Below are 144,179 nucleotides of genomic sequence, written 5' to 3'. Positions count from 1 at the left end.
TGGCACCAGGTGAACAACCATCCTCACCTCCAATATCTGCTTCCCCTCTTAATTATGCTGAAGTCTCTTCTTCAGACTCTCAGATCTCTAAACAGGGTATCTCCTACATACCACCATAGAGACATCTTTTCAGATACCTTTAATGAGAAAGAAGCTTCAAGAGCAAGACATTCTCATGCCCTTTTCCACCGATATGAGCAACACTCATGCCTCCCTCTCTACCTTATAGTCCTCCTCAGTTGCCATATTGGGACCCATAGGCAGCCTACTGTCAACAGTTTTCAAGAGCTCCTAGCTACTCTCCTGGGGATCATTGCAAAAGGCAGTCTCCTGACCCATCTCTCCCTCCTCAACAGCCTCAACTTCATGAGGAGTCTTTTGAAGAGCAAGAGGCTATGGTGGATAAGGAGGTGACACCAAAAACAAACATCGCCTCATCTTCTCCAGATAAGGCTGTGATGTCTCCTCCACCTTCCTATGCTGATGATTTTAAACAGTTTCAAGACCTGATGAAATGAATTGCTGACTTACTACAGATCCCATTGGAGCAAGTCCAAGTTCATTCTTCCCTGTCTGCTGTTCTTAATTACCTGGTGGTTTTAAAGAAGTCAAGTCATTCTGTGAATTCCATCAGAGTTCATTTGGCAGCTATTTCATTCCCCTGTGCAAGGATAGTCAATCTTTGCTCATCCCACAACTTAAAGATTCATCAAGGGGTTGGATAACCTTTTTCTGCAAAAAAGAGAACCTACTTTCGTATGGGAAGTGAACTTGCTCCTTAATGGTCTTATGAAACCTCCTTTTGAGCCATTAGCTAAGTGTTCTCTGATGTATTGATCTATGAAAACAGCATGTTTAGGCTATCACCTCTGCCTGTAGGATTGGGGAACTAGGTGCATTAAATGACTGATCCTCCCTTTAAGATAAGACATTGTTATGCATACATCCCAAGTTTATATCTAAAATATCCAGGGCATTAGCTTTCTATTTGGACAGAACTAAACCATTCAGAAAGTTTTCCAGACTATTTATTTCAGTTGCAGACAGATCCAAAAGATCTTCAGTTTCTATCCAAAGACTTTAAAGTGAGTTTCCAGTTGTATTCTTGTTTGTTACCAGACTGCTAATATTCAGCCCCCTTCAAGAATAATAGCCCATTCAACAAGATCACAAGCTGCTTCCATGACACTGTTAACAAATGTTCCCATTACTGAAATTTGAAAAGCAGCAACATGGGGATCAGTTAACATTTTTTCCAAACACTATGCTCTGATACATGCTTCTAGATCAAATGATGCTGTTGGCGTGGCAGTTCTTCATTGCTTGGCATGGCAGCCATTCATTGTTGGATCCAGTTACGAAGCCCCCTCTTCTTTCAGAGGATACTGCTTGGAAATCACCTGAAGTGGAGCACTCATAGGGACCCTACTTGAAGGAGAGGTTATTCACCATGTTCAGTAATTGGAGTTCTCAAGTTGTGTGTCCTTATGGGTGCTATACTACCTGCCCTCCATCCCCTCTGCTTCAGAGTTTCCTTCAAGAGACTTTGAAGTAGAGAAGGAACTCCTAGTAGTTCACCCATACAGCCCTATATATCCTCAATACGAGGCATGAGGAGTTGTAGGGTGCATGCATAGGTTGAATGGGCATGCTACTGAAAATCTCCGATCAAAGGTGCATGCACACCTGAAGTGGAGCACTGACAGGGGCCCACATCTCAAAGAACTTCAGTTACTGCACATGGTGAATAACCTCTTTTTTGGGACTGAACTGGTTGGTTCTCTCAAAAGGAGAACCACTACATATTTTGCTACCTCACTAATAGCTTCTTCACTGACAGTCAAGGTTCTTTTTTATTTCAAAACCCCCTTTCTCAGAAAGTATTTCTGCCCAGACTACAGTTCCTATGGTCCTTTTGGGAACTACACTTCCTAGGATTCCTTGGTTCTGGGCTGAACTTGATGAAGGCTGTGCCTGGCTTATTTTTAGCAGATTTTATAGAATTGGAGTATATACTAGGAGAATGAGAATTGTTGACAATGTTTTAATGTAGTGAGCAAGAGTAGGAGCCAGCAAATGATAAGAGTGGAAAGGAAGTTACGGGAGGTGGTTTGCCTGAAATATCCAGGGTTGAATAAGGGGATGGATTGGCAAGAAAGGAGAAGGCAGCAATAGGGAAGTGTTTTGAGTAGGAGATATTAATATTAGCAGTAGTAGTAGTATTACCGTGGCACCTAGGAGCCCTAGTCATGTATCAGGACCATGTACAAAGTGTTATACAAACAGAATAAAAAGATGGTCCTTACCACAAAATGCTTATTATCTAATTGGTGGGAAATAGAAAACACTGACAAAATGATGCCTGCAGGCTCCATACATTTGGTATGGGAAAGGCTGATAGAAGAAGATCTGAAGGGTGGGTGAAGAAGAAGGTTCCTGGTATAAAAGAATGAATAAATATTACCAGGGAAATAAAAGAAGAGTAGAAATTAGACTTAGTAGCCAATAATGGCACAATAAAGATGGGGGTCGGTATTCAGTGTTTTATGTGGGTTGTTGAGACCACTGCTTTGTGGAAGTCATATCATGGGCCAGTCTTGCTGACTCTGTTAGGAAGATGGAATATAAGACACTGTAGAGCATCTGATGAGGTTTCCAGATCTCTTAACGAATTTTGAAATGAGGCATACAATAATGTTTTTAAGACACTAACCAATGTGTTAGAGAGCCCACAACTGCTGGTGTGGAAAATAATGGGAGTTTTGACAGGGAATAGGTTGGTTAAAGGCAGAGAGCAGCACAAGTAATTGGTGGAGAAAGGTCAGGTAGAGAGGCTTTAAGAGAACAAATCTAGTCAAAAACTATGTTGGGATTAAGGCGAGAACAGTGAAAAAAGAGCTTTCAAAGGGGAAAGTGCTTGGAAAGGTAACTCAGTCAGTGAGTTACTTATCCCAAGTATATATAGACATTTAGTTGACAGTGTGCTTCTGAACAGGAAATGCCTTTGAGAATAAAGCCCAATGTCTGATTATTACTGGGCTTTAAGAAATCATATCAAATTTCCAATAAGGTCCTATCAGAAATATTGGAAATCGTCAGTAAAATTAATGTAAAACTGTTATAACTCTTGTAGTCCTCCGAATAAATGTTAAAGGCAGAGAAGATTAATTGAAAAAAATATACAGGAAATCTGTTGAACTAAATACCCAAGTAAAACTTTTATGTAAGGAATCCTGATCAGACTGGAAAACAATCAGAAAAGTGTGAGAACTATTTGACTGAGCAGCATGAGAAATTGGATGTGCAATTTTGTAGGAGGTGGATTATAAGTTTGAAAAAGATAGTAAAAGTACCTAACAGCAGTTTTGGCTGCTTGGACATCAGCCAGCTGTCCTCTGTTCCTAAATCTGTTCAGGGTCAAGAATTGAGGGGGCCTGACCAATCCAGAGCCCATCTTGTAAAACTACAGCCTGAAGCAAACACTTTAAAATAGGCTTGACACTTTCTAAAGGTTATAACGAGTAAATAAACCATCAAATTACTCCTCTTTTATTGTTATGATAGTGTTTTTGTGAAAACACTTAAATCCTTGTAGTCCTAAGGCATCTAATAAAAAATAAACACTTTTAAGATTTTGTGTTCTTTGATAGCTTATTAAAGTTATATACAGTATTTTCTTCCTAAATATAACAAAGTTGTTTTTTTAAACAGCTTCAAGAACTTTTTAAAATGGGAGGGCAACTTTTAAAAACTTTAAATCCACAATGAGTAAAAGATAGAGATCCTATAAAGGAAGTCAAAGAGTTAATGTTGGCTAAGGTTTTTAATTGTTAGCAATTTCACATATGAACATCTTTATCAGATAATTGTTACTCTCCCTGGCATTTAATATGGTGGTAGCTTTTTACCATCAGTCATTGTATACACTGGTATTTTTGATAGTTTCCAAATTCTTTTTTGTAATATCTAGGACAGAAATCCAGACAAAATTTGTGTAGGTTTGGGAGGAAATTAAAACACCCTATTGGTTCAGTATCAGGGGGTAGCCGTGTTAGTCTGTATCTACAAAAACAACAAGGAGTCTGGTGGCACCTTAAAGACTAACAGATTTATTTGGGCATAAGCTTTTGTGGGTAAAAACCTCACTTCTTCGGATGCATCTTCTTGCGTGAGGTTTTTACCCACGAAAGCTTATGCCCAAATAAATCTGTTAGTCTTTAAGGTGCCACCAGACTCCTTGTTGTATTGGTTCAGTGTTTTTTTGAGGCCATGAATTTATCAAAGACTGTTTTTTAAATCTAATTTTCAAACCTATATTGAATGGTCTGTGTTTGTTTAGTTCAATTTAAAATGCTTAAGATTAACATAATAGCTAAATATTAAGGTTTTTAATTAGCATTAGTAACAGTACATTTCTCTGAGTCCTAACTTTTTAAACCAAAATATATAATGAAATGTAGCTCCGGTTGTTTGCTCATGCCCTCATTCACATTTAAAGCTCTTTAGTTACATGTACATTTTGAAATTAAACAAATTGAAATGGAGTGTGTGTTGGATTAAGGATAGTCTGAAAAATATATTTTTTTTATAAAATAATTATCTTGTAATTTAAACTAAAGAGCATTGACTACATTTAGACAATTGTTAACAAGTGAGCTCTAGAATCCAATTAACTGGAATGGAAGTTTCATGGGCAGAGAACTTGAGAGACTGGTTTATAGTACTTTACCCAAACCCTTTTTAAATGTTATATACTTTTTCCTATATTTTCTTTTTCATCATAACTAATTATGAAAATACTGTATAGGTGCCCAACCCTACTCCCATTTAAATCAGTGCTAGTTTTACCACTGATTTCAGTGGGTCCAGGATCAGTGTGAATTAATAGCTGTTTTCCCCCTTTTTATCAGTCTCCTTCTCATGTCTTAATTATTTGTTAGTCTACTGTCTATGGTTTGTTTTGTAATGACACAAACTATGAATTTTGGCTTTACTGAATGCATCAAAAGAAGAAGACATTGTAAAGAAAAAAGCTTTTGTTTAGACACAACTCTGTTTGTAATAACTCAACTTGAGAAATTAAACTTTTTTTTTATAATTTTGATGGATAATATTGATGTTTATTTTGAAGCATTTTTTCCAATTTTTATCAATTTTAAATTTTCACAGTTGCAGGAAAGTATGGGGTAGAGGTCAGACAAAAAGTTAAAGCTTTGTAACCATTAAAACACAAATTGTCAATGTCACATTTCAAAATATACTAAATAAATATCCTCAAATCAAGTTAATAACTTATCATACAGCATTTTTCTTACTTTGCCTATCTGTGAATTTTGATTACTGTTGATGGAAATATTTTTTCGTCGGTTTGTGTGTGTACAGTGAAATCAATGTTTACTCACATTTATCAACAAAAATCTAATCCTTTCCAAGCCTAGTAACATCAAGGAAACACAAAAAGTGTATATACAAATTGGATATTTTATATATATATATATATATATATATATATACTAAAAATTAGCTGGAGTGTAGTGAAAGCTAGTGAAAGTGTAGTGAAAGCTAGTCAAAAGCATTTTTAGGGCTCAATCTTGCAAATGTGAACTCTTTAGTGACTTTGCAAAATTTAATCACTTTAGTCCTACTGTAGTCAGAATCCATATGGGGGCAAGAAACTGCTACTTAAGGGATCACTTATGTGAGTACCGTTACTTACTTATGTGAGTGTTTGCAGGATTGAGCTCATAAATAGCAGATTTTTGTCCTCTACTGTTGTTCTCTGAATCTTACACTCATTTAAAAACAATCATTATGCTATGTTAAAGAAGCAGTTGCTACCATTGCATCCTTAAAATTTGAGGGATTATGATAAATAAATTCATAATGATCATGAGGACATTTTAGTTGCAAAATCTTTACTTAGTATTTTCTGCAAGAGTTTTGCTAATGATGTATCCTAGTTTTTTCTTTTCATTAATGTGTAGTTTAGTAGTAGCACATATTAATGTCATTTGTAAATAAATTGTTTGAGACTTCTATAAAAAGTCATAAGGTATTCAAAATAATTGGCTTTTGTCACCAATGGGGGAGGATTCAGGATGCTTTTTGATTCACAGTTTATAGATTAATATAAGAAAACTAATTTGTTGACGTTAGAAAGTATCACTCAGGGAGTACAGAGAAACCATTTTATTATCTTTTTAAATTTTGTGTTTGCCTCTGAGATCTGTTGGAAGTCATGGCCATGTGCACAGAGGAACTGTGCTTCTGGAGTAGTTCCAGGGTTTTCTATCCCATCCCATAGCTTCCTGATGTGGCTATTGCCCTTGAAACCCTCTTTAGAAGGGGGTTCCCAGAAAAGGTTATTAGGATGTATCACCTTTACAGCAGATTTCCTACACTGTTGATGTTGTGACTGTGCACATAATGGATTCATTCCCCCTGGCCAACCCCCTGTTCATATACTACAGAACACTTCTTTGGAGCCTGGGAACATGAGGAAGAGAGTCTTATGGCAATGTCTGATTCTCTCACTCTGCATAGGAAGGGGGCATCCATGTGTGACGCTGTATGGAATACCAATACCAGTAAAATTGCAATGAGTTGTGCCAGATATGCCATGTAAGGTATCTGCGAAAATGCTATAATTTGCCAAGTATAATCTTGTTTATATGTTTGTATCACCTTTGTATTGTAAGTTATAGATATGTATGGTATATCTGTGTTTCCAACCTTGTGCTGTGCATCTGGGTGACACCCCCAGACAGGTTGGCATCAGCACTGCCTATCCTGCTTGATGGTACATCAGCTGTACAATGAACCCATTGAAAGGGTCAGGGGCTACACCTTATGACTCAGGAAGGCATGCAGAGCCATGCCTATGGACAGAACTCTAAGGGTTCCCTGCCATATGCTGGGCAGCTTGTGTTTGGAACAAAGGAAATACAAGCTGCATGGCAAAAGACTGTCAAAGACAGTCTTCTCCATTTTGTCTTTATTCCTGCTTCTTATCTCTGGAGTAACTTTTCTACAAATGAAGCTCTGAACAAAGGACTGAATGACCCATCCAAGCTGTGGATGTGTTCCAGAGGGACTTTCAAGCCACCAAACTCACCAGTACTGCTAAGAACCTGATATATGGACTTTGAAGTCTTTGTATGTATGTAACTGCTTTATCATTTAACAGCTCTCTTCTTCTTCTTTCTTTTTTCTTTATAATAAACCTTTAGTTTTAGGCACTAAAGGATTGACTGGAAGCATGGTATTTTGGGTAAGAGCCAAGCCTATACAGACCTGGTAACATGGCTGGCCCTTTGGGGTGAGAAGAACATTTTGTATATGTGAGCAGAGTTTTAAAATAACTTCTCACTATACTGGACATAGGTGCTGATTGGAAGCCAGAGAACTGGAATGCACTAAAGGGGGCTATGTGATTTCTTTTTTCTTTTTTCTTCTAGATAACCAGTGTGGGGATCAGAAGAACAGTTTGTGACTGGCTGGGGAGTTTAACTTCCGTATTACTCACCAGTCTTGGGAGTATTTCTCTCCTTTTTGCAGCTTGCCTGACCTTGGCATTTCCAGTGAGGGCTACCTCGGGTCACATTGCATAGTTGGCAGGATCCACAGAACCAGATCATTTGGGTTTGGATCAGAACCCCACACTATTCCAAATTTTGAAATTTTGATACTGAGTGTGTTAAAGGTTAAAGTTAGTCACAATGAGTGATCCACGATCAAAACTGCAAGCCCTGAGAGAGAGATAATGCCTACAATATAAGAGAGAAATGGTAGAACTTCGAATGCAAGAGAAGCAATTCTTGGCCTGGCTGGAGAAAGAAGCTGAAGAGAGAAGAAAAGCTGCCCAGGAACGCAAAAGGCTAGAACTGGAATGCAATAAGGGTGGCTGCGCGATTTTCTTTTTTTGCTTCTTGATAACCAGTGTGGGGATCAGAAGCACAGTTTGTGACTGGTTGGGGAGTTTAAACTTCAGTGTTACCCACCAGTCTTGGGAATATCTCTCTCCTTTTTGCAGCCTGCCCTGACCTTGGCATTTCCAGTGAGGGCTACCCCAAGCTCCCCGGGTCGAACCATGCATGGGAGGTTTTCTCTAGCACAGCGGTTCTCAACCTTTCCAGACTATTGTACCCCTTTCAGGAGTCTGATTTGTCTTGCGTACTCCAAGTTTCACCTCACTTAAAAACTACTAGATTACAATATCAGGCATAAAAATACAAGAGTGTCACAGTACACTATTACTGAAAAACTGCTTACATTTTCATTCTGTCTGTATGAAATTTTAGTCGTACAGACTTTGCTAGTGCTTTTTATGTAGCCTGTTGTAAAACTAGGCAAATAGCTAATGAATTGATATACCCCTGGAAGACCTCTGCGTACCTCCAGGAGTACCACTGCTCTAGCATATGAATCTTCACCGGATATTTCAGGTGTATGAATCTATAAAACAACAACAAATACTACTGCTGCTAAATTCATATAGGATTTTCTATCAAAAGATCTCAAAGATGTGTGTATATGTATAAGATAATAGTAGAATAATAGTTCGACTTTTTTTTTTCCCTTTGGGTAGCAACAGCCATTAATCAAATATCATTGTTTCCAAAACAGCAGGGATTCAATATACACTACCCTAGATATGTTAATATACTATCATAAATGTATTGTTTAATTCAAAGGCAAATTTGCATGGAAAATATTACTGGTTTTACTAGGGTACTGCAAGTCAGCAGAAACCCTCACCTAGACTGATCTTAGGAGAGTAATATATTTTTAGACCTGCTTTAATTTAGGATTTCACCAAAGGCCTTCACAGATGTTTCTCTTGGAAGTTATCATAGTCTGCTGTCCCTGGAGGATATGCCCATTATTGTCCCAACTGTCAGGACTGATTTAGATTGTGGGCATCACAGGATTACCTTTATTTTGTTAGAATGCAGATCTCAAATTTTTCTGGTCTTCAGTGATGTGTATTGTCACCTCTCCCAAGCTGCCTTCTTATTCTCTAGAATAACAGCTTTCATTTAATAAAAAAGTAAATCTCTAGCCTTTATAATTGTGAAGAAAACCTTGAAAACAATCCCAAGAGCAAACTAATGCATTGATGTCTGACTAAGTTTGCAGAGATCCTGAAATAGTTCTGAAGTGTGAACTGCCCCATTCATCTCATTGGGTGTAAATTTAGATGCCCAGTTATAATAGTTTAATTGCCGACATTGTTAACTATTTAACTTCCTGGAAAGAAAAGAAGATCTATACAATTTAGTCTAAATGACCGTTCATTTTGGTACCACTTATTGGTGGTCTTGGGAGAATATTATGACTTACGTTTTTGTCCCCAATCAGGAAGGAGCCAAGCCCAAGGAACCTAGCATGCCATCTGAAACCAAACAAGAAGCAGCCAAGCTCAAGAAGCCCAGAGAGTGCATATAATTATATATTGAACATCTGCACGATCTACTAAGAGCAGTGGCTTATTTTGTGTGCAGAGCTTGGAAAAACACCTCTATCTTTTTTCAATTTGACTATTGTTAGAATGTATCCCACACAGAGGCTCAAATATATATTACAAGTGTAGCTATCCCTTTAAGAGAGAGATCTTATCTTATGGTATTCACCTCATTTAGACAATGATCAATGGCAGAGAGAAGGCTTAACATTAACCTTTTGGTGCTTAGAACTACATGTCAACATAGCTCTGTAAGCATCTCTAAAAGTCTTCATCTCTTGGTCACATGCAATACCCGGACAGTAATGAGTAGTCTGCCACAACATACAGGGTCACCAGTAAATGGTCAGTTCTTGCTGGAAATCATGACCCTCTGCCAGTAGACAAAATTGTGTTTTTTCTTCTCTCGGAGCTTTATATTTGCCGGGGAAGTGCAATATATGTGCATATTGACTTAACAAAAGGGAGCTGATTTCACTTAGGAAAACTACACTTTAATATTAAATATTTCAGGAGATCTCCTATAACTTGGTGGCAACCATAATAAACTGTCAGCAAAGGTATATTTTGCTACCACAGTAGTTGTTTGATCCCCAGGCAGATGCTTTTGTAATAATTGGGGAATTGACGTATATCTTCCCACCTCTGCTTATCTATTGTGAATTTTTTTCCAGACTATAAAGCAGGAAAAGGCAAAGGTCATGTGTTAATTCCATTTTGGGCCAGATGTCTGTGGCTATCAGGCCTTGTTTTAGGATAATCTTCCTGACCACATATCTAAATTTACTTTGAACAGCTATTGCCATCTCTTTATCTTTTTTGTTTTCATTTGATTGGCACAAAAGCTTCTTGGTACCAGATGTTGATAAATATTCCACCCTTCTTTTGAAGTGACAGGTTTTGCTCAGCATCCTAACAAAGATTCTGTTTTGATTATCTCTTCCTGTAGCTAGGATACTTTCAGAAAGTATTGTTCAAGTATGGCCACAATAACAGAAATAATTATTGGAAGGAAGCTTTCAATTTTATTGTGGAAGTCTTCTTGAAGGGGCTCAAGTTTAACACTTTATGGGCAGAGACATTAACCATGGTTATCTGTACCTAATCATTACTAAATTGATTCTTCACACATTCATTACATGATGTTGCTTTGTTCTCATCTCAGTATTGTGGCTTGGTCTCATTAGACTATTTAGTCATAAAGGTTTTTCAAGCATGAGTTCAAGACAAGCCTATCTTGCTCTATTTCACTCTGACTCTCGATTTGTTGTAGGATGATGAAGAGTATAGGTATGACAAGGGAAATATTACTTACTGATAATTAAATTAATTGTTTTCCTAATTCCCAATCTTACATCTCTTCCTGTCAACCCTTACTTATTTAATTCATGCTATGATTTTTCTGATTGACGAGGATGAACATGTTTACTGTTTGTACAATGTGTATGTATATAGTCTTGGTTTAATGGTATTTTGACCTCCTTGCTTTTTGGTGGCTAGAAACATACTATTCTATATATTGAACTGCAGCTGAAAAATAGAAGAGCAAGACTACACTAATTGTGTTGGTACATAACTTGTCTTTACTTATAGTTCTTATGTGTTTAAAATTATGGATAATTACCTTTTTATTTTTTAAAACTAGGATGCTGAAATTAATTATGAAGATCAAATTAATAAAATTATTATGGAGAAACAGGAACTTGAGTGGCAGAAGGTTAGTAATTTTTCTATAAGCCTGATAGTTTTAGTATTTAGCTGTTAGAATTTAATTTTAATGGGATGTTAATGGTGTTTGGAATTAGATACAATTGAATGTTAATTTTTTTTTTAGATTATAGTCATACCAGTATTAAAGCATGAGGGAAACTGGATCTGACAATGATCTTCCATACTGCTCATACTATTTTTGGCAATCAGGTAGCTGTGATCAGGATTCTAAAAATGTGAAATTTTGTTAAAAATATCACAAAATTTGGTGTGGTTGGAAGTTGTTGCTAAGAGAGATGTAGAACTTGAATAATGATATTGTATCTCACAGATGAGGTGTCTTGACAGAACTATGTAGGGGAGGTAATACAACAGCTGTCTGCATTATGCCTGGCTTTAGCAAGTGCTAATACTACCACGGTTTCAGGAACAACAAATTCACTCAATATTTTTTGGGGGGGAAATCCAAAGAAATGTATTTTCAGCAGTAAGTTACATGTTTATACCTGTCCAGAAGTGATTTGGTAGCATTTACACTTCCAAGATGAAGCCTCAATTAAAATGGGTTTAACATTCTTTTTAGGGTTAGGACTCATGAGGTTATACTTTAAAAGAAAATCCATTCCCTTTTTTAATATAGTTTAACCTATGACAACTGTCACTAGGTCACACGATAAAAGGTTTCTCTCAACATATTTTATGATCACACACAAAAAAACAACCTCCCACCCATATAGTCAGCCTTATCCTTGATCTTGAAATATTTAACGTTTTAGTGAAGGAAGATCATTTATTTCTTGGGGTTTATCCTGACCATCTAAATTTAATAATCCTAGCTATGTGCTTTGATTCTGAAAGATTAGATATATAAAAATAAAATATGGACATAGAAACAGGAAGCATCTCAGATTTGAAAAGGCCACAGTGCTTTCAGTTTGTATCCCTACCTTGCTTTCCTCAACCTGTGGTTATAGTCCTTCTCAAACCTCAAAGTTCAGTTTCCATTCCCAGTTGAGGCCCCACAAGCAAATTAATGTACACTAATAGGAAAACATACAGGACTTGTAATCAATTGGCCAAACTAAATGTTTTTTTTGGGTCAAATTTAATGTGAGCACACAACATATCTGAGTGTAAACAAAGTTATACAAAATTCAATTCTGTGTAACTATCTGTTGGAATGGATACAATTTGAACAAAATGAGATCAAGGATCTGGGTCTACCACACAGAATTGGGGCTGAGAACTCTATCACTAATCAGTCACCCATGTAGTAGATTAGTCCTTTTACTACTAAGGCCTGGTCTACACTAGGCGTTTATGTCGAATTTAGCACCGTTAAATCGAATTAACCCTGCACCCATCCACACCACGAGGCTATTTAGTTCGACATAGAGGGCTCTTAAATTCGACTTCTGTACTCCTCCCCAACGAGGGGAGTAGCGCTAAATTCGACATGGCCATATCGAATTAGGCTTGGTGTGGATGGAAATCGACGCTAATAGCTCCAGGAGCTATCCCACAGTGCACCACTCTGTTGACGCTCTGGACAGCAGTCCGAGCTCGGATGCTCTGACCAGCCACACAGGAAAAGGCCCGGGAAAATTTGAATTCCTTTTCCTGTCTGGGCAGTTGGAATCTCATTTCCTGCTTGGACAGCGTGGCGAGCTCAGCAGCACTGGCAACGATGCAGAGCTCTCCAGCAGAGATGGCCGTGCAATCCCAGAATAGAAAGAGGGCCCCAGCATGGACTGATCGGGAAGTCTTGGATCTCATCGCTGTGTGGGGCGATGAGTCCGTGCTTTCCGAGCTGCGCTCCAAAAGACGGAACGCAAAGATCTATGAGAAGATCTCTAAAGCCATGGCAGAGAGAGGATACAGCCGGGATGCAACGCAGTGCCGCGTGAAAATCAAGGAGCTGAGACAAGGCTATCAGAAGACCAAACAGGCAAACGGACGCTCCGGATCCCAGCCCCACACATCCCGTTTCTACGAGGCACTGCATTCCATCCTTGGTGCGTCCGCCACCACTACCCCACCACTGACCGTGGACTCTGAGGATGGGATATTGTCCAGGGCCGGTTCCTCGGACATGTTAGCGGACGGGGAAGATGAGGAAGGAGATGAGGAGGACGAGGCAGTCGGCAGCGCTTACCAAGCTGATTTCCCCGACAGCCAGGAGCTCTTCATCACCCTTACAGAGATCCCCTACCAACCCTCCCCAGCATGTAACCCGGACACAGATTCAGGGGAAGGATCAAGCGGTAAGTGCTTTAAACATATAAACCTTTATTTTGTACAAAACTAGAATATTAATACTAATAACAATCTTTGATTCATGATTTCTTCCCCCTGGGCGCTTAAATAATCAGTAACAAGTATTGGTAAAAAAATCAAACAGTGTCCGGTTCTGCATGATTGTGCTGCACAAGCTGCTCCACTCTTTTGTCGCTGCTACTGCATCTAGATGAAAAGCCGGTCTATATGTCCGGGGATAGAGCAGTAGTCCACAGACATTTCAACAAAGCTCTCCTGGAGGTAAAGGGATACCCTGTTCATCAGGTTCCTTGGGAGAGCGGCTTTACTTGGTCCTCCAAAGTAAGAGACGTTCCCGCGCCAGGAGACCATCAGGTACTCAGGAATCAGCGCCTTGCAGATCATGGCGGCATAGGGCCCCGGTCTCTGCATGCTTTCTCGAAGCATCCTCCGGATCTCGTTGTCAGGGATCCTCATGAGGGTGATGTCGGTCATGACAACCTGCTTTGAATTAGGTAGGGGACTGTTAGTATTGGGACTGCTTGCAACAAGTTCCTTTACAGAACTGTGACCGCTGGTTTACAGCCACGCGGTGGGGGCAGGAGAGGGTCAGCATCCAGGGATCTTTCCCTGGCACATCCGCGAGGGGGTGGGACAGGGCCACAGTTCTTGCTTGGCCGACTGATGGCAGCACAGACTGGCATTGCTTTCAATGTGAAAGGTGGCCAGTGGTACTCCTAAAGTTTTAATCTGCAACAAGTCTACGGCTTACCATCTTTGCCTGCTAGAGAGAGTACCATGTCCTGCCCCGGTTCCCAGATCGGCAGTGCAAAAGCCCAGGCACTGAAGGCGAGGTTCGAAAATTCGACCTTGTCCTCAGTGCGCATGTGATAGGTGTGGTTCATGGTCTTGTTCACGGAGAAAGACTATGTTCTTGTGAATCAAGGTTCTTGATTCACAACTACATTTATCTTTCGGAGGAATTCACTGCCTTTTCCTCATTCCCACAGCCACATCTGCAACTGTCTCCCAACCCAGCCTGGAATCACAGTCCCAGAGGCTAGCGCACATTAGGCGGAGGAAGAAGAAGACGCGAGAGGACATGTTCTCTGAACTTATGGGCTGCTCCCGAGCCCAGGCAGCACAGCATAACCAGTGGAGGGAGAATTTGTCCCAAATGCACCGGATACACATGGACCGTGAGGAGAGGTGGCGGCAGGAAGACCAGCAGGCAACTCAAACGCTGCTTGGACTTCTGAGGGAGCAAACGGACACGCTCCGGCGCCTTGTTGATGTTCTGCAGGAACGGAGGCAGGAGGACAGAGCCCCGCTGCAGTCTATCAGGAGCCGCACTCCCCCGCCACCAAGTCCCATACCCCCCTCGCCCAAAGTCCAAAGAAGGAGGGGCGGGAGAGTCCGTGAAAACTCTCATTCCACCCCTGCAGACTGCTCAAGCACCAGAAGGCTGTCATTCCCAAAATTTGAAAAGTCCTTTCCTGGCCGCCTCAAGCAAGCCCCCGTCCAAGTTTCACCCCCCAGTTTCATGTGTGGTTGTTAATAAAAAATACGTTTTTGTTCATTACTGTTTCAGTCATGCTGTTTTGAGGGAGAGTCTGTCTGCAGGGGGGGAAGGGGCTTGGTAATTGGACAGGACATTCACCTTTAGCAGGCTACAGAGGCGGGGGCAGGTCCAGCAGCAGGGCACATACACAGTGCACTGACTAGTTACCATGGTCAGTCTGGGAGGTGGTTTTCATGTTCTGTGTGTGGGGTGGGGGGGGGTGTTGCTCTGTGACTTTGTGGCGGGGGAGGGCAGTTACAGATGTTATGCAGCGGTCCTTGTCCTGGATCACAGAGCCACGCAGCAGGGGATCTGTAACCCTCCTCCCCCTGCCATAAAGTCACACAGCCCCCACATACACGCAGTCCCGCTTAGGAGGGCTGGCAGGCTCCGTGGAAACAACCAATCCGCCACTGCGATTCCTGTCATTCCTGGAGTTTAGAAGGATCATTTGCATCAGTACACTACACCCGCTCCCCACCACAGTCTGCGTCCCAGGTTTAAAACATTCCCGCGAAAACAGTAATAAAGACAACGGTGTTCATTAACAAAATAAAACTAAATTTATTTTTTTGGAAGGGGGTGGTGGGGGTCTGTAACTGGAGAGGATAGTCATCCTTAACTGGGTAAAGAAACGGGGGCAGGTTCAGCTTCTCTGAACAGAAACTTTAAAGTCACTGGTCACCCTGCTCAGTGTGGAACCTGGCTTTCAAAGCCTCCCGGATGCACAGCGCGTCCCGCTGTGCTCTTCTAATCGCCCGGCTGTCTGGCTGGGCGTAATCAGATGCCAGGCTATTTGCCTCAACCTCCCACCCCGCCATAAAGGTCTCCCCCTTGCTCTCACACAGATTGTGGAGCACACAGCAAGCAGCTATCACAATGGGGATATTGGTTTTGCTGAGATCACAGCGAGTGAGTAAGCTTCTCCATCTCCCCTTGAGACGTCCAAAAGCACACTCCACCACCATTCTGCACTTGCTCAGCCGGTAGTTGAAGAGTTCTTTTTCAGAGTCCAGGGCGCCAGTGTAGGGCTTCATGAGCCAGGGCATTAGCGGGTAGGCTGGGTCCCCAAGGATCACTGTAGGCATCTCCACATCCCCAAGAGTTATTTTGTGGTCCGGGAAGTAAATACCTTCCTGCAGCCGTCTAAACAGACCAGAGTTCCTGAAGACGCGAGCGTCATGAACCTTGCCCGGCCATCCGACGTTGATGTTGGTAAAACGTCCCCTGTGGTCCACCAGTGCTTGCAGCACCATTGAAAAGTAGCCCTTTCGGTTGATGTACTGGCTGGCCTGGTGGTCCGGTCCCAGGATAGGGATGTGAGTTCCATCTATAGCCCCACCGCAGTTTGGGAATCCCATCGCGGCGAAGCCATCTATGATGACCTCCACGTTTCCCAGGGTCACTACCTTTGAGAGCAGTACCTTGACGATTGCCTTGGCTACTTGCATCACAACAACCCCCACGGTAGATTTGCCCACGCCAAAGTGGTTCGCGACAGACCGGTAGCTGTCCGGCGTTGCAAGCTTCCAGAGGGCTATGGCCACTCGCTTCTGGACAGTCAGGGCTGCTCGCATCCGGGTGTCATTGCGCTTCAGGGCAGGTGACAGCAACTCACAAAGTTCCAGGAAAGTCCCCTTCCGCATGCGAAAGTTTCGCAGCCACTGGGATTCGTCCCAGACCTGCAGCACTATGCGGTCCCACCAGTCAGTGCTTGTTTCCCGTGCCCAGAATCGCCGTTCCACAACATCCAGATGACCCATTGTCACTGTGATGTCCTCGGAGCTGGGTCCCGTGCTTTGTGAGAGGTCTGTGCCCCTCTCAGAGTTCAGGCCCTCACCGCGGTGCCGTAGCCTCCTCGCCTGGTTCATCTGCATCTGCCTCTGGGAAAGGTGGATGATAACCTGCGAGGCGTTCACAAGTGCCACAACTGCAGCGATGGTCGCAGCGGGATCCATGCTCGCAGTGCTGTGGCGTCCGCGCTGTCACTGACCCGAAAAGCGCGCGAACTGATTTCCCGCCGGCGCTTTCAGGGAGGGAGGGAGGACGGTATTGACAGACGGATGACGACAATTACCCAAAAGCACCCTCGACCCTTTTTTTTTACCCAGAAGGCATTGGCGGCTCGACCCAGAATTCCAATGGGCTGCGGGGACTGCGGGAACTGTGGGATAGCTGCCCACAGTGCACCGCTTCCAATGTCGACGCTTTCCCCGTTAGTGTGGACTCACAAAGTCGAATTACTGTCCTTAGTGTGGACACACACATTCGACTTTGCAATATCGATTCCACATATTCGATTTAAGTGAAATCGAAATACCCTCGTAGTGTAGACATACCCTTAGAGATATTTCTCCTTTTTTACATTAAGGAGGTATTGAGAGGTTACTTACAGTCTCTAATCTAATCCATGAGCTCCTTAATGAGGCCTCTTCTGTCTCATATCTTCAGATATGTCTAATTTATTGCCATATTTGGGGTCGGGAAGGAATTTCCCCCAGGGTCAGATTGGTAGAGACATTGCGGGAGGGGGGAGAGGGTTCGCCTTCTTCTGTAGCATGGGGCATGGGTCACTTGCAGGTTTAAACTAGGGTAAATGGTGAATTCTCTGTAACTTGAAGTCTTTAAACCATTATTTGAGGACTTCTGTAACTCAGCCAGAGATTAGGGGGTCTATTTCAGGAGTGGGTGGGTGAGGTTCTATGGCCTGCAGCGTGCAGGAGGTCAGACTAGATGATCATGATGGTACCTTCTGACCTTAAAGTCTATGACTTTGAGAGCCTCTCACAGAATTAAGACAAAATGGCTGATCTGTGTGCAGTTTTCTACCCTTTCCATCATCTTGTCTTAAGGACCATGTATATAATTCAAAGAATCCATTTTGGAATAATTTTAAAAGAGTGAATCTTTTTCAAGGGTTACAAGTATATCACATTGTTGTCCCTAGCCTCTGTTTTCCAGAAGCTGGGAATGGGCGACAGGATGGACCACAGGATGGACAGGATGATTACCTGTTCTGTTCATTCCCTCTGGGGCACCCGGCATTGGCCACTGTCAGAAGACCGGATACTGGGCTAGATGGGTTTCAGAGTAGCAGCCGTGTTAGTCTGTATCCGCAAAAATAACAGGAGTACTTGTGGCACCTTAGAGACTAACAAATTTATTAGAGCATAAGCTTTCGTGGGCTACAACCCACTTCTTCGGATGCATATAGAGTGAACCATATATTGAGGAGATATATATACACACACATACAGAGAGCATGAACAGGTGGGAGTTGTCTTACCAACTCTGAGAGGCCAATTAAGTAAGAGAAAAAAAAACTTTTGAAGTGATAATCAAGATGGTTCAGTACAGACAGTTTGATAAGAAGCAAGTGTGAAAATACTTACAAGGGGAGATAGATTCAATGTTTGTAATGGCTCAGCCATTCCCAATCCCTATTTAGCCCTGAGTTGATTGTGTCTAGTTTGCATATCAATTCCAGCTCAGCAGTCTCTCGTTGGAGTCTGTTTTTGAAGTTTTTCTGTTTTAAGATAGCCACCCGCAGGTCTGTCAAAGAATGGCCAGACAGGTTAAAGTGTTCTCCCACTGGTTTTTGAGTATTATGATTCCTGATGTCAGATTTGTGTCCATTAATTCTTTTGCGTAGAGACTGTCCGGTTTGGCCAATGTACATGGCAGAGGGGCATTGCTGGCACATGATGGCATATATCACATTGGTAGATGTGCAGGTGAACGAGCCACTGATGGTATAGCTGATGTGATTAGGCCCTATGATGGTGTCACTTGAATAGATATGTGGACAGAGTTGGCATCGGGCTTTGTTACAAGGATAGGTTCCTGGGTCAGTGTTTTTGTTCAGTGATGTGTGGTTGCTGGTGAGTATTTGCTTTAGGTTGGGGGGTTGTCTGTAAGCGAGGACAGGTCTGTCTCCCAAGATCTGTGAGAGTAAAGGATCATCTTTCAGGATAGGTTGTAGATCTCTGATGATGCGCTGGAGAGGTTTTAGTTGGGGGCTGAAGGTGACAGCTAGTGGTGTTCTGTTATTTTCTTTGTTGGCCCTGTCTTGTAGGAGGTGACTTCTGGGTACTCGTCTGGCTCTGTCAATCTGTTTTTTCACTTCAGCAGGTGGGTATTGTAGTTTTAAGAATGCTTGATAGAGATCTTGTAGGTGCTTGTCTCTATCTGAGGGATTGGAGCAAATGCGGTTATATCTTAGAGCTTGGCTGTAGACAATGGATCGTGTGGTGTGTCCTGGATGGAAGCTGGAGGCATGTAGGTAAGTGTAGCGGTCAGTAGGTTTCCGGTACAGGGTGGTATTTATGTGACCATCGCTTATTAGCACAGTAGTGTCCAGGAAATGGACCGCTTGTGTGGATTGATCTAGGCTGAGGTTGATGGTGGGATGGAAATTATTGAAATCATGGTGGAATTCCTCAAGGGCTTCTTTTCCATGGGTCCAGATGATGAAGATGTCATCAATGTAGCGCAAGTAGAGTAGGGGCGTTAGGGGACGAGAGCTAAGGAAGCGTTGTTCTAAGTCAGCCATAAAAATGTTGGCATACTGCGGGGCCATGCGGGTACCCATAGCAGTGCCGCTGACTTGAAGGTATATATTGTCCCCAAATGTGAAATAGTTGTGGGTGAGGACAAAGTCACAGAGTTCAGCCACTAGGTTAGCTGTGACATTATCGGGGATACTGTTCCTGATAGCTTGTAGTCCATCTGTGTGTGGAATATTGGTGTAGAGGGCTTCTACGTCCATAGTGGCCAGGATGGTGTTTTCTGGAAGATCACCGATGGATTCTAGTTTCCTCAGGAAGTCAGTAGTATCTCGAAGATAGCTAGGAGTGCTGGTAGCGTAGGGTCTTGGTCTGACCCACTATGGCCATTCTTATGTTCTGTGAGCTTGTTTTCACCTCACAAAGAAAATCAACTGTTTATACTCTAATTTACCACATTTCTTTACCTCCACAGTTGAATGATCAAGTTCATAGTTGGATATAGGAATGGAAGAAAGATAAATGTGTTGTTAGCAACTTATGTACAATTTTATTTTATATTTATGACACAATTGTTCTTATAGTATCTAACAATTCCTGTTAATAATCCCATAGTGAAGCCTAGCTTCCAATAGGACCATCTTAACAAATCTTTATCAAAGAAATTGCATAAAAAGGTGGTGGTCAGTGTGGTCTTGTGCACTGTGATGTGAGGATTATTAGTTTGGGTTCTGAGCTCAGTCCCTCTCTCACCTGTCAAGGGCTAGAAATACTGCAGAGATAGTTTCTATCCATCCTGGCTAGTTATGCTGCTGTAGTGTTACAGAAACACCATCACCTTTACTGTTTACATAAGCACACACTTTTCCCTTCATCTTGTTCCTCATCTCTGATGTGGAGAATCATATTATTCTAGCACATTAAATAATTTAAATTATGTCAGTAACAATCTATTAAAATATAGTTTAAATCTTGCATTGCATAAAAAGAATACATAATTTGTTAGAAACAACCAAGAGAAGAAATATGTGATATATTGAAAATCATAAATTTATTGTAGAGGCAGAAATAAAAAGTATTTTTGTGTGTATGGTATGCATTTAGTGATATGAACAGTGGGGTATGAATTTAATAAGAAACCAGGAATAGAAGATAGTACAAAGAACAATGCAGTCAAGTTTCTATTGTAACCATAGATCCAGTTTTTCATAACTGTATGCAAAAACGCATGCATAATTTACTTCTGCAATTGTTGATTATGCATACAAATGTATAGTTAGACATTAAAGTGGTAGTTTGCATACACAATTTAATGATTTAATGTTCAGTTGTAGTAACTGTACATACATTACATTGTGCAATTGTGTGCAAACAATTATGAAAACCTAACCCTTAACTTTTTCACCTCTTTGTATCTTTAGTTTTAACTGTGTAAAGATAAAAACAGTGTGTTTGGAGTTATTCAGGTTTCTAAACTTACAAGCCCTGCTTGCTTAAACTGTTTCTTCCTTAGAAGTTTTTTAGTTAGCAGAGTTTATAAATTCTTTGAACTCCAGCAGGATTCTAGTGTTGTGGAGAAAATTTGTACTGCAGAGAAAAGTGGCTCAGCAATAGTGGGGTTGCAGTCCAAAAAATCTTGGAAATTATTTGTGATCAGGGCTGTAAGTCTGTGGTGCTCAGAAATTCTACAGGAGCAGACCAGTAGCCCAAATGTAAACTTTCCAAGTTTCCTGACTGCATGGTAGGGTGCAAAGTCTGAAAACCTGTGAAATTTGAATTGAGTTTATAATCTAACAATTCTACACTCTGTCCAAAATTCTTTAGTCTTCCGAGGGCATAACTCTTATTGACCTCAGAGGGAGTTCTATAAATGGAGATGTGACCGGGGTCCCAGGGAGCTACACTGAGGTTACTCAATTAGGGTAAACTGCAAAGAATGGGGCAGACAATCCCCAAAGCTGGTGGATATTCCAATGCTTAGATTTACCAAGCCAGGACAAAACAGCTTTTATAATATCTTACAGGTTACCCAGCGCCAACAAAACAGTTTCCTTAAAGTAACCCAGCCTTAGGCCTCCACCCAGACAGCCAAGTCAAATATGATGAGGAATACTGAAAATCTTATTAATCATATAAGAAAGTTTTACCAATCCCAAAAGACTGGACACATTACCTTCCAGGTTAATGAATATTCCAGATTTTACCCAAATACACGCTTACAGCAAATTCTTATTAACTAAACTAAAATTTATTAAAATAGAAAAGAGTGAGAGTATTGGTTAAAAGATCAGCATACATACAGACATGAGTACAGTTCTGAGATCAGATTCATAGTAGAGATGGTGAGCTTTGTAGTTTCAAAGAGTTCTTTCAGAATTAGTCCATAGGTTCAGTCCAATGTCCACATTCAGGATGATCCATATGGGACTGGAGATTTCAGTCCTATGACTCAAGTTTTCCCTGCGTAAAGCATCAAGCAGATCTGAGATAAAAAGGATCAGGACCCAAGGGTTTTTTATGCAGTTCCAGGTCTTCTCTTGACGGCTCGGAGTCCTTAGGCAAACAATAGGCAGTCATTGAGACTTTGAAGTAGATCTATTTCCTAAGCATCACCGGTAATTAGCTACAGAGATTAACATAAGGCAATTGCCTGTTTTCCACCATTTGCAGGTGCTTTGCTATACATTTCAAAAAGAGATGAATACAGTGATATCACTATTTTTACAATTCATTTAAATGTTAGGATCTCCTTTTCATCTCTGAATTAAAAGAATACAGCATAGATAGGAACTGTTTGATTACATTGTTAACCTCTAATAATATATATGTAAACACAAAAAACCCACAAATATTATCTACCAATATGTCCCTAAAGGTTGAATCTGGGTCATTTAGCCTGCAAGCTACTTAACCCTTTTTGGCCATGTGTCATACCCCAATGCGAGATTGGTATAGAAGGGAGCAGTTAGAGCTCCTGGATACACCTTAAGGACCTTCCTATCTTGATATGAGCTATATTTACATTGAATTCTTTGTAAGGCCAAATTATTGATACATACTCTGGCCCAAGTTGACAACGTAGTCCATATTTTGTGAAATACTTTAGTGATTTCAGGGTTTGGTCTATATGTTAACTTAACATAGCCATCAATGTTCTTCAGAGAGCACTTACTCTGACATTCAGCCATGAAGTCTGAGATGTTGTACCTCAGTTTTCCTTCTTGCACAGCAGTCCAAGCTTGTAATGGTTTTTCTGCTGTGGAAAGTTTTTGGATTGTGTATAATAAGCACTAGCTGTGAAACCTCAACATTATTAGGCTTTCTAATACAAAGTGTGTTCTTATTGACCAAAATATTATAATCATAAGGGTTTCTATTACATAGTGTGTTTTCATGTACCACTTTTAACATGTTCAGGTTTTTTTCCAAAAGACCATGCACATTGTACATTTTTACAGTTTTTTTGGCATCAACCATGAACTAGTTACAAGAGTTAACATTAGCATTAATATTAACAACAAATCTATTACAAGTGTACATTTACAATCATTTTTGTTATGCCAAGCCTTTTGTTTAGATAGGCCATTTTTTAGGTCAACTTGTTCAATATTCCTTTTGAAGGTTTAGCTTTTTCTTTACCTTAGGGTTTTCCTTAAAATAGACGTTTAGGTTAACCACATACTTGGAGTTTTGGTATTTTAGATATGAGTGAGGCAAGTCTGTAATGACATTTTGCCTTTCATGGATTAACTTGCCTTCCTTCTTTCCCCTTTTTAGGGGGTTGAAATATGAGCTTTCTGTTATACCATAATCTATGGTCTGCCTGGCTATGTTCTTATTGCCAACAGCTATGGCAATAAGAACATTTGTTCCTCCCTTGTCAGCTAGGTAGTTTACATGGACACCATGCCTTAAAGAGAGACAACCATTTTCTATCATCATGTCTGAACTACAGTTCTGCTTTTCAACTACCAATTTCTGCATCCACAAGGTATTAGATGCATCAGAGCTTACTAAAAAATTAGATGACATATTAAAAGGGTCTATGGGTTTATTCACAAGGCTGCTCTGCTGTGTAAAGCCAGGAATCCAGCCTTCCTTTGGAACCTGAGACACAAACTGTTCACTTTCAATATTAGCTAATGAAGCCTCCTGAGGCAAAGTCCAAGGCAAAGTCAGTGTATTCATTTTCATTTGGAAGACTTTGGCCATTAGGCACCGACACACTTTTCTTAGTAGACAAACTGTTGACTACCAGCAATGGCCCATTAAAAGTTAATGGGAGAAATTCCCTTTTACCTTCACTAGGCACAGCTATTGACTTTTCAAAGACTTCACCCAGAAATTCCTTTCCTTCTGCAATATCATGAACTGCAACAGATTCTTTTTGAGCTTTAGTTATGTTCAGAATTGACTTTGGTACAACAGACAAATTAACAAACTCCTTCTGAGTTTCACTCAAACCCAGAACTACCTCTGGTACATCAGGAAGATTTTCACACAACTTCCTTTTGGGCACATAACTTCCTGCTAGACTCCATAGTCAAAAAGTTAGAGGCATTGTCTTTCTCTTTGCAGCTCTTCTTGCGAATAACATGCAGGTTACCAGGCTCAACACACACAAGTTTAGGGACCATTCCCTTTTTGTTACAAGTTTCCACACTGTGTGTAACATAGTCAGATCACCTTTATGCTTTCCTTGTGCCCTGGTCATATCATCAACCTGATCAGACAAGGTTGTCATATCTTTATCCAGCAATGCACTAGCAACAAGCAAAATAGAAGCATCAGAATCGCCTAGTCCCTGGGAACTAGCCATGACATCAACTGGATGCAACCTGGTTATAATGTCATTATCCCTAGCAGACACAAACTTAGGAATATTTCCTTCCTAGGCTTCAGTTGTGTCCAGAATCAACTCTGAGATAACTGATAAATTTTCAACCAACATTGGCTGATGGGCTTCTTCTGTCTGCTTTACAGACAAAGGACTGGAGAAACATTCTCCTTTAGCAGACACACTGCTATCCTCAACAGACAACCAATTTGAGATATCATTTCTCTTATCCCAGCACACATGGCTGTTCACAGTCAATTGTTTGGAGAGTGGGACAGCTTCCTTAACATTTAAGGTGGATTTTAGCCAAAGGCACTCTTACAAAATATTCAGATAATGCTACAACAGTTACACTTTCACCTGGCAAATAATCTGCCTCCCTGACAAGACTTATCTTAACCAAAGTAATATCTGCTGTGGTGTCCCTCCATGCCATACACCTTATTCCATTAACTTCTGCACAGCTAATAAACTCTGTGTTATTGTTCCCATATTTAGCTTTAATATGAGTTTTAAGGTCAAGTCCTTCAGAAACAACAGTAACAGCATTTGCACACAAGGCAGCAGTGCTGGGCTCTATTTGGGTCGCCTGTGTGTTTAGGATAACTGGATTAGTATTTACTGGATTTGCTGATTTATTTTTTACATTTGGCCACTCTGGTTTGATGTGTCCAAGTGTACCACACAAATGACATACCACTTGTCTTTGCTTAGAGTATGAGGTTTTCTGTTCTGGGCTTCCATGAGCTTTTTTAATAGAAGTGGGGCTGGTCCCACTTTTAAACCATTCTCTTCGTTTAGACTGGGGAGAATAGTCATTATTCTTTCCCAAGGGCTTATTTATTTCATGACTTTGATTCTGCACAAATTCATCTGCAATCTCAGCAGCGTGCAAAACAGACCTGGGCTTTTTATCCCATATAGCAGGCCGGACCTCATCTGGACCCAAATTTAACATCTGTTCTAGAGTAATTAATTGCATTAATTGTTTAAAATTGCCCCAAGCTTTCTCACCAGTAATCCACTTCCTGACAAAACCTAACAGCTTATGAGCACATTCCACATAAGAAATATCATTAGTCATTTTAAAATTTCTAAATTTCAACCTGTAAGTTTCAGATGTAACCTCAAAACGTTTTAACACAGTATCTTTATATTTTACGTAATTCAAAGCTTCATCCATACTCATTTCATTGAACACCTCCCTCGCTTTCCCAGTCAATCTGGTCAGCAGGACAGGCATATGCTATACCTTGGGATATGGTGAATTTCACATAAAGGTTCAGAGGTAGTTAGAAATTCCTCTATGTCTTCAGTATTTTTGTAAATGGGACAAATTCTTTCCCAGTTTTTGTTGTCACGAGGGGGGGGGGGGGGGATTTCCAGGTTGTAGCAGCTTTTTCTGCTCTTCAAAGACTTGGAGCTGAAGTCTGGCAGATTCCTGTTGCATCTGGTGAGCCTTCTCCTCAGCAGCCAGCCATTCCATATGCCTTAAATGGGCTTCTTTTTCCATATCAGTTATCTTTTGCTTTTCCTGCAATCGAAGATGTATCAGCTTTTGTTCATGTTCAAGTTGCTGCTGGTTTTTCACTGCAAGCATTTTCATTGGGCCTGCTTCCTGATCACTGGCCAGTAACAGATTTTTCAGTTCTTGCTCTGTGACTTTTTTCCTAAAGGTCACTCCCTCTGTAAGCACAATTCTTCAAGGGTTTTTCTGTCAAGATCTTCATACGATCCTTGCTCACTCATTGTAACTGATTTTTAACCTTTAAACTCCAATATCAAAATGAATTTTTGACAAGCATGTGGTTTTTACTACAAAATCTCAAATAACCACAGACTAAGGAATCATTCTTTTTGTCGAGTTCAAATTCCTTTTCCTAATTTTTGTTTTATGAATAGCTGTATATATTTTTTTCAATATCCTTTTATGTAGTATGTATTGTGCACCAGAGTTTAGATAGATGAAAATTTGTAAATTCTATGGCTGTCATATTATGAACAAAGAAATATGTGGACTAATAAAAGATATTACCTTTCTCCTGCATAGTTTTTCTCCTCATTCATAACAAATGGGTAATACCTTTCACCAGTGGAATTCAGAGGTGATCTAGAGTTGTTGATGCCGGGGACTTGAGGACTAAGCCTCACTCTTCACCCTGGGCTACCAGACTTTCTGCCTCTGGTGGTAGAGCAAGTTGGCCGTTCTGTTTCTCCCAACCAATTTGTTCTACAACTTTATTTTTTATTAATTTTGTGTTCATACAGAAGGCTCCGGCAACAACTCTGGATTGCCTCAAAATTCCACAGGTGAGAGGCATTACCCATTTGTTATGAATTAGGACATAAGCTTCTAGCAGAAAGAAAATTACCAGGTAAGACATTTCTCATTCAAGAGCTTCAATTTTAAATAAGTAATTTATTTTATTAATTTTTTTCTAGAACCTACTTAAGAAAGGATCAAAATAGCAATATTTTTTCTTAAAATATTATTTCTCTGTTACTGAAAGGATATAAGTAAGAGTCACATTTAAAGCACATTATAATTTGAGCTAATTTAAAGTATTTTCACTGAACAGGAATCTCTGCAGCATGAGACAGAAACATTAAACAAACAACACAAAGAAACCATGGCAGCTTTAAAAAAACAGGTAGGAAACTGAGACTCTTTAACTCTGATAATACTTTTAAATATGGTGGTCCGAAAACTAAATTATCAAGTAGTATTAAAAACTTTGTAATGCTGTATATAAAATATTATGCTACAACCCCATGGGAAAACATTAAGTCCTTTTTTGCTTTCAGACACACAAAACACACATGTTTTAATTAATACTTCCTACAGCTGTATCAGAGAGAGAGAATCTTTTTTTCACAGAAATCTCACAAAGCTAAGAATCTGGCAAAGGCAAATTATGATGATCAGGAAGAAATAGTCAACCTGGTCAAGTTCCTACTTGAAGAAAGATATCCCCTTCAAAAATACGTTCCAAAATGTCATCCAGCCTTCAACATTAATGCAACCAGAGAAGCAAAAATAGGATTTATTTGGATCTAATTAAGTGTAAGTATAGTATACTTTGGGCCAGATCCTCAGTTTTGCCAGAGCAGTGCTTGACACACCTGGGAGTCCCCACCTGATCTGCCTTTGGAGGCTGCTGGTGGCTGAATTGCTCCCTGGTACAAGTTAGAGCTTCTCTAACTTGTGCTGGTGAATAACTGCTCTATAAATGATGCTTCATTGGTTAGGATTGCTGAAGCGCATTGTGTTCTAGCTCTGCCCCTGATAACCCCCCAACCAAGGGGAGCAGCAGCTGTTAAGGTGTCCCCTAAAGTAGGGAAATTTTCAGGTGCTGCCTTGAGGTAGCTTTGAGCACCGTTATGTTACTTGAACAGTGGGATTTGTACGTGCTTAGGTACCTTATTGAATTGATATGACCTAAGTGGCATTTTAATATAATGCTCCAATATTTTTTTCTTCTGCCCTTTAAACCATGAAATACAATCCTTATATTTTCTTTTAAAGTTTATTTCCTCATTGCCACCATTTCAATTAATAAAATATCTCAAAATAAGTGAGACAAGGAGGCTGAGCTAATTTCTTTTATTGGACCAACTTCTGTTGGTGGAAGGGACAAGCTTTCAAACTTCACAGAGTTCTTCCTCAGATCTGGGGAAGGTAGACCAGAGTGGCCAACCTAAATACAAGGTTGGACAGATTGTTAAGCATATGGTGTTCACACATGTTGTAGGATACCACTTAAACTGAAGTGGACAATCAACACGTCTGCAGTAGTAGGACAAAGGAGGGTAGTAGGCAGCAGGGTATGTTACAATTACAAATTGTTGTAATGAGCCATAAAACCAACATCTCTAAGTCCATCTTTTTTAGTGTCCAGCAGAGTTATAAATTTAAGTACCCAGGCTCATCTTCTGACAGTGTTGTGCAGGTTTCTTTTGAGGATGAGAACTGAGAGGTCTGATATGGAGACATTGCTTTGTGAAATGTGTTCATCCATGGGTGACAGGATGTTTTTGTCTTTTATAATTTTTCTTTGTGAATTCATTTAATCTTCTGACAGTGTTGTGCAGGTTTCTTTTGAGGATGAGGACTGAGAGGTCTGATATGGAGACATTGCTTTGTGAAATGTGTTCATCCATGGGTGACAGGATGTTTTTGTCTTTTATAATTTTTCTGTGTGAATTCATTTGAGACTGAAGTGATTGTCTGGGTTCCCCCACATAGTAGTTGTTAGGGTATTTAATGCACTGGATGAGGTACACCACATGTTGTGATAGGCAAATGTAGGATCCATTGATGTTGAAAGGTGTTTTGTAGGGGGTATTGATCATTGTAACAGTGGAGATATGTCTGCACATTTTGGATCTGTTGTTCTGGCAGGGTCTGATGCTGCTTTGAGTTGGTGAGTTCTGGTTTGTGGGGACTTCTATGAGTGAAAAATAGTTAACAGAACACTATGGGTGAAGGTCTGGGCTAATGGAAGACATACATTTTTAGAAAAAAAGAAAATGGCAGGTACACAATTCTTAGAAGAAAATGAGATTCTTCTTCAAATAGATTCAGCTGTGTATTGCACTTGTGTGTGCATGTGCCCAGTGCATTGAAGCTGGAGAATTTCACCTAGCAGTACTCATAGGGGGGCAGTTCTCATGCCTTGTGGCCATAGCCCTTCTCCTGGCTCTATGACATGGCACCACCCTGACCGGGCTTGGTGCATGCTGCTGCTCCATGTTCTGGGGCTGGCAATTCCCCCTCGAGATGGAGAAGCTGTTCCCCTCCTTGAGTGTGCCAAGGAAAAAGTCTCATAAGACCAATCGAGATCACTATAAGTCTCGTGATGACTCTTCTTGGTCTAAGAAGAGTACGGATGGGTGCCGTGCTACTGCTGGCACGTGGGATGGAACAGGTCCTTCAAATCATTCCCTGGTACCATGTATACACGCAGGATCCCATACCATTTACTCTGGTTCTGACCCTGGAATGTCTGTTGAGTCTGTACCAGTGACATCTCTTCTGACACCAGCTGTCTCCACACCAGTGGCATACCAGGTGGCAGTGGATCTACTCCCCACTCATGACAGCCACAACCTCATTGGCACCATCTAGACATGTCACAGACCCTCAGTGGCTGTTGGTAATATAGCCTGATTTCCCCCTGTCACAGACTGCAGAGTTGAGACTGGGGCTAGGTCTGGAACCGAGGAATGATACATTCCTTGTCACTGTTGTTGTCTTGGCAGCAGATCTGTTTTTGGGTGCTTTGTCATCTGTGTCTGGAACTGCACTCTCAGCCTTCAACTACAGTTTGAGTGTGCCTATGACTGTTGGGTCACGTGGCTGCATTCACACAGTCCAGTTTGTCAGGCTACGTCTTGGCCCTCTCCAAATGTGGCTGAGGACAATTAGATATATGGTTGTGGACAGTACAGAACAACGTATGACAGGGTGTCCTCTTCTCTCGGGTCCCACTGCCCAGGACCAGAAATATGGTCAGAGCTTGCATGTTGCACTCAGGTCTCTCTATATTTCACTGTGTTTCTCCTCCATGGCTAAATGAGGAATAGGAACAATGTTTGGAGGCTGTGCGACAGGTTTTACTTAATAGTAGGAAGCCCTCCACCAGATTGGCCTATTTGGCCAAATGGGAACATTTTTCAGTGTGGTCATCGGCCCTTAGGGTTCAACCAATGTTGACTGGGATTCAGGACATCTTAGAGTACTTGTTACATCTTCAGTCTTCTGGTCTTGCACTCAGTCTGTTGAAGGTCCACGTGGCTACAATTTTGGCATTTCATCCTTCCATCCAGGGGAGGTTGTTATTTTTGAATGCCATGGTAGCAAGGTTCTTGAAAGGAGTCCTTTGTCTCCACCCACCAGTGAAAGAATCATTTCATTTGTGGGACCTCAATACAGTTTTAGCAGCTCTGATGGGATCTTTGAGTCTTTGGCACCTTTTTTTCCACTTCTGTGTCAAAAGATTGCATTCCTGGTGGCTATGACCTCCATGAGTTGCAGGCTGTGATGGCAGAGCCTTCTTATACTCAGCTGTCTAAAGACAAAGCAACCTTGCAGCCACACACTGAGTTTTATGTAAAGTAGTGACTCGATTTCACCTGAATCAAGCAGCGTATTTACCTGTGTTCTGTCCTAAGCCACAGACAGACAAACCCTGGAGAAGCAGCATCTTCATTCACTGAACATCAGGCACCGCCTCACCTTTTACTTGGACAGGAACTAAACTGTTTTGTGCTTCACCTTGTCTGTCATATGCAGACTGGAAGAAGGGACAAGCCCCTTTTTGCAGACAGTCTCCAGGTGGATAACTTCCTGCATCTAAACTGATCAAAATAGTGTGAACTACGCTCCCTCAAAAGCTGCAAGCTCACTCTATGAGGGCACTTGCTATGTCAATGGCCTTTTTAGGTGACGTTTCAGTATTGGACTTTGCAGGGCTGCCATTTGATCACCTGTGCATACGTTTACCAACTATTATGCCATTACTGCAGCATGCAGAACAGATGTGTACTTTGGTAGACCAGTCCTTGTTTAAGTAGGCTCCTGGCCCCACCTTTTGTGTGTACTGCTTGTGAATCACCTAGGTGGAATACACGGCTGCATCTACTCAAAGAAGAAGAAACAGTTACTTCTTCTTTGAGTGATGGTCCTTATGTGTATTCCGCACATGGGTATGCATGCGTGCCAAGTTCCTAAGTCCAGAAGTTTTCTCCAATCAGAGTCCATTGACCTGCACATGCACAGTGTCTTTCCTCGTGTTTCCAACCAAGGGTATCAGGGACGGTGTGAGTTGACGCCACTACAGTTCCTTCTTACCTCCACAAGGCCTGAGTTGGAATCCCTATTCCTCCTTTGCTCTTATTTCATGAAGAGAGTTGTTGTATATACCCGTGTAAATATTTTTTTCATAGTTTTATAGCTTAGTTTAGCATTGTACAGTGTAGTATAGAACCCCCAGTCGGGGGGAAGAACCCTTTGCTACCTAAGGGCTATGCCCAGGTCCCAGGCTTCAAGAACTGTATCTCCTGCCCTCATTCCTTTTTCATTAGTGACGAGCATCAATGGTGCCTCTAGTGTCTGGGTGAGGCGCACATCTCAGTGAAGTGCGACATGTGTAAGTCCTTCCCGCCAAGAACTAGAGAGGCCTGTGAGCTCCAACTCCATAAGTTCCTGATCAAAGATGATTTGAGGCCCCAGACTCACTCTGATCCTGGCCAGGGAGACACCCCCGTACAGTGGCCTCGACCAACCACTAGTGCCCCTCTGAGCACAAGCCATGATGTGGAGTCGTTGGCAGCAAAGCCCAAGGACAAGCCCCTCCCCATCCCCCCAAGAATAAGAAACACTCTTTTGTTCATAAGAGCAGATCCCTGCAGCAGATTGCGCATAAGAGGCACATTTCCTCCCCAAGCTGTGCCAGGTTGGGTGAAACATTATGGGCTGATCCCGTGGAACCGGCGCCAAAGGGTAAAGTAAAGAAGAAGCAGGATCCTTTGGTACCATCAGTGACCATGGTGCTGGGAATCATGGAGCACCCAACTCCAAAGGTGGCTCTGGATGTTCCATCGGTGCCACCTCATCAATATGCAGACTGTCTCCACTCCTGTCAGGCCTGTCCATTCTCTGGAACATTCCTGCGCCTGGGGATGAACTGTTGCAGGAGAGGCCCCTTCCCCATCCATCAGATCGGGACCCCCCGGTACCAACGGTCTTGCTGTTTCCAATGGAATTGTTGTCTGACTTAGAGGAATCCCAGGACATAGCCCTGCCAATGTCTCTGCCACAGCACACAAACCCAGATGGACAGCCAAGGCAACCTTATCCACCTGGGTATGACTCTTTCCTCCATGCCCCCCCCTCCCACCTCCCCAAGGAAGGTTGGTATCACTTTCAATGGAGGCTGCTGAGACCAGTGGTCCCCCTCCTTCTGGCCCTACTGGAGCCCCCAGGACCCGTATTACAGATGTCTGGCACCATATCAGGGGGTCTTATTGTTCCTTCCCCACTCACCAGCTGGCTTAGTCGGTATACGAGGAGGAAGATGTGGAATCAGTACTGCCAGTTCCGATCGGAGCCTCCTCATCACTGGGTCAGGCAGTCATCCTTTTGCCACCCTCTCTACTGGATGATCCCCATCAATACCAAGAACTGCTATAGAGGGGGGCTAGTGATCTATAAATTCTGCTGAGGAAGTCCAGGATCCCAACATCATCTCCTGAATATTCTTCAACCCCAGGGACCAACCAGGATGGCCCTTCCCATACACAAGACCATACTGGCACTGACCAGGATGGTTTGGCACATGCCCGTATCATGTCTCTTCCTCCCACAAAAAAGGTAAGAGATGCTATTTCATGCCAGCCAAAGGGACCAATTTTCTTTTTATGCACCTGGCCTCTAATTCACTGTGGAGTGGGTTCAACAACAGCTGTGGAGCGGGCTCAGCAACACCCACAGAAGTTGAGCCCACCAGACAAGGGGTCGAAAAGATCTTTTCCTCAGTGGGGCTGCAGTTGTGCGTAGCCAACTACCAGTTGCTGTTTGCTAAGTATGATTTCAGTATCTACTGCGGGCTGGCAGAGTTTAAGGACAAGCTCCCTGAGGATGACCAGGCCCAGTTCCAGGCCTTGGTAGATGAGGGGAGACTGATGGCAAAGGTGGCCCTCCAGGCCGTGGTGGCGCAGCTGACACTGAATCCTGTTCCTTGGCCACCAGACTGGTTATGTGCAGAGACTGTTGGCTCCAGTCTTTGGGTTTCCTGAGAGAAGTTCAAAACACTATTGAGGACCTCCCTTTCGACAAAGCCAATCTTTTTAATGACAAGATGGATGAGTCTCAGTATTCCCTGAAGCACTCATGCTCCACTCTGCGGTTCCTGGGAATCTACACCCTGCCCCCCAGGAAAAAGCACCAGAGGCAGCCCTTCAGACCACATCCGCCTAATGCATACCCATCCTATTATCAATAGCCACCTCCCCACAGATGACAGAGGTCCCAAAGAGCTCGCTTCCCAGCCCCGGCCACTGCCACCTTCTCAATCCTCTCCGAGCTGCAGTCCAAGAGTCATTTTTGATATGGGTTGAGACCTGTGAACAACCTTTGATGCCACCTATCTCACCCCCTGTCATCTTTGGTGGCCACCTTGCCCACAGTTGAGGCAAGATCACTGTGAACAGTTGGGTACTGGACATTATCCATCACGGATACTCCACAGAGTTTTTTCCTTCCTGCCTCATCACCCTCCCACCTGACTCCCTTTGGGGATCCCTCTCACCAATTGATTCTTCAGACTCCCTGCTTCTCAAGGGTGCGATAGAGGTCGTCCTGCCTCAATACCAGGGGAGAGGGTTCTACTCACCATATTTCCTCATCCCCAAAAAAGGCAGAGGGTGGAGGCTCATCCTGGATTTTTGTCAGCTAAATATATTAATCAGAAAGCTGAAATTCTTCTTCGAGTGCTTGTTCACGTCCATTCCACATTAGGTGTACGCGCGCCGCGTGCACGAACGTCGGAAACTTTTTCCCTCAGCGGCTCCCGTCGGGCCCGCAGGGTCTCCCTTCCCGCCAGAGCGGCGCCCCGCCCTAGCGTATATATATCCCTGCCGGCCCGACCCTCCCTCAGTTCCTTCTTACCGCCCGTGGCGACGTTGGAACAACTCTATCTCTCGTTTGAGAGTGTCCCTTAGCATAGTGATTAGTGATAGTTATCAGTTCGTTAATAGTTCAGTGTTTAAGCTTTAGTGTGAATAGTAGTTGATTACCCCTCACAAAGGCCTAAATCGCTTTGTGATAGGGGTTGGGCGACCCCGGCACCGGCCCTGGGCGGCGGGGCATGCCGCACGCCCAAGGCTGCAAGGCTTGTGCCACGTGCCGCAGGCCTATGCCGTTGAGCGACCCACACGACTCGTGTCTTTGTTGCCTGGGGGAAGCCCATCAAAAGGAGCGCTGCAAGATTTGTAAGGCTTTTAAGCCTAGGACCAAGAAGGAGAGAGACTTTCGTCTCAAGCAGCTCCTCATGGAGGCGGCGTTACAGCCCTCCTCTTCCGCGGCACCGTCGACATCGGTGCGGAGTGCCCCGGCATCGGTCCGCGACCCGACGCCGGCAGGACAGCCTAAGCCTACGGTGCCGCCTCGACAGGAACACACACGGCACCGTTCTTCTTCGCCGGCCAGGCCAAAGAGCCAGCCTAAGACCAGGGGACGTTCCCCGCATAAGAAGCCGGCACTGGCGAAGTCCGCGAGTGCCGCCAAGGCCGTTACGGCCCCGGCACAGATCCCGGTACCAGTGGCTCCGGCGCCCAAGGGCCCGTCGAGCCCCGGAATAAGCGCGTCGAGTGAGGAGGAAGGGCTGGAGGAACAGTTGGAACAGCCCTCCACCCCGGACACATTTGAGGCTGCAAAGGACCTCATTGAATTGTCCTCCGAAAGTAACCTCCGCGCTAAAGACATTCCGCCGCGACTGCCATCCAAGGGCAAGCCGGCGATGATGCGCCCATCCCGGTCGCCATCTCGGCACCGAACACGGCGCCGGTCCCGGTCGAGCTCCGCCTCGGTGGACTCCCGGCTTCCCGCCGCGCAACGGGCCGCCAAACAGCCAGGCCCAGACGCGAGCGAGGCACCGTCCCAGCAGCCCGGCTCGAGCAGGCACCGGGACGCGTCAACCTCCAGCTTCCCGAGACCGCGCTCTCGCTGCCGTTCCCGGTCCCGGGATGGCGGGTACCGATCCAGATCCAGGTCTACACGGTGCCTCTCGCGGTCCCGCTCCAGAAGGCGCCGCTCCCCGACTCCGGAACGGCACTGCCCGACGGCACCGCCGTGGTCCTCTAGATCGCCGTCCTTGGCATCGGAGGAGGGCTCGGGCCTTTCCAGCAGCTATGGCCACAGAGCGCATGCCGCTAGGGAGCACGAGGCCTCGTGGCAACCACATTGGAGCCATCCTGGACATTGGCCATTCTGGACCCCGTGGGCCTATCATCAGCAAGGCCCTCCGTCCAGAACCGCGAGATCGGGCCCCTCAGGATACCGGTCCCGCTCCCCACGGCACCGCACTGCCTCCCATGCGGAGGCCACGGTCTCTAGGCCGCCTGACAGGGATAGAACGGACTCGGTACCGAGCCCGGCACCGTCCCTGACCGAGGCCAAGGGACGCAACCCAGAGGACCGTCCCGCCGAGGAGGAGTTGCAGGAGGACGAGGACACACAAAAGGCCATGACCTCCTCCTCCTCACCGGATGAAGCCATGGCGGGCACAACAGTGTCCGGCCCTCCCCCGATTGACCACCGGGCACACCAGGACTTGCTCCGCTGGGTGGCCCTCAACTTGGGGTTGCAGGCGGAGGAGACGGTTGAGCAGGAGGACCCCATGGTAGACATTCTCAGCCCGGAGGGTCCCTCCAGGATCGCTCTTCCACTTATAAAGTCGGTACAGTCGAATTATAAGACTGTATGGCAGACGCCAGCCTCCTCTGCACCGACGGCAAGGGGCGTCGAGAGGAAGTATTTTGCCCCATCCAAAGGGTTTGACTTCCTCTTCTCACATCCAGCCCCATGTTCGCTGGTCGTTTCGGCGGTCAACGAGAGGGAGCGGCATGGCCAGCAGGCCCCAGCCCCCAAGGCCAAGGAGGCGAAACAATTGGACCTGTTCGGCAGAAAGGTCTACTCGTCGGGAGGCCTCCAGTTGCGGATCGCGAACCAGCAGGCGATCCTCAATAGACATAATTTTAATTCCTGGGCATCGGTGTCTAAATTTAAGGATGCCTTGCCTCAGGGATCGCAACCTGAGTTTGCGGCCTTAGTGGACGAGGGAAAGGCGGTGGCCAAGACCTCGTTACAGGCCTCGCTCGACTCAGCTGATGCGGCCGCTAGGACTATCGCGTCCGGCGTGGTGATGAGGCGCTCAGCGTGGCTGCAGGCTTCTGGTCTTCCCCCTGAGGTGCAAAACACCCTCCAAGACCTTCCGTTTGAGGGTACGGGGTTGTTTTCGGAGCAGACGGATGCCAGGCTCCATGGCCTCAAGGACTCGCGGGCTACCCTCAAGTCCTTGGGGATGCATACCCCTGTGACACAGAGGAAGCCCTTTAAACCGCAGCCTCCACAAAGGCAGTACCAGCCTCGCCCCCGACACGAACCATACCGTAGGCGGGGCAGAGACAATAGATGTAGGCGCAACAATACGCCTAACCAAGGCCAAAATCAGGGCAACAATAAGCCGCAGCCGGGAAATAAGCAGGGATTTTGAAGGTGCGATCGAGGACAGCGTACCTATCTCTTCTCCGGATCCTCCCCTGTGTTTCAGGGACCGCCTGTCCCATTTTTTCCGTGCCTGGTCCCGTATAACATCAGACCATTGGGTCCTGCGCACGGTCGAGTCAGGCTATACCCTCCAGTTCTCCTCGCCCCCTCCCTCCCACCCACCGCCCCCGTCCCTCTTCAGGGACCCCTCTCATGAGCAACTCCTCATGCAGGAGGTACAGACCCTCCTCGCTGTAGGGGCGGTGGAAGAGGTTCCTCCAGACCTCAGAGGAAAAGGGTTCTATTCCAGATACTTCCTCATTCCCAAAGCCAAAGGGGGCCTCCGTCCTATCCTGGACCTTCGCAAGCTGAACAAGTACTTGCAAAAACCACGTTTCCGTATGGTCTCCCTTGGTACCATCATTCCTTCCCTGGATCCGGGGGATTGGTACGCTGCCCTCGATATGAAAGACGCTTACTTTCACATCGCCATCCGCCCGGCCCACCGGCGGTTCCTGCGCTTCACCGTCCAGCAGCGTCATTTTCAGTTTACGGTCTTGCCCTTCGGCCTGGCAACGGCCCCACGTGTCTTCACGAAATGCATGTCCGTGGTGGCGGCCTTCCTTCGAAAAAGACGGATGCGCGTCTTCCCGTACCTAGACGATTGGCTCCTGGCGGGCCGGTCAGAGGCAGAGGTTCGCGCCCACGTGGCACTGGCGCTACAAGTATTCCGCGAACTCGGCCTGTTAGTCAATGTGCCCAAGTCCTCACTAGTCCCCACACAGAGACTGGAGTTCATAGGGGCAGTCCTGGACTCGGTGGCGGCATGGGCGAGTCTTCCCGTATCGCGCTTCCTGGCGATCCAGGAGGCCGTAGCCTCCATTCAGAGATTCCCCACGACCACGGCCCGACGTTGCTTACAACTCTTGGGGCACATGGCGGCATGCACCCACGTAGTTGGACACGCCCGCCTCCGGCTCCGGCCTCTGCAGCTGTGGTTGGCCCAAGTATATCGCCCCAACAGCGACCCATTGGACATGGTCGTCACGATCCCGGCTCGGGTATCGAGCGCCCTCTGTTGGTGGCTCGATCAGCAGCAGGTCTGTGTGGGGGTCCCGTTCGCCGCCCCACAACCAGTTCTGACGTTAGTGACAGACGCGTCGGACCTGGGTTGGGGGGCGCACCTAGGGGACCTGCGCACTCAGGGCTTGTGGTCCAGGGAGGAACAATTGCTTCACATCAACCTGAAGGAGCTGAGGGCGGTTCGCCTCGCCTGCCAGACCTTTCACGCCACCATAAGAGGGCACGGCGTGTCAGTTCTGACGGACAACACTACCGCTATGTTTTACATAAACAAGCAGGGCGGGTCCCGGTCCTCTCCCCTCTGTCGCGAGGCGCTCCTCCTCTGGGACTTCTGCATAGCCCATTCAGTACACCTCCAGGCTGCATATCTCCCCGGGGTCCAGAACGGGTTGGCGGACCGTCTCAGCCGATCCTATCTCATGCACGAGTGGAGGCTGAGACGGGACATCCTCCGTTCAATCTTCCTGAGGTGGGGGTTTCCCCAGGTGGATCTGTTTGCCACCATGGACAACAGCCAGTGCCCGCAGTTTTGCTCCTTCCAGAACCGCAGTCCGGGCTCTCTGGCAGACGCCTTTGCAATCCCGTGGGGCGGGAGCCTGCGGTATGCCTTCCCCCCGTTCCCACTCATCCACAGGGTCCTCCTAAAAACCCGCAGGGACAAGGCGACGGTCATTCTCATCGCCCCGGCGTGGCCACGACAACACTGGTTTACAACTCTCTTAGAACTGTCCGTGACCTCTCGGATAGCCCTCCCGCTCCAGCACGACCTCATCACACAAGACCGAGGTCGCCTGCTCCACCCGAACCTGCCATCGCTGCATCTCACGGCATGGCTTCTCTCTGGCTAAGTGAGGTGGAGCACAGGTGCTCTCAGGAGGTCCAGCAAATCCTCCTTGGTAGTAGGAAGCCCTCCACAAGGGCGACCTACCTGGCCAAGTGGAAGCGCTTCTCCCTATGGTGTGGGCCTCAGCACATCCAGCCCTTGCAGGCCTCGATACCGCTGATTCTGGACTACTTGCTGCACCTCAAGCATCAAGGCCTCGCCCCCGCTTCTCTTAAGGTGCATCTAGCCGCCATATCGGCGTTCCACCCGGGGGAATCGGGGATGTCCGTGTTCTCCAACCCCACTGTAGTCCGATTCCTCAAGGGGCTGGAGAGGATGTTCCCCTACTCACGCCCACCTATACCCCCGTGGGACCTCAATCTGGTCCTCACTAAGCTCATGGGGCCCCCCTTTGAACCCCTGGCCTCTTGCTCCCTCATGCACCTTTCATGGAAGGTCGCGTTTCTCGTGGCCGTCACCTCGGCTAGGAGGGTATCGGAGCTGAGGGCCCTCACCTCGGAGCCTCCTTATACGGTCTTTCATAAGGATAAGGTGCAGCTTAGACCTCACCCTAAATTCCTCCCTAAGGTGGTCACGAGTTTTCACATGGGGCAGGACATCTGTTTGCCGGTGTTCTTCCCCAAGCCCCATACGGACCCACGCCATCGTAGCCTGCATACTCTCGATGTTCGGCGGGCGTTGGCTTTCTATCTGGACCGTACCAGGCCTTTCCGCAAATCGACTCAGCTGTTTGTGGCCATTGCGGAACGGATGAAGGGCCAGCCTATTTCGACGCAGCGCCTGTCGGCATGGATCGTGCTTTGCATACGCACGTGCTATGAGCTCGCCAACATGCCTGCACCTCAGATCCGGGCTCACTCTACTAGGGCCCAGGCGTCCTCGACGGCCTTCTTGGCGCAGGTTCCGCTCCAGGAGATCTGCAAGGCAGCCACCTGGTCGTCGGTGCATACCTTCACAGCCCACTACGCGATCCACCATCAGACCAGAGATGACGCGATGGTCGGCAGGGCGGTGCTGCAATCAGTTATTCCTTGACTCCTACCCTCCTCCAATGGTAAGCTTGTGAGTCACCTAATGTGGAATGGACGTGAACAAGCACTCGAAGAAGAAAAGACGGTTACTTACCTTCTGTAACTGTTGTTCTTCGAGATGTGTTGTTCACGTCCATTACACTTCCCACCCTCCTTCCCCTCTGTCGGAGTCACCGGCAAGAAGGAACTGAGGGAGGGTCGGGCCGGCAGGGATATATATACGCTAGGGCGGGGCGCCGCTCTGGCGGGAAGGGAGACCCTGCGGGCCCGACGGGAGCCGCTGAGGGAAAAAGTTTCCGACGTTCGTGCACGCGGCGCGCGTACACCTAATGTGTAATGGACGTGAACAACACATCTCGAAGAACAACAGTTACAGAAGGTAAGTAACCGTCTTTTCTGGCTGGTCACACTGATATTGATAATTCCCTCCCTCTAGGAGGTATCATGGTTCGTTGCTCCATGAAAGTTGCATACTTCCGTGTGGCCATCCACTTGTCTCACAGGAAGTTCCTGAGATTCAAGGTGGAGCAGCAACATTACCGGTTTCACATCCTCCCCTTCAGCCTAGCAACAGCACCAAGAGTCTTTACTAAGGTGTTTGTAGTCGTAGCAGCCCAAATAAGATGCCAGGGACTTGTCCGGTATTCCTGTACCTGGACGACTGGCTTCTTAGCGGGACAATTGTGGCAAGAAGTTGTCTTCATGATATAGTCTCTTTGACACCTCCTTAGGGGTCTGCATGAATGAACACAAGTCTGTTTTGTCACCTACACAGACAATAAACTTTAGAGGGGCTCTCTGTGTGAGCCTTCCTTCTGGTGGACTGGTTCTCCACAATGAGCACCCTGGTTGCCTGCATTCGCCCCAAGCCCTGCACCAGAGCGCGCCAGTGCCTCTCTCTTTTGGGACACATGGCCGCCTGCACCTACATGACGCCCCTTGTGAGACTTCACCTGCGGTGCCTACAGGCCTTGCTTCGCTCTACCTACAAGCCAACCAGAGACCTCATAGACTCCAGGGTCACTGTTCCCTTGGATGTTCTGGCCTCTCTCATTTGGTGATCTGATCCATCCAAGGTCATGACCGGGATCCCTTTCAGCCCTCCTATACCAAGGGCCATGTAGAGGTCCGGACTCACCCCTGCGGTGCCCCCTACTGGTTTCTTCGGGGAATCAGCTCGTCCAGCGTCTGGAGCGCCCTCTGCAGGCCGGTGATCTGGCTTGTCCCTACTTCTGGCCCCGTGTCCCTCCCAGGACCCAGTGCCCCTATTACTGGGATGCTGCCCCCTGGCAGTACCCCATAGATCTGGGTCTCCCCTCCCTGGGGAACCCCTGCCCACTATCCCCACCTTGCCTCAGCACTAGGCCGCTGCCAGTCACCAACTAGCACCCGCTCCCTGGGGCAGACTGCAGTATAGGCCACTCATCACTGGCAAGGGGGGTTTGGACCTGCTGCCTTGGACTAGCCCTGGGCTGCCCTCTGCAAGCCCCAGTACCCCTTGGCCTAATACTAGGCCGCAGCCTGGGGCTTTCCAGGCTGGAGCTCCCCAGCTCCTCAGCTTTTCCCCAGCTCTGCTCCACTACAGGTACCCTGTGTCTAGCTCCCTGCAGCCAGGCCCTTCTCTCCCTGAATGCAGAGAGAGAGTCTGAGCTCCTGGCTCCCAGCCTCTTATATAGGGCCAGCTGAGGCCTGATTGGGGCGTGGCCCCAGGTGCAGCCACTTCCCCCGATCAGCTCAGCCTTCACGCTGCCTGCTCCCTGGGCTATCTCAGGCCCTTCCAGGCAGGAGCAGGTGTCCACCCTGCTACAGGCCATCATTGTGATGGATGCTTCCCTAACAGAATGGGGTGTCCACCTTGATCACCACAAAGTGCAAGGTGCATGGACATCACAGGAAGCCAGGCTACACATAAACATCATGAGACTCCGGGCAATCCATCTTGCCTGCAAAGCCTTCCTTTCCCTCATATGCTTCCTCCACGTGCAGATCCTATATAAAACATTACCACAGTGGTCTGTGTCAACAAGCAGGGAAGGGTGAGATCTCGTCCTCTCTGCTCCGAGGCAGAGGAATTGGTGTGTCAGAAACCAGGTGACCATACAGGTTGTATTCCTGTCAAGTTCTTAGAATTCCCTGGCTGACATACTGAGCAGGACTCTCTGCATAGACCACAAATGGGAACTATATGACATAATCCTGACTGATCTCTTTGCATGGTGTGGTACTCCCTGATGAGACCTCTTTGCATCACAAATTAATCAAAAGCTTCCCATCTACTGCTTGAGGAGGGCTGTAGGCAGATACTCCCAGGGTGATGTTCTCCTGCTCCCCTGAATGGGTGACCTTCAATATACCTTTCTCCCAATTCCCCTTCTGCCTCAAGTTCTCCGGAAAGTTCTCCAGGACGGACCATCATCATTCTTATAGTACTCTACTGGCCCTGGCAGTTTTGGTTCACAGACCACCTGAAGCTCTCCACCAGTCAGACTCCAGTCATTCCTGGATCTTCTCAAACAGGACCAAAGGAGGCTCAGGCATCCCAACCCAGGCTCTCTTCACCTCATGGCCTGGGGTTTGGATGGGCATCTATGATGGGGTGTCCACCCCACACAGGATTGGAAGGGGTTAAGATGGCCTAGCTGGCCAATTAATTCCCCAGGCTGCATCTGGAGGAGGAGCCAGGCAACAGGGAACTAACTGATTGCACACAGGCTCACCTTTGCAGGAACAGATGGAGCCTATAAAGCCAGGAAGCTGGCTACAGGGAAATAGGCTCCTTGAGTGGAGGGAGTTGGGAGGCTGGCAAACCCAGAGAGAGGGGAAGCCAGATAAGTAGAAAGAAGGCCAGGGAAACAGCAGCAAGGGGTGGGACCATGCAGAGACATTGGCTGCTTGTTATAGGGTCCTTGGCTGGAACCCAGTGCAGTGATCAGGCCTGGGTTCCCCTACCAGCCACTGAGAAGTGGCAAGGGTGTTGGAGTTGCCAGTCAGACAGCGTGTCTGGAAGGACTTTGAATTCCCCAAAAGGGGAGAACCTTAGTGACCTGGCCAGAGGTCAAGCCACGAAGAGGAGACTGCAGTCCGTGGAGTGAGAGAGGCACCAGGGCATGACACCACGGGTGAAGACATCACCGGAGGGGGAGCGCAACACCTGGCAGAGAGAAATTTCCAGGACAGCCAGCAGGAGGCGCCACTAGTGGTGAGTGAACCCTGTGACAGTGTCTAACATAGAACGTGCATATTCAGCTTCAGTCCAATAGATCCTTAACCAGAGCAGGAAAGAGTCCACCAGAATGTGCTACCAGACAAAGTGGCACCTCTTCTTGAAGTGGGGGCACTGTCATCACCATTCTCTTGACACGGTGACCATCCCAGTTGTCCTTGATTATTTCTTCACCCTGAAAACACTGCTGGGGTGAAAACCTCAGCTCCCTCTTTGTGCAACTAGTGGCATTTAGTGCCTTCCTTCCCATAGTGGAGGGATGCTCTATCTTCATGCACCCAACGACAGTATATTTATGAAAGGCTTGGTCAGAACCTTCCCACCTGTTGTCAAACCCATGCCCCAGTGGGATCTTAACCTCGTCCTCTCAGCCCTCACAAAACCACCCTTCGAACCTATGGCAACCAGTACCATGACCCACCTTTCATGAAAGTTGCATTCCTACTAGCCATCACTTTGGCCAGATGGGCCAGTCAGCTAGTGACTATGACGGCAGACCCTCCCTACATGGTTTTCCACAAGGAGAAGATTTCACTATGCTTGCACCGCAAATTCCTCTCCAGGGTTGTGTCTGAATTCCATCTCAATCAATCAATCCACTTACCTGTATTCTTTCCAAAACCACATGCCTGTCCCGGCAACTCCCTTGACGACAGACATGCCCTAGCATTCTACCTACGAAGAGCTAGGCCCTTTAGAAAGTCTCTGAGACTCTCTTTGTTGCCATGGCGGAGAGATCAAGGGGACAAGCCATATCCTCATAAAGGATCTCTAAGTGGATCTCGGGCTGCATATTGTTCAAATACTTGAATGCTATAAGCCAGGGGTAGGCAACCTATGGCATGTGTGCCGAAGGCGGCATGCAAGCTGATTTTCAGTGGCACTCAAACTGCCCGGGTCCTGGCCACCGGTCAGGGGAGCTCTGCATTTTAATTTAATTTTAAATGAAGCTTCTTAAACATTTTAAAAACCTTATTTACTTTACATACAACAATAGTTTAGTTATATATTATAGACTTATAGAAAGAGATCTTCTAAAAACGTTAAAATGTATTACTGGCATGCGAAACCTTAAATTAGCATGAATAAATGAAGACTCGGCACACCACTTCTGAAAGGTTGCCGACCCCTGCTATAAGCTATCAAACTTCCCCCTGCTGGGGGTCTTACAGCTCACTCCACAGGGACACATACTGCCTCCAGTTACAGTAAGTAACCTCCTCTTTGAGCTGCGATACAAACATGTATTCCACAACCCACCCTCCATCCTGTCTGCATTGGAGTCTATACTTTTGACATATGGTTGGTAGGAACTGAGGGGAGTCGTGGCGGCTCATCTAGCCAGGGAGAGGCTACAGCTACAAGGCTTGAGCGCCACTCCACCTACAGATACTCCTAGGCAAAATTCTCTGGCTCCAGTGCACTAGGTGTGTGCATATCTGCATCACATCTCAAAGAACCACAGTTACAATAAATAACAGTTTCTTTTTGCACCTGCAATTTGCTTTTTCATCAAAGTTTTGTTATTTTTTTGTTGATTATATATTGTGGATCATCTACAAGGACTGAACAAATTTCTGGGGTAAGTGTCATGGGGCTTGAGATTGCCCCTGCACATGGTGCTGAAGGATTCGATTCACTAGTATTGGGTTAACCAACATGCTAGCTCAGAAAAAATAAATTAGCAGGTGAAGAAAATTTTCCTTTCCAGCTTGATGGGGAAAAGTTGGTTTTGGTTCATACATTTGGTGCTATTGTAGAACTGTGATAAAAGTAAAGCATTTACATTGTTTTGTGTACTATTAACTATATTCTGTTGTCAGAGGATATAAATAAAATTAATCCTACTGCTCTAATAATAAAATTAATCCTACTATGTTCTATTGTCAAAGTGTAGGAATAAAATTAATCCTACAAAGGCAAAAATATAAATTGTTGTTTTAACATACCATTTTTAATTTTATCCACTATTGGCAATGAAGTTACAAGCAAGGACGTTTACCATGGAAGAAGAAAAGGTACTGTGTGTAATTGCATTATTACTATAATTTATCATTCAATGGAAGAAATATGTGACAGGTGTGTTATAAAAATTTAAAATATACATTACATTTGTTTTGAGTATAAACTATAAAAGATCATGTAGTAACAATAATAAGCAAGTATTAATTATTTTTATAACAGTAGTGCCTAGAGGACCCATCTGAGATTAAGGTCCCAATATACTCGGTGCTGTACTAAAATATAGTAAGAAAATATTAATATTGCATAATGCATATAAGTATACTAGTTTAACTGCACAATATTAAATTAAGCATAGAATGAAAAATGCTGACGGTTTTCATAAGGTTGACCTGGCTAAATTTTGATTTAAGTAATTGTACTTGCCTAAAATTCCTCTTGTTTCAACTGGATAAAGTATTTTTCATCTCTGATCTTAAATAACTGTTAATGTGCACTCTTTTAAATGGTTGCTGAATTTGACTCCAGAGGTGGCTGAATTTTAATGATCAATAATAATCCTTATACAGTATATAGTTTACACTTTCATTTAAATAGCTGAGTACTACAGCTCTTGTGTGCTCACACAATGGAAGTTATACAATATTGGAAGTCAGTGGCTCAGTCGTCCCTCAGGCAAAACTCACACTGTGCAGGTCAGAACAGCAAGATCAGGCCCTAAGTTTGAGATCCTTCTGGGTGTAAATTAGTACAGTATTAATATTAGAATCTCAATTGTGCCATCTAATACTTTTAAGGCTTTGTAATACTTGCATTGCAAACCTTATATTTAATCTATAAACTGCAAGTTTTGTGGGAAAGCAGTATTAATTTTCTAATGTGTATACCCAACAATGTGTCTTGTAATACTACAGTATTCTTACATATGGAGTCTCATGCTTGAGTACTTTATAATAGCCACATATTTAAAGAAAAGAAATAAAACAAGGAAATTACATTTAAAAATATTAAATAATGTTAAGGTTGTGACAAAAGATAGGAAACTTGAAGTCAATATTAATATTCTCAACCCTTCCTTTTGTACCGTTATTAATACATTAAAACTTGGAAAATAAATCAGCTCTAACATGTTTTGGTGTAAATTTGAATTACAAATTTAGTATATTTGTATACTTTTATATTTATATTTTAAAAAGATTAAATCTTCATCATAGTTTTCACTTTTTTTTCTTTTATATAAGATTCAGATGTTACAAAAGTGCGGATTTTGTATTTGAACAGGCATTTGTAGTTTTTAGTCTATGGGTGGAGACTCCAAGGTGACGAATAATAGATAAAAGTGTTTATCTGATTTTTTCCAGCCGTATTCCCTGATATTTTACCAAGCAACAAATAGATATAACCTGCAAAGGAGTCTGTTTGATTTTACTTTATTATTGAAGAAAGGCTATTACTGTAATACCAATTAGTTACCCTTCTCTCTTCAGTATCACCAACATACTTTGTCTTCTAATTTTAGTATGCGTTAGTGGTCACAATAAGTTTCCTGCTACATGTAGACGAATCCTGTAGTTGCTTTAATCAACTCTGTTTAAAAGGAGATTCTAGCGTTACCTATATACTTTGGCCTTTGGTATAATCTCTAATAACCTACAAATAGGAGTATACACGTTACACATTACATTGGAATTTTAAGGACTGGTTTCACTAAAAAACAAAACAAAATACATGTGCCTTGGTTGTGTCCCATGTTGAAACAGTACAGAGGTGTGCCACTAAAGTCTTGTCTCAAGTCTTGTCTACACACACAAGCTTGCATTTGTTTAACTAAAGGAGTGTTTAAAAACTGGTTTAGTTAAAACAGTGCAAAATTCTTTCATAGACACTCTTGTTTTGCTTTAAGAGTGGCTTATGTTGATTCAGCTGAATTCATTTCTTTAGCCACTTATGTTAAACCAAAATAAGACATTCTTAAACTGAAATAAGTGTCTGTTTAAATTGGTTTTTACATCAATTTAAGTTAAACTGGAGTAATTTTCTCATGTAAACAGGCCCTCAGACCTTATCTACACAGAAAATTGTACTGGTTTAACTAATAGTATGTTTTTAAACCAAGATAGTTAAACCAGTACAAATTTGTGTGTAGACATTCTTATTTCAGTTTAGCTTCATCCTTTTTTTTTTTTTAAACAGGATTGAGCAAAATCATAATAAATTCTTTAACTGAAACAAGTGTGTCTATACATAAACTTTCACCAGTTTACCTAAATAAGTTTAAAAATATGTTGAGTGTAAAGCAATGAGTGCCTTCAAATCTAATGGTTAACAGTATCCACTTGAGCGAGAGGAGAGCTCTTTTTAGGTTGTACAGCATCTCCACACACTTCTAGGTGTCAGCTTGGTTGGTGTTTTCCAATTTTCTTTGACAGCTGTTGGTGAAGAGTCAAATTTTACACTGATTTATACCATTTTCAACACCAGCGAAATTAGTAATCGCTTTGATTTGTACTAATGTAATTGCATGAATAAATTGACCCATCCTCTGTTAACACAAAGGACAAATTCTCCATTAATATTGTATGCATTCCATTGTATAGGTAAATGGCTCTACAGTGTGCTGTTTTGGTATCTAATATCTTGGTTCAAAACTGGGATAATTCGTTAATCCTGCATTTATGCCTCACATTTCTCTGCCATAAAGGAAATAATCCACTTGGAGTCCAAAGTTCCCGGACTACTTGTAAGCGGGGGGAAAAATCACCATTGTGCTCTCAGTTTTAATCTCTTTTTAGCAGATTTCTAAATACTCCAGATATTGACTTAGCTAAATGCTACATGATTGTTTTGCATGCAGATTGTTCTCCATGGTCAAGAATCTATCACAGTAGAGTAGTGCTTAATATTCTTTACACTTGTGGTTGACAAGTTTTTGTCATAATGTGTTTGGTTTTTCCAAATGCTAAAGTATGACTTCTGATTTAAAGGGCAAATATCAGCTTGCTATAGAAACAAAAGAAAAAGAAATTGATGGGCTGAAGAAAACATTAAAAACATTACAGGTAAATTAACTTTATTGTTAAATGCAGTACTCATAACTCTATTTGTTGTTAAGTGGAAAGCTTTTCTTTATTCTTTGTTTTTAAAGGGGGTCTTCTAGGAGCTCTTACTTTCTTTTTTACTGTACAGGTGAGCCTGACCTCCCAGCAGCCAGATGCAGCTGCTGCCTGAGTTTCCCTCACCAGTCCACAGTCTTTCTTTATTTCTCAGTGTTTTTTAATTTAGTTCTTCCCTTCTAGGAGGACTTCTGGGGAAATAAAAAGTCCTAATGAAGTATAAAACAATATCCTTTGCTCTCTCTGGGACACAGCCTTCCTCTTTCTTTGAAGTCTTCTCCTCTTGCTACAGAGAAGTAAAGGGGGTTTCCCCCCCACTCTCTGGAAGCCTTGGCACGGGACCCCTAAACAAGTGCCCACAATGGTCCTCAAGCTCATACTGCTACTTTTGCCCCTTCACCTGGTTTTGCCACAAGTTTACCATCTTCTCCACATAGTACACAACTAACAAACATGTCTCACTCAAACTCACCCCTGCCTGACAAAGTCACTATTTGCACTGATTGAGGTTACCACTGTTTGAAATCAGATCAAGCTACACATTTCAAGCTGTGAGCTATAGCATTTTATTTTGTCTACATGGGGCATTGCATGGGTGCAGCTACGGTGGTGGCTGGGCACAGTGGCTGGAATGAGGGCAATCTCCAGTGTAGACAAGAATTAAAAAAAAATATTTATATTGGAAGGTAGCTAGTGATAGCCTTGTTCTTAAAGACAAAGAAAATGAGATACATTCTGAGATTGGTCGACTTAGAGAGTAGAAGTAGGGAATGTTTAGTTTAAGGAAGGAGAGAATTACCGACAGTGGAATGTGTTACCAAATTTCAAGTTTTGTCAGCTCCTAATTATTTCCCTACTTTTGGCTGAGTAGGCTAGTCATTTATTCTGCTCTGGGCAAGAAGGTAGTTATTCTTCAGATGCTCACTCTGCAATTGTACATTAACTGGAAGGAGAATTTTCAATAAGACTGGCGGCATTTGTCTTGTAATTGTGCTAGAATACCTTCTGTGAAGCCTGGGATTTTGACATTTCTGAAAGTGATTGTTACAAGTCAGCTGCAATATGACTTGAACTCCAGTACTGCCAGCATAAGGCTCTTGTTCTCACTTTTTCTGGGACTCAATTAATAAAGAATTAAAGGAGGGTAATATAATTAATGTCAATCAACATAGGTTTATGGAAAATAGATCCTGTCAAATTAATTTTTTTGATGAAATTCCAAATTTGGTTGATAAAAGTAATAGTATTGTTACTTAGACTTCTGTAAGGCATTTCACTTGGTACTGCATGGCATTTTGATTAAAAAGTTAGAATGATATAAAATTAACATGGCACACATTAAATGGATTAAAAGCTAGCTAACTGATAGTTCTCAAAATGTAATTGTAAACGGTGAATCATCATCGTCTTTCTAGTGGGGTCTTGCAGGGATCAATCCTTGGCCCTACGCTATTTAACATTTTTATTAATTGGAAAGGGTTCAGAGAAGAGCCATGAGAATAACTGAAAGATTAGAAAATGTGCCTAACAGTGATAGACTCAGGGAACTCAATCTATTTATTTTAACAAAGAGAAGGTTATGGGGTGCCTTGATGACAGGTTATAAATACCTACATGAGGAACAAATATTTAATAATGGACTCTTCAATCTAACAAAGAAAAGTATAACATGATGCAATGGTTGGAAATTGAAGCTAGACAAATTCAGGCTGGAAATAAGGCATACATTTTTAACACTAAGAATAATTAACTATGGGAAGAACTTACCGAGAGCCATTGTGGATTTTCCATCACTGACCAATTTTAAATCAATTGGATGTTTTTCTAAAAGATCTGCTCTCAGAATTATTTTGGGAAAGTTCTATGGCTTGGGTTGTACAGGAGTTCAGACTAGATTATCACAATAGTCCCTTCTGGCCTTGAAACCTATGAATGAATCTATGTATTTATTATAACATTTTTGTAAGATTGATGGTAGTGCTGCTTCTCGTTTTTCACCTTTTGAAAATCTCTTTCCATTACTACTAAATCAGCATAATAAATTGAACTTTGGATATATTTTTAAGAAATTGAAGAGATGACATAAGCTTCATTTCGTCATCTGTCTTATAAATCAGAAGGTATTAGGAAGGGCAGTTGTTGCCCTGGTGTTGGCATGAACTAATATTGGCAAATTAATCTTGAGATGGTGACACTGGCACTCATATGCCATCATCATAGCTTTGAACACTGCTGATATCCCTCTGGACAGTGATTTTGTGTAGATCCCTGCTGCCATATATGCACAAGTAACAGCCCATCATGTAAGTGGTTTAACACGTTCAGACTAGTGCTGGCATGGGTAAATGTTATTATTTATGGATAGACACCCAGATTCTTGGTTTTATGGCCCAACTTTATCATAAGTACAACATCTCATGCTATTTTTATATATGGAATTATGGCACTGAAGGTTGGGCACACAGATTTCTTGGCTAGTTACTATGGCTTTGGCTATGTCTACACTACAGACCTTACAGCGGCACAGCTGTAGTGCTGCAGCTGCACCACTGAAAGATGTCCCATGTATCTGTCCTAGGCCGATGGGAGAGCGCTTTCCCGTCAGCATAATTAAACCACCCCCAACAAGTGGCAATAGCTATGTCGGTGGGAGAGTGTCTCCCACTGATATAACGCTGTCCACACCGGTGCTTTTGTTGGTGAAACTTATGTCGGTCAAGGGGTTGTTTTTTCACACTGCTGACTGGCAAAAGTTTTACCAACAAAAGTGCTAGTGTAGACATAGCCTTAGTTTTAGGTTTTCCTTTTTTTAAGAGTCTCACATTTGCAAGTATTTATAGTGTTATTGGGGAATGGATGCCTAGATTCTTTCAGTCAATGTTGTGATTTACCCTCAAAAATTGTTTATATTATTTCTATTTAACTAAAATCAATTAGCTAAAATGTGGTCAAATCTCTGGATCTAAATGAAACTCCAAATCAGATTCCAAATACTCTCTTTATTCTGTCTCGTTGCATACTGTCCTTTTGGAGGGAAAAAAGATAATTAAATTCTTATCAATAAACTCTTAAAGGAGGAAGGAAAAGTGTAAAATTCTAGGTTTCAGAGTAGCAGGCGTGTTAGTCTGTATCTGCAAAAAGAAGAGGAGTACTTGTGGCACCTTAGAGACTCTTTAGAGTCTTAGAGTCTCTAAGGTGCCACAAGTACTCCTGTTCTTTTTTCTAAAATTCTAGTTTGAGTTGATATTTGTTCTTGCTCCCCCTCTATCTGGCCCTGATTCAGCAATGCATTTAAGCAAGTGATGAAGGAAGAATTACTCTAAATCAGCAATTTTCAAACTATGGGGCCAGCCCTCCCAAGGGAGGCGTGGGAATGTGTCAAGGGAGGTGCCAGCTCTGTGCTTTGCTGTTTTGTTTTGTTTTTTTAAGAGCTCTGGCTGTCAGCCCCAGGTAGCTCCATTCCCTCACCAGGAGGCAGCCCAGGCTCAGGCTTTCCTTCCCCCCACGATCCCTCACCTGGAGGTGGTGGGGCTCTGGCTGTCAGCCCTGGGGTATCAGCATCAGCACAGAAGTAAGAGTGGCAATGGGGCACTAAGTCTGCTGTGAAAAGTGACGAATATCACTTTTCACATTGCCACCCTTACTTCTGTGCTGTTGCTGGCACGGTGCTGCCTTCAGAGCTGGATGCCCAGCCAGCCAGCAGCTGCTGCTTTCTACTCTGCCTTCAGAGCTGGATGGTGGTATATGTAGTTTGGGGGACAGCATAAATGACCACAGACACAAAGAAGGGGTGCCTGATCAAATAAATTTGAGAACCACTGATCTAAATGATGTAGAGTTTTTTTTTTAATTGCCATAATTGGGAAAACAGTAATTTATAATTGTTGTAGGTGTTTTCATGGTTTGTCCTAATGTTTAAGTAGCATTTCTTGTATTATCAGAAAGGTCATATTTGAAACATTAATAACTTCTTATTGTTTTTCAAGAACTTTAAACTGTTTATATTAGAATTTATAGCAATGGGTAATTGGATCTAAGGTTATTGATATTGTATTACATATTCTGTTCTTATTAACTTTGCTGCATAGAGTGGTAGCTTTGGGTGTCATATTCTACATATTTAATCATCTGGTTAATGTTGAAAATATTTTAAAAGTAAAAGAAATTCCTCCACATGGCTAGCCTTCTGTTTAAAGGTTGTAAGGATTTGTTTTTCTTGTTCAAACCATGACATAGAACAGGTGGTGTATAGTGTAGCTCATGGTCTATTGACCATGATACATGGACAGCTAGTGTAATAATGGTTCTCCTGGCTTTCCTTAAGTAAGATAAACTGAAATAAAAAATATTTCATAGGATGTTAAGAATTTGATTTAAATGTATCAACGCAAGTATATTCAGAGTTGAGGTTGAACCTCCTTAACCCAGCCTACTATACCTAGGTATAACAGTTCATGTAGGGTTCAATCTCTGCATTTGGCAAGTTCTGTAGTGTGCAGGGCTTAAGGGAGCAGGAGGTCACAACAGTGTCTGTAAGCCACCTTTTTGTTGCCCTGAGTTGTACCCATTTCAGCCCCTGGCATGAGTTAGAGCAGCCTCAGCTGCCCACAAGCAGATTCAGGAATTAAAGGAGAGGGGAAAGACAGGAAGGTAGAATGCAGTGTGGGAGAATGATGGAGAACGAAGGAGACAGCTGGGAGTGTGTGTGGGGAAGGAACAGGGTGGATAAACCAGAGAGGCAGGGAAAGATAGGGCAAAGAGACAAAGCAGGAGGAAAAAGGGAAAGAATGGAGAAGAAGTTTCCAAAGTCAGCTGTGGGATCCTCAGTATGAATTCTTAAATACTATAGGTCTGCATTCTTTTCTTTAAAGTAAAATTTCTGCTCAAGATTATAATTTTGCACTCTTAGTTTTTAAATCACTTTCTTAAATTGTCAGAATTCCACCTTAAATTGATTCATTGTTCTCTAGGCTTCCTTCTAAAAAAACCCACATTTTTGCACAAGGTCTACATAAACAAGACTCTTGGTTATTATATTTTTTCTTTAGTCATCCTTTGTATCCCTGATTGTACTTGAGGGTCACCTCTTATTTGCAACCTTCACTTGAGACTGCATGTTGTGGCCAGCCACCAATCTTAATTGGCTATGAGTATTGTTGTTGAATGAAATTAGGTCCTTCTTTCCCAATGGGCCGAACTCATTTCCATTACAACATTACCAGATGGAGATATTGGAAATTTAACACTGATCTTTCACATGCTGGTCTGGGTTCATCAATACCAAGGGGATAGGTGTCTTATTAATACCTTAGCTAGATAGACAAAGCACTATAGGACACTACTAGCTGAACTGAAACTTGAATGCAAAATTTTAGTGCAAAGCAAGTTTTTATATTCAAGTGATAAATCTCTCATAATATGAATTAAAAATTGAAACAATGCCAGTCTCTTAACAACAGAAACACTAGTGAATGCCTCTGTTTATGCTTACCAATGTTGATGGATTAAAGTGTACAAGATTCAAGAATTGCAACTAAAGTTCCAGTTATTGATTTTATGGATGGTAATCTTTGAGATCTAAAATCTTCCAGGTCTAAAGTCCATAGTTAGTTGGTAAATCTCACACTATTGCAAAGTTTTTGTGTATCCAAAAACAGTATTTAATTTTTAGGATTGTACATTCATATATTCAAAGGTTCAGGATAGTGGCTATACACCTAAACATTTGATCACTTCTGCAAATGATACTAATATGTGCTGGCAGTATAATAATGCTATAGTTAAAGGTATTAAAATATCACTAATATTTGTATATTCTATGAGATAAAAGATAAGGGATCAAATGTTTCTAATCTTACTCAGGGATTACTTGACTCAAGATTCTCATTGACACTGGTACTTTGCAGTGGCTATTACTGGAGTGGAAAGTATTATATTAATGACTTCAAATGGGAATTTTTCATTAATCAGAAACACAAGAGTTGTACTAAAATGTCTTTATTTTTCAGGCATTTATAATAGCTATTTATCTATTTGTTCTGAGTAGAGAACAGGTTCTAAGTTCCTCTAAGACTCAGAGATTACTCCAATTTCTACTTCTTCTTTCTCCCCTGTTTCTTGCAAACGCCCTACATGAAGGTGATCTTTCCTCTAGTGAAGGTTGGTTATAGCTCCCTCCAAAGTCTATGCTGATGATGGGGGAGAAATGTATATCACTTTTTAGCACTCCTACCACCTGTTGACTTATGAATAAAGTATGGTGTACAGAACTTAAACTTGGATCCCCTCGTTTTAATTTAATACATAAAGATTTTCTCCTACTCCTTTTGAAGTCAATAGGAATTTTGCCATTGCCTTAGTTGAAAATTGGACTGAGATCTAATTTATTTCTAATAAAATATGGTGTAAAACAACTATATTAAAGTAATTACAAACCATGAAAAAGTTTCACAGGCACCAGTAGTTGACATTTTCACATTTGGTCACCAAACCTGGTCTTTAATTCTTGTAAATATATTTAAAAATGTACTAATAAAGTATTGTGTTGATCTATATTGTGTTAAACATTATTAAAATAATATGTATGTCATAATACACATTTATGCTCTTTTACATTAATTTGTTTGCATTAGAATTTTACTGATTTCTTTTGCATTCTTTAGATATTTAAATAAGTACAATGTTATAATCTTAGTCTTACAATAAAAGAACCATTACAGTAAATGAACCAAAAAAAGGGTATTACTTCATTGGGATGAACAAAATCTTCAATACACATTGAAAATATAAACGAAATATTTAATATGTATGCCTTCTTCAGTAAAGATTGGTAAAGAAAAATGATACTGTAACATTAACTGTGTAGCTTTTTTGTGTTTTTACAGATTTCAAAATACACTTTACAGAAGAAATTGAATGAAATGGTAAGAAACTACAAAAACTGTAGATGACTATAGAAGAAAGAGACCAAAAATTTTTGCAATGACAAAATGATGACAGATTGGGAGGGTTGTAATGAAAATACTGGCAGAATTTTAGAAATAAGCTATGAAAAGTAACTGTTTAGAGCTAGCTAAAAGAAAGAGGTCACATCATCTTGTTATATGTAAAATACTTCAGTTTTTTCTCTTCTTTTTACTATATTCTGACAATTGCAGAATTGTTTATAAAAACCTTTAATTTAATATTTGGAATATTTTTTTCTAAAATTGAAATATTCCTTAGTTTGTAGAGCATATATAGTTTAACTTTTGCTTATTAGAGCCAGCAAAGATTTTTTTACAGAACATAAAAAGAATAACGATATTACATTATCCTTAAAATTATAAGGCATGGCCTGGAGTTGGCTGCATTAGGATGGAATAGTCAGGGACAATGATATGTCTAAAAGTTAATACGTTAGCAAACAGGATGACATGGGGGGTGGGAGTTAGAATTATTTTTAATATTAATTCCCCAGCAGAGTTTAGATTTGATCCAAGGAGACAAAAATAAGAGGAGAGACAACTTACTCCCTCAGACATTGAATATAGAGTGACAGTTTAGACATTCTGAATCCTGTTGTGTGTTTTAGGAAGTGAAAGAGCGAGCTGCAGAAACATTGCTAAGCTTGATTGAATAGAAGCTGTGAAAATTCTGTTGCTGCTCAACTGGAAAGAATAAAGATAATATTGTCAGACCATTATAAACTGTGATTTTAATTAAGAAGCTCAAAAACTAGAGTCCAGTTTAGCTTTAAGTACCATGACATTTGTACTGAAAGTCATCTTCAACGCTACAGTGGTTTTACACAAAATGTGGTGAAATTGAATAATGTGTCCTTTGACCTGGGAGATAAGGCTACAAGTTAAAGATCAAAGGCAACATAAAATGTGTTTTGTCTTATTTCACTTTTAACTTGCATTTGTTGTTAAACAAGTACTTGTAATCTGAAAAATGTTAAAATATACAAAATTATTGAATTTATATTTATATCCCTTCAAATACTGTCTTTTACTGAGCTCCCATGTTCCGTCTTCCATATGAAAGAGAATAATATTTAAATTACAACACTTTTTGTCTGTAAACTAGAGGTGTATTTACGCCTCCTAATGAAATGTTGCTTATTTATATATCCTTGTATTTTATGTTGTGTGTGTAAAAATGTGTATATTATATATACACACACATATATACACAGATTCATAATCATTAAATAATTGTCTTCAGATGCCTTGGAAACACTCAAACACTACAGTGCTGATACACTGTAAGAACCTGGATGAATAAATAGGTACTCGTAATAATTTCCTAAAAATATGCGGGAAAACATGTTAGAAACCCCTTTTATGGACATGTCCCTACTTTCTGTAATTCATATTTTCTTAGCTCTATTCATAATAGGTGCTCAGAATCTATGATGATCGGGGCCAGATAAGGAGGTAGATAGAAGTTCCATTATCTATCTATCCGTGTAGCAATTCAATAATGCATTTTAGATTGGGTCAAGTTCTGACAGCTTTACTCCTTGAGCAGTCCTGTTGAAATCAAAGAGATTCTGAGAGAATAAAGATGATAGATTTGTAGCCATTGTGAGTGATAGTGGCCAGTCCAGGGACTTTGAGATTGTGATGTAGAAAATAGATAAACAAAGAGCTCTTAGAAATTCCAAGGCATTAGTTATTTGATGCTCATTTATATGCCAGATTATTTCCTTCTTTATATTTCTGTTAAAGAAGGGTCAAATTCTGCCCTGGCTAGTGCATTGAAAATTAGCAGAAACAATGCCTAATTCTTATTCTGTACCTTAGAAAACCTGCCAGCCAGGATAGCAACATTTGCTTCTGCTGGGGACTGGATGTGCCATCTTGGGCTTGTGCACTCTTTAACCTGTAAAACTGCAGTCTTCACACATTCTGTGCACACCATACGTAATCACGTTGTGCAATCAAGTTGGGTGTGGGAATCAAGGTTGCTGTGGGTTGTTATCCATTTATGATACTGTTGTATAAATTACGTTGGAATTTTTAACCAACAGGGCAAAATTTTTGTTTTTGTATCTGAAAAAGATTTTAGAAAACTTTTTAAATATTAATAGAAAATTTTAATGTCATTCCTTCCTGTTTCAATGAAAACAAGGGCCCCGATTCCCCAGTGCAGTATCCTAGTTTTTATACCTGTGGATTCTAGTCCGTGGGAGGATCAAGACAGTACTGGTGATGATAGTGTAGGCTTGGTGAAAGTGGCTCCTGTGCCATGCCTTCTCCCTGTAGCTGACATAGAGCCAAGAGGGCATGATTGGGGAAAGAGGTCATGGCCATGTCTTCCCCTTAACCCTGCTGATCCTTAGCAGCCATTATCAGTCCCTTGGCAATTAATGTAATTTAGTGTGTTCTGATGCTGGATTGGCACAGAATAGACTCAAGGTGAGCTTTTAATCATCTTTGTGCTTCCTCCCCAGCCTGCACTGCATTATCCTCAATTATAACTGAGGATCTGGGCTAAGGTTTTCCCCCCCTCAAACTTTTCCCTATAGTATCTGAAACATGATGCTATGCATGAGAACCAAGGAGGGATATTATATGTAAAGTAATGAGTCTAGTTTCACTCTTTCTAAGTTGAGTGTTATGAAAACAGTAAACACTCTAATTTGAGAAAAATAAATTATATTTTATAAACTGTTTCATTTTTAATAATCTAAAATATTAGGGACACACTTAATGAATTTTTATATGAATATGATTTTTCATAGATTCATAGATTCTAGGACTGGAAGGGACCTCGAGAGGTCATCGAGTCCAGTCCCCTGCCCGCATGGCAGGACCAAATAGTGTCTAGACCATCCCTGATAGACATTTATCTAACCTACTCTTAAATATCTCCAGAGATGGAGATTCCACAACCTCCCTAGGCAATTTATTCCAGTGTTTAACCACCCTGACAGTTAGGAACTTTTTCCTAATGTCCAACCTAGACCTCCCTTGCTGCAGTTTAAGCCCATTGCTTCTTGTTCTATCCTTAGAGGCTAAGGTGAACAAGTTTTCTCCCTCCTCCTTATGACACCCTTTTAGATACCTGAAAACTGCTATCATGTCCCCTCTCAGTCTTCTCTTTTCCAAACTAAACAAACCCAATTCTTTCAGTCTTCCTTCATAGGTCATGTTCTCAAGACCTTTAATCATTCTTGTTGCTCTTCTCTGGACCCTTTCCAATTTCTCCACATCTTTCTTGAAATGCGGTGCCCAAAACTGGACACAATACTCCAGCTGAGGCCTAACCAGAGCAGAGTAGAGCGGAAGAATGACTTCTCGTGTCTTGCTCACAACACACCTGTTAATACATCCCAGAATCATGTTTGCTTTTTTTGCAACAGCATCACACTGTTGACTCATTTTTATCTTGGCAGTCTCAACATTTTTAGGAATTCATCCACAATTGTTCATGGCTGAAAAACAGTAAAACGTGTTCTGGACCACATTAATTTTTTTTTAAAAGATTGACTTTAGGGGGAAAAAATGTGAAGGAACTATTGTATGGGCCAAAATTTCCTGCTTTGATTTACAGATTTTGATAGCTCTCTCCGCATAATTTCCACATCATCTTGCCTCAAGTCTCCTACAGTAATAACTTCTCCGTCTCCCTGGTACTCTCAGTTCCCAATTACCACCTTCAGCCTCACGGTATATATCTGACTACTAGTGTCTCCATTCCCAGCATATTCCTCAGATGTGAGCACTTCATCTTGTGTCTTCCCCCAAGCAAGCTACCTGGCCCTGAGCTATTTCCCTGGACTAATTCCACCAAGAAATCACTCTGTTTCATCAAACAACATGGCCACAAGCAATTCTACTCCCCATCCCAGCTTATCTTTATTTCAGGTGAAGGAAACTGTAGTTATCCTTCCACATGGAGTATCAGACTGTAGGACAGAGAAGTAAGATTCCATGCCTTTCCACTCTAATAGGAACAGACTTCTGTGAAAGCTCCAGGATCAAACCCTCTCTCTCCAACAGACTCCTTCCAGATTTCCTCTATTTTGTTTCCAACAATTATTTTAGGGGAGGGATGTTAGGGCCTGAGTGGAAGACTGTTTTACATCCCGGCCAGGAAGGATGTTAGGGAAGTGGCAAACCTCAGCTTACCTTTTCTGGGAATGAAGCCAGGAGTGTGCTTTTCCACCAGAAGTCATCTTTGGGCCAGCCTTTGAGGGACAGCAGGCCAGTCTCTTTCTCCCTTGGCAAGAACATGGGGAAATAGCAAATCAGCACGTTCTTCCTAGCAGAACATCTGTCCAGAATATGTGAAGGCAATGACATCCCATTTCCCCAGTGAGAAGGATATAGGGGGACTGGCATGTTGACCTATCATGAGGAAAGAAGGTGGCAAAACAGTAAGATAAAATATTGCCAAGTTAAAAAACAAAATTAAAAAATGTGCAGATCTTGGGGGGGGGGAAAAACCAGAAGATTGGGAGAAACTTCCTGCAGATTTTGCTGTAATTCTTCAAAGTATGATATTGTCAAAGCTTGTGATTCTTAATACACACACGGTTTTGTAATATTTTAAATATGAGGCATGTATTGTAATGCATTATTGCTAAAGTAAGCCAGGGGTTTAAAAATAATTCCTGCACTAAAGGGTCAATTTGCCCTACATTGTAGCTCATTAATATGAAAATTAATCAAACCTTTCAGAGTAATGGAAATTACCTGCGTCGGGAGGAGAACATACCCATGTATAAATTTATATATAGGTCTATTTAAGGTTTTGACACACAGAGAGATAACAGAAAAGAAATTCAATTTAAATTGACATGGCTCTCAGCTTATCATGCTGTGCCTGGCTACTTCAGAGCACAAGAGCTAGAGGCAAGAAGCAAAGATAAGCATGGATTACTTAATGCCAGGCCACAAATAAAGAAACAAAGACCAGGAAGTTATCTGGTGGTTATACAGGTCATGGGTTTATTGAATAAGTAACTGAATCAAATGACCCAAACCTAAACCTAAACCTTGAGAGGAAGTCCCTCATGGGTGTGTGTAACTCCACCATTACTGAAATCTCTGAGCTGTCTGATGCCATGGAAAGACACTATGGGTGTTCCTGGACTGGCCACAAGTGGTTCCATCCCCGGGACTGATTTGCCATGTTCCAGTTATGGCCCAATACAGTGTGTCTGGCACTGAAACCTTATTCTGTGGTATACTTCTTTCAAGCCACCTTGGCGTAGCTGAAATGGCATATTACTTAATCCAACTATTTCCCTCGATCATGCTTTATCAGCAAGGAATGCCTACCTTTGAGGGCAGTCAGCTTAGGTTTGGCTCCTTCTACCACCATCTGCCTGGAGCAGAAGAAAAATTTGCACTTCATGTGTAAGTCTCTAATAGAATAAATATGTCTGAACCACTGTCAGAAGAAAAGGTAATAATCAAGTGTCATCATTAACTTTCTTTTCTTATTTTTGTTGGTTTCATTCACATCCCTAGCATTACTTAAATGCAGTTATTTGGATGTTTTTTTCTGTGCTGACATAAGTAAAGGGTTGGAAAAGAGAGAAGAATTATATGAAAATTCATAGGCTGAATAGCTGGAAGTGATTTTATAAGTGGTTGCTGTTTCTTTAGCTGTGCTTCCATTACAACTTTCAATTTGCTGTATTGTGTTTAATTTTATTATCTTATACAACATGAAAAATTTGTATTATTTGCTGTATTGTGTTTAATTTTATTTATTATCTTATACAACATGAAAAATTTGTATTATATATATCCTATTTTGCTAGTCTTATGTTGGCCATTTCTTTGATTACCATCAACTTTTATTATCTTCTGATGCTTGGACATATATTGCATATATTGTTAGCCTATAAAAAGGGAGCACCACAGAAGTCAAGCAAGTTGGGCCAAATTCATCCCTGTGTAGCTTCACTGTAGTTACATACAGGAATGAATTTGGCCCAACCTGTTTGATTTCTGTTTTATTCCCTAGTAGCTTAACAAATGCAATGTATGACCAAGTAAAGTAATGGAATTACACAGGGATGAGTTTGCCTCTGTATTTTTAAAGGAAATTAAAGGGAAAATTTAGCACACTTAATAGTTTAAAAAAAAAAACTAACAAAAAACAACAACAACAAAACCAAAAACAAAACCACAACAAAACAAACCAGAACAAACCAGAAAATGGATAAAAAGTAGTTTTACAACTGCATTGGTGTGTCACCTGGAATACTGTTCATTTCTGGCCACCATGTCACAGAAAAAAATATGTTTTCAGTATTGTAGTTGTGTTGGTTCCAGGATATTAGAAAGGCAAGGTGGGTGAGGTAATATCTTTTATTGTACCAACTTCTGTTGGTGAAAGAGTAAAGTTTTTGAGCTACTCAGAGCTCTTCAGCTCTGGCAAAGGTACTCAGTGTCACAGCTAAATACAAGGTGGAACAGATTGTTTAGCATAAGTAGTTAACATGTGGTGTTATAAGAGACCTTCAAGGTGAAGTGGGCTGTTAACATCTCTGCAGTCATAGGACTAAAAAAAGGGGGGTAGTGGGTTACAAATGTTGTAATAAGCCATAAATCCAGTGTCTTTATTAAGACCATGATTTTTATCATCGAGCAAAGTTGTGAAGCTTATATTCAGTGTAACTATTTATGCAAACAATCTTTTCCACCTTGTATTTATCTGTGACATGCTGAGTACTTTTCCCAGACCTGAAGAGCTCTGTATAGCTTGAAAGCTTGTCTTGTTTACAAACAGAAGTTTGTCCAATAAAGGATTACCTCACTCTCCTTGTTTTGCTTAAAAAAAGATTAAAATTATTAGAGCACTGGAAAGACTTTCATATGAAAGTTGACTGAAAAGGTTATTACTGTTTACAGAGGAAATGAATAAATGAGCTCTCTTTCTCTCTCAAATGAATGGTATATAAAAGGCAAATCATGAACTCCTATTTACCCTTTCCTATAACACAATAACCAAAGAAACAATAGACTTAACACTGATAAAAGGAAATATATTTGACACAACAATTAACCTGTGGAATTCATTGACACAAGATAACACTCATTCAAGAGTTTAGTAGGATTAAAACAAATGAAATCATGGGTAATTAGAAAATCCACAGTTAGATTATTTGAGTTAAAAATGTATAAGGGATGTAATCCTTCATCTTTCCGGGCATAAAACAACCATTGATTGGCAGTGGTTAGGAAGAAACTTTCCCTATGAATGACTTATGCCATAATTGTCCATGAATCTGGTACTGATTTGCATTTGTGTTCCAATATTTTTAACCTGTTAGAGCCTAACTTTTGTTTTTGAGAAGTGACTTACATTTTAGATGCTTCCTTTAGAATACAGAAACTTTTAAAATCCCTAGCTACTGTTTAGTAGTAAATGGTGAGCTTTTGTTTTTAGCAAATAATATATTGAAATTATTTTATTTAGATAGTTAAATTATACTATTCTTCTTTAAATCTCGTTGCAGTTCCATTTGATTCAGAATATTGTTGGTTGAGTATGATGCTTTGATTTATCTGATTTAATAGTTGAAAGTTTGGCGAGCACATTTATAATTGCTAGAATTGCTCATTAAACTAATTCTTGATTCCTGTTTTCAACAGGATCAAAAGCTACAATTGCACATAATGGCAAAGGAGGAACATCATAAGAAACTGAATGAAGTTGAGAAATGCTATGCTACTATCACATGTCAATTTAGAATGATAAAAGAGGCTCATGAGAAATTAGAGCAAAATGGTAAATCTTTCTTAAATGTAGTCCTAGAGTAGTTATTTTTGTAGTGTTTTTTCCTTCTTCAATGAGTATTTTCACATTTAGAGATTAAGCCTGTCTTATCCATGACATTAGAGGACCCTACTCAGGTGGAACTGATGAGTTTCTGTGACGGAAAGGAGGGAGAAGAATTTCTGAACCCTGTACCTAGGTCCACTGCCTCTAGTTATCTGTTTCATGGGTGCTTCCTGTGTCCCAGTGAGCAAAGATCATAGACCTCAGTCCTACAAAGAGCTGAGTTATCTTGCAGAGTGCTGAGTGCCCTTACCTGTGATTGACATCACTGAGGGTGAAATCCAGGCCCCACTGGAATCAGTGAGGGTTTTGCCTTTGACTTCAGTGGGGCCAAGATTTCATCCTGAGAGTTGAAGCCATTTAACACCTTTCAGGAAACCTCATCAGCACCTCATAGAATCTAGCCCTTAGAATAATTGGGAAGCCAGACTACTTTTTTCCCTTCTTGGGGGGATGAGGGGTTTGCTGTCACCTTCCAGCCATCAACAATCTCAGTTGACAGTCTCCAACTCTGATTCATGTTGTTTTAAATTAAAAATGTTGTCAATTGTACAGAAATAGAAAATAATAAAACAGGAAAAATAAATCGAACTAGATGAACAACATCATCTAGCACTCTTTTTTAAAAAAATTCTGCATAAATAGCTATTCAAGTATAACAAGTCTGTACCAAACACGCATTCCCATCTCTGTGCTTAAATTCTACAAAACTATTTGTGAATCTGTTGGTATATGACAAAATTGCACCAAGTATCTGTGTGCTTACTTATGTATAACAGTTTTGCACCAAATATGTTTTTCTTCCATAAAATAATACCAAAATTAAAACCTATAGCTCAAATATTTAAAAGTATGTGCAATTTTACACAGAACTTGTGTAGAAAACCCCCCATTATATGCATATAAGTCATGAATTTATATGTGACCACACCTTTTCATGTACACAACCCTGACTTGCATGTGTATATTTAGTGTTTTGTACATCCTTTTTGGCTGCATGCAAACATGTGCAAAGATCTTTGAATATTCAGTCTGTATATGTAAATACACATATGGAATATAAATAAATATTAGTTGTAAAAAAGACAGGAAAAAATCCAAGCATTATATGTCAAAAAAGGCTTGTGTAAGTGAAGTTAAGTAATTTTTCAAAACCTTAAACTAGCTAGCTTTTTATATTTAGATAAGAGTAAATTGGTGGCCTGTTCTGTGAACATTCTTGGCATTTTAATGGCTGGGGTTATTCCTCATGCTCATGTCTTTTGAAATACAGTTGTGCTTAATATTTAAAACAAAAGAAAACATTGCTGTTCTTTCTTTTTATTTATCATGGAAAAGTCCTATTTACTGTTTGTCCTATGCATAAAATGTTTTTTTGCAATTTTTATGGAAAAATACATTAGCTTTCTGTATTTACATAATTTGGAATATGTATAAATATATTTTATTATGCAAAATATTTGCAAAGTAAACAGCTGGAAAAGAGTAAGTATAACAGCAGTACAAGTGCTTCTGTTCAACAAGAAAATGAGCTATTCACCATAGTAACTACAGTGTATCTCTTACTGAAGAGAAAATTAATTTTATACTCTGTTATATAACAGCCATATTAAGCATGTAGATCGCTTGTAAATTCTGAATATGAATCTACAGTCAATGGAAAAGTCACAGGAATCCATACATTAAATAAACCTCTAATTTCTAACCTACTGATTTCCTGGGATTAAAAATAGTGTTTATGAAAACAATTTGTAGATCTTGAAAATGTTGAAGTTAAAAATTGGTGCTTCATGTAGTTGTATAGTAGAGATGCCCCTCTTTCTAATGGGATCCAGCACTTTTAACTCTGGCTTTATTTATTGTTATTATTTGTTTCAAGCTAGCAGGCTTTAAAACCATGAAGGTGAAATCCTGGCTCCACTGAAGTCAATGGGAGTTTTGTTATAGACTTCAGTTGGACAGAATTTCACCTATGATATTTTATGTATTGGAAAGTTGTCTTGGGACATTTTAAGAAGTGTGTTACATTTTGTAATGCATCTATTTAATTTGAAAATCTCTCTCATAATACTGTTACTAAGGCTATTGTAAGCCTGATCATATTGTAAGCCCAACTTTCAAACGTTCCACCTGAAATTGACAAGCTGTAAATGCCTGAGTAGAATATTTCTAGGAATTTTGAGGGAAAAAATTAAAAAGGAGTAGGAGCTGGATGGCACAGACCTGTGCTACCCAATTTTGGAATGGGAGCTGTTGGAGCAGTAAAAAGAGGGTGCATGAAGGGAAAACATGAAGGAAAAAGCATGGAATAAGGGATGAAGAGAAAGTATAGGAGATCAAGATGCATGGATAGGGATAGAGGAGACTGAGAAATACCGAGATTGGGGGACATGTACAGTTTTTTAGATGTAGTATTTTAAACACTTTTAGAGTGAAATTCTGGCTCAATTGAAGTCAATGGCAAAACTTTCATTGACCTCAATAGGGCCAGGATTTCACTCAAAGTTTTCAATGTAGATAAAAGTAGATTTTATGTCTCCTCTATTGCCTTTCTACTGTCCATTACCTCCCATATTCCAGCTAGGTATAATTGCCCCTACAGATCCTATGGATTTGCTAAAATCTGTGGAAGGGAAGCCCCATTTTGATGGGTCTCATAAATTCTGTAGAGCCTGCCTCCTCACCTTATAGATAACCTGATTTAAACTTTTGATGATGATTAAAAGTAACAGAAAAGCACAAACAACATAATTGTTTAAAATGTTAAGGTTGAAAATTAATGAAGGTAAAATCCAGCTAATATCCACAATAATACACTTTTCTTACAAAAATTCTACCCCTTTGTAAAAATCTAAAGGTTTGAGCTGTACCAGGGTAGTATAAATCAGCCTGATCCTAACTGAGTATTTTAGGCATTACTACAGTAAAACTAAGTAATTGAGACACTTGCAACCTTAGCTCCTTTTTCACAGAGTTTGTTAATGAAGTTGTGTATACATTACAGTGTATATAACCACATGAAATTTTAATTTGAAGGCATGTTTTGAGGATGTATTTAATTTTTTTTTCATTGAAGTGCTGGAAGCACTACAACTTAATGAGAAACTGGCATCAGTGAATAAAAGACAAGAGTCTGAAATAGATAATCTAAAGGAGGTAAGTACAGTATGTATTTTCCAGATGTTTGGGCTTGTTTGAGGAGCTTCAGTAGAAGTAGTAAGAATAATAACATACAAATTTTAGCGCTCTTCTTCATACTGGCTGAGTGGCTAGGATTGGCTTTCAGGATACCTGGGTTCAGTTCCTGGCTCTTCCACTGCTTTGCTGGGTCACCTTGGGCAGTCACATCCCTCTCTGTGTCTCAGTTCCCTGTCTGTAAAATGGGGATAGTGCTACTGACCTCCTTTATAAAATGCTTTGAGATCTGTGGATGAAAAGCACTATATAAGAGGAAGGTATTATGTTAATATTATATGCTCCCCTTCCTGTGTAAAAAATATGTGGGAGGAAAGCTCATCAAATGTTGGGCAGCTTTGAGGAGTTCCTGGCACATAGGAACTGTCATTGATCTTCACTCATCCCAATTTCTTCTTTGCCAATAACTGGCAGCATGGCTTTCTCCTTTGCTTTGTTGCCATTGCCTCTCCCATCCCATAGAGTGAAGCAATAGATGGCACTTTTCAGAGTAGCCAGAGGGCGATAAAGCAGTGATTTTTAACCTTTTTTCATTTGTGGACCCCTAAAAGTTTCAAATGGAGGGATGGATCCCTTTGGAAATCTTACATAGTCTACAGACCCCAGTTTGAAAGCCACTGTTCTGTGGTTAACGATAGCCTTTCGCAGACCCCTTAGATATACTCTGTGGCCCTCCTTCCCGGTTGAAAACCATTGCGATAGCGTATGGCAGTGGTTCTCATCCAGGTGTCTGGGGCCCCCTGGGGGGCCGTGAGCTGATTTCCACCAAGCAGGGCCAGCATTAGACTCACTGGGTCCAGGGTAGAGAGCCGACGCCCCACCGCATGGGACTGAAACCCCTGGGGCTGCAGCCGAAGCCTGAGCAATGTTACATCACTGGGGCCTGGGGCCCCAGGCAATTGCCCTGCTTGCTACCCCTTAACGCTGGCCCTGGCAGAAACCAGTTCTTGGGCACAAGTGGGCCATGGAGTTTTTATAGCATGTTGGTGGGGCCTCAGAAAGAAAAAGGTTGCCTGGCATATGGGCAAAAGAGCAACTATGCCTATAAAAGAAGTCTGGTAGCCTGGGAGAAAAAAAAACATTGCAAAATCACTAAAATAAATGGAGAGCTTTGGGACGAGTGTAACCAAGGTGAAGGGGGGGCAGGTGGCGTGTGGACAGTGAGGCTACCCTGCCACTGAGCTCCTTCCTGTCCCTCACACATGCAGAACTATAGTAGTTGCCAGACATCTCTTTGGATTTGCCCTTTCTCCTAAGCAGGTGAGTGAAGCAAGCTAAAAGGGTTAATATGCATGTCAGGAGGGGTAGGTCTCTCTTCCCTTCTAGCAGCCAATTAAAGGGTAACAGGAGAAAAGCAAAGGTAACCCCTGCAATGGTCATGTAATTTCATTCTCTGTCCATAATCCCACCTTGTTCTTGCCTCCTCCTCCCCACTTCCATTTATTTGAAGGGAGGTCCAACAATGTTTTCCCCTTGATCATCAGGCTCCCAGAAACCTTGAAAGAGAACCAGTTCACTGCTCCACTCCCAATCTCCTTTGGGTTTCTGTTGCTCTGATATCTTCAGACAGATGACTTTGTGGTCATGCTCCTGCTGCTGCTACATGAAACTACCTGTTCAGGAGTCTTGAGACTACTACTTGCAATAGGAAAAATTAGTTGTTTAGGAGAGGGATTCAGTTACCATTTAAGTTTGTTTTAAACTGATCAAAATTGGACATTTACTCACTGTGACTTGCATTTCTGAAAAGTGAGGTTGATGAGTACAGCAATGCTTTAAAATTCTACCTGCACCTAGTATTGTTTTTCAGTTTTTAATAGAACACATAGCTTCTCATTGTTGAGGTTCATTGGGGTATGATGCCTTTAAAAATCTGGTCCAGAAATCAATTATACCCTGAGATAGACAGTTTAATTAATTAAGACCCTTTTTCATCTGTTTCTTTCAATCTCAAGCTTGTTGCCTATTGCAGACATTTATTTTGGGCTTACAGTTTTAATAACAGCAAAGATAAATCACTAATTAAATCTAATTTATTTTTAGTTGCATACTAGAGAATAAGGCACACCCTGAGTATTCAAAAACACCAAGTTCCAAAATGACTCTGATTCAAAAGATCAGAGCTCTGTCTAGTATTAAAATCATACTTAGAAACTTAACGATAAAGCACAACATTGTGAAATTACTCAAAAGGGTGTTCAAATCATGAAGAGGTTTTATAGCTTTTAGAAAAGCCTTATTTAGTCCAAATACATTATTCAAATAATAATAGCATTACACCAAAAATCCACTCTCCCAAAAGTAAATGGTTTTGAAAAACAAAATTAAAATGGGGGATTTGTTTTAAAATGGTTAACCTCAACAGTGTGTTGCAGGTAAAACAACTTTCCTCTTCAGAACAAATATATGGTGCACTTTGACCACAGAAATCTTAATCTTTGAGAAATGAATTGTTGTCTATGTAGAATGGTTCACATTCTTAGGCGAGATCAAAAATTGTATGGAGTCCACGAAAACTGGCTTTTGCATAACTGAGAGGCTACACTGGAACTGGGGTCTGATCCTGCACTATGTCCAGATTGAGGCTTCATGATAAACCTCAAAATTCCAGAAATGTGTGAACGTAATAGTAAATTGGATTAGTTATTTTGGTTAAAGGGAAAAACCCAGAACAATTTTATGAAATAATTATTAGGACTTTTTAATATGTGAGGGCAAGAAAATTGTACACCGCATCCAGCAACACAATCTTTCACTCAGATTTTTTTTCTGCCAGGATTTATTCTTGAGGTTTAGGGGTATAAATTAAAAGAAAATATTTTTATATAAGCAAAAAAAAAAAAAAAAAAGAGAGAGAGAAAGAAAAGTCTCCTTTCCTCCTTTGACTACCACAGCGTGCTTTCTTATATCCTGGCTTTCTTGTAAACGTCTAATTGGACCTTCACTCTTCAAGTGCTTCCTCCTAATTGAACATTGGTGGGAGAACTACACTGCGAGTTAACTCCCTGACTGTTGTTGTTCAAGTAGGGGGCCTCATCACCTTCTTGCACATAGTGATGGAAGTGCCGTATACCACAATAAAGGCAGGATGTTTACCCATTTTTTAAACAGTTTTACAAGTAAAAAACAGCATATAAAATAATTAAGAGGGTAAGCTGAGTTCCTAAATAAAAAGGATTTGGAAAATTCACACTAGTCATAGAATGTGGTGTGTCAAAGCTGTGGATATAAGAAATTTCTGTTCTGAGAAAAATATACTGAAATTCATGTCTGAGTTCTTTTGTTACTTTTTAAAAAATCTTCCCACTCCCAAAAAAACTCTAAGTTATTCAGTGTTTGATGCTTTTTATCCAAACCTTTAAGAGGCTGTTTTCTTGATAATTTATGATTCTAGACAATTTTGGAGAATTCATCACAATTTCTAATTTTGACATTTCATCAAAATTTTGAAATTCTGTAAAAAAAAAAAAGAATTTTCAATAAAAATGTTGCAAAAATTACATCCAATTTTTGATCAGCTCTGCCATTTAGCAGCTTGATTGCTTGTGCACCATTTCTGGTGAGCAAGCAGGTTCTACAGTGGTTTAGAATGCATTGCTGCTTTACAATTGTTTAGGGGGCTTCTCAGTTCTGACTACAGACTGGAAATATGGGTCATGTTGAAAGTAGAAAGGGAGAGGTGCCAGGACTAAATCATAAATGTTCTGGGCCTGATTCATTTTGCTCATGGTCAGTTCGTGCCAGCCTAGCCAGTGCAAAGTGACCACAAAGTGAGCCCCTTTGTAGAATAGCTCCAGGGTAGTGTAGGGTGCATCTGCAGAAAACACCCCTATCACAGTGAAGCATGTTTGGAACAAGCTGGGATTGAGAAGGGGTGTATCCTGCATCCTGGCTATTACCAATAGCTGCAAGGCCCAAAAGGGTCCTTACACCCAGGGTACAACTCACACAGCTGACCTAACTAGCGCTGGGCTGATCTTGCCCGTGATGGCTCCAGGTTCTGAGGGATACAAGCTGCCCGTCCCCCTTAGTCCCTGAACCAGCCTCAGTGCTGGAGCAGGAATAAATGTACTACTCTATGTGCTCTACTCTCAGTGGGCTGTCAGCCATTTTCACAGCCATTAGGAAGTTTAGCTCCAGATCAGGAGTAATTGCTCTCATGGAGTTGCTACTGATAGGAGTCTGAAGCTGGAGAATATAATTTAACTTGTACTTGTAGCCATAAAAGTAAGTTACATCTCCAAGATTAAGAGAATGGCACATACAGATCCAGGACATCAGATTGGAGCTCTCCAATATGCAACTGCAGTGGCTCCTAGGTTAGATTGGCACAAGTGTATCTGCCACAAGCAAAGTGAATCTAATTTTGTTTTTAGACAGACTACGTATGTTTGTTTGATTACCAAAATTTCTAGAACTGGCTTTGGGACATTGTGAACCTCTTAAAATGACTAGTTCTACTGCTTGCGGGAGGATATAGCCTTTTCCTGACCTGGACTCCTTTCAATTGCAGACGTGTCAGTTTGTCTTAACAGGACTGTGGCATAGGTTTCATTCTCAATATTTTGTATTTTAGGATATTTGGTTTTAGCTATTACATTTGGCAGATTTCATTTCAAGCATTTGATAATGATTATTTATGAAATGCTTAAATGGAAACTTGGCAAAGATAACAGCCGAAAGAAACAAACCCTTAAAAATTATACTGAGCAAGGCTTGAAAAATTTACCACAGAAGATAGTGGAGACAACACAAAAGATTGGGGAGAGGGCCACCAGCCAGTTCAAAGGGTCCAGTACCTCAGCTGCATCTCTTAGCTTTCCCATGCAGCAATAGAATGAAACTGACCTAATTCTTTGTCAGGTTCACTTTGGTTACAGGGGGTTCTGAATAGCAGTCCTGAAACCAACCAGTGTCTTGTTATGTATGGCAGAAACCTCTAAGAAAGTTAGAAGCAGCAGCTGAAACACTGGAGCTTAGATACAGTAGACTTAGGAATCATAGAAATGTAGGTCTGGAAGGGATCTCGAGATGTCAAGTCCAGCCCCCTGCGCTGAAGCAGGACCAAGTAAACTGAGACTATTCCTGACAGGTGGTTGTCTAGCTTGTGCTTAAAAATCTCCAATCATGAGGATTCCACAACCTCCTTTGGAAGCCTTCCTTAACTACCCTTATAGTTAGAAAGTTTTTCCTAATATCTAACCTAAATCTTCCTTGCTGCAGATTAAACCCATTACTTCTTGTTCTATTTTAGTAGAGATGGAAAACAATTGATCATTGTCCTCTTTATAACAGTTGTTAATATATTTGAAGAGTATCATCAGGTTCCCCTCAGTCTTCTTTTCTCAAGATTAAACATGCCCAGTTTTTTTAACCTTTCTTCATAGCTGAGGGTTTTATTTAAACTTATCATTTTTGTTTGCTCTTCTCTGGACTGTCTTCAATTTATTCACATCTTTTTCTTAAAGTGCAGTACCCAGAATTGGACACAGTTCTCCAGCTGAAGGCTCAGCAGTACTAAGTAGAGGAGGACACATGTCACCCTAACATATGACATTCCTAGTAATACACCCCAGAATATTAGCCTTTCACAACTGCATCACACTGCTGACTCACATTCAATTTGTGATCCATTATAATACTCAGATCTACTACCACCTAGCCAGTTATTTCCCATTTTGTAGTTGGGTGTTTGATTTTTCCTTCCTAAGTGTAGTACTTTGCACTAGTCTTTATTGAATTTATCTTGATGATTTAAAGACCAATTCTCCAATTTGTCAAGGTTGTTTTGAATGCTAATCCTGTTCCCCAAAGTGCTTGTAACCTCTCCCAGCTTGGTGTCATCTGCACATTTTATAAGCATACTCTGCACTCCATTATCCAAGTCATTAATGAAAATATTGAATGGAAATGGACCCAGGACTGACTGGACTCCACTAGATACGCCATCCCAATTTCACAATAAACCTTTGATAACTACTCTTTAAGTATGGTCTTTTAACCAGCTGTGTACACACCTAATAGTAATTTCACTAAACCACATTTCCCTAATTTGCTAATGAAAAGCCTTAATAAAATCAAGATATATCACATCTACTTCTTCCCCTCATCCACTAGGCCAGGAACCCTGTCCAAAAAGGAAATTGGGTTGGTTTGGTCTGATTTATTCTTGACAAACCCATGCTGGCTATTTCTTACAACCTATAATTCTCTGGTGCTTACAATGGATTGTTTGGATGAAAACACTGCATCTGTTTACATTTGGTTCATATTTGGAACGTTACCTTTGCAGCCATAGAGGCTAGAATCATAATTATTTTTATTTCAAAACTTAAAATTCTTCATAAAGTGATGGCCTAGGCCCCTGCACTCACCAAAGAAAGTTCTCCACTTGCCCTTGGTGAGTGGGTTTGTCTCTAGATCTGATTGTTAATATTTTCTCTATCCACGTGGTCAGATAGATTACCAGATTTGTGGTATTGGTACAAAAGAAAATATACATGAATATATATCTTCGTCAGTTAGACCTCCCACTCCTCTACCTAACCTCCATGGCCACAATATAAATGTGCATAATAGGTTTTTTTTTTTTTTTTTTTTTTTTTACAGTGCAAGATAAGAAGTAAGGACCAGACTGACTACTTTGTAGGATTTTTCTTGTGCATGGCAGTAAATCCTGAGTTTTAGAAAGCATGCAGTATCAGAGCCATAGACAGTATTTGCACTTGCTTATCCATTGGGCTTTATAGTACACAGAATCTAATAACTGTCTCCCGTACAGTTAGTGCATTCAAAAAATTGGCATAGTATTCACTTCCACAAAGTCAAACCTCTCACCCCCTCTTACATTTAATTTTGAAAATATGCTTTGTTGCTTGTTGTATAGACCCTTTCAGTAAAAACTAACATAATGAGTATTATCTAATTTTTGTATGAAAAGACTGAAATTTCCTAATTGGATTTTCAGATTACAAAATATCACATTTCTAAAGTAATACTATTCTCTTTACAGTCTTCCAATTAAACAATTATACTTTGTCTATGTTAGAGCACTGCAAATTCACTTATGACTAGAGTATTAAAAATAGTTTATAAAAATGAATTAATTGATAGAGGTAGCTACTCATATTCTTTCATATAACTCTATATTCATGAATTTCACATGCAAGATAATCTTCATTTTTTCTTTTGCACTGGTATATGATTTTGTCCAGAACAGTTAAACCATTGTTTCTGTGATAAGATGGAATTCCAGTTTTGTAGAGAAAAGTTAAACAGACCAAACATAGTTGCTAGATAAAACTATTACCATTCTGAATGCTTGGTTCACAACTATGGCATCATGAAGAATTCTTGATACTATCTGTGAACAGCATTCATAACCTCTGCTGTTTGTCTGAGTAAACGTCAGAGTGCTCAAGGAGAGAGCGATATTAAACAGACTACCTTGCACCAGAAAAGGAGGGGTGGGGGAGAAAAGGGCACAATATTTATGAGTCCAGGAACTATAAGTTGTAATTTAATGAGATCAAAGCATTTGCTGTTTATTTGCTGCACTAGCCGCTTTGGATAAACTAGTTAGAAAACAGATAATGTTTTTTTTAAAAAGTGCAGGATATTTAAAAGATTATAAAGGCTATAAAATCAAAGGCATATTTTAAATGGAAAATCATGTTGTAAAGGTTTCTAATATTAAATTAATTTAGTGTTCTCTTGAGATTAAGTAATTAATGTTACAGAGAAAGCAAAGATCCCAAAAATTTATGGTCAGTTCCTGTTTTTGCCAGATATCCACTGCTCTTCCTTTTTTTCTGCTATTTCCCAGGAGTACACAGAAGTTGTCATTGGTGTACTAATGGGTACTTTACTCCTGTTGTATGGCTCGGCACAGGAGTTCCCTACCAATATCAACTATAATGTAACTCTAGTACTTTTGTAATAGGGAGAGACAGTAGCAATATTTATACAACCCCTCTTGGTAGATGACTTGATGGTTTTTGTTTGTTTGTTTGTTTTACACTGATAATGACTGTTTATGTTTTAACTACTATTAATTTAATGTATATTACTTAATTTCATTTGTTTTGGTATTTCTGTACTTTTTTAAAGAAAGGGCACGAGTCAGGATAGTGTAAAGATTTCTCTGTTTTGAGTTGCAATGCTGATACTGGATGAACTATTTATGCATGTTTCCTGTGTTAAGGAACTGAAGAAAGTAACTACAGACTTGATAAGGTCCAAGGTCACATGTCAGTACAGGGTGGGAGAAGAAAACATCAATCTTACAGCAAAGGAACAGCAGTTACAAGAACTACAACAAAAAATCAGAATGGTATTCAAGAAGCTCTTAACATTTGTTGCCTAATGTTTCCTATTGCTCATTTAAAAAACAGAGCTGTAATGATTTCCAAGTGATGCATACATGTTGCTATACCTTTTTGAGAACTGAATATTTGTAGTGACAATTATTTGATTTTAAATACTACATTTTCTAGGAAACTAACTAAATTATAAATGTAAGATATTTTATTATTTATAAGATCAAATTTCTTTCAAGCACTAAATTTCATTAAATAGCTCTCGATAATGATGAAAAATCAGTTTAATGTAATTTTATTAAAGAAAATGTATTAATATTAAAGATTGTTGCATAATATTTTCATACATTACTTAATGTTCATTTTATATTTTGTTAAGGAAACAGAGATTAATAAAAAGCTCAGTGAAGAAAATGCACACATTAAAGAAGAGAAACAGGTGAGCGGTTAATGCAATTTTGCCGTTTAAAGTTGGTTAATAATACTTGTGATCAGAAATATTTGGCCATTTAAGAAATGTGCGCTAAACTCTTAAAATTAACCGTGTTCAGCATTTTACTTTTCAGAAGTAATTTAATGTTGATTTTAATAATAAAAACAGGATCTTACTGTTTTATATCAAATCAATTAATAGGACATACATTATTTTATTAATTTTGTTTTCCACATTATATTTCCAAGTCTTCATTTATTTATTTAAATTTCAGACAAGAGAAACCTGGCATGCCAATGAAAATAATCTTCTACATATGTATTCAATAAAGATATGCAGTAAGGATTGTAGAATACTTGTTTCCTCTTTCTGCACACTGGTACCCAACAAATTACTTGCATTTCACTGGTAGTCCATCCAGTTAAAATTGGGATCATGTGTCAAGCATCCAAATAAACTACTCAAACACACATTGACTGTAATAGCAGTGTACTGTACTGCTTTGCAGGATATCTCATGTAAAAGTGATCTTTTCTTAGGTCATAAAAGACTCCCTCTCCATAGGTCATTAATACCAGGCATGTCAAAAAAGTGATGTACATGTTCTTAGGGAGGGGAAGGAACAGAATACTGACCACATTACCCATTGAGCACCCATTAAAGGGTGATCTAGCAGTACCATCGTAGTCTCAGAAGACTGTATTTTTACTTTGCTTTTGAAGAATGCTTGACAGTAGAACTAGAAAAAGTAGGTAATGGATGCTTATTAGAGTTTAACTTAATGACTCTCACAGACCTAAGTTGTGCTAAAAATACCCCATGGAGTGATGCTTTCAGTCTGGTGTATGGGTATGTTTGTATCATTTGGGAGTATGGTCAAATATGCCCATAAAAAAAATCCACAAAGAGCCTCCTGCCTCCACCCAAAAAACCACCATGGCTAAAAAACCCTAAACGAAGCAGTTAGAGACAAAAAGACATCCTTTTAAAAATTCGAAGTCAAATCCTACTCAGATAAATAGAAAGGAGCATCAACTCTGTCAAGCCAAGAGCAAAACTGTAATTAGGCAGGACAAAAGAGGATTTGAAGAGCACCTAGCAAAAGACAAACTAACAACAAATTTTTTTGTAAGTACATGAAAAACAGGAAGCCTGTCAAACTCAGTGGCGCTACTAGATGATCAACATGCTAAATGAGCACTCAGAGAAGACCGGTCATTGCAGAGAAGTTAAATGAATTCTGTGCATCGGTCTATACTGCAGAGGAGCCATTCTTTTTAGGGAACAGATCTGAGGAACTCTCCCAGACTGAGGTGGCAGTAGAGGAGGTTTTGGAACAAATTGAGGAATTAATCAGTAATAAGTGACCAGGACCAAATGGTATTCACCTAGGAGTTCTGAAGGAACTCACATATGAAATTGCAGAACTACTAACTGTGGCATGTAACCAGCCACTTAAGTCAGCCTTTGTACCAGTAGACTTTCAGACCTCCATGTGGTCTCTAATTCTGTGTACACAGATGCTAGTACTTAAACATTTAGTTACCTGATTTTGCCTGAAAAAAAGAGACTACCTATAGTATATTAAAGAAGTCAGAAAACTTTCAGTTTTGAATCTCTTTAGAGATAAATTAATGTACGAGTTTGATACGAGTCTCTCTTTCAATTCCATTCAACATTTAAGAATATTTTCTATCCCCAAATCAATTATGTCACACATTGCATCTGTGCAAATCATTTACTAGTAGCTACTGGATTACTGTTTAGGAGCAAGTTCTGTAGGGATTTGTGGATATATATTGCTTGTTTAGGTCATTCTCTCTATCTTGGGACCTTCAGAAATGTGTCTTACATATTGTTTCATGTAAAGTGGCTTTTATTTTCTCCATCACATCTGCTTTAGCTAGCAGGCTTTGTCAACAGAGTCACCATTTTGTGTGTGTTATGAAGATACCTTGGTCTTTTTCTTTTTCTTTTTTTTAATCAGTCTACAGTCTTCAGGGTGATCCCAGATTTACACCTTAATCAACCAGTTATTTGGGTGGTCCTCTCTTTGAGATCTTATTTTTCTTGAAACAAGGTCATCCTTCAGAAGTAAGATACAGTCCTGCAGTCTTTAAATTCCATCTGTCCTGGAGAGCATTTCCTGCCATTTAGAGTGTATTCCATTCAATAACACCGAGTTCTTCTTAAAAATAGACTCTTGCTCTCTCTCTGCAGGACATGAGAAATTTTAAGACTCTAGGATTGTAGTATAATAGGAGCCCTTCAGGAGTAAGGTAGTGTACTGGCCTTTCATGTATGGAGATCTGAGCTCAAAACTTTGTCACAAAAAGAAATTAATTTGGTGGTTTCATCCTGTTTAACTGTGGTGTAGGTGTTCAGGCTCAGGCTGTAGCCTGGGTTCTAGGAGCCTGCAAGGTCATGAGTCCAAATGTCTACGCCCCAATTAACAGCCCTACAAGCCTGAGGCAGCTGGCAGAGATCAACCGCAGGTGTCTAATTGCAGTGTAGATATACCTTCTGTTCACCATGACACAAACACCACAAATTTGGCATAAGTGTCAGCTGTTTCTTAGGAGAATCCCAAAACTGGAAGAGCAGCAGGGATATTGCAGGTCAGAACTGTAGTTTGCGTTAGTAAAGCTGGGGAAGAAATTTACACAGTATTACATAGTACTTAAATGAGAGCTACTAGTCCCTCACCATCATGAATATTAAATCCCTAAGAGCCACACTTTGAACCCTATACAGTGATGACTAGTTACTCTTGGGAATTCCTGTGAAATCAATGGAATATTTGTGAGAGTAACTGCTCACACAAGTAAGGGATTCACAATCTGACCCTAAATTCATCTCAAAATTTAAAAATGCATGTGTTATTTTTAGTTCCAATTGGCCCATCATTGTAGCATTCTGGGGGGATATACCCCAGAAAGATCAGATTCTAGCTGCAAAGTCTGATAAACCTGAACTGTATCACAACATTCTGATGTTCATGTCATAATACACCATTACTGTGTGTAAATTCCAGCCCAGTAGAGTCTACATTCAGAAGATGGAGAACAGTTTTCAGGGTCATCCATTTGTGAAAGTGGTTGCCTGTTTCCTCTGGGGTCTTCCAAACTGGCAGTGATATATATTGCCATAACATTACTCTGCCAAATGTGCTGAACTCAAAACTGTGAAGTGCAGACAGAATTTGGCGCATTTAAACATGTCTTGTTCAGATGGGTCCAGAACTGCTACTGAACTGTTCATCAAGTGGCATCATATAAGAAAATACCTTGAGAAGAACATTACTATTATATTGTTCCACAGAAAAAGGACACAGAGGAGTTGAGTTGCTCTTTCGTCTTCCACCAACCCCCTCCCAAAACTGATACTGATAATTTAAAAAGAGAAATAGTGATATTAATGTAAATTATGTAATCTATTAACTGAGGAAAGAACACATTTGTTAATCAAAAATAAAGTATTTGTAAAACATCCATTATTTTCTTTATGCTCAAACTTCACAAACTAAACAGATTATTTAATATACCATGATTTGTTTATTTTCATAAGGAGATTATCAGTTCTCTACAACATATGCAGCAGCTGTTTCAGCGACTGACCCAAACAAATGTCAGAATGGAAAGTGAATTGAATGCACTGAAAGAAGAATATAAGGTCAGATTTTTCTTGATTATACAATCTACTACTACCTGCTGTATACTTTTGAAGAGTGTAGGGCTGTTAAACACATCAGAATGCTTTTCAGAACTTTTGACCTCCGATCCTCTGGTCCCTCAGCTCCTTAATTTTCAGTATGAACCTTGAAACACACCCTGTAGTTCCTATTCCCTAAACTCCTCAAAGAAAAAGATGGCTGCCAATTTTCACCAATTTTTTTCTAGAGGATAAAGCAAATCTTAGTTACCCTCAAGACTGTTGTTTTAGTTAAGTGATTTTGTTGTTGTTGTTAAGATGTGTTGGGGTTTTTTTAGAAAATTGAGTTCTGAAAATCAAAGGAGCAAGATCCTGTCCTCAATTTCAGCAGGGCAAAAGGGCTGGCATAACGACATCCGGAGCATAGTGCCACCTTTCCCTCACCCTCCTTGGCACAGGCTGCATGTTAAAAGTGGTGAAGGGGCAGATCAGAGTATGCTGAATTTGACATAATTAAACCACTTTCAATGAGTGGCAGTAGCTATGTCCACAGGAGAGCTCTCTCCCATTAGCGTAGAGTGGCTACACGAGTGATCTTACAGTAGCGCAGCTGCAGCGGTACAGCTGCGCCATTGTAAGGTCTATAGTGTAGACCAGTGGTTCCCAAACTTGTTCCGCCGCTTCTGCAGGGAAAGCCCCTGGTGGGCCGGGCCGGTTTGTGTACCTGCCGCGTCCGCAGGTTTGGCCGATCGCGGCTCCCAGTGGCCGCAGTTCGCTGCTCCAGGCCAATGGGAGCTGCTGGAAACGGCCAAGCTTCCAGCAGCTCCCATTGGCCTGGAGCAGCGAACCGCGGCCACTGGGAGCCGCGATCGGCCAAACCTGCGGACGCGGCAGGTACACAAACCGGCCCGGCCCGCCAGGGGCTTTCCCTGCAGAAGCGGCGGAACAAGTTTGGGAACCACTGGTGTAGACATACCTTAACTATCTAAAGGTATTTAGAACCATTTATACACATAAAGGGGATTCCACAGTGAACAAATAGCTCAGATATTGCCTAACTTCCAACTTGTAGCAGCAGAAAATCTCCAATCAAAGGCACACCTGAATTGGAGCATTCATAGGGACAGCACTCGAAGAAGAAGAAGAAGAAAAAATGATTCGCTTTCACAGTTCAAACAGAAATGTATTTAGTTCCCAATCAGTATACGTATCTACTAAAAAAACAAAAACCCACAACTTTCCAAACTGGAACTAATTGATATCCTAGTTGAAAGTCTCAGCAAAGAGGCTAAGGAGTGACTGGAGCTTAAAATAGCCCGTCATCCTGTGCACACTACCACTGATGCTGGCGGAACTTATGTTGATCAGGTGTGTTTTTTCACACCCCTCAGCAATATAAGTTTTGCTGACATAAGTGATAGTGTAGACATGGCCTTAGTTAGTCATAAGTTTTCCATAATGTTTCCTTTTTAAAAAAAACAAACAAACAAACCAAAAAATCCTTCTTTTCTGTGTCAGATTTCCTGCTGCTAAGTCAATCCCTTAGAGTAGAACAAAAGTCTCCACGTTTTAATAACTGTCCATCTTGTAAGCCAGTGATGCTCATTATGCCTTGGTGAGAGGCACATCCCTGAGAGAGATGCCATTTGCAAGTCATTCGCAAGCAGAACACAGAACATAAGAGAGACTTGCTTGAATTTGTTTTTGCTGGAGAGATTGATACACCCCTCTTCATGTCCTGGAGTGGCTAGGAATGAAAACTCTAAGCAGTCCTCTTCAAAAAGTACTGCTGTCAGCTCTGTAGCTCGTAGCTCTGAGGGTCACATCTCTAAGAAAGTCTCTTCAACTGGTAAAACTTCTGAGGTCAGGGGAAGAAAGGAGCACCACTCCTCTAAGGGGCATTAATCCAGGTCACTGTCAACATGTCCTGGCTCTAAGAGGCAGAATTCCTCTTGCTCTGCCACAGAAAAGGGTAGCTCACACTTAGGAAGGGTCCATCTGGCACCGATGCAGGCACTGGTTATTTTATCCCAGTTACAACTGTTGCAGAATGTCACTGTGTGGCTACCAGCTGAGCAATCCCTTGTGGCCTTAGGGTGACCTTGCAAATGACTCCTGCCTCAGTTTCCTTCTTCCACGGGCTTCTTCAGTAACTCACCAACCCTTTTCTCCATTCACACTCTCTCTCGGATTGTAATATATTAAAATTTAACAAACATTCAAAGTAAAGTTCATATTCATCCATTTACACCTTATCAGGTCACTGCCAAGCCTTTCCTACCTGTACTCTCCCCAAGTCTTATGCTTCAACTCAGAAAGCTGCAGGGCTGGCTGAGCTTGGTGTACGCCTCTATTTGTCATTCATTGGATATGGTGGTTTGAGGGCTAACATCATTCTTAGACTGTTTCAATTGGTAGATAGACCAATCCAGTATGTGTGTGGGAGTTCTGTTTGCTCCCCATCAACTGACTTTGAGTTTGGTTATGGATGCTTCTGCCCTAGGTTGGGGGGCCCACCTGCAATCTCAGTAGATTCAGAGGCTCTGTCTGGTCTAGCCAGGATTTAGCTCTCCATATAATGTAAGAGTTGAAAGCCATTCATCTAGCTTGTCACACTTTCCTTCCCCATATCAAGGGAAGAAATTTGCTAGTACTTATGGTCAACATGCAGCCATGTTCTGTTTGAACAGAGAGCAGTCATATCAACACTTCTTTCCCAAGAGGCAATGCTGCTTTGGGACTTGTGTCACCAACTCAATCCATCTCAAAGCCTCCCACCTTCTAGAACAGTCTGGCAGACCTACTGAGCAGGTTTTTCACTAGTCACCACGTGTGGTCTCTGCCCAGATATAGTCAGGTTCGTTTTCCAACTGTGTGCAACCTGCATCAACAGGAAGTGTCATCCATTTTGTTCTCTAGCATGGTCTCTGATGGATGCTTTCCTATTTCCCTGGAAATACAAAATCATGTACACATATCCTCTGGTTCTGCTCCTTCACAGAGTGTTGTTAAAATCAAGCAGAACCATGCTTGAGTGATACACATAGCACCGGCGTGGCCTCACCAGTATTGCTTTTCCACTGCTGAGCCTTTCAACTAGGGCTCCATTGACACCACAAGACCCAGATCTGATATCACAGGACCACAGTCATCTCCATTCCATTCAGGAGGTCCTTTATACAGCCTGGATGCTCCATGGTTAACACCTCAGGAGGAGATCTGTTCAAAGGAGTTACAAAACATCATCTTGAATAGTAGGAAGATTTAGACTAGGTAGCTTTATCTGTTGAAATGGAAGAGTCTCTCTGTCTATTCCACAATAAGGGGTTTACAATACAACATGTGCTGGACTATTTGTTATACCTGAAACACCAAAGTCTTGCCATTAGTTCTGCCAGGGTTCACCTAGCAGCTATCTCGGCTTTCAACCTTCTGGATTGACATAGGACTGGAGAAAACAGAGTGATTATCAATCAGGATTTTGAAGGGTCTGGACCAGTTATATCCCCAAGTAGAGAATCCTATTCCCCTTGTGATTTAAGCTTAGTACTGGCAAAACTAATGGGTTCTCCCTTTGTACTGCTGACTACCTGTTAATTACTCCATCTTTTAATGAAGGTAGCCTTTTCGGTGCCAATTATCTCAGCAAGAAAAGTAGGTGGATTGAGAGCTCTGATATCTGAACCACCATATGCAGTCTTCTACAAGGACAAGGTATGCCTATGCCCTCATCCAAAGTTTTTCACCAAAATGGTTTTTCACTTCCACATCAGTCAGCAATATGTTTACGAATTTTCTTCCTAATTCTCATGCTCATACACGAGGATAGGCTCTATATGTTGGATGTTAGCAGAGTGTTTTAGCATTTTACTTGACAGGAATAAATCATTTAGCTCATCCTTGCAATTGTTCATGGAAGTTTCAGATAGATGAAGGACCTTCCAATCTCTTCTCAAAGAATTCAGTCATGGATCTCCTCCTGTATATGATTGTGCTGTGACATGGCCAATATTACTCCATTGAACAGGATGTTAGCACAGCCAACCAGAGCACATGCAGCTTCTGCAACTCTTCTAGCTCAAGTACTTATTTTGGACATTTGTAGACCTGCAACTTGGTCTTCATTTTGCATACTGTTGCTTCTCATTATGCCATCTCTCAACAGTCTAGAGAAGACGCCAGATTTGGACTGTAGTCCTTTAATCATTATGCAGGTAGACTCTGATCCTACCTCCAGATTGAAATGCTTGAGAGTCATCTGAAGTGGAATGGACATGGGCAATCACTTGCAGAAGAAAAACTGCTACTAACCTGTAATTATCGTTCTTTGATTTGCATTGCACATGTCTAATCCACATCTCACCCTCCTTCCTCTGTATATTGGAGTCTGTCTGGTAAGAGGGAACTGAGCGGGGTCGAGGGCAGCTCAGCCCTTTATAGTATTATGCAGCAGCATGAGGCAGTAGAGGGGGCATGTGCCACCCCTATGAGTACCCCAAGGGAAAAATCTGATGCTAGTGTACTGGGTGTGCACAGACCTAAAGTGGAATGGATACGTGCAACACATCTCAAAGAACAACTCCTAGAGCTCAGGGCCATTTGCCGGACTTGCACAGCATTCCTTCCACTCCTGAAAAGGTTGACCATTCAGATTATGACAGACAACACCATGGAGATGTTTTATATCAACAGGCAACGGGAAACAAGATCCACCCCGCTTTGTCAGGAAGCTGTACATCTATGGAATTTCTGCATTTGACATTAAATTACGCTAAAAGCCCTTAACTTACAAGGCTTGCAGAATGTTCTGGAAGACCACCTGAGGAAGCAGTTTGGAAGTAACTACATGTGATCAGTAAAAGATACCATCATACAGGACATCTTCACCAGATAGGGGGACCTGTTTGCAATGAAAGAGAACAAGAAATGTCTCAGATTCTGCTCCAGAGGAGTCAGTGCCAGGATTCTCTGTCAGATGTGCTGCTGATCCCCAGGGCTCCAGGACTAATGTATGCATACCCTCCAATCCCATTAGTTGTAAGAATCATCAGGAAATTCAGACAGGAATCCGCCAGATGATCACACTGGCACTGGCCTTGCTAAGGCAGGTCTGAGTCTCAGACTTGATGAATCTCTCCATTTGACCTCCAGTCCAACTACCTCTTCCAGCTAGATGTAATCTTCCAGACAGAGGGGAAAATCCTCCATCTTGATCCAACTTTTCTGAACCTCACTGCATGGATGCTGGCTGGTCAACAGCAGTGGAAGGGAGCATCTCTTTATGGGTCCAGACTAGCTTTTCTTATTTAATTAGGTGGGAGTTAGTATATTTCCCCCACAGATCATGAAGTAAGCTTCTCCATACATGTAGGAATGAGCTACTGTAGGTTTTTAAATGCTGTATATTATATTCATTCTCCAAATATTTTATAGTGTGGCTACATTAACTAGACAGTGATTATAGGCATGTTAAGATTAAGTAAATCAAAAAGTAATTTGATATTTTTGTAGCTATAAAGTGAAGTAGAAAAGAATTCCTTTGAAGAATGTTTTATATCTGACATTTTTTCCAGAAGTGGTTTCAAAGAATCACAGCGAAATCCTATAAATACAGTTGATCATGTAGTTACATGCATTAAAACTGTGTTTACATTTTCAAATGTGTTTGTATGATCTTTATAGAAGGTAATGGATACCGTAAGTCTTTTATCTTCTGCACTTTGTTATAAAAATATGATAGGATAAAATTCCAGCAGTACTAGAGAGATGTGTGAGAACTGTTACTGTTGATTTACATGAGCTTGCTTTTAATTTATCAATATGACAGTAAAGTTGACACTAAGCCCAGAAACATTAGAAGCACAATTATGACAGCATAAAAAAACCTTAATAGCATATTACTATTCTTTTTAAAGCACTTTTATTCAATTTCAGTAAACCAATAAAAATAAAGGGCAATCAGACATACACTAAATATTTGACATACCAACAGATGTGTTTTACAATTTTAAATTAAACAATTCAAATTATAGAAAAGGTTATTAAGCAAGTTTGAGTATAAGTTGTGATAACAAAAGACAAAAATATTTTCTTTGGTTATACTGTAGTTTTTTCTTTAAGTACACTGGGATTTGATTGTGCTACATTTCATATTTCTCAGCTCTACACTTCATATTACTTTTTCAGCACATTAAAACTTATGCAGTGAAACTGAATAATGGCAAGTGTTTTTATACCCTTTTATAGCCATTTCTTTTTCATAACCTCCCCCTGTTTCCTGTTAGCTATACTATAAGCACCTTTCTGTTAATTTATGAAAATTATTGTTGAGTGAGCACATTATCACTGATCTGTATGGCACTTTCAGCATGTTAGAAGCAAAGGTCCAAGCAACATAAAACACATCAAAATTCATTAATGTGATATTGATTATTTTTTGGATAATTAATTTTATTGCAGACCCTTGAAAGAGATAATGAGCTGCAAAGGGAGAAGGCAAAAGAAAATGAAGAAAAGTTCCTTAATCTTCAGAATGAGCATGAGAAAGCACTAAGAACTTGGAAAAAAGATGTAAGTTTATTAAATTAAATGTTAGTATAGTCAAAGGGTTTTGGAATAGTCAAACATTTCAAATAATTCCTAAAACCCATGAAAATATTGCAAAAATAATGTATGAAAAAGTAAAATATTTTCTTTCCTGGACACTCCAAATTTGTGTCAAAAAATATTTTAAAAGGTAGATTTAGTAGAAACTCCATTTGACTTCTGCATTTTAGAAGGCCAGGCGTACATCTCTTTTGGGCCTACACCACATAGGCCAAATGGAGGCTTTTGTTTTGTTTGTTTTTTAATTTAACCTTAGCACTTAGATATAGTTCCAGACTTATGCTTTTGTCAACCACTGCTTACATCAGAGGTATCCAGATGTTTCCTTAGCATGCACTAATACCAGGGGGTTCTCAACCTTTTCCTTTCTGAGGCCTCCCCAACATGCTATAAAAATTCCATGTCCCACCTGTGCCACAACTATTGTTTTTCTGTATATAAAAGCCAGGGCCAGCATTAGGGGGTAGCAAGCAGGGCAATTGCCTGGGTCCCATGCCACAGGGGACCCTGCGAAGCTAAGTTGCTTAGGCTTCAGCACTGGGTGGCAGGGTGTGGGGCTCTGGGCTTCAGCCCCATGCAGTGGGGCTTTGGCTTTCTGCCCTGGCCCCAGCAAGTGTAATGCCAGCCCTGCTTGGTGGCCCCCCCTGAAACCTGTTCCCAGCCCCCTCAGGGAACCTCAGATTCTGGGTTGAGGACCACTGCACTAATGTATTTTGCATTTACATTGGCTAAATTATATTTCTATTACAGAACCTTGTCATAGTACCTAAACTATTACAAATATACCATTTGCATTTTCTAGATTGTATTCCTGTACATTTAAAAGTCATTTATAAATTATACATTACATTATAAAAGTCTAGTGTAACCCCCCATAAATTGAAATTATGAAAATTAAAGTAACTTTATCAAGATTATTTGGCTTAAATACTGACCTACCCTCAATATTTGTTTTTAGTGGTACTACTTTATATGTATTTTTAAACAAATATTCAATGGTTTCTAAAAAAAACCCCAACAACTCAGTAACAGCAACTTTGCAGTAAATTTGCAATAACAAATCAACTATAATAATATGAGATATTATACATACAAATGAGGAAGGGAAATATTTTGGGGTAAGAAAATAAACTTTTCATGTTTTCAAGGTATTTGTGAAAACATGGCAAACTGTCAACAGCTTTTTTTTTTTTTTTTATTATTATAGTTTTTAAATTTCTATCCTGGCTTTCCCTTGATCAATACACATGGCCCTTCTTGAAGAACTCTGGTTACAAGGAAGTAACCTCCATTTCACTGCAGGGTAGAATAAAAGACTCTAACAAAGTAATTTTCCCTCCCTTGGTATTCACCCCTTCTTGTCAACTGTTGAGACTAGGCCACTTCCACCTAAATTGAATTGGCTCGTTAGCACTGACCCCTCACTTGGTAAGGCAACTCCCATTTTTTCATGTGCTATAATATATATTCTGCTTACTGTATTTTTCACTCCATGCATCTGATGAAGTGGGTGCTAGCCCACGAAAGCTTATGCCCAATAAATTTGTTAGTCTCTAAAGTGCCACAAGGACTCCTTGTTGTTTTTGCTGATACAGACTAACACAGCTACCACTCTGAAACCTAACAAACACAGTTACCACTGTCTATGCATTTGAGTCTTACAAACTGGAATAAATGGTGACCAAAACCCAAGCTAGAGCAAGAAGAGGGTAAGAGATAATGGAAATGTGTCTAAAATCTGTATGTTGAGTGTATGTCGGCACAGCAATTAAATACCTGGGCTGACCTGGGTCAGCTGACTCACGTTTGTGGGGTGCTCAGGCAGTGGGGCTGTAAAACTGCTGTGTAGATGTCTGGGCTTGGGCTGGACCCCTGTGGGGGGTGGGGGAAGGGTCCCAGTGCCCACGCTCCAGCCTGAGCCTGAATGTCTACAAAGCAATTTCTAGCTCCACGAGTGTCAACTGCCCTGGGCCAGCCATGACCATGCTGGGAGTCTTTTATTCCAGTGTAGACGTATGGGTGAAGGGGATAAGAAAATTGGCTGGTTTTGGTTATAGCATTCAGAGGCACCTGTTTTGTCATTTACTTCTATTGTGAGGTTTCAGACGTTTTACTTTTTTTTATTATAGTTTATCTTAATTTGAGAAGCTGTTGATATATCTGTAAAAATTATCTTTCGGGTTTCCATATGCAAAAAGATTGGTGTGTTCACTTGTTCTGTGACCTTTCAATGATTACAGGAGGAAGACTTGAGAATAGAAATGGATGCTATTAAAAATATGCTGGTATCACTTAAAGTAGCTTACAGACATCTCCAAGACTGCCACCTTTCTCAGAAAGATCAACATACTGAGCAAGAGGAAAATCTGCAGGTAAAAATAAGGAGTATTTAATGGTTGCAAAACCTTATATTTCTTGTAAATATATCAGTGAAGAAAAGATGCTTTGGTAATGTTTGCAATCCTGCTGTGCACTCCACTTAATCTAAGCAATTTAAACTTCTGTTTTGCTCTATTCAATCATTTCTCCAACATAATGATCCAAGAACAGTCTGAAATTTACTGAGCATATAGTAGGTTTTTTCCTGTTGGACAAGCCACTTCTGTCCCTCCTTTTGGAGCCAGACAATGTCCTGGGACCATGGGTGCCTGCTCCATCCCAACCTCCAAGCTTCCCATCCAATAGTGTGGATGCTTCATGGTCGAAGCCCGTTGAAAAGTCCTGCTCCAAAGATGTTCAAAACATGCTTCTGAATAGCAGAAAACCCTCAACTAGAAATTCCTGGCTAAGTGGAAGTGCTTCTCTATTTGGTCTCAGAGGAAACGTGCATCTCCAGAATGAGCACCCCTGGACCTCATACTGGACTATCTAAAACAACGTTTGGCTATTAGCTCTCTAAGGGTGCATCTGGCAGCTATTTTGGCCTTCCACGTATGGGTGGATAATAGATCCCTTTTTTCCAACTCCATCATCACCCAATTCCCTAAAGGATTTGGCCAGATTGTAGCCTCAACTATGAGACCCAATCCCTCCTTGGGATTGGAACGGAGTCCTAGCAAAATTGATGGGACCCCCCTTCAAACCCCTTGCAACTTGCTCCCTTCTTCACCGCTCTATGAAGGTGGCATTTCTAGTGGCAGTTACCTCAGCCAGAAGGGCGGGTGAGTTGAGAACTCTGGTGTCAGAACCTCTCTATACAGTTTTCCATAAAGATAAATTTTATCTTCACTCTTCACTGAAATTTCTTACAGAAGTAGTCTCTAATTTTCATGTTAAACAAGCGATCTATTCATTTTTTTCTGAAACCCCATACACATAGGGATGAGGAAAAGCTTCACTCATCGGTTGTCAGAACGGCTTTAGCATTCTCCCTGGAGCATACTCAATCTTTCAGATCCTCTACACAACTGTTTGTAGTGGTTGGAGAGCGCTAAGGGCCAACCAGTTTCCACTCAGAGAATCTCTTCCTGGATCACTTATTCACTAGCTGGCTAATACCATCCCACCAGTTGGAGCGTTGGCACGTTCTACTAGAGTGCAGGCATCTTCTGCAGCTTTCCTGACACAAGCACCAATTCTAGACATTTGTAAAGCAGTGACTTGGTCATCACTCCACACTTTCACTTCTCATTACAGCCTTTCCCATTAGTCCAGAAACGGTGCTAGTTTTGGATGGTTTTCATCCCTTCCCCTTTTTAGGGGGTGGACCTTCCCCCTTCAAGAAAAAGGGGACTTCCAGCAAAGATGAGCCTGTGCCGGCCCAGCCTGGTTTGAGCACCAGTGGATGCCATGTCCAATGCCTTTCACACTGCCTCTAGTAACCATATTGGGAACCATACTGGGATCCTTGGGCTGTATATCGATAACCAATTTGCCATGCCCCTCGTCTCTCTTGTGTGGACAACAGAGGAAGACATTTTCTCCTACTCCACCTATCCTTCCCTCCACTACCTCAGGCACAAGAGTCCTTTGAGAAGCAGTGAGCCAGGGCAGATAAAGGTGCTACTCTCCAAATAAATATTTCTTAATCTTCTACAGCTGATTACTTCAAACACTTCCAGGAGTTAATGAAATGCATTGCGAATTCCCTAAAGATTCCCTTGGAAGAGGTCAGAGAGTTGCAGCATAAGCTCCTGGATATCCTCCACAGGACTCCCTCTACCCAAGTTGCCCTGCCTATCAGTGAGGCCTTGTTGGGTCCCGCTAAAATCCATCTGGCATACCCCTGTGATATTACATCCCAGCTAAGGACTACAGATTTTTGTTCACCCATCCAACACCGAACTCCCTGGTTGTGGAGACAGTGAACATGGCAGACAATAACACATGAAAGCCATGCCATATAATACAGATCAAAAATGTTGATCTATTTGGCAGCAAGACCTACCTGACTCTTCAATGTAGGATCACAAATTATCAAGCTGTCAGGACAAAGCACAATCACTCAAATTATGCCAAATTCACCATCTTTATTGAGCTGGCTAAACAGTTGATAGCTGTTTCAGGCTATTATCTATGAGGGCTAACTATTAGCTAGAACATCTTTGCAAGCCTCATTGGACATGGCCTACACTGCTGCTCAGTCCATCTCCAAAGCAGTGATCATGCAGAGGGCATCCTGGCTCCAGCTGGCTGAATTCCCAAGGGCCATCTGAGGACCTTCCCTTCGATGGTCTCAAACGGTTTGCTGAAGCCACTGATGAATGGTTGTACACCTTTAAGGATACATTGAGATCCCTTGGGATTTACATGCCTACAAGCAAATGAAAGTTTAGCAGATCCCAAATGGCATAAAGATCTTGCCCCATTCCATTTTCAAGATTCCAGAGACTTTATGAATTGCCCAGGAAGAAATCAAGGGTTCAGAGGAAGGGACCATCTACATCCTTTGTATCCACTACTGAGCTCCTATCATCATTTAAGCATCAGGTTTAATGAGCTGGTCGAGGGCCCAGAAGAACCCCACAAAATGGAGTTGCATCTATACCATTCCACCCACCTCCCACCCTATGGAGACCATTTCTCTCACTTTGAATCTGCATGGGAGGGATATCAGACAAATGGGTGCTGTAGGTTATCAGATTGGGGTACTCCATCCATTTTACTTCATTGCCTGCTACCCATCCCCCTTTCTTCAGGGACCTCTCTCAAGCGTACCTCTTAAGACAGGAAATTGACAACCTTCTGAGCATAGGAGCCATAGAATCAGTTCCAGTTCAGCACAGAGGGAGGGGCTTTTACTCCAGTTACTTTCTGGCCCCAAAGATGAACAGGGGATGGAGACTGATCTTAGATTTAAGACTCCTAAACAACTTTGTGAAATCACAAACATTCAGGAAGTTGACTCTTGCAGCTATAATTCCATCGCTGGAACCAGGGGATTGGCTTTTGGCCCTTGACCTTCAGGATGCCTACTTTCATACAGCAATTCATCTGTCTCACAAATGATTCCTGTGGTTTTTGATAGGTCAGGATCACTTCCCTTTGGCCTTTTGTCTGACCCAAGAGTGTTCTCAAAAATATTGGCAGCGGTTGCAGCTTACCTTTAATGTTTAGCAATAATTGTTTTCCTATACCTTGATACCTGGCTACTCAAGGATTGACAAGGTTTTCACTACCACAAAGATGTCAAGATTCCTGTTCCACAAGCTAGGTTTGCAGCTCAATATCGAGAAATCCATCTTAAGCCTGGTACAAAGAATAGAGTTCATAGGAACCTCCTTAGATGTGATATCAGCCAGGGCTTATCTTCCCTCCAACAAATTCTTGATGTTAACAAATCTCACCTCAAAGATTCATATCAGTCTACAGACATCTATAAAAATAACAGGAGTACTTGTGGCACCTTAGAGACTAACAAATTTGTTAGTCTCTAAGGTGCCACAAGTACTCCTGTTATTTTTGCGGATACAGACTAACACGGCTGCTACTCTGAAACCAGACATCTATAAGAAATTGTCTTCAACTGCTCGGACACATGGCAGCTTACACCTTTGTGATGCAACATGCCAAGCTCTTCCTTTGATGTTTCCAGAGCTAGCTCAGGACTGTTTATACTTCCAAAAAACAAACAAACCCACAGCCTGACCAAGCTGGTGTCATGTCAGTCTCACCTCAAGTACAAGATTCTCTCAATTGGTGGAAAGACCATGACAATGTCTGTGAGGGGATTCCATTTGTTCTACCTCCTCCTTCAGTCACCAAGACACATGCATCTCTAATGGGTGGGGGACACATTTGGGACCCACACAACTCAGGGCAAATGATCTGCCCAAGAGACATGACTACACATCAACCTACTTGGGTTGAGGGCAATCAGGAATGTCTGTATCTTTTTGCCTTTAATCAGAAATAGGTCCATAAAGGTCCTGATGGATAACATAACCTGCATGTTCTTTATCAGCTGACAAGGAAGGGCCAGCTCTTCTTTCCTGTGTGCCAAAGCAATAAAGCTCTGGAACTGGTGCATAGTCAATTTCAGCCTTATCTCGGCAGCTTACCTCCCGAGTATACAAAACAGAATAGCCAACAATCTCAGCAGGCACTTCTCCCAGGACTATGTTTGGGATTTGGATTCTTAGATTCTCAGTCAAATCTTTCTCATTTAGGGAGTTCCAGAAGTAGACCTCTTTGATACTGTTACGTACAACTTGAAATGCAAACACTTTTGCTCAAGTAGGGTCTTAGGCCCTCTCTCTTTAGGAGACACGTTCCTTGTTCCATGGACAAGAGGCCTGCTATATGTACTTCCTTCAACCGCTGTTTCTGAAAATGATCAATAAAATCAAGCAGGACAAACCCAGGATCCTATGAATAGTTCCAGTGTGGCCCAGACATATATAGTATTCTTACATGATTCACTTAGCCATTTGTCAGGCAATTAGCCTTCCATCCATTCCTTATCTTCTTTCCCAAGATCCAGTTGGATTCTTCACCCCAACCTGAAGATTCTTTGTCTTAAAACTTGACTCATGGGAATAGAGTGTACTTGTTCTGATGTTACTGAACTGTAGAAAAGGTGTTACTGAACAGTAGAAAAGATTCCATGAGATATACTTACCTCTGCAGGTGGAAAAGGTTCAGCCTTTCGCATATCCAGACACGTATTCCGTCTGCTCACATTTCCCTCTCAGTTGTCCTAGATTACCTCCTTGAGCTGAAAAAAACAGGATTATCTATGAGCTCTATCAGGGTCCACCTGGCAGCTAAAACAGCTTTTCATTCCCCGTTGAGAGATTCTCAGTTTTTGCTCATCCCACAACTTTGAGGTTTCTCAGAGGATTGGGGGAACCTTTTCCCCCAAGTTAAGGGGCGCATTCTGATTTGGGATTTGAATTTAGTATTTAGATGTCTTATGGGTCCCTCCTTTTGAGCCAATGGCTACTTCTTTCCTCATTAATTTATCTTAGAAGCTGGCCTTTTTGGCGGCTATCAACTCTGCTTGAAGGGTTGGGAAAAGAGAGGCTCTGATTGTGGAGCATCCATTTACAGTATTTTTCAAGAACAAAGTTTCATTATGTCCACATGCTAAATTTTCACCCAAGGTGTTGTCCAAGTTTTACATCAACCAAGTTATTCATTTATTTCCCCAGAGTCGCACCAGTCTAGAAAAGAGGCCACTTTGCACACTTTGGATGTTAGGAGAGCTTTAGCTTTTTATTTGGACAGAACTAAGTGAAGTAGAAAATTACCCAGACTGTTTGTGTCCATTGCAGATAGGTCTAAAGGTTCATTGATTTCCATCCAGAGACTCTACAGGTAGATTTCTGATTGCATTATATTGTGCTATAAATCTGCAGACATACAGACTCTTTCTGGGGTGTTGGCCCATTCCACGAGATCTCTGTCTATATCTAGGGCATTACTCAAGTGTGTTCCTATTCTGGACATTTCTAAGGCTGCCACTTGGACCTTCACACCACAGGCAGTGTGTGAACCACGGGGTGGAGGGAGGCTAGCTCCCAGCCCTGCCCCTTCCACCCAAGGCCCCTTCCCTTCCATGCTGCCCATCAGAGCCCAGAGCTGCCCCCCACTGCAGCTGCCAGGCCCCTGCCCCAGGCTAGCTCCCTGGAGCACTGGGAGGGTGCACGGCGCAGCTGCAGCTCCCCCCCAGCTCCATAACGATGGGAGGGCGGGCGGCGCGGCCCAAGCTGGGGTCACCCCACAGGGAAACTGGACTCCAGCTGCATGGAGCAGGAAGCGGGGGAGGGATGTCTGGGGGCAGAGTGTGGGCGGGGGCACGCCTGGCTGTTTGGGGAGGCACAGCCTCCCCAGCCTATGATACCCATCGCGCATGCTCCACACATACAAGCATTAGACAGTGATCAAGTCTTCTAGATCAGAGGCAGCTGTTGGAAACAATCTTGTCTTCAGTCTTGGACTGGGCTCTGCAGCCTCCCCTCCAGCTGAGGGTTCTGCTCAGTAGGTCACCTGAAGTGGAGCTTCCATATGGAAGCTACACGAAGAAGAAGAGGAGCTTTCTCACCTTGTGCAGTAACTGGAGTTCTTTGAGATGTGTCCCCCTTAGGGTGCCCCACTGCCTGCCCTCCTTTTCCTCTGCTTTGGAGATTATGAAGTAGAAAAGGAATTGAGGGCTGTTCACCCATGCAGTCTTATATAGCTTTGGAGTGGGGCACATGTGTGCAGGCTGAACGGCATTACTACCAAAAATCTCTGATTAAAGGCGCATGGGGTCTGAGCACACCTGAAGTGGAACACCCACAGGGACACACATCTCCAAGAACTCCATTTACTGCACAGTGTGAGTAACCTCCCCTTTCATTAAAAAGAAAGTATTTCTCACTTTCATGGTTGATGAGAAAAGCTTTAAAATGTGATATAAGTGCACCCTAATGTCTCCAAAACCAAGAGGCAAATAAAAAGAATGCAATACTGTTTTTTCCCCCCCAAAGTTGTGATTTTAAAGCCCTTTTCATGACTTTTGGGGCCTGGCTCATGATTTCTGAATGTTTGAGTTTGGCTATACTGGGAATGGGAGGAAAAGAGGCAACAGAGGAAGAGACAGGCAATGTGCTAAGAAAGGGAGAGGAGACTTCAAACAAATCCATAGGAATAGAGGAAAAACAAGGTATCAGACCCCAAGATGGAAAAAGTCAATGGACTTGTGGCTCTGGCCTATGGAAAAAAGTAAATAGAAGTGCCTATCCCTTTTTCAGGGACAAAAGGAGATGTACAAAGAAAGCAAATGGTTTGTGAAGAAAAAGTGCGTGTCTGTGTAATTAGCAATTCCCTGCTCTCTTCAGTCTTCTTTTTCTGCCCTCGCTTATTATTGGACAGGTCATTTGGGATCGTATGATGAAGCTCTGCCCTCTTTAGTGACCAAGTCAGCACATTTTATTAACACTTCTTCCTTTGAAAATTCTTCTAATATTTACATCATGCAAAGTTGCCCATCTGAAAAACCTAGAAGTCAAATAACTTGCCTGCTGAATATAGCTTGTGGGCCTGATACACTGCTGTATGTAAACAAAGAAACTTCATTTAATTCAAAAGAATGACTACTGATTTACAGCAGTGTAGTAAAAAAGTGAATCAGGCCCTTCCTGTTAAATCTAATCAAACTTTGATAAAGTAACCTGAATATATTTTATCTCTAATTAGTAAGTTAACCATATCTACCATTTTATGACAGACTAGTCCGAAAGAAAATGCGTATACACAATCTACAATAAAAAATGATAGTATTTCTGGTCCTGGACAGGAAGATGACATTGAAGTAAAGAATATTGTAGGCTGCTCTTCAGACATTGATAAAGTACAGACCGAACCAAGTAATGGAAGTGGATGCATAGAAGAGACATATAACATTGTTGCCAAAGGTATAAATACTCACAAATACACTATATGATGAGAGAGATTCAGTGCCCAAAATCAAATATCATATAAATTAATGAAATTTTTGGTATCAGTAGGTGCCACTTTGTGTAAAGTACACAAAGCTCTGAGTATAGGCACAATCCTTCTTGGAGCTGCTTGCCTCACTCAGGTACAATTTGCATGCTCCACCATCCCTTCTGGTGCGGTGTATTTTCTGTGCCAATGTGAGGACAGGTTCGGAGAAACTTGCTTGTCCCCAGCTCTAGTATAGGAGCATAAGAAGGGAGACACTCTTCCCTTCTATCTGTACACCCTGCTGGAGATAGGGTTGCAATAGCTCAATATGTAATGGTATAATTACTATTCCATGCAGGCCACGTCCACAAACACTCATGCCTCATATAGCTCTCTAAAACTTTTTTTTTTTTTTAGTTTTTTGAAACTGCCCATGAAATGGTACTTATCTAAGCCCAGCCTCCAAAATGACAGGAATGGAAAGTCAAAACTTTAAGACCTTCATAACTATATGGTGGTTTATTGAATCTTCTCTTTTCTTGCTATCTAATAGAAATGTTCATAGCATTGGAGTATATTTACAGTGAACAGCTTCTGTAAGTATCAGATGGCTTAGCTTTTCTTCATTATTTAGCCACCCGTAAATGATGGCATGTTCCTATGGTATGAACACAGTCCCTTAAATAGGGTTGATGAGTTATAGATCAGAAAGATTGAGAGAAAAATTACACTAGTAAATTAGTGACTTTATTTAAGATACATATAGGATGAAAAAAAATAAGAAATTGTTTAAGTTAAATATCTAACTATATGGCTATAAGCAATTTCATTGCAGAGACCGCTATTCTGGCAAATACCAACTGGGATAGTATTACAACCAAATCATAGAATAGTTAACCGTTTCATTTTTTAAAAAATAGGCAAAAATGTAAGTATATTGTTCGTTTGAACATTGTAAATATTTTGTCAAGTACATGAATACAATATTTGCCTCTAGGAACTTTCTGATATTTAGAAAAAATTGTAACTATTTCAGGTATGAGGAAAACGAACATTAATGAAAATATCAATACATCTTTGTGAATTGCATTTTGCAAAAAACAAAACATTTAACATTCAGATGTTTTTGTCACTATAATATTTTCATCCTAATAGATTTACAACTTCTTGAAAACTATAAGGATGAAGTTAACGTTGCTAGCCACTGTGAAGAAAAGCAAAGGGAGGCTTCTCCAGGCAAAACCCTCTGCACAGATATTGATTTAATGACTCAAGGACAGACCTCGGAAGTATGTGTTGCTGAGTGCAAAAAGACAGCAAATATAGGAAAAACAGACAAAATGTTCTTTGAGAAAAACAATGCAAGTGCAGAACTAAAGCCACAGGACAGATCTTGTGCATTGGCAAAACTCCCAGAGAAAACAAGAAAGATGCTCCTTGACAATACTGAAGAATTTGGTGTCTGCAGTATGGATGCAGGTCAACAGACAGACTCCAGCAAGCATATATTTGGCAATGCTTCAAATGAATTAGTTTGTAATACAAATGATAAGGCAGATGCCACACAGGATGACAAAGGTGTCTTTATAAATGAAGCACCAAACAAAGAATCCAGACAGGTTATTGGCATAGAAGACAGTCCTGTAACTGAGAGAATTGCAGACAACCATCAAACCATGGCTGAATTTAATTTTGCCATCCTGTCTCAGGTTACAGAAAGTAGTCATACAAAGTTTCAGAAATGTCACTTACAGGAGTCTAATGACATTTATTTAGATAATGAACAAGACAAAACAGAACCACTTCATCTGTTAAATCGAAGCACCAGTGGCATATCCTCAGATATATTTCAATTTAAACAGATTCATACAGATATTCAAGAGAAACACAACAGTGACACTGCAAGCACAACTAATGGAAACTGTGCACTGAACAGTACTTGTGATACAGCAAGTGATGCTCCAGTTCTGCCTACTACTTTCTGTGATAATGTAAGTGTGAACACGGACAATACAAAAGAAAATAACACTAGTATGTCTCTGTTAGAGAATTTCAATTTAAGTACTGAAAAAACAGATAAATGGACAAATCTGAATGATATGCACAGCAACCAAAGTGAGCAAGACATTTCTGGACAAACAGAAACTGATACAAATACATATGCATGCACAGATGTTGTTTTGCCTCTGAATACTGAAAATATATGTGCTTCTCAGACTATTATTCATAAACAAATGGTTATAAACAAAATTACCACCAATAAACACATGTCCTGGGGAAAAGTTCATGCAAATGATTTTCAGATACCCAAAGTGAAGGATGGACAATCCCTTGTGATTAATGATAATGCACTAGAGAATTCATTGTTCAGAGCAAAGAGAGAGTCATTAAATAGTACAGTTCCAGGAGAGAAAATTGCTGAAGGTCGCCTGGAAGAATCATGTTCTTTACTCATAAGGACATCTGGAGATTTAGTAAACAGAAGTGGAAGGTCATCCTTTGATCTTTCAACTTCAGATAAAAAAACTGAGAAAACTCCAGTATACTTAAGTTTTTCAGATCTCAGTCCTTGGTTGAGAGTAAATCAAGTTGAAAGTCAAACAGCGTGGGCTTCAACTTCTGAAGGGCCTTTCCATTTGAAAGAGAAACTACTATGTATATCAGAAAACAAAAAGATTCTTTCAAAAGCAGAGTGTCAAAATCTGAGCATAAATGCTGTCATGAAAGAAACAGGTCTAGGTAAGAGAAATAATTATTTACATTTTAAAGTATAAGAGGAACAGAATAGTGAATATGTAGGTAGGAAAAACATTAAATATGGAAGTTCTCTATTCAATGTAAAGTAGTATCAGAGGGAAAATGTAAACCTTTTGATAATTTTAGCTATTATATCTGAAACTTAGATTTGCCCTACTAAGATGTTGAGATTTCTCAACTAACCCACATTATAGATGCAATTAAGTGACCTATTCTGTGTTTATTCTATTATCTGAATAAATAAACTTTATCCCTTCCCTCCCTTTGTAAAACAAAATCAGTGCCAGGATAACTAAATGTAATTCTCATAGGAATTTCTATAGCAATCATTATCATCACTGCTCAGAGACCTAGACCTCAATCCTGCATCATGATCCCCTAATGCGGATAGCTGCATCCATGCTACTGGATTCTGATGCAAGAGGGGCCCCAATCATAAAGACTAAGCACAGTACTAGTTTGGGGATAAGAGTGTTATCATGGGAGGTGCTGAGTACCTCTTGGAAAGTTTTCACTTCCCTCAGCTCTCACAGAAATTAACGTTAGTTGTGGGGTGCTCTGTGCCTCTTAGAATTGGGCCCATAAACAGCTTGTTTGGTTATATTATTGTATGTCATTAATCCAGATAACACTCGCACACACAAAATAAACAGAACATGGCAAAAAATGAGAAAGGAGAAGATTCTATCCTTTGATGCTTTGGGAAAGAAAAACAGGTGAGCCCATTAGAAGGCTTTTGGTGATTATTTGCTGAACAATATTATGCATACACAAAAGCTGGGCGAATAACAAATATGAACTTTGCTATAAACATTTGTAAACTTAGTCTAGTAAAATGTGAAAAAGAAATAAAGCATATATCATAGATGTATTTTGCAATAAATCTACCAATTAGATTTGATTACTTTAATGAGAAGTGCTGTTTTTAAACTCCAAATAATCTTTTATCAAGATAGCAGTTAGAGGTAATTTTTGTTTCTCTATGTTAAGAAAAAAATAATGTATTATTTTTACACCATCCAAAATTGTGCTAGGTGCTTTAGAAAAAAATAAGAGCTATAGGGTAAAATTTTCAAATGCACCTAAATGATTTAGGTGCTTAAGTCCCAGTGACTTCCCTCCAAAGTTACCTTAGCACTTTTGAAAATGTTACCCTTAGTCACTGCTCCAAAGAATTTATGATTTTAAAAAAGCAAACAAGACACAGCAAGTAAAAATAAACAAACAATGAAGGAAATAGGGGAAAAGGAAAGAAAAACTAAAATTGTAAAGGTTTCAGAGTAGCAGCCGTGTTAGTCTGTATCAGCAAAAAGAACAGGAGTACTTGTGGCACCTTAGAGACGAACAAATTTATTCGAACATAAGCTTTCATGGGCTACAGCCCACTTCATCGGATGCATAGAATGGAACATACAGTAGGAAGATATTTATACATACAGAGAACATGAAAAGGTGGAAGTACCCATACCAACTGCATGCAACAGAAAAGCTTCAAAAACAGACTCCAACGAGAAGCTGCTGAACTTGAATTAATATGCAAACTAGATACCATTAAGTTAGGTTTGAACAGAGACTGGGAATGGCTTGGTCATTACACTAATTGAATCTATTTCCCCATGTTAAAGTATCCTCACACCTTTGTGTCAACTGTCCGAAATGGGCCATCTTGATTATCGCTTCAAAAGTTTTTCTCCACTGCTGATAATAGCCTCTCTTAATTAATTAGCCTCTTACAGTTGGTATGGGTACTTCCACCTTTTCATGTTCTCTATATGTATAAATATTTTCTTACTGTATGTTCCATTCTATGCATCCGATGAAGTGGGCTCATTTGAATAAAAGGTTTTAATACTGCCAAATGCAAGGTCAAATATTTAGAAACAAGGAATGTAGGTCACAAATTCAAGATGGTAGTTAGTATCCTGGAATGCAATGGAACTGAAAAGAACTTAGGGTTAATGTTGGATAAGCAACAGAACATGAGCCTCCAGTTAGGTATAATCTGGGAAATATCAAGGCAGTGAGATGATATTACCTTTGTATATGGCATGAGACCACTACTGGAATACTGTGTCCAGTTCTGGGGCTCACACTTCAATAAAGATGCTGAAAAATTGGAGAGAGTTCAGAAAGAGCTACAAGACGCCTCATCCGGCACCAGCGCGACCAGTATGGACAAGATCCCTGTCCCCCCGGCACTGACACCAGGACAATCAGTACTAATGGAATCCTGCCACTTCAGGGACCTCTGCATATCGGACGTACCGCAGTCTCCGCTTCTCAGTGCCGGGACCTATGCACTGAGCCTGTGCTTAGCACGGGAATTATCCCCACTGCCATGCCATGCTCCTCCGCTCTCTAGTGAGGGTTCAGACAGTGAACCAGAGGAGGTGGCATCACAATACTCCACTCAGGCCCCATATAGTGCTCAGTATCAACAAAGCCCTAAAATATACCCACAGGTGGCCCCACCACTGCCATCCTGGTTCGGCCACTCATGGGCACCACCACCGGGATCTATGTCTCCCTACTGGCCCTTTTGGGACTCTTGGGCAGCATATCGCTGGCATGCCTCTTGGGCTTCAAGCCTCACCCGAGAACCCTCAAGACACACCCCCTCGGCCGCAGCATCCAGAGCTTCGGCGCCTCCACAAGATATTATAGGAGGAACTGGAGGGTGGTGCCGAGGAAGAACTGACACCGAGGATCATATTCTCCTCCTCCCCAGACAAAGCAGTAATGCCTTCCCCACCATCTCTGGCAGATGACTTTTGTCTATTCCAGGAGTTAGCAAAGAGTTGCAGACACTCTCCAGATACCACTAGAAGTACACTCACCATTGACTCCTTGACTTGACATCCTCCATTCTACCTCCTCTCAAAGATCGCCCTCCCTATTAAACTACCTTAGACCCGGCAAGAACCATACGGCAAACCCCAGCGTTGGTAGTGCCTACCTGCAAGTGGGCAGACAAAAACTACTATGTCCCCGCCAATGAATCTGAATTCCTCTTTTGCCAGGTTATGCTCAGGCCACATCCAACCTCCCTGTTTCACATGAATCAATTGAGTCACCTTCCAATTTTTTACTCCAAGCCTCACCAAGACAACAGGGAGGCTATATTGCATACCCTAGATGTCAGGAGAGCCCTGGTCTTCTACCTGGGCAGGACAAAGGCCTTCAGGAAGTCCCGTAGGGTTTTCCAAGGGCTCAGCAATATCAGCCCAAATGCTCTCCAAGTGGGTCTCAAATTGCATCAGACAGTGTTACCAAACTTGCAACATGACCCCTCCAGACTCTATTCATATACACACCACAAGGTCAATCTCCTCATCTGTTGCCTTCTTCCAGAATAGCCCTATCTCAGAGATCTGTAGAGCAGCAACATGGGCATCAGTCCACACTTTCGCAGAACACTATGTGATCACTGGGGACTCTGCCTCCAATGCCATCTTCGGCTCCACAATGCGGTCATCTGTAACTGACCCAACTCTGAAGTCCCGGCCCTCCAGAAGGGGTACTGTTCAGGAGTCACCTACAGTGGAGCACCCATAGGGACACTACTCAAAGAAGTTACCTTGTGCAGTAATGATGGTTCTTTGAGATATGTATTCCTATAGGTGCTCCACAACTCATGCTCCTCCCCTTTACTTTGGAGTTCTTGTCAATGAGTCTGCTGTAGAGAAGGAACTGAGGGAGGTTAGCTTTCATGCACTGGCTAGCCTCATGGTGCAGCCAGAGGAGAGACAGCACATGTGCAGGCCTAACAGACACTGCTACTGAAGTCTCCAATTAGCAGTGCAGGGACGCAAGCACATCCACCCACCCATAGGAGGACACATCTCGAAAACCCATCATTACGGCACAAGGTGAGGAACTTTTTCTCAGCACAGGGTCCTGCCTTTTGGTCCTTCTGCAGCACAGGGTATTCACCAAATGCTTGGCAGTCACACCATGGGTGGAATCCATGTGGACAACAGATCTCAAAGAAATACAGGCACTGTAGGTTAAGTAACTACAAAACTTTTACACATTTACACATCTGTTTAGATTAGAAGATGTTGTAGTCATGTGGGATACCTGACTTCAACTCTCAATACAAATGCCATGCTTTCAAATTGGTGCATTGCAGAAATAGGTAACAGCCTATGTGAGGGAATTCCTTATGCCACTCAACCACAATTCTGCTAGTGAATTAGGGAGTGACATTGGTAGGTTACAGAGATCAGCCACAACACATGATCTCCAGGGCGAACTGGGATGAATTGGGAAATAGTATAAGACCTTCCTGAAGAATTATAACAGAAGCAAACAACAAAAATTAATGAAATATAACATTATAATTAGACTAAGGTCTCCTGCTGGTACATACATGTGAAAGCATTTATAAAAATTAATGCCAAGGCAAAGCACATATGTATATTCATAGTAAGGTAATAACTTTTGCTACTGTACCAAATGATTGATATTTGTTACTTTGCTGTATCAACATTGACTCATAACACTAACTGACTACGCTGACTGGTTTAGAAAATAGACTTCAGCCCTGATCCTGCAAAGATTTAGGTATGTGCTTAATGGCACTACTCACAGCGTGGAAAGTCTTTCAGCATTGGGCCTTACTGTGTAAGTCATTTTCCATTGACTTTTTTAATGGAAATTTTGTGGCCAACTCTAACCATGTGATACTTGACAAATAGGGTCCCACCACTGACCAACATTTCGTCCCCCTCCGCCATCTCATCCTCCTCACCAGATGAGGCAGAGATGCCTCCTCTGCCCTCTCTTACAGACATTAAACTCTTTCAAGACCTAAGAGGGTGGCAGATACTTTGCAATTGCCTCTAGAGGTAAAAGAATCACACCATAAGCTGATAGACTTTTTACACTCCTCTTCTTCATCCAGAGAAGCCTTCCACATCAATGAGGCTTTCTTGGATCCAGCCAAGATGATATTGCAGACCCCTGCATCGGTTGTGCCAATCTGTAAGCGAGCTGATAAGAAATACTACATCCCAGCCAAGGGCACAGAGTTTCTTTTCTCCCATCTACCCCGTAATTTGATTGTTGTGGATGCAGTGAACTCCAGAGGTCGTCAGCACCAGGCAAAGTCCACCTCACATGATAAATATTGGAAACGCCTCAACCGTTTTGGAAGAAAGGCTTATTCTTCTGCCACACTACAATTCCGTATCACAAATTACCAAGCTCTAATAGCAAAATATGACTACTTCAATTACTCCAAACTCAATTTGTTTATTGATCAGCTTTTGGAATAACACAGAGATCAGTTTAGGGCCATTATCAAAGGACAACTGGTAGCCAAGATGGCACTTCAATCAGTGCTCAACGTAGGCGATTCTGCAGCACGATCCATCTTCACAGCAATTGTGATGCGATGAGCCTCTTGGCTACATTTATCTGGCTTCCCCAAGGAAGTACAGACAACCACAGAGGACCTTCCCTTCAAAGGCACCAAATTGTTTGCAGAAAAGACGGACGCATCCCTCCACACACACACAGACTCCAGGGCTACTCTTTGGTTGTTGGGGATTTATACACCTGACAGAAGAGAAAATACAGTCCTCAGCCCTCACTTAAATCGTGCACAGCACACTATCAAACCCAACGCTTTTATGAGCCACAAAGGAAAAAGTCCAGATTCTCAAACTGAAAACCATCGGGCACACAGCCTTCCTCTTCCCAACCATCCACTTCAGAACATCAATTTTGACAGATTAGTCAGGGCATCAACAGACCACTCCCTCCAACACCATCTGATGCTAAACAACCCGTCACATCCCTTTGGGTGCCACCTTGCTCTGTTCCACAGCACCTGGGATTGGATAACATCTGACAAATTGGTGCTAGAGATCATCCTCAATGGGTATTCCATTCATTTCACCTCCCTTCCTCTGCCCCCGCAACACCTTTCCCCGTCCCTCTTCAGGGACCTGCCTCATGAGAGTCTATTGTGACAAGAGATAGATCACCTTCTCTGTGTAGGAGCCAGAGAACCAGTACCTCAGCAAGTAGGAGGCAAAGGTTTTTACTCTCGTTACTTCCTAATAATCAAGAAAAAGTGGGGTTGGAGATCCATACGGGACTTCAGAGCACTCAACAAGTTTGCCAAGGCTCAAAAATTCAAGATGGTCATTCTAACAGCGATTATTCCAGCTTTGGAACAGGGAGACTTTTTTACCCCTCGACTTTCAGGATGCTTATTTCAATCTTACCATCCCACAGATAGTTCCTCATATTTACCCCAAGAAAGGACAACTACCAGTACAGGGTACTCCTTTTCGGGCTATCATCGGCTCCAAGAGTGTTCTCCAAGGTCCTCATTGTAGTGGCAGCTTATCTTCATTTCCAGGGAATCATCATCTGCCCCATTTAGACAACTGCCTCCTCAGGGCTCGTTCCTTCGATCAAGCTCTGCAGGTTACCCATATGACTATGGGCTTGTTCAGAAGCCTGGGCCTACAAATCAACGTCCAAAAATAAATGTTAACCTCAGTACAGAGATTAGAGTTCATAGGAGCCAATCTCGACTCTCTCTGAGTGAGAGCGCTCCTCCCTCAATGTAATGCTAAAGAGCCTGACTAGGCCACCCTTTGAACCCATGGCCACTTGTTAGCTCACATACCTGCCTAAGAAGACAGTGCTCCTGGTGGCGATCACCTCAGCAAGGCAAATAGGGGAGATAGCAGCACTAATGGCACCCCCCACCCCCTTATACAATATTATTTCGGGACAAGGTTACTTTCAGACCGCACCCAAAGTTCATCCCCAAGATGACCTCATCTTTTCATATAAACCAACTGATTCACCTCCCATCCTTTTACCCTAATCCTCACTGCGATAACAAGAGGCTATACTGCACACCCTAGATGTTAGGAGAGCCCTGGCCTTTTACCTGGCCAGGACAAAGGCCTTTAGGAAATCTAAGCTTTTCCTTTCCATTACGGAAAGGTCTAATGGTGCAATGATATCGGCCCAGAGACTCTCCAAATGGGTCTCGAATTGTATCAGACACTATCAGGGTCACAACATAGTATCTCCATCCGGAATCCACACACACTCCACAAGATTTGTTTCCTCCTCTGTCACCTTCCTCAAGAATGTCCCCATCTCAGAAATCTGCATGGCAACAACCTGAGAGTCTGCGCATACCTTCTCAGAACACTCTATGATTACTGCGGAGTCTGCTTCCAACGCTGTCTTTGGCTCCGCAGTATTGTCATCCATAACAGCTCCAAAATCCCAGCTTCCCATTAGGGATACTGCTCAGGAGTCACCTACAGTGGAGCACCCATACGGACACTACTCAAAGAAGAGGAAGTTACTCACCATGTGCAGTAAAGATGGTTCTTTGAGATCTGTGTCCCTAGGGATGCTCCATGACCCACCCTCCTCCCCTTACTTAGCAGTTCTTGTCAAGGACTCTGTGGTAGAGAAGGAACTGAGGGGGATTCACCCAGGCGTGCTGGTTAGCCTCCTGGCAGAGTATGAGGAGGGGACAGCACATATGCGGGGTGAATGAACACTGCTACCAAAGTTCTATCAGCAGCGCAGGGATGCAAGAGCAGCTGCCATGGAGCACCTTTAGGGACACACATCTCAAAGAACTATTGTTACTGCACAAGGTGAGTAACTTCCTCTTCATTCCAATTATTTACCAAAAATATCTTTTTATTTTCATACTGGGACTTTTTGTAATGCATTATATAAATGAAATGATGGTAAACAGTATTTTTTATTAAAATGGAAACTTTATTGAAAAAATCATTCTTGCTGCTCTTCTACTGAAACAGAATTTCTGGCAGTAAGATCACAGTGTAGAAAAACAAAGTATAAATGAGGTAAAATCAAAACAAAAATTCTGTGATTTAAAACAAACACTTGTGATTCTTAAGATCAGAGATAAACCAGAAGTTTAGTCACTCTAAAATTAGTGCCTAGAAAATGAATTGCAGTTGTTACCATTTCCTTTTTGTCAATCAGATTCTACCAGTATTAACAGAGTTGCTGACACTTTGAATACCTCAAGTATCCATCGAGGTCCCAAGAGAGATCCCAGTGAAGAATGGAATGCAATAGCAAAGACTTTTTATGATTCTTCTTTTCCCACAGAACATGTAAGTCAATTAAAAATATTGCCGAGCAGACCTTGGTGAGCTAATTCCACAGATATGTGTAGAACTGTATGCATCTGGATGCTTTAAGACCTAGTCGATCTCCAAAATAATATCAAGAGGGCAACATGGCACCATTTTTCACAATTAATGTTGATAGAAAACAGCAGGAAAAAGTCACAGCATATAAATCAAGCAGATGCTAGCCAGTCTGTTTTGGGAGGAGAGGGTGAGGTAGTTCATTATGTACCTCAATAAAAATGATCACCTACAATATAGGAAGACAAGCATATTATGTTCCTTTTGTTTACTTATCTAAGAAAATAATTCAGAATATATATGAATTGCAATATCTGTTAGCTAGTTTGTTCTATGCTGCAATAAAATATATATTGCTCATTGCTTTTGAATTTGTTCATTATCATCATCTTTGTTTGATAAGGCAGAATATTCACATTGGTATACATCAATGTATGCATAAGCAGAGAATTAAAAGAGGAAACTTGTCATTCTCTAGGGTCAATTTGTCATATAAGATTAAACTAGCCATGTTTCATGTTGCATTTTGGAGATCTCTGTGGTACATAACACTGTATGCAAAAACCTGAAGAAAAGGGCTGAGTCTGGTTTCTGTCTCAAAGAGACAAGTTCTAAGGCACAATATTAAACATACCTTCAAGGGTGATTTTTTTTGGTGACAACTTGTGAATTAACCATCTTGGACCTTCCATTTTGGAAATGATTACTGAGAAGATGGTGGGCAGTCAGCTGGATCCTATTGGTCTGGTTATGTAGAGATAATTATACTGATATCTTCATCTGATAGACCAAGGTTAGAGGTCTACTGATTTTATTGGATCACTTTCAATACTATTTCAGCACCATTTCAATACCATTGGCTCACCTGTTCTCTAAGTAGCACTATTCCTTCCTTTTGGATAAATCTCAAAGGGTTGTATTGAACAACTCTGCAGCCTCCCAAAACACTACTTCCATGTTATCAGTATTCTTTTTCAACAAACATGAGGCCACCGGTGAAAGTTGAGTTGTTTTAGGCTGCATGCGCAGCAATATGCTCATGATACTCAGATCTCTCTTTTGCCTAACTCAGGTTCCAATGTGTTTGCTCTTTCCACATGTGAAAGACACAGGAATAAGGATAACGATGAGCTGAAGTTAATGCTGAGTGGTAGGGAGAAGCACCTGGATAAATTGGCAGGGATTATATCCATTCCTTTTAACGAGTGGAAATGCTATTTCTGCCCTTAGTTAAAATAGTAGACCAACATGTCTTAGCTACAGCTAGACAAGAGGTTGCAGCATTTCCTTTAACATACACACCTCTGACTGCATTTATACACACTTTTGTCACTTCTAGACTACACTACTGAACTGTGGTCTATCTAGGGCTATTCATGAAAACCAAGCAAAGACTTCCACTGGGGGAGAACGTAGCCGCTTACCTTTGTGGATTAGACATATGAGAGACATAACCAGTGCAGCTTGCTGACTTCAGGTGCATTTCAAAGTGTTGAATCTATAAAGCCCCAGTCTGGGATTTTGCTTCTGCCTCTTCCCATTTGTTTTGGTATTACAATTGTAGTAAGTTATTTCCTCAAGACTATAACTTTTATAGGCATAAAGAAGGGGAGCTGGAGGATTAAAAATAGTTAAGAGGTGTTCTTGATCACTAACAACTTATATTGCTATCATATAGACTACTGTACCAATTATGTTCTACAGCACGCTGAATAAATTGTATTCTAGCTCAGACTAAATACATTCATCTGGGGGGGGGGGGAAAAAAGGAAAGCTAGGGGGTATTTTTTTATTTAGTTGAGCCCTTTAATTCTGAAACATTTCCTGCTCCAGTTAATAATTATGAGACATGTCTCATTCACTGCATCTTGAAAGGTAAAAGCTGCACAACTAAGGTCTACAAGGAGAGCGGCTCTCTCCTGAAGACCTCCTAAGGTGCATGGGATCAGACCCTCTGGTGATGTAGTCATTTCTGCAATATAGATTTTTTTTTTTTTTTAAAGTAAACCTAGAAAAAATAGAGGCTATTAAAGTTGGATAGTTAAACAGTCATAAACCAGGAAATTACAAAGGTAAAACCTTAATTCTGGCCCTTGTACTTATGCATTATAATAATATATGATCATTTAATTAGACTGTCTCAAATACAATACATACAGCTTTTCTACAACCTTAGGGCTTATACACACTACCACTTATGTTGGTATAACTTAGGTCACTCAGAGTTGTAAATAAGCCACCCCCCCAAATAACGTAAGTTACACCAATCTAAGCACCGGCGTGGACAGCGCTGTCAGTGGAGAGCTTCTCCTGCCGATACAGTTACTGCCTCTCACGGAGGTGGTTTTATTATGCTGATGGGAGAGATCTCGCCCACTGGCATAAAGCGTCCTCTTCAGATGCGCCATAGTGCTTCTAGTGTAGACTAGCCCTTACATACATTTGTGGTATTTTGTAGTACTGTGTGTGCCAGCCATAGTCCAGTAGTCATTTCTATCAGAAGTGGAGTACATCATTGTACCATTTTCACAAAGCATACTGCAAACTAGATATAACAGCAATAGAGAAAATTTGCTGGGATACTTGAGATATTTCATAACTACCTGACCCCCATGAATTATATGCAAGGATGTATGTGTAGTGGTTGAAAAAAATTGTATAAGATATGGCTGCTGACTAAATAAGCCATGTATTTGGATAAGACAGGCAAGAATGTACCATATAAAAGTCTAAGTCAAGGATGACCTGGACCACAATAACATGGAAAATAGGATATACACGAATGACAAAAATAGTACAAGATACTACACAAGTGCACCTAAGATTATGGGGGGAGGAAATCAAGGAATTGTATATAACCATGTATTAAGCATCCATACACTGTGCTTGCAATCAGAATGCATATGCACAAGTGCAGAGTTAAGGTTGCATGAGCATCTTTAACTCATTTGCTGACCCGAGTGCTTAAATGCGTAACATTAACATTCTCTTAATGATGGCTTCTATCAATAACACGTTCCTGTTGAGCTTAATAGCATTTGTTCTATTTGTCACTAAGACTGACACAGCAATGCAAGACACTCATTAGAATCAACCAACCTGGGGTACAGAAATCTGCAGTTTTAAAGCATTTCTGATCCTTTAACATTTAAAAGCCTAAAGGATACAAATTTTTAATCCAATGGAGGGGATTCACATAGCTATCCAGTATTTCAAACACATTGTAACATATCTGTATTGAATCTATGAGCCTCTACTCATACTACCTACTGCAATTTATTCTCCAGGGCTCAAATGCTGGTCCCTCTTGGACTAAAACCCTAGTAAATGGCCTTGCACATGGGAACCTTACTAGCAATGCCAAGTGCAAAAACAATTCTCCTCCCGCCAATCTAACATGAAGGTGCAGGTATAGTTCCATGCATCCCCTAAATGGGAATTCTGGCTGGTGGAAGCATTGGCAATGGACAGCTTGCCCACAGTCTTCCAGGCCTGTGGAGAAGAGCCAGATCCACCATTCATTGTCTTACATATAGTGCAGTCTCTCTGCATGGCAGCCCACATAGTGGAACTGCAACAGTTTCGTTACATTTTGGACCTTACTAGGGGTAGAAGTGTGGAACACCATTTGGCCATAAAAGAAATAACTATTATATTTTTCCATACTCCATCTTGAGATAAATTACTCTTATTTTAGTGTACAGTTGAAACATACAATATTCCTTTTAAAATGCAAAAATGGTTATAAAAACACAATGACATAATGGGTCTTGTAGGAGGTTAGGCCTTAGATACGTATTTTTATTTTTCATAATTATTTTAACAAAGTGGTGTGGAGTCAGTGTCCTTACAGCTTCAAGAGATACTCCCTCTGCCTGTAGCTGAAAAATGACCCTAATAGTCAAAAAGTGCTAGATGCATCTTCAGTCAGCTGGACAACTTGTGCATGGAGCCAACTCCTTGAGACCCTGTGTGTCAAGGACTCACGTAACAGAATTGCAGTTCTTGGAAATGTAGTTTCAAAGTACCACTCAGTGGTAATAATCTGACAAGCAGTTGAAATATTTGTTAATTCATTATATTATGTCTGAAAGGTGAGCCGTGGACCAATAAAATGTCCCCACACCAAACCAGCTGCATCTATGTGTAACACGTGTGCTGTGCAAAGAGTTGGTTTGCTCTAGTAATTATCCACAGCCAGAGTAACTAGGACACTATTTCCATTCTATGTCACTTTAAAACTGAAAGTAAGCAGTTTGAACACAAGTAGTATATTGGAAAAATGCCAAGTTTCTAATGGCTGATTCCACTTTCCTACTCCATTAGTAGTAGCAGTCCTCAGAAGGGAGAAAACAAAAGCTAAAAGCTAAAAAAAGTATACTGCAGCTTTACTTCTATTAAATTTAACCTTAGGGTTTACCATTGTTTTGTTTTGGTAGAAGGTAGAATGGAGTGCATAATTCAAGGGAGCAAATAACTTATTTTAAAAAATTCTTGCAGTTTTTTTTCTTAGGGGAAAGTGAAAAGGTTTATTACAGATACCTATATTGTCCGAAGATATAACTTTGATCACTTATTTTATCATCTGTCAGTGCTGGATCCAGAAAACACTGTACATGCTTGATTCGATCAGATGTGAGTGTCTCTATAAAATGGTAAACACAACCATCCAAAAAACTAAATGAAGAGCAAAAAGAGCTCTTAACAACACGAGGCTCATTTTTTCCTCACTGACTGTCAGCTGAAGAATGAAGAATATTTTTAAATTGTGACAGGCATCACTACATAAAAATATCTCCAACTGGCATAATGTATGTTAGCAAATACTTTGCTAAACTGCATACTTAATCCAAAATCGGCAGTCTCTCCCCAATTCTCAGAGAATATTCTGTATTTAAGTCTCAAATTAAGACTTCATTATTTTTATAGGATACAGTACATTTACTAATACATTATGAAGCAGAATTAAAACTAAACTACGCTTGTCAAACTAAATGAAATTAGTTTTGCAATGCATTATCCTCACTGTCAATCATGTCTGTTTCCTCCTTACTTGCTAATCTTCAAAATTCAATAATTTGCAATGGATCTCTAGATATATCAAGTTATTCTGAGTTTAATGCATTTATAGTACTACATTTTATTCTCTTAGGTCAAAGCAGGAGTTACTGTATCATGCCACCAGCAGAAGCTTTCCCATCTGGCTTCCAATGTAGATACACCAATCTCAAGTGAAAGTTTACTCAGCAAGGAAGAGCAGAATTGTGATTCTCATAACTTCTTTATAAAAAGTCAAATCAATGACACTGAAAAGTTTTTGAATTTAGAAAGGCTCCACCGATCTAGAAAAAGGAAATATGAAGACAGTCTAGAAAAAGCTGCGGTAGGGGACAAAACAGAAAAATAATTCAATCTCTGAATATGGATATCATAGAAAGATTTGTAGAAATCTTCCACTGGAAGTAAAGAGGTGCATATTCTATTTTGTGGGTAACTCTAGACTGCAAACTCGCCGATTCCCCCCCTAGTATTTTGATGTAATTGTATTAAAAGAAAATAGATTCCCTACATTTCTGCAATTAAAGTCCTTGCAAGTTGTTACAAAATTTTTGCTAGAAGTTAAAAATTTAAAACAAGTGTTATAAGTATGTCTGTTAAGTGTAATTTGTGATGTATTTAACAACTGTACCTCCTTCAGATGTTGAAAAATCTTAGCTGCAGGACTTCCTAATTTCTCCGCCAGAATGGGCACTAGCACAACTATCAAACAAAAGCGACAAATGATGTCTCAGAATGGAATGGTCCCTTCAAACCTTTATGACTCACTAACTGGCACAGGAATAAGAAAGTCTGCTGTTTACATGTATCAGATCTTAAAAAGGAGCTAATTTTTTAAAATATCGTACTAAGTACATATAGATACAATCGGAATTTTAGAATAAATATTGCCTCTTAAAAGGCAAGTCATTAAATGTATCATTTACAGAGATAATAGGGTGGCAATTTCATAAAGATTTAATTTTTCTCTATCCAGCTGATAATTATTTCTCTTTTCCATTTCCACTCACTTTAGAATTACTTGAATCATCATCCTACTGCTTCTCTCTTCCCTCCCTCCCCCTCAAAGAAAGGATTAAAATTGAGAGAACCAAAATGAATTAATGCATAGCCAATATGATCATTATTCATTATTGCTAAAAATGTATTAATGAACTCAAGGTGTTTTCCCATTTTACTTTTATTGCTTTTGTAGCTCATAGTTGAGTCTTTAATTTCTTAAAACCAATTACACATATTTTGGAGACAAAAAAACTTCAAAAGTTGTCAAAATGAAGTTTTGAATGTTTTTGGAATCTGCTCTGAGGCAAACAAAAAAACCGCAATATTCAGGTATCAGAAAGACTGAGGAGACTGTTTTTCACGTGATTCAAATTTTGTTTCCAGGAGTTAAGTGTGTCATACAGTTGTTGCCACTGCTGCTTTCCAAAAGTCCGATGTGTGCTGTTACTATAAAAGTAAAACAAAATTGAAAAAGGGATTAAGACAGCATTTTTGCTATTTTTAGTCTCTCTATAAAAGGCTTCACCATACCCACACTGTATCCTTCCCCAAGTATTTAAAGCAGCAAAAGTCATTAGTATTCTTGCCACTGTTAGGTCATTAAATGAAATGTGCTGGAAAATAGGACTCTCTTATTAAATAAGCTAATCACATTCAATCTGAGCTTTAATAAAATTATGATAAATAGCAACTATTTAACTACAGGCAACTGATAGGAACAATACCTTGCTTCTAGTTAAAATATTAAACAGATATATTAAATGAAATAATTAGAACACATTAAATTGTTCTACAAAATGCCGCAAAGAATTAAGTCTTACCTGACAACTACTTTTCTCTGTGTCTGATCAATTTTGCAGTTCACCATCTTTGTCTTTACAGCTGTAAAAAGGAAAACGATTTGAGTGATATTTTCAAGAGACAGCAAGGACATAAAATAGTATAAGCATCTTTAAACTCAAATTCATGTAAATATATACAAGTAATAACTTGCTGGATGTTACAGCAAAATAATCTGGTAGGCAGAAAAGCAAAGTGATGTAACAAGGTCATCCATGAATTCCTATGGTTTGGTGCCAATCTATTAAAGCAATATCCTGTACAGTTTATGAACTGTTCTCCCCTACAAAACACATCCTGTTTTAAAGACAGCAAGCAAAAACAGATGACAAATTAAACCTGCAAACAATTTATTAGTTCTATAAATGATTATTTGAAATACAATTCCTGTCACTGAAAAGAAAACACTTCTCAAAAGTCAACAGTTGGCCAAGTCTTTAAATATGATGTTTCACACATGATTTTTTACATAAATTTAGAAATACAAATTGGGGGGAGGGTTTAAACCACATGTGGCTTGACAGACAAGTCTACATTAAAACAAGCAGTACCTTTTCATTACTTAAATTCTAATATTCTATAGAGCTGTGTACCCAATTTGGCAAACTGCATGTAATTTTCTCTTAAAGATAACTAAGTATCTGTATTATAAGAATGGTGTACTCAGCTTGTGTGTGTTAAACATCTGACACTCATGTAAGACCGAAATCACATCTGTTCTAAAAAATCCTAAAACAAGGAATTAGTTTTAGAATAAAAACAAATAGTCCTCATGAAAAAAGTGTGTAAAATATAAGCATGCTAACTCTTCTTACCATCAATGACAAATGCTTCTACATCATCTGCTCCAATCTGAAGTTCCTGCTGCATTGTGTCAAATGAGATTTCTTTGTTTTCCACTGCCATTCCCATAAAAGTAAGTAGTCTCATTTTTGCCATATTCTGCTCATGTAACAAGCCTGCACAACAGAGCATTGATAGGGTATGAATTATAATTTGATAAACAAGTTTAACTATTTTCCACATTCTTTCTACTACATATGCCTCAGAATAATTTCAAATTCACTTTACATCATTTGAGTAAATGTTCCCTATCTGGCTTTATCAACATTCCTGCATCTACCTTGTGCTTTACAAAAACACCCAATTTGCTTTTAGGTTTTTCTGGACCCAGTTGCTGGCACCGAAAGTGCAGAAAAATGCAGAAAAACAGCAAAATCTTGGGTCTTGATCAACTAGTGAACAGTCAGCTCCCATCTCCTTGAGATGTAACAGAATTTAGATATTCCAAATCAGTTACAGCAGAATGTCAGAGGATGGGGGGGGAAAGAGGGGGGGGGGGGGGAAGAGAGACAAAATTAGTTCAAAGTGCATCACCAGACAGAAGAGAAGCACAGTGGAACAGAGAAACCCAAATGACCCTAATGGTGCCCAAGCCCCCTCCCACTGCTACAATATCCTGAACTCACATTCCCCTTGGTCCTCTTCCAGTATACATATACCCTGTGGCTAAGACTAAAACGGAAGGTGGCTCCTTGAAAACAACTTCTCTCTTGATAATGCTCATTACTAAAAGCAGAGATTTTTTTTTTTTTATAGAAATATATCCTGTTGAGAAAATATATTAGCCTTAACAGGGGACTCCTCTCAAACTTCAGATAACAACACAGGACACCTAGTGGCAATATATTTCCTGACATGCAGAAATGAAAAAAATAGTAAAGGAAATGGAAACATACCTATATATAGGTACTTATATAACCCCCACCACCATAGCACAACTTGTGTCAATTGTCAGTGTATTATATTTACAACACTCCTGTGATGTAGGAAAGTGCTACTGTGCTCATCTTACGGATGGGGACACAGGCACAGAGTTTAACATGACTTTCTAAGGTCCTTCACACAGAAAGTCTGTCAGAGCAGGGAACTGAACCAGGATCTCATGAATCCCAGACCAAGCCGTAAGAACTAAACCATCCTTTCTTCCTCAAGCAAGGCCTATATATGGCCTTCCCCAACTGTCGCACCTTATCTAGATATTCTTATTCAACCAATCAAGTTTTGGGGGCTAAATTCTAGAATCTGCATAAAGTTTAATTAAAATTAACTTCAGTCACTTTAATCCAGTGTAACAACACAGATATTCACACTGCTCAGTAAATATTTAAGTTTGAAATTTATAACATCTGTACCCTAATAAAAGATCAGGGAAGCACATTATTACAGGACATCATGTTGTGTTAATTAGCAATAATTATGATGCAGGCTCCCAATCTGGCACAGATTCAACAAAAATGTGATCATCATAACTCAAATGAACAAGAACCACCAGCAACTATAGCTAACTGGGTGTAATGGAAATCTACAACCATCAAAAAATCAATTAGTGCACATTAACCCTAATTAACAAATGCAAATGAGATGCTGATTAACTTTTTGAAGCAAGAAAGGTTGCTGATAACACCAGATTAGATGTGGACATGTTAGGGTGATTAAGTTGACACAAGATAATGCTACTATTGGCCTAAGTTATCAGCATTAATAAAACAACAAATTGTAACAAACTGATGCCACCTGTAGGAGCCTTTATTGAATAGCTTTTACAGACTAGTTTCATTTTTAGTTAGTACTGAATCCAAAACAAGATTAAAACAGAAGTACTCTATTAGATGCCAAATCTTACTACTTATAATTAATTTTACTTTGTTATTCATACTAATATTTATAATTTCAAAGTATCACTGCTATCAAGAGGAAACAGCTAATTAAAAAAAATTCAGGAAAATAAATTTAAAATGAAGCTATTTACAAAACTATAGCCAAATGTTCCTGAGAGATTTCTGTATTCTTTTCTATCCCCACAACCAGTTTTTAAAAGATTTAGATTAAATGTAACCAGAAAATGCTGTTACCATTGTAATTCAAAACTACTTTTATGTGTGTGTAGAATCCTGGCCAAGACAAAGAGATTCCTTACATAATTTTCTGACAGTTCAAACAAACACCAGGAAGTGAGAAAGCTATTAAAATTGGAGATAGATTACCTTTTTTCCATTTAAAAATAATTTTCAGTAAGAAAAATGTAAGTTTTACAAGAATTAGCATATATTAAATATACTGAAAATCTCTACATTTTCAGATTTAAGGTATTTACTGATTAAACCTGTATATAGGAAAGGAAGCAAGAATAGTATGGATCATATTGGTGGATGAGCATAACACATAATAGATGCAAAGCATTTACTGTAAATTAATTCTCTGTATATTTCAAAAATCAGCAAAACTGCATTTTCAGCAATTATTTCTAGGAACAGACAAGCAAGTTATTTGTGGAGATTCAAATGTATGAAAAATGTATGAAAAAGATGGCCTCTTTTGCACTAAGACAGTTCTATAGTCATCGGTAAGCTTTTCTGATGTTTCAAATACACTCATGCAAACAGTAGCTGTGCTCTACCCTATCTACAATATACAAAGTGTGGCTATCAAACAGCAGGCTTTCTTTTGTCCATAAAATGGAAGTGCATATTGATGTTTCTAGTCATACTTTTACATTTTAATACAAAGTACCAGTGTCAAAGTTTTCAGTAAAATTATTCTCATACTACAATTCATTAAACCAACGATGCCCATGTTAGGTTGCACTAAACTATGTTTTGTTTTACAAAACTATAACATTTTTCTCAAATGAGGACAGTCCTGGTATTCGTCATTTCAAAATCAAAATTATAAAAAAAAATAATTTTTATGGAAACATTTATTCATTACCAATATGTCAAAACCTTAATGTAGTAATAAAAAAATCTGCATCATTGAGCAATTTCTGCATTGTCACTGACCCGTCCTAAAAAGCTGCAATATAGAAAACGTAATTTTACTGCATGCAATAGCTTATGAACCAGTGCTCCTTTGAAACAGTCAATTACACATCAATGGGGGAGTGTCAAAGTGTTAATTACTACTCCTTTTTTCCACAGTGTGTAAATAAAGAGGGTGCTGACATTAACATTCCATCGCATAGCTTCATGTGATGAAACAAATTAACTGGGACAGAATGTGGTTTGCCAAAGCATAATGCATCAGCAATGCACAAACATTTGCATCTCTTTATCTTATTGTACTTCACCCTTGTTATACAGCTATGTGGTAGAGTCAAATCATTTAAGCAATAAAAGTTTAGAAGTAAAGGCAGAGGAATCCTCTTTTTTAAGCTATGAATAATTAAGTGCTCATGAAAGTACAGGACCAATAGATCCTTCCAGGTATGGTGTGGGTAGATATGGTATAAGCTTCCTCACACAGTTTTGTTAATACTCTCCAATTCTGACCTGCACAACAAACCCGAATCTTGTCAGCTGAACAAGAGCCAATCACACCAAATTGTGAAAAACTGCTTGGTGAGCTCTGAATCTAGAAAATGGGGACTAAGGGATTGTCTACTCTTGAAAGTTAATTTGGAATAAGGTGTTGTGTGAATTCAGAGTCTTTTGGCTATTTCTGAATATAACTCCTTGTGTGACACTTATTTTGGAATAAGAGTGCCTTGTTCCTGTTAAACTTAATCCACTTTCAAAGTGGGTTAAACTGAATCAGGGCTGGTCTACATTGGGGGGGGAATCGATCTAAGATACGCAACTTCAGCTACGTGAATAGCATAGCTGAAGTCGAAGTATCTTAGATCGATTTACCTTGGGTCCTCACAGTGCAGGATCGATGGCCGCGGCTCCCCCGTAGACTCCGCTACCGCCGCTCGCTCCGGTGGAGTTCCGGAGTCGACGGGGAGCGCGTTTGGGGATCGATATATCGCGTCTTAACGATACGCGATATATTGATCCCCGATAAATCGATTGCTACCCGCCGATATGGTGGGTAGTCTGGACGTACCCTCTGAAAAGGCACCCTTATTCTGGAATAAAACTACTAAATTAGTTGCCATCTTTGATTTAAACAAGATGAGAGGCCAACTCTGACTGAAATATTGACCCCCAACTCACTGTCACTTCGAACCCTACATGCACTCTTAAAGCTTGTTTACTCTAGAAAGTTGCTATACCAGTATAGTTAAAGCAGTACAACTTCCCTAGTGTGGATGCAGCTCTACCGCTATAAAGGTACTTTATACCAGCTGATATAGCTATAACTAAAGCGGTATATAAGGCACCTTTCAGGTAACATTGTGTCCACATTAGGACTTTTACTGATATAACTACACCTCTACCCCGATATAACGCTGTTCTCAGGAGCCAAAAAAAAATCTTACCACGTTACAGGTGAAACTGCATTATATCGAACTTGCTTTGATCCGCCAGAGTGCGCAGCCCCGCCCCCCCGGAGCACTGCTTTACCGCGTTATATCCGAATTAGTGTTATATTAGGTCGCGTTATATCAGGGTAGAGGTGTATTTTGGTTAAAAAGATCACCTTCCCTAATCAAAATATTTATACAGGCCAAACTTTAGGACAGACCAAAGCCGTACTATTATCTGAATCAAAAGTTTTGCAGGGTTTATAAATACAGAACACATAAAAGATCTGCTCAGTGATTTAAAAATCTAAACAATTTCAGATGTGTATATGAAAAATGCTTTGGTATCAAATTATTTAAAAATTAATGCATTTTTTAAAATTCTGCATTCAGAGCACTCTTCAGAAGCCAGGATGAAACCATTATGCTTGTAGACTGACTACTGGTATCAAGGCTCTGAGCCATAACAGCATGGTAGTATGGCATCCATAGTTACAAGACAGGAGGTGAGAGGATCCCTTACTGGTCTGGATGATACCCCAAACATCACAGTAGACCAAGCCTTATAAAATGTTTTACATTGTTTTCTTAGAGAATACACAAAAGATGTGTTCAGTGATTTAAAATTTAAATCTAAACAATTTTGGTTCTGCATATAAAAAATGCTTTTGTATCAAATTATTTAAAAGTTAATGCATTTTTTGAAATTATGCATCTAAAGCACTCTTCAGCAGAAGTTGGTGAATTTTCTTAAGGTATCCCATGTTCCCAAAATGAAGCACATTCCAGGGGTGTCTTGCCAAGATGAGGGCTTCACTCCAGCACCTCAAATGTGAATTTATATTTTGTTATCCTAACTGTTTTGGAATTCTGGACAAACATCCTTTTAAAGCTCTATTTCTGATGCCTGTAAGAGAACTCTCTCATTCAGTCTTATGACATACAACTTATGACAAGTTAACTGTTCAACTACCTCACAATATAAAAAGTGTAACGTGTCACAGTAACCTTCTCCCCCGTCCCCTGCTGTTATTCATTGTAATTATTGTGTAACTGACATTGCCAGGTTATTGGGAGAAGTTACATGAGCACTAATGTAATGAAGTAAAAGCTGTGGGATTATTTTGTAAATGTATAACTATTCAGAAGAGTGCAGAGAGAAGAGTTTGCTCTGCTCAATAATTCTTTGTGCTCTGTAACCCATTTTTAAAATGCGTTCTTAACAGAAGCTGTCAGCCCTTTAGTACACAAGCACAAGCCACACTGTATTAAAAACATGGAACACAGGAATTACTATACTGAATTAGGTTATTGATGGATCTCATCTGGCACCACATCTCCATCAATGACCAGCAAGAACTGCTTCAGAAGAAGGTGTAAACCCTTCAAAAACTAACAATTATGCAATAACATGCCCATGGAGTAGCTTATTCCTAACCCCAGGTAGCTGTTTTATGTCCCGCAACATGAGGATTAAATTTCCCTTTGAATTTTTTATTAAAACTATAGATGCTCTTATGGATAAATGTCTAATACTTGACGCCTTCTTGTGGCAGTGAGTACCACAGATTAGTTGTGTGGTTAAAAAAAAAAATCTATATGCTTTTATGATTTTAAAATTGGTTTCATTTTAATTTGTTTGACTGCCCGCCTACATTTGTACTCATTTATATTATACGCTTATTCTCATTTAAGAAACTGGAATCCTAATATTTCAGCCCCATCTATCTTCTACAATAAGGGAGTGGAACACAGTGTATGCTTTGATGCATGGATTGTATAAAAAAATTAAGTGAATTAAATGTCAAATTAAAAAAACCTTTTATGTATCTGGCCCTCTCCATAACCATTTAGATTCTCAAGACCAACTGGTTTGCTTGAAAACATCCGTTCCTGAGCTGAATATGAAAAAAAATGACACTGCTTTGAAGCTTCATAGTCATTACTGAGATAACTATCCATTTAAATCATACTAAGACTTTACTTGACCATCACAAAACTAATATAAGTTTTCCTCCTCTTAAAGCCACCAGACAATTAGTTGTTTATGCTCAGGAACAAGTCAATTTTCTGACCCCCTATTCAGGTATTTAATTACTACATTGATACTTCATAAATTTTAGTTTGCTTCGATTCAGCTTAGCACTATCATATGTAAACAAATGTTTAGAGCAGGGGTAGTCTATTTTTTGTCAAGGTCCAAATTTCTTGGTCAAGGTATAGTCAAGGTCCAGACTCCAAAGAAAATAATAAAACAATAATGATAAGAAGTAGTAAATAAAAAGATTTCGGGGTCCATTCAAAAGCATCTGGTGATCCGGATTCGGCACACAGCCTGCCTATTGATTACCACTGGTTTAGAATGTCACAAATTTCAAATTCTTGTACAACAGAGAAGTGTTACCAACAGGTTTTTTAAGGACTCCATTACAATTATACCTAATTACAATTAACACCACCTATGAAACACAGTACCTGAATAGTAGATAAAAGAAATCAATCAAAAATGTATTAAAGCAAGTACCAGGAAAACGTATTAAGATGTCTGACATGGGATTGCTTGTACATGAAGTTGACAAGCACAGTATTTGCTGCTAGAGAAAGGACTGTATGAGCTCAAGACAAACTGTAGCCTTGTCGCAAGACGGATGGCTAGCTAAGAGGTCTTCACCTCAATGAATAAAGAACTTGTGGCAAAGGCCCCAAAGTTTAAACTGGGGTGAGGAAAGGAGACAGGTAATATTAACTTGTTCTAGCTAAGAATAAGCCACAATTAAATGTACCTTCAAAGTCATTGAGAAAGACTTTCTAAATACACCTCTACCCCGATATAACGCTGTCCTCAGGAGCCAAAAAATCTTACCGCGTTATAGGTGAAACTGCATTATATTGAACTTGCTTTGATCCGCCGGAGCATGCAGCCCCCCTGAGCGCTGCTTTACCGCATTATATCCGAATTGGTGTTATATCGGGGTAGAGGTGTATCTATAATTAAAGCCTAGTACCTGTTAGGTTCAGTAGCCATCTGCCTCTTTGCGGACATCACTATACTCTCTATACACATAAACCAGTAAGCTGTAATGTAGGGCACAGGCAGGACAGGGAAGTGTGCCACAATTTATAATTCTAAAACAGTTGTCAAAGCGCAGACACTGAGCATAATAAGGGATGCCAGGCAACTTTTAAAATTAAAAAGAAAAAAGATTAAGCTTTGAACCGACTGAGCAGGGAAGGCCTTTGAAAGTTCCAATCCAAAGCCATGGAAAGAGTACTAGAAAGTCAGAAATGCAATCATTTAAAACTTACCAAGTGAGTCAATGAAGTCTTTGTTGTTCTGATAAAACTTGACGTAGGATGCTAATTTTGCACTTACAAAAATGGTCAAAAGCTAAAGAGAAGAAGGAAAACCTCAAATATAAAAACAGTAACTAAATTTCATTACAGTCAAACTGAACAGGTACCTCATGAGCATTTGCACTGAAGGCACATGAAAAGATCAGATGCAGTTTAATGAATCTCTCTGAATGTACTTACAAAATGCAAATGGCATCAGAAAAAAAAAAGAACGAAGTTAACCATTTAGGGCCAACATTTGCCTCTAGATAATGACCACTCCCACTAACTTCAAAATGGACAATTTGTCTTGAGCTTGTTTTCCCAGGCCCTACTTCTGACTTCAAAGGCAGTTGGTGCCTATGTATCTAATGGCAAAATTTGGATCTTAGTGACAAGACTTCCTTACCCAAAGTGCACTTGCTTTAGTGATTATCTGTGAAGATCATATTCATCATCTTAAATTAGAGTTGTACCTTGTTCTTACAATTAGTCTAAGGAAACAAATTGCAAATAATTTTGTAAATTAATCCCTTGCTCAAGCATCTCTTGCAGTCCAATGGTCATTGTTCCTGCATAGGATACAGCTGAAGTAAGTCAACTTCAAAATAGATCAAATCAACGAAGAAAAAAAAAAAGCCCACTGCAGGAGATGTCAAAACAACTTGTCTGAAAAACAAAGTTACTTACATCATGGATAAGTTCTCCTTCCAAAAATTTCACTGGTTTTAAGGCAAGAAGGTGGTCGAAGAGAAAGGTATTTGGGTCCTTCAGTGCTCGGACAATACATCTAGTTAGAGAAGGAAAGTACACATGGGTTACAATAAATAAATGCACTGCCAATTAAATTATAATAGAATTTAATGTGCACTTCCACAGTGCTTTCTAGTGAATCTCAAAATGCTTACCAAATTATTCATAAACAATAGGCTCGCATCACCATTGTGAATATGGAAGTATTTTTAATCCCCATTTTAAAGAAGGGGAAAACAAAGTCTCAGTGATTTGTCCAATATCATAAAGAAAACCTAAGTCAGAGCATAAAAAAGGAACCAGATCAAATCTTCCTAACCTGTGCTTTAGCTATACGCTTGGGCCTGGTCCACACTAACCCCCCACTTCGAACTAAGGTACGCAAATTCAGCTACATTAATAACGTAGCTGAATTCGAAGTACCTTAGTTCGAACTTACCGCGGGTCCAGACGCTGCAGGCAGGCTCCCCCGTCAATGCCGCGTACTCCTCTCGCTGAGCTGGAGTACCGGCGTCGACGGCAAGCACTTCCGGGATCGATCCAGGATCGATTTATCGCGTCTAGACAAGACGCGATAAATCGATCCCAGAAGATCGATCGCTTACATCCGGACCAGGAAGTAAGTATAGACGTACCCTTGGTTTTTATTCCCTTACGTAATTTAAATGATTAAAGATGGGTAAATTATCTTTAATATCACCTATAAGCTTCATAGAACCAAGTCACTTTAGGAAGATGGATTAGACTCAGACATGTGACACAAAGCAGAACAAACACCAAGAAGCTTAAACATACTAAGGTTCATAATTTACTAGTTGCAGCTAAAAACTTTAAACAGTCCTATAAAGTTTCTATAACTCCTGAAAAAACACTTTTTGTTAAACTGCATGCTTAGTAATTATATTTACAGGTAAGTAACCAACTTTTAGGATAGTATTAATATTACACAAGGGCTTAGAAGTCCCAACAGAGATTGTGATCCCATTGCATCAGGCACTTTTCATTTACTGTAAAAGACACATGCCTGGAAAAGCTCACAGTCTGAAAAAACAAGACAAATAAAACAAGTGGAAGCAAAGAAGTATTAGGATTATCCCACTTTACAGATAGAGAAGTGAGGCATAAAAAAATTAAGTGACTTGCCCAAGGTCACACAGGAAGTCTGAGATAGGGCAGGACTGATCCTAGATCTCCTGAATGCCTTAACCTCAAGGCCACCCCTCTCTTCACAACATTGCTAACATGTAACAACAAAAGTACTTGGCCACCAGACTATAATACACAAGCGGAAACAAGTATTTGGTATGATAGTTTGGTCTGCAAGTCTTTAGGGTATGGTTTTTGTATGTAGATATGGGTATTTGGTGCTAGTAAGTATGCAAATATTAATTCAGTAATATAAGCAGATCTGCTATCAATGATTACAGTTAAGATTGCCTAACACTCTCCATTATGAAAACTTATTTTCAGATGCTCTAATTTTGCCAAACTCTAATCATTTTTGCTGAAAATCCCCACGCCAGGTCTCTTCCTCAGACTGAATCCCTCCCCTGCCCCCCTATTTCAGTGAAAACAGTTTAGCCATTTTAGAAAACAAGATTAAGAAAAATAGACAGTTTTGACAACGTTATCCCCCCAACCCAACTGTTTTGTTGATAAGCCCTAGTATTTCCATGCTTCGGAACAAGAACTTGAAACATGTCAGAGGAGAATCTTAGGGTCAGGGAGGTGCATTTCTACTGTTCCTGTGAAAACTAACAGAACTGGCAGAGTTAAAAGACTCTGAAAAAAAAAATCACAATTTGCACATGCTCAGTAGAGCTTGTTAGATAGTGCTAAAATCTCCAAACATGCTAACTAAACTGAGCATGCTCCTAGCCTCCTCACTGAGCATTTTGGAAGGCAGAGACCAAGCTGGGTTGGGCTGGAAATCAGGAGGAGACCGTGAGTTAGTTCTGGTTATCCCACTGGTAGTTACTAATTCTGTGCACTTTGCAGCCATTATTGCTGAGCAAGGCCTCACATCTCTAACTTAGAAGGCAGTCAGGCAACATTCACTCATTTTACAAATAAGGTAACAGATGTACTTTAAAAAAAAAAGTTTGCTTTTTATGAGAGGGGGAAATTACATAAAAATGCTACTTTAGAAAAACATTAAAGTTGAAAAGTCAAGCTCTCAAGAGTTAGAATTGCCAAAAACAAAGTTCTGTTGCAAGCTTAATTAGGCCTCTCACATGTGCTACAATAAGTCTTTAATTACATGATCATGTGCTGTTTGTTCTACAGCATCCTTTAACCACATTCTAGGTCAAAGGTGGGCAAACTACAGCCCGGGGGCCACATCCAGCCTGCGGGACCATTCTCCCTTGCCCAGGACCGTTCTCCCCTGCCCCTGAGCTCCTGGCCCGGGAGGCTAGCCCCCGGCCCCTCCCCTGCTGGTCTCCCTCCCCCGCAGCCACAGCTCACTGTGCCACCAGTGCAATGCTCTGGGCGGCGAGCTCCTGGGGCAGCGCAGCTGCAGAGCCCGGCCTGACCTGGTGCTCTGTGCTGCACGGTGCGTGGCTGGCTCCAGCCGTGCGGCGCGGCTGCCTGTCATGGTGCAGCCGTGCCGCTACCCACCGGTGCTCCAGGCAGCACGGTAAGGGGGCAGGGAGCAGGGGAGGGGGGTTGGATAGAGGGCAGGGGAGTTTGGGGGGGTGGTCAGGAGCCAGGGGTGTAGATAGGGGTCAGGGTGGTCAGAGGGCAGGGGAACGGGGGTTGAATGGGGGCAGTCAGGGAGAAGGGGTGGTTGGATGGGGCAGAGGTCCCGGGGGGGCAGTCAGGAAGGAGGGGTTGGATGGGGCAACAGGAGGCAGTCAGGGGTGGGGGTTCCGGGGGCGGTCTGGGGACAGGGAGAAGGGGTGGTTGGATGGGGCAGGGGTCCCGGAGGGGCAGTCAGGAAGGAGAGGTGGTGTTGGATGGGGCGGTGAGTGGCAGTTAGGGGCCAGGGGGGGTTGGATGGGGCAGGAGTCCTGGGGGGCCATCAGGGGCGAGAAGCGGGGGGGTTGGATAGGGGGCGGGGGCTGGGCCACGCCTGCCTGTTTGGGGAGGCACAGCCTCAGGCCAAAAAGTTTGCCCGCCCCTGTTCTAGGTGAAGGATTTTCTAGTGATCCATAGTGTGGTGATCCATGTAGTTGCTCCTGTTAATATTCTAAATTTAAATAACTTTATTGAGTAGATCTGAGGGAGTGCTACAGTCCCCAAATGTAATAATGTTATCACATACATCAAAAGTTTTTGTTAGCTTTTATGTATGTGTGACCAAAATGTTTAAATCTGTGGGTACTCACAGAATATGGGCATGGGGTGACCTATTTGCTCACACTCTCCAGAAGATGTTAGGGTTCAATTCATTTAAACAAAACTGAACTACAGCATCCACTGCAAAAAATTAACTTCCTCAATTTATTGTATAAGAGTCAATGTATGGTAATTTACTCAGTGAGAGCAATGAAGGTGACCGAAAGGTACTACTTAAAAGTATCCCATAACAATAAGACACAGCACTGAATGAACTCAATAGCAAGGACGACACTTTTCACAACATTTTGAATATAACCTTTATAACCTTGTGGGAGAGAGAGCTCAGTGGTTTGAGCATTGGCCTACTAAACCCAGGGTTGTGAGTTCAATCCTTGAGGGGGCCATTTAAGGATCTGGGGCAAAAATCTGTCTGGGGATTAGTCCTGCTTTGAGCAGGGGGTTGGACTAGATGACCTCCTGAGGTCCCTTCCAACCCTGATATTCTATTCTATTCTGAACCTTCTTTCCGTGTTATCCAAAGCCATGGAATAGTGTCTTGTTCTCCATGAGACCTCCCAACATACCCTCTTGGGAGTGGGGAAGGCTCAGAAAAATGGCCTTTTATAAAAAGTAGATCATTTAAAAGCGTATTTCATATAAAGTAACCTTCGTAAAACCATTCCCTCTGCTGCCCACAAGTACTTCCTGACCTCTAACCCTCTAGCAACAGGCCAGCACAATCCTGTGTGGTTTGAGACCAACAGAATATTGAAAGGTAGGAAGACTCGCAGAGGAATCAGCTGAACATGCTTTGTGGGGTTTAGTGAAGTTTTGGCATTTAAAAGTCAGTTGTGCAACTGACTGTTCAATGCTCTCATTATTTGGGGCGCTCAGCACATAACCATACAATTACTGCATTACAAGTCACCTTCAAGGAAAGCCAAGAGTTTCATATTACCTGTGAGCATCAACTCTAGCCTGGGAAGCATTATCCTCTGTGTAACTTCCCAACAGTTCCACCATTACTTTGGCTGCAGAGTCACTATGGGGGGAAGGGAGAGAAAAAAAAGTGTTACCTCAGGAATGCTGAAAAATAATTACAAGCTACTCAAATATTTAAATAACTCCATTATGAAGTTATAGTTCACCTGAAATTGTATTTGAAAGGATGTAGATGATCAATTTTAATTGCAGTGAAGAGGACAAATTAGCTAAATGTATTCATTCAATTGTGGTTTTACAAAATGTTTATCTTCACCCTTCATTTCATTCTCTTAAATTGATAAATTACCTGCTAGTTATGGAAAGCTTTCCTAGCTGGGAACCGCTTTATGTGATTCACTAGAATACTCTTCTTACACACATCTGGATCTAATCACTGCAGAATAAGTAGTACTGCACAGTTTACTTCAAAATGCAAGATGGCATATTTAAAGATCATTTATGGTCAGAAAAGTGACTATGTAAAAGCAGCACCTTCTTACTTAACAGATCTGTTCTGTGAGCATTCAGAATGACATCTACTGACATTAGTGTCAAAATTAAGTTTTTACTACATTTTGCTCATGTAAACCTAGCAAAGCGAATAAAGCTGAGAGTGAGCCAGATTGTTCTCTCACTCACATTCACACAATTAAGTTCCAATTGCAAAATTTTTATTATTGGTCATGATGTGGAAGTCAGAAAGAACTCAGCTTTGGTTTGCCAGGCTTACTTTTAGAAAAAATCTTTACAAGTAAACTGAGTAAAACTTGATATGGAAAGCTGTGGTCTTGTCTACATTGAAGGTTTTGGTGGGTTTTTTACAACATCCTACCAGTGCTATCAACAATGGAAATGCTACTGCAGACCAGTTCCTAATTAGATGATGGAGTAGTAAACACACCAGTGATTGATGTATATGCTAGTGATTTCACCACTGCTAGCTGTAGTGAAGGCACCAACTGCTGGAGGTTTCACAAAAGCTTCAGCATAGACCAATATAATACCATTTCTATAGTCACCTTTCAGAAGGTATAACTACACTATCAAAATAAGAGACTAGCGGTTTTCCACATGGACAGAAGGTTTGACCTTTTCTTTAATGACGCAAACTTTCTGAATGAGTCACTGAGACCTGGACAACATTACCAATAACAGAATTTAACCAGTTTTGTGTTCTCTACCCATAAAATCACTAACAAGTCTCTCCTGGAACTATCTTACTACTTGCTTTGAAGGGGCTAATCTACATTTGGAACCAAATCTCAGTCAGGAGGATACTAATTCATGCACTTTTCTGAAAAGTGTCTAAGACGTTCATGAAAAAGATTCCTTTTCCCCTCCTTCCCTCTACACATAACACCGGGGCTCCCTTCACTATCAGCTCTATTTTGCTTGTTAGTAAGAAGCTCAAACTGAATATTCTAACCTTCAGAGTATTTTTGTAACATGAAAATCTGAACATTTCCTTTACAGCAATTCCAGGCACTGTGGATTTCCTTCTGTGATCCATTAGAATATCTGCAAATTTGTTCTTAAATGAAACAAGTAGACTTTTATGAATGGAAAGCCTCAAATTGCAAGCTTTAGCAGTATAGTCAGCATTTAACTAGTTACATTTAACCATGAACTCTGAACAAGTCACAAAGGGCAGAAACCAAGTGATGAATCGTAACCACCCCTGGCAGTGTTGTGATACCAGCCACATATGGCTAGCCCATAGGGGGCTCAGGTGAGAGGTGTTTTAGTATTTTTATAGCACTGTTCTTTTTTGCATTATGTTATTATTAAGGAAAATAATATTCAAGAAGACACCTTGCAAAGCTGCCACTTATCAGAGTCTCTATAAGAAGAGGCTTCAAGCTCCCACAGAATTCTGGCATGATGGGAAGCAAGAGATAGCTGATTCAATCTGGAGATGGATCAAATGGGAAAACATCTCTTTTGCCCAAGGTGTTGTGTACGCAGCCGAATCTGTCACAGAACTGCTGTTGCTGCAGAATTTTGTTCCATGATCAAAGCTTACTTTAAAAAAAAAAAAAAAAAAGCCCTTTATGGTTGTGAATACAGTTGGTTCACCTTTGGAAAAATCAACTGATGAAGTGCTGTCTACATAAGGGCTAGTCTACACACAAACTTGCACCAAAATAACAAAAGGTATGACTTAAAAGCTGATATAGGCATTTACATGAATGTCTGTGTGTGAACACTTATTTTGGAAGACAAGCAGTTTAAGTTGTTACAGCCAATATAGTACCTGTTTGCATGTAGACTAGCCCTAAGGCAGTGTCTACATTAGAGATTTTTGCACTGGCAAAGGTACACCAACGCAGTACACAGCATAAGCCTCTAGTGAAGACACAATGAACCAATTTAAGATGAGGTTTACTGTGTGTAGACAACCTGAAATAATGGCTGAGAAGCATGAACTGCCCCATGCATCTCAGAAAGCTGCTACCTATAAAACCTAGTTATGAAAATTTAGGCCTTGCCTTCACTGCTAAAAAACGTAAGTTTTTACTAAAGCACATGAGAGATCGTGAGTTACACTCTGAAGACTAGATACTTTAAGTTTTAACATCGGGCAAACTTGCTGAGGTCAGCCCTATACATGCATCTATTTTAGCAGCAAAGACAAGGACTCAAATGTCAACAATGTTAACTATTTCATTGCTGATCATTTTAGTAGACACATCCAGCTAGTGTGTTTATCTCAAACTGCCTCCTACAACTTCCCAGCTGCCAAAAGCGCTGACATTTTCCACCCACCTGCCAAGATTTCCAGTTTCTCCACTGATAATTTATTTTCATTTCTGAGCACTTTGAAAGTGAAAAAAATTAGAAACTAAACTAAAATGAAAACCCATGAAAAATACTGTTCTGGTTGTAATATTTTCATATTTAACAAAACTCTATTTTGAATTGATCTGATCTGCTGCAGAATTTAGGACCAGCCTTGCTCTTACCCTTGCTATAGGGCATTTAGCTCATTTTAGAGAAAATATTTGCTGCTCACTTTTTAGAAAACAAAGGAGTTTTCACTCCTGTACTTCCAGAAAATGTCAAATTAAGAATTTCAAGAAATTTAACTTCCCTCCCCTCCAGTCTTTTACATTCCTTAGAAAAAGTATTGCAGACATTTCTGCCCTATTTAATTCAGTTCAATTTTGGATGCTGAACGTGGCAACGTTTTATAAAAGCTCTCTACTATGCCATATATCTCCTGTGTTATGCACACTTGTATTTTTAATATTCTTCTAGCAAGACAACCCAGGCAAATACTTTCAGCTGCACTGGCCAATCTAGATGTATGATTAGTCAAAAAGTCAATGGGAAGGAGGTAGCTGAAACCAGGTATAATAGAGAGGTGAGAAGGGGAACAGAGTATACGGGGGGGTTAAACAAGATTTGGAAATCACAAGTCCCTCTACATTTTAAAATTTCAGTGGGAGGATATAACTAATGATCTTGCAAGATCGGTGCTGAGTACTTCCTTGGAAGCACCAGCAGACTGGAAGAGAAGAGAGTCTGCTATGCCTAGCAGTTTCACTCTGCTACAGCTGGGAAAGTGCTATGTGCAGCAGCAACTAAGGCACAAAGCTCTACTGGACAATCTCTGCAGGAAGAGGCACAAAGAACAGGGGAAAAAAATTCAGCTACCAATAAAGATCTCAGAAATAAGGCAACCCCTGCCATCTTCCAATTTTCCTCAGTTCACTGTGGAAAAATTAATATTGTTTTCTTACTCCAAGGACTCCCGATGATTCTTGAACATTAGAAATAGGAGACTTCCACCAAAAAGTAGCAGGAGAGGTCTCCATAAAGCAAATTCTCACTTATTACTGTGGGATGAAAGTGTGCATGTTTAACATCTGTATTTAAAGTAGCCTTCAGAAGTTACTGAAACTGTACCCTCTATGGTCATGCCCTATGGAAGATCCATTAGCTATACATATCAATCCATCTTACAACAGCCGGTGAGAAATCAGAAAGTTAATAAATAATTATTTCTCCATGTCCTTTGTTTATAAACAAAGTAATTGAAGTATGTCTTTATCACTTCATTTTTCCATTCCCATTTATCTTTTCATACTGCTAGGTCTAGCAACATTCCTGAATGCTAAGGCTGGAATGCTGCTTTGAGTTTCCCAGAGTATTGCAGATAGTGCCTGCCCGTTGATCCAGGAGAATGATCTGGGTCAAAGGTCACGCCTTATTTTCCTTCCCCTAAGAAGAGTAAGATGCTCTGAAAAATCGTCCTATTGATTGCAAACTCTGCACTGACCCAGATGGTAGTACCATGCATGTAGGAGTTTGTGAAAGATATTTTTAATACTTAACTCCATAGTGCAGATATTTTTTTTTACAATTTTGGTAGTAAAGTGGAATACATTACCAAAAACAAGACAATTTAAAGAAAATTAATTCATATACAGATTTGATAACTAGCCAAGTTAGAAAACGGTTAACTGTTTAAAAGACACAACTGGAGCCAATTTGTTAACTTCCTCTTCAATTCAAAGATCTACAGGTGGAATTTGAAAACGATAATGGAAAAGCAAGCTAGTTCAATTACAAATAGCTTTTCTTTTAATTAGATGACTTAAATGGATGATCCTTTTTAACTTGGCTTATTTTTAACAACATTTGTAATAAGCTAATTATTGTTTTGCTTTAGAAAAACATAGGGCTCTATAATTCAATTGGTGGAATAAGAAGTTTTTACAGAGTAGAAATGTATATTAACTTAGTACTTTTCAAACATAAAGCATACACTCTTCATTACATACAAGGTCTTTGGTTAACCTCTCAAAGAATGTGTAAGTATTATTTTGGACACCTGAGAGCTGCTATATAGTCTCATCCGTGCAAAAGTATTCTAGTGAAAATGGCTGAATGAGTAAGAGGTTGAATGAAGGTTACACCTCAGATCTTTGGCTACAGTGAAACCAATTTTACACCACAGTATCATTGTAAATCATCCCTGATACCAGCTTAGCCACTCTTGGGAGCCTTACCCCAATTTAGGGCAGGATCCCCTGAGTGAGAGCCAACATAGCCATTTCCCAACATCCATGACCAGTGGAACCCATGAGTAGTTGATCCCTGTTTGCCATATGTGAAATCTAGCAGTTTATACAAACTGAAAACCATTCCTCTCAACGATTTATTTAAATACAGTATTTTTTCCCCTCTTCTTGCAGCAGGCAAGTAGCAAAAACCATCACAACCATGCTGCCCTCCCAAAAAGCTGACCAAAACCTCAAACCTTTAGTTAAAAATATTTTAATAACCTCAAGTCCTTTTTAATTAAGTGAGGGGAAGGGATACCAAAAGCGTGTGCATAATATTCTGACATGGTGTCAAGTATCAGGGGGTAGCCATGTTAGTCTGTATCCACAAAAACAACAAGGAATCGGGTGATCTGAAGAAGTGAGGTTTTTTACCCACGAAAGCTTATGCCCAAATAAATCTGTTGACTGGACTCTTTTTTTTTTTTTTTTAATAATATTCTGAGGGGCTGTGATAATAAGCATATTAAAATAAGATGCCTGCTTGTCCACAAAGATAAAGAGGGTTGTCCATGTACATAAAGGAAGTGAGGAGTGTTAAAACCATACACAACAGTTTCAGGATTTTTGGTAACAATTCCTTATTTAAATCTGAACGAAAAAAGTTTACTTTTGTGAAGGCAAGGTTTGTGCCTCTTGTTTATCCTTTCTTATCTGTAAATGTAAAGAGTTATGCTGACGTGTGCAAACAAAAGCTGCTGTCAATTTATTAACACTAAAAATAATTTGCAGGTAGACTGTACAGAATTACATAAGATGTCAAATTACTTTGGTCAGCCTAGTTCATTAGATCAAAGACTCCTATTATGGTCCCCAATGAGATTTTAAAGCAATTCAGCAGGTATTATTCAGCAGGTATTATATGAACATTAATTTCCATGTCTAGTGCAAAGCTGTGTCTCAAAGGTAGTGTTTATAACAGCAGACTGATTGTGATAACTTTGATTAATAGACACCCCCCCACACACCAACTGGACAATAGAGATGGCACTACACGGATTTAAAACATCAAAGCTCAATTAAATAATAAACTTGGCATAATGCTATCATTTCTAGAAGGAAAGCAAAAGTTTTACTTTTGTAAGTTTATAGCTTTCAATCAACCCACTACTAACTTTAGTATCTTCTAAGACGGGGTGGGCAAACTTTTTGGCCTTAGGGCCACATCGGGTACAGAAATTCTATGGAGGGATGGATAGGGAAGGCTGGGGGAGGCTATGCCTCCCCAAACAGCGAGGAGTGGCCTGGCCCCCACCCCCTATCCAGCCCCCCAGAACCCTCACCCAACCCCCCCGTTCCCCACCCAACCTCCCCTGCTCCCCAACCCTGACTGCCTCCCGGGACTCCCGCATCATATCCAAACATCCCTGCTCCCCACCCCCTGGCCACCTCCAGGACCCCCGCCCCATCCAACCTCCCTTGTTCCCCACCCCCTGACCGCCCCCCTATCCAACCCTCCCTGCTCTCCCCGCCCCACATTACCTGTGCGGTGGGGGGAAAGGAGGGCTCAGTCCTTTCCCTGTGCATTTCCCCTGCTCATTTGGCTGCTCTCCCCGGAAGTCGGGTAGGGCTTGCTCCCTGTCTGGACTTGGCTGCTGGGAACAGGGGCCAAGCATGCTGGAGGTGGAGCGGGCCCTGGCTTGCTCTGCCCCTGTCCCTGGCAGCAGGGCCCAGTCCCCTTGACCTCCTTCCCCCCGCCCCCTCCCGGAACTCCCCCTGACCGCGCCACCCTGGAGCACCAGGTCTGGCAACATTATAGCTGTGCCACCTGGCCAGAGCTGCAGCCACACTGCCCAGGCGCTGGGGGAACTGTGACTGCAAGGGAGGCAAGGAGGGAGGGGAGCAGAAGGGGAGTGGCCAGGGACTAGCCTCCGCCCCGCTCACTGCGCTGCCGGGGAGTTGGGCTGGCTCCTCCACAAGCCTGTCCTGACCTTGCTCCCTGTCAGGAGCTCGGGGGCCCGAGGGAAGGGTACTGCGGGCCGGATGTGGCCTGCGGGCCGTAGTTTGCCCCCCTCTGTTCTAAGAGAAAACGTTTTAACTTAAAATTAAAAGAGCTCTTAAATATTAGTCTAAGATGTAACAAAAGTACGTCCAGATGTATTTGATGAGATTTAAAAGATTTACAGTAAAGAATAGTGTAATGAAAAACTATTTCCCCCCAAATCTCACACTATCTACTAATTTAAAACTACTGAAATAGTCTCTTATTTAACTCAACATACCTCTTCTTGCAGTCCACCAATGCATCATATAGCAGTCTCAGAAGAGTATGTTTTTTCTCTGTGCTGAGATTCCAGTCAGAAATCCACTTTCGAACCTACATAGAAAACAATTCAAAAAGAAGTGCTACTAACGTTTTCTAAAGAGTAATCTGACTTAACGTTAGAACTACAAACACTGCCCACTTAAACATGATCCAAGCTCTCCCGAAGAGGAAAAAGAATGATGGAAAGGATCTTTCCCAGAGATCCCTGTCTGGCTCTTCTGGGTATTCACTCCACAGTCCAAAATCAGGAAAGTGCACCACTGGAGGGCCCCAAATCAGTACCTCGCACCCTCTTCCTAAAGGAGGAGAGTGGGCGTACAGTTCTCCGCCTCCATAGTGAGGGACATCAAACTAGTGTCCCAAACCTGGTTACAGCACTTTTTCCACACCCTGCATATTCAAACAAAGCTCAGACAGATCTGATGTGTTTAACATCAAGGAGAGAGGTTTACTTTCTAGTTTGTTGTGAAGAGCAGTTTGACTTCGATTGTAGGGACAAAAGCTTTTAAAAGGTCAAAAACCTCACAATTAAAAATTTGCTTTTTATTCCAATTGAGCTTGACAATTTTTAATAGTGACAGCCACTATGTATTACCTCTGACTACCCTTTAACAACAGACGGCATACAGTTAAGATAGAAAATAACTAGTGACACCACATCAATTACCTGATCTAGTTCAGTTGGAATGTACTGAATGGCACCACATGCTGAGGCCACTTTAATAAGGCTGCAGTAGACTGTGTATCTCACAGGAGTATTCTTATCCATACCATGAAAGAGATTGCTCAGCCTAAACCACAAAGAATGAATCAATTAACCCTAGCAGGTTTGGCAATTAATGAGGTGAATGTGCACAGACATCAATGTGTCCACTGACGTGTACTAGCATATAAAATCTGTCTAACCACCATTAGAGCCCTGTGTGGATACAAAATTTATATCCGCGGATATAAAGCAGATATCCGCGGAGATGCAGGGCTCTGGGGGGGGCCATTGCCAACGACTGGGTCAGGAACTGCAGCAGCAAAAGCAGCAATATGTTGGGCCACCACTTGTAAGAGCCAGCACCCAGCCTGGGCAGCTCCTCTGACGTGGCTGGGCCGTCCCCAACCCCATCCATTGAGCCAGGCACCAGGCTCACAAGCAGCTGTCCCTGATTGCAATAGTGTGTGAAAGCAGCTTGCACACTCAGACAGGAATGTGCGAGTTAGCCACAGATGTAAATTTTGTATCCGCACAGGGCTCTAACCACAATCATCTCACTGCTAGGACAGAGATGATAATGGCTTACTGCTTTATAGCACCTTGCATCAGAGGATCTCAAAGCTCTCTAAAAACATTAATAAATTCAGCCTCAGAATAACCCAGTGAGGTAGGTAGGTATCCCCATTTGTACATAAGGGGAAAAGAGGCAAAAAGGTGACAAAAACTGCAAAGGTCACACATGCACAAAGTTTCAATAGAAGCCAGTTTTCAATTCCCGGGCCTGTACTTAAAAACAAAAAACAAACCAAAACATACACACATGACTATCCCTCCTCCTGAAAGGAAGGATATTTTATAAAATATTTTAGTCCCCCTGATCCCTAGGGGATACTTACAGCTGCAGCCTCAGAGATGGACGCTCACCTTCCCGAAATTTTACCAACTTCTCACACAGGCTTTCAATCAAAGCTTCTTGTTTGTCAGGTTCCAGGATAAGAAGCAGAGATACTACACTGTTCATTACACTTTCAACATCTACACATAAACAAAACATGCATCAACTTAACACTGCAGGCAACAATTAGTTCATCAGTGCTAGAAATACTCCTGCCACAAATGCTTATTGTCTCAGCAAGATATACTGGAAAAGGGCAATTCCAGCCACAAAGGCTTTTTACAAAATCAGTTATTAAACTGGACAGTATAGTATGTGTGACTGCAGCTCAGTTTAACCTGCAATTCCCTGCCAGCGTATCTCAACCCTATTTATTTTCCAGTTCTAAGGTGGAAAGAGAATTTGTTCTCATGACATCAATGTCAATATTTTATGGGAAGCCAATGTAAATTTCAAGGTCTCCATCCCTATCTTCAAACACTCAATGGCTTGGGTTCAGCACATCTAAAAGACTGCCTAAAATTTCAGAATGAGGACTGTGATCAACAACTCTGTATCTCAGGCACAATGGTACTTTATCACAAGGGTAAAGCTGATCTGCCACAGACAAAGCTTTTTCAGGAGTCAGTCCCAGACCGTAGAACAAACTCCCACAGAAACTAAGGACCATCAATAAAGCTAATTTCCTCTGCAAGTACAAGGTGCACTTTGACTTGTCTGCTCTAACAAACATACAGTGACATGTCTATACATATTTAAAAAAACGTACCAAAACACTACACTGCAAACACAATTCCCCCCACCACCCCATCACTCCCCTCCCAGGGAGAAGCTAAGAAAAAATTAACTACATTTGACAAATGTTCATTACATTGCTTAGCGCACAACTGGAAGGCACTCAAATAATACAGTGATAAGAGCTGTACAAGAACCTACAAAGAATATAATTCTCATTGAGACTGCCAACAAGGGTGCAGTTTGTGCTATGGACACCTTCTCATGACAGCACAGACCCAAGAGCACCTTGGTCACTGAGCAGCCAAGAGTTTGCAACAACTTTCCATCACTATCTACACTGGCCAGCAAATCCCCTGGTTCGCCCAGTCCTTGCACAAACTAGTTTTAATCTCAAATACACTGATGTCCAATAAAAAGATCACTATAATATTCCAATTCACCAGATTCACTAGAATGCCAAAATGGAGATTAGCATTCCTAATGTTTAATTTCTGGGATTAACTGTACACCCCAAAAAGCAATGTAAAAAAAAATTATTAGCTTCCCCATGACAAGCATGGCAGACTATTATGAACATAATCTTCTCCAAATAAGGCTACTTCAGTTTAAAAAAGTATGGTCATTCTGGCTATAGAATTATGGGGCCTGTCCATATATTTTACATGCATTTGTCTGCTGCAAGATGCTAAATGATCAATATTCATAAATATTCATCCCTAAATGAATCCTCACCCTTTCAAATAAGACAGTCACATCAGCTATCTATTTTGTCACACCTAAAAGATATAGCCATATACAAAGAATCATTTAGAATATAGGATGCACAGAAACTCAGTTAAGGCTGTCATAGTACACTTAATATTTACTAATATTTACTTAATATTAGTACTGAATCCTGTCGAAAGGTCTCAGAAGACAATGTTAAATTTCTAGGGTAGAGTTAACTGATTTAGTTTACTCTCAACATTAACGGTTACTTGCATCAAATTTCTTCATTCTTCTTAAAGTTATGCTGCTACTTACTTGAATGGGGCCCCCTGCTCTTAACCAGCAACACGTCTTATTTCACCACTATTTTTTTTTAATGGAAATTGGTGTTGTACATGATTCATCACCCATCTCAGACACAGTCCAAACTATATTTCTCATTTCTTCAAAAGGAACTGCATGTCATCAAGAGACAGGACTGAATAGAGGCACATTTTGTCTTGTTTAAACTACCACACTGAAGGAAACATTTCTTCACCACTGTGGGAAATTATGCCCTATTGTGGGTTAACAAGAGCCTGTTGTACTATAATAATGTTGACACTTCTACTGAATACAGTCTGTTCATGTATGAGTCTTTATGTAGTGAAGGCCATGGAACAGGTCTCCAAACTTTGCCAACAGTTATCTGAGAGGGTGTCTGCCAACAGTTATCTGAGAGGGTGTCTGTGCAAGTGATTTATTTTGTCTTCTTTTGTGTCTGCATTATGCAGATTCAAAGAGAGGAGGGAAAGAATAGCTTAACTCCCACAGACCACTTCACCATATGCCGCAGAGACTAAACACTGCCTTACATGGCCTCTAAGTCTATTTGTGAATTTACACCAGCCAAGGACAGGGTGAGTATGGTATCACATCACTTTCACTGTAGGTGAATAACCTCAGTACACAGCAGTTTCTAAGTTCCCAGCTGGGATTCTTCTATTACTGACAAAAAATAATGTTCTTGTATAGGCTGGTTCCTTTAAAAATTTAGGGTGGGATTTTCAAAAACTCCCAGCACTGACCTAGCTCCCATTTAATTCAACAGGCATTTTACCACTGACTTCAAATGGGCACAACGCTGAACACTTTTGAAAATCCTTCTTAATGCATAATGAGCTTTCTATGAGTACTACTCTCACTCTTGGTCTCTCTGCCATGCAAGTGCTCTGTGTAACTGAAGGTGACTCACAAGCTCAGTCATCATAAAGTTCCTGAGTATGCTAATCAAGAATATCCATACCAAGACTTTCAAAGACACAAACCTTTATCATCTTCCTTTAGACATACATCACAGACTTCAATAATCTGAGCCAAGTCAATGTGAAGTCCACCTTCAGAGTTCTCTTCAGAGATCTCAGCTCCTTTAGATTTCAGATAAGCTCGAAGTTCTGCAGCCTTTTAAAGAAATAAAGAAACTAATACAAATGTACATACTACTAACAGCAGCTTATTGGCTGTCTTCACTTGAATGAAAAGGTGTGCTTTTAACTCAAATTAGCCAACTTGAGGTAAAAACCTAGTAAAAAGCAAGACAGTTTGTACTTTTCACATGAGTTAGCTGGTTCCCTCATAGTCTTGTGTGAAAACTACAAATACCTTGCCTTCTCTAGGATTTTACCTCAAATTAGCTAACAAGCTGAGAACACACCACTTCCCTGGTGACAAGGCCTATACCGTAACTTTATAATCCAACACTTTACTAAATGACTGAATATAAGCTCTCTGAAGCCATACGTTTGTACAGCAACTAGCACCATGGGGCCCTGATCTGATCGAGATCTTTAGGTGCTAGTGCAATACAAAGATAAATGCTTTAAAAAAAATCTTTATGTCAAGGATCAAAATTAAATAAACATGGTATTTCTTAAGAAATAACTGGAAAGTACATTTCAGAACCCCACACTATATTAGAGAGGTTTTGGATTGAACATTTGAAGAACTGTTACTAGACAGTAGTGCACTTAGACATTCACGCCACAAATATCTAGTCTCTGTGGTTTGGGAGTATTTTCAATGTTTGTTTATTTTGCAGAACTTAAATATTTTTTTAAAAGCCTTCAGAAAGTGAGCAGGTGCTGGCGTCCACAGACTGAAGCAATAGCTCAAAGGTATGAGCCAACCCATAGCATGATGGCAATTTTAATACAAAGAAGGTTGAAAGAATAAAAGATGTAAGTAATGTCAGATATCTGACTTTTCTCCTCAAAGTAGGACTCTAGGGGAGGAATTAAGGAAGGAGGGAGAAATAAAAGATGTTAGAGGCATGGGATTTGGAAGGAGGGGATTAAAAGACAATATTGGATAAAATAATTAATATTTGAACTAAGCAAAGACATAAGCAATTCATTACATTTAGTGTTCTAACTTATTCTAACTCGGAGCAAAGTTTATTTTAAAGGGCCTCATGGAGTTCCCAAGCATTTTAATGGAACTTTTGCAATTTCCTATTCCCACAGTCTACAGAGCTCCAGCAGGCACAAAGTTAATATATTCTAGTATTCATTTAAAGAAAATGGTATGTAACATGTTCATCAGTGCTTCACTTATTTGTTTTCTAGTCTCAGGAAATGTTTTGTTTGTCTTGCAAATATTGATTAGTCTTTAACAAAGAATGTAACACCCTATAATATTTGTAGATTAAATATCAGCAAAATGATATAAAACTGAACATTCCATTCAATACAATATATATATGCGCTTAGTGTCATCAAGCGTTTCCTATTGCTGAGCACTGTTAAAAAACTGCCTTGTTTCATTTTAAAAGAGATTTCAGTAACAGAATGGTACGGGCAATAAAGTGCTCTAGGATCATCTGGGATAAAGAGTTATATAGCTCTGGTATATTATTAATTCTGACTTTAGAAAGGCTTTGTATGAAAAATCCACCATCCCTCAAGCTCAGTGCACTGAGGTCCAGTAACAACTTCTAGCTATTAGGGTTAGGGCCATTCTGGGATGGATTGAAACTGACCACATCTGCAGTGTTGTTGTAGCCCTGTTGGTCCCAGGATATTAGAGACAAGGTGGGTGAAGCAATATCTTTCATTGGACCAACTACCGTAGGCGAGAAAGGCAAGCTTTCCAGCCACGCAGAGCTCTTCTTCAGGTCTTGTCTTTCTCACTAACAGAGACTAGTTCAATAAGAGATATTACCTCACTCACCTTCTCTCGCTCTGGAACGGACCAGCCGACTAAGGGGACACCGGCATGACGATTAGTTAACGCTTTCCAGCCCCAGCCCCGTTCCGGGACAGGCCTGACGGCAGCCCAGCCCCCAACGCACGCACGGGATCGGGGGTGTCCGCAGCACAAGCGACAGGGGCTGGCGGGAGTTTCTAGTGGCTTCCTGAGCGTCCCCCCCAGGCCCTTGGCAGCCAGGGCGCAGGGTCACTCAGCCCGTGCGCGCCCCGGGCTCGCTGCCCCCCGCCGCCGCGGCTGCTCCGGGCCCCTCGGCTTGACACTCGCTGGTTTGAGTCCGGCTCCGCCGCACAAGCCCGACCGGCGCTGCCGGCTGCGGCGCCCCGCCCGGGACGTTGGGACACGCGGTGCGGGCCGGAGCCGGCACGGAGGAAGGGCGGCTGCATCGCCCAAATCGCGGACACCCAGCGCGGCTTCCCCGGGCTCCTAACCTGATCCTCCTCGGTGATATCGATAAAGGCCGGGACGCTCATGGCCGCGACGGCTCTACTAGCTGGCCCGGAGAGAGCACGCCACCCGCACCGGAAAGATGGTGGTGCGTCACTTCCGGGACAGCGCACAGTCCGCTTCCGGGCTACTGGCCGCTCTGCCCCTCCCCCTGTGGGTACTGGCGGACACCAGCCAGTCAGCGGCCGAACCCCAGTGCAGGGCCCGGTACCCGCGAAGACACACCCCGGCTATACGTGGTGCGGTAGCGCCCCGGCTCTGCGGTGGTTGTGTAAAGCCCCAGCTCCTGGAGTCCCGTGAGAGCCTCCGCATCCCTTAACCGTTCTAGCCCGCGGGACAGCGGAGATAAGCGGGAAGACTTGAACCTTAGCGGCTCCAAAGGCAGAAGGAAAATGTAAACAGCCCAAGAGGCGTTGTGTGCATCGCACAGCCTTTGGGGCCTGATGGTCATTGAACACGGGGAGGTGACAGCACGGCATGCGTGGTTCACTCAAAGCCCACCACCAAACTAACCTTCCCAGAAGCCAAAGATATCCTCTAATCCCCCCAGCAAGAAAGTATAGCCCTCCTCAAAGGCTAACGCCTGTGGTGATTCTCGCTCTACTTCTGAGCACACTTTGTTCCTCTACTTTACGCACTTCCCATCTGTAGCCCCACAAAGTCACAAATGCCTCCTCCTGACATTAGCCAAGCTGGCAATAATCAGTGGAGCAGAAGGATGTTCAGTGAGGAGATTCTTGTGATTGTGGTGCCTTCCTCCATTCCTTGGATCATTCATGCATCTGCGCCTGGTTCCTCTGCAGGGCATCCACTGACTCCTTTGCAGATCAGTGAGCATTGTCCCTTTCCAGACACCATCCAGTTCCCGTATTTTGTATTTATGAGTCATGACACCTGTCCCTATTCTCAGTTTTGTAATCCCAAGTAATTAGTTGATTTCTGGGCTCAGTGGCTCCTCTCTCTTATGAGGTGGTGGGTCTTTCATTTTGGTGGACTTATGCCCACCCTTCTGAGATTTCAAATAGGCCCAGAACATAAGAACGGCCGTACTGGGTCAGACCAAAGGTCCATCTAGCCCAGTATCCTGTCTACCGACAGTGGCCAATGCCAGGTGCCCCAGAGAGAGTGAACCTAACAGGTAATGATCAAGTGATCTCTCTCCTGCCATCCATCTCCACCCTCTGACAGACAGAGGCTAGAGACACCATTCCTTACCCATTGTGGCTAATAGCCATTAATGGACTTAATCTCCATGAATTTATCCAGTTCTCTTTTAAACGCGGTTATAGTCCTAGCCTTCACAACCTCCTCAGGCAAGGAGTTCCACAAGTTGACTGTGCGCTGTGTGAAGAAGAACTTCCTTTTATTTGCTTTAAACCTGCTGCCCATTAATTTCATTTGGTGGCCCCTAGTTCTTGTATTATGGGAATAAGTAAATAACTTTTCCTTATCTACTTTCTCCACATCACTCATGATTTTATATACCTCTATCATATCCCCCCTTAGTCTCCTCTTTTCCAAGCTGAAAAGTCCTAGCCACTTTAATCTCTCCTCATATGGGACCCATTCCAAACCCCTAATCATTTTAGTTGCCCTTCTCTGAACCTTTTCTAGTGCCAGTATATCTTTTTTGAGATGAGGAGACCACATCTTTCCGCAGTATTCAAGATGTGGTCGTACCATCGATTTATATAAGGGCAATAATATATTCTCTGTCTTATTCTCTATCCCCTTTTTAATGATTCCTAACATCCTGTTTGCTTTTTTGACCGCCTCTGCACACTGTGTGGACATCTTCAGAGAACTATCCACGATGACTCCAAGATCTTTTTCCTGATTTGTTGTAGCTAAATTAGCCCCCATCATATTGTATGTATAGTTGGGGTTATTTTTCCCAATGTGCATTACTTTACATTTATCCACATTAAATTTCATTTGCCATTTTGTTGCCCAATCACTTAGTTTTGTGAGATCTTTTTGAAGTTCTTCACAGTCTGCTTTGGTCCCAACTATCTTGAGCAGTTTAGTATCATCTGCAAACTTTTCCACCTCACTTTTTACCCCTTTCTCCAGATCATTTATGAATAAGTTGAATAGGATTGTTCCTAGGACAGACCCTTGGGGAACACCACTAGTTACCCATCTCCAATGAGGTGGTCTTTTGATAAAGTATGAAGTGGGAGAGCACTCCTTCAGTCTTGCCAAATTACAGACCCCAAATTTAGGAGGTATTCAGTTTTCAAGTTGGTTTATTTAAATTAAAATGTATTTAAAGAATTCACAATCAATAGCATGACACAGTTTCAGGATCATCTGCAACATAATTTAAGGGTTCAAGATGCCTGATAATGTGGTACAGAATTCTGAGATGGTCATAACCAGTCAATATAAAATTACAGACTGCTGAGATGGAGCATTACTGCTTTACAATTTTTCTTCTTTTTTCCCAACCTCTTCCCTCTGGCCATTTCTAGGTGGGGAGGTTAAAGAGCTCACTGCGGCCTGTGTACACTATTCCTATTAACCAATCTTGGTTAAACAGGATTAGAGACCCAGATCCTCAAAGTTATGTAGGAAATCAGTAGGAGTTAGGCACCTAAATACCTTTGAGGCTCTGTGCTAAAGTGTATACCTATTCCAGTGTCTCTGATTTCCTCCTGCCATCATTCTAATCCTACCTAAGCGCTCTTTATCTTTCACAAGACTGCTATTCTATAGAGGCCACAATCTTCTGTTCTTGGCCCTCTGCTCTTTTGAACCTTTTGTTCTTTTCTTGCTTGTCTTTTTGCCTCCATTATAGCTACCACTTTTGTACTGATCATATTAAAGTCTTATTATTATTAATTTATATATTAAAAAATATATGTGTCTTTTGACTCCTTTAGTTTTAGAATCCATTTTAATGTTTAGTAATCTTTTGTAACTAATAAACAATACTCTTCTGCTTATAGGTGCAAAACTGGTTCAGGAGGGATACTATCTACAGAGCTGAAGGATGATCTCATGATACTTGTCATGACAAACAAGAAATCCAACTGTACAGTAAGTTGCTGAAATTTAATCCTTCCGGGGGGTAAAATCCTGGCTAGAAAATCAATGACAAAACTCCCATTGTCTTCAGTAGGGCCAGGATTTCATCATAGCTCTTGATAAGCCTCTTGTGCTTCTCTTCTTTGTTATTGCTATCAATTTAGTTTTTTTAATTTCATTGGTTGTTGGTAGGCACTACTGAATAGATTCACAACGAGGCAACATTACATTAAAAACAAAAGCAACAACAAAAAGCTCTACCAAAACAAAACACTTCACTGCATATACAGTTCTCCTACTTGGGAAAGGATGAGAAAACAAATGGTATCTGACTGATGTTAGTCACATTGCTAATTGCACTTCTGGAAGGTGCCCTGATACCACACTGATGAGTGTCATATAAGAACCTATTTAGAATATCTTATATAAAATACTTGCTAACACTCAAAAGAATATGTATATTTTAATCATTCGTTTAGTCTATAGTTGAGCTGAAGATGCAAAAGTCAGATCCAGAAATGGATTGAAAACACTCAGAGTTCTGAGGTTTACAGGGATTTTGGTTCATCCCATTATAAAGATGGGGAAGATTAGCAAAATTCAGATTCTGATCCAGATCTGAGCTCAGACTTTGAACACTTTTTCAATATTGGAGTGGTCAGTATAAAGGTTTTGAGTCTATTTATTCATTATATTAAATGCTAGTTCAAAAATTAACTTTTTATTGCCAGAAATTAGTTTCTGTATTTTTTCCCTGTCAGATGATTCTCATTATATGGTAAGAAAATGATAGGAATGATTAAACTCAATACCCCAGAAGAATAAATAGTGAGGCAATGTGATTAGAACTCAGTACTGAAAGTCAGGTGTCTTGAGTTCTAATCCTAGCCTTTCCCGTGTGACCTTTCGTAGTCACTTGATCTGTTTGTGCCTCAGTTTCCCATC

At 41.0% G+C, this 144,179-nt stretch overlaps 2 protein-coding genes across 3 annotated transcripts; one reads left to right on the top strand and one right to left on the bottom strand.

Moving 5' to 3' along the window:
- The first annotated feature begins 44,784 nt into the window (after positions 1-44,784).
- On the top strand, positions 44,785-111,039 carry CCDC73 (coiled-coil domain containing 73). The gene is made up of 14 exons (XM_065403327.1): positions 44,785-44,799; positions 47,728-47,802; positions 54,741-54,779; positions 62,460-62,595; positions 65,723-65,802; positions 74,045-74,173; positions 74,539-74,598; positions 78,160-78,264; positions 84,703-84,813; positions 87,090-87,221; positions 94,502-94,688; positions 95,857-97,440; positions 105,463-105,596; positions 110,785-111,039. The coding sequence occupies exons 1-14, from the start codon at positions 44,785-44,787 to the stop codon at positions 111,037-111,039; spliced, it is 3,042 nt and encodes a 1,013-aa protein (XP_065259399.1).
- An 814-nt stretch (positions 111,040-111,853) lies between these two features.
- EIF3M (eukaryotic translation initiation factor 3 subunit M) lies at positions 111,854-140,302 on the bottom strand. 2 transcript variants are annotated; one of them, XM_065402711.1, is made up of 11 exons: positions 140,189-140,302; positions 137,822-137,954; positions 135,070-135,208; positions 134,135-134,258; positions 133,424-133,518; positions 126,107-126,190; positions 121,804-121,903; positions 121,087-121,168; positions 113,348-113,491; positions 112,514-112,574; positions 111,854-112,139 (listed from the first exon to the last, which is right to left on the bottom strand). In XM_065402711.1, the coding sequence occupies exons 1-11, from the start codon at positions 140,228-140,230 to the stop codon at positions 112,019-112,021; spliced, it is 1,125 nt and encodes a 374-aa protein (XP_065258783.1). In that variant the 5' UTR covers positions 140,231-140,302; the 3' UTR covers positions 111,854-112,018. The 2 variants fall into 2 exon arrangements, with proteins under 2 accessions (XP_065258783.1, XP_065258784.1); XM_065402712.1 differs by lacking the exons at positions 134,135-134,258; positions 135,070-135,208; positions 140,189-140,302 and having other exon boundaries at positions 137,822-137,912.
- Between the last annotated feature and the right edge of the window lie 3,877 nt (positions 140,303-144,179).

The sequence above is a fragment of the Emys orbicularis genome, chromosome 4, assembly GCF_028017835.1.
Source record: "Emys orbicularis isolate rEmyOrb1 chromosome 4, rEmyOrb1.hap1, whole genome shotgun sequence".
NCBI classification, from domain to species: domain Eukaryota; kingdom Metazoa; phylum Chordata; order Testudines; family Emydidae; genus Emys; species Emys orbicularis.
Note: the sequence above shows the minus strand (reverse complement) of the source record. Positions and strands in the feature narration are given on the sequence as shown.

Bases quoted from the DNA above. Each gene is read 5' to 3' on its own strand.
- CCDC73 (XM_065403327.1), top strand. The intron at 47,803-54,740 runs GTAAATTAACTT...GTGTTTTTACAG, and splicing joins AAACATTAAAAACATTACAG to ATTTCAAAATACACTTTACA. The intron at 62,596-65,722 runs GTAAATCTTTCT...TTTTCATTGAAG, and splicing joins TGAGAAATTAGAGCAAAATG to TGCTGGAAGCACTACAACTT.
- EIF3M (XM_065402711.1), bottom strand. From the start codon at position 140,230: ATGAGCGTCCCGGCCTTTATCGATATCACCGAGGAGGATCAG. The intron at 134,259-135,069 runs GTAAGTATCCCC...TTTGTGGTTTAG, and splicing joins CCATCTCTGAGGCTGCAGCT to GCTGAGCAATCTCTTTCATG. The intron at 133,519-134,134 runs GTAATTGATGTG...TTTTCTATGTAG, and splicing joins TTCCAACTGAACTAGATCAG to GTTCGAAAGTGGATTTCTGA.